Source organism: Sardina pilchardus, chromosome 16 (genome assembly GCF_963854185.1).
Source record: "Sardina pilchardus chromosome 16, fSarPil1.1, whole genome shotgun sequence".
NCBI classification, from domain to species: domain Eukaryota; kingdom Metazoa; phylum Chordata; class Actinopteri; order Clupeiformes; family Clupeidae; genus Sardina; species Sardina pilchardus.
Window position 1 is genome coordinate 15,242,952 of NC_085009.1, and position 144,179 is coordinate 15,387,130.

At 40.6% G+C, this 144,179-nt stretch overlaps 7 protein-coding genes and 2 long non-coding RNA genes across 10 annotated transcripts in view; 1 reads left to right on the forward strand and 8 right to left on the reverse strand.

The window, feature by feature from the left end:
- Positions 1-1,695: 1,695 nt before the first annotated feature.
- Positions 1,696-8,923, reverse strand: card9 (caspase recruitment domain family, member 9). Of its 2 annotated transcripts, none has more exons than XM_062516154.1 (12): positions 8,657-8,923; positions 8,444-8,581; positions 5,583-5,908; positions 5,009-5,164; positions 4,757-4,900; positions 4,337-4,462; positions 3,223-3,408; positions 3,087-3,128; positions 2,952-2,991; positions 2,739-2,833; positions 2,351-2,415; positions 1,696-1,901 (listed from the first exon to the last, which is right to left on the reverse strand). In XM_062516154.1, the coding sequence occupies exons 1-12, from the start codon at positions 8,916-8,918 to the stop codon at positions 1,799-1,801; spliced, it is 1,683 nt and encodes a 560-aa protein (XP_062372138.1). In that variant the 5' UTR covers positions 8,919-8,923; the 3' UTR covers positions 1,696-1,798. The 2 variants fall into 2 exon arrangements, with proteins under 2 accessions (XP_062372138.1, XP_062372140.1); XM_062516156.1 differs by lacking the exon at positions 1,696-1,901 and adding an exon at positions 2,136-2,236.
- Positions 8,924-10,674: 1,751 nt separating this feature from the next.
- snapc4 (small nuclear RNA activating complex, polypeptide 4) lies at positions 10,675-26,484 on the reverse strand. The gene is made up of 25 exons (XM_062516157.1): positions 26,305-26,484; positions 25,945-26,056; positions 25,275-25,403; positions 25,081-25,118; positions 24,534-24,630; positions 23,649-23,677; positions 22,672-22,815; positions 22,188-22,304; positions 21,725-21,803; positions 21,552-21,633; positions 21,341-21,442; positions 20,198-20,270; positions 19,832-19,996; positions 18,512-18,662; positions 17,584-17,690; positions 17,026-17,120; positions 15,972-16,066; positions 15,727-15,812; positions 14,816-15,292; positions 14,586-14,669; positions 13,902-14,286; positions 13,468-13,538; positions 13,303-13,359; positions 13,187-13,214; positions 10,675-13,035 (listed from the first exon to the last, which is right to left on the reverse strand). Exons 2-25 carry the CDS (start codon positions 26,039-26,041, stop codon positions 11,486-11,488), a joined length of 4,338 nt encoding a protein of 1,445 aa, XP_062372141.1. The 5' UTR covers positions 26,042-26,056; positions 26,305-26,484; the 3' UTR covers positions 10,675-11,485.
- A 2,945-nt stretch (positions 26,485-29,429) lies between these two features.
- On the forward strand, positions 29,430-79,718 carry adgrv1 (adhesion G protein-coupled receptor V1). The gene is made up of 88 exons (XM_062515974.1): positions 29,430-29,615; positions 30,046-30,195; positions 31,061-31,156; positions 31,656-31,760; positions 31,896-32,009; positions 32,322-32,890; positions 33,023-33,293; positions 33,887-34,210; positions 34,476-34,652; positions 35,385-35,608; positions 35,956-36,082; positions 36,254-36,439; positions 38,612-38,792; positions 38,990-39,153; positions 39,256-39,379; positions 39,642-39,902; positions 40,772-40,898; positions 41,053-41,270; positions 41,376-42,119; positions 42,297-42,670; positions 43,079-43,246; positions 43,673-43,853; positions 44,130-44,323; positions 44,512-44,641; positions 45,184-45,323; positions 45,557-46,166; positions 46,383-46,592; positions 46,747-46,962; positions 47,145-47,389; positions 47,727-47,911; positions 48,300-49,114; positions 49,401-49,610; positions 49,820-49,950; positions 50,283-50,382; positions 50,514-50,702; positions 51,152-51,309; positions 51,637-51,715; positions 51,839-51,917; positions 52,033-52,171; positions 52,311-52,452; positions 52,592-52,857; positions 53,101-53,290; positions 53,732-53,842; positions 54,167-54,324; positions 54,525-54,665; positions 54,769-54,849; positions 55,359-55,614; positions 55,763-55,885; positions 56,417-56,639; positions 57,013-57,217; positions 57,449-57,595; positions 57,719-57,974; positions 58,212-58,411; positions 58,770-58,946; positions 59,448-59,630; positions 59,855-60,034; positions 60,529-60,693; positions 61,113-61,233; positions 61,318-61,441; positions 61,812-61,950; positions 62,348-62,533; positions 62,893-63,128; positions 63,275-63,423; positions 63,809-64,007; positions 64,247-64,466; positions 64,949-65,188; positions 65,381-65,530; positions 65,860-66,333; positions 66,757-66,900; positions 67,408-67,579; positions 67,785-67,923; positions 68,049-68,899; positions 69,080-69,197; positions 69,395-69,566; positions 69,762-70,001; positions 70,456-70,863; positions 71,022-71,206; positions 71,577-71,829; positions 72,640-72,776; positions 73,066-73,226; positions 73,708-73,808; positions 74,113-74,229; positions 74,955-75,133; positions 75,583-75,740; positions 76,026-76,147; positions 76,472-76,657; positions 77,969-78,140; positions 79,534-79,718. Exons 1-88 carry the CDS (start codon positions 29,430-29,432, stop codon positions 79,647-79,649), a joined length of 18,474 nt encoding a protein of 6,157 aa, XP_062371958.1. The 3' UTR covers positions 79,650-79,718.
- Positions 79,719-87,859: 8,141 nt separating this feature from the next.
- LOC134060379 (fibronectin-like) lies at positions 87,860-103,004 on the reverse strand. The gene is made up of 16 exons (XM_062517066.1): positions 102,942-103,004; positions 100,459-100,691; positions 99,644-99,754; positions 99,465-99,542; positions 99,008-99,320; positions 98,804-98,843; positions 98,308-98,571; positions 97,875-98,135; positions 97,119-97,397; positions 95,995-96,279; positions 94,533-94,817; positions 93,156-93,410; positions 92,792-93,064; positions 89,724-89,858; positions 89,363-89,497; positions 87,860-89,162 (listed from the first exon to the last, which is right to left on the reverse strand). Exons 2-16 carry the CDS (start codon positions 100,671-100,673, stop codon positions 88,888-88,890), a joined length of 3,204 nt encoding a protein of 1,067 aa, XP_062373050.1. The 5' UTR covers positions 100,674-100,691; positions 102,942-103,004; the 3' UTR covers positions 87,860-88,887.
- Positions 103,005-105,802: 2,798 nt separating this feature from the next.
- Positions 105,803-110,084, reverse strand: LOC134059988 (fibronectin-like). The gene is made up of 8 exons (XM_062516560.1): positions 109,953-110,084; positions 109,215-109,484; positions 108,766-109,026; positions 107,488-107,757; positions 107,071-107,346; positions 106,468-106,737; positions 106,205-106,247; positions 105,803-106,045 (listed from the first exon to the last, which is right to left on the reverse strand). Exons 1-7 carry the CDS (start codon positions 110,020-110,022, stop codon positions 106,216-106,218), a joined length of 1,449 nt encoding a protein of 482 aa, XP_062372544.1. The 5' UTR covers positions 110,023-110,084; the 3' UTR covers positions 105,803-106,045; positions 106,205-106,215.
- A 4,650-nt stretch (positions 110,085-114,734) lies between these two features.
- Positions 114,735-116,274, reverse strand: LOC134060042 (uncharacterized). Its single transcript, XR_009935124.1, has 3 exons — positions 116,241-116,274; positions 115,010-115,061; positions 114,735-114,794 (listed from the first exon to the last, which is right to left on the reverse strand). It is a non-coding gene; the product is annotated as an uncharacterized LOC134060042 (long non-coding RNA).
- A 14,263-nt stretch (positions 116,275-130,537) lies between these two features.
- LOC134060328 (uncharacterized) lies at positions 130,538-131,460 on the reverse strand. The gene is made up of 3 exons (XR_009935163.1): positions 131,413-131,460; positions 130,962-131,225; positions 130,538-130,773 (listed from the first exon to the last, which is right to left on the reverse strand). It is a non-coding gene; the product is annotated as an uncharacterized LOC134060328 (long non-coding RNA).
- A 38-nt stretch (positions 131,461-131,498) lies between these two features.
- LOC134059531 (uncharacterized) lies at positions 131,499-134,348 on the reverse strand. The gene is made up of 5 exons (XM_062515975.1): positions 134,101-134,348; positions 133,889-133,996; positions 133,681-133,767; positions 132,072-132,176; positions 131,499-131,823 (listed from the first exon to the last, which is right to left on the reverse strand). The coding sequence occupies exons 1-5, from the start codon at positions 134,262-134,264 to the stop codon at positions 131,499-131,501; spliced, it is 789 nt and encodes a 262-aa protein (XP_062371959.1). The 5' UTR covers positions 134,265-134,348.
- A 1,247-nt stretch (positions 134,349-135,595) lies between these two features.
- Positions 135,596-144,179, reverse strand: part of LOC134059532 (fibronectin-like) — a 15,135-nt gene continuing 6,551 nt past the window's right edge. Inside the window, exons 7-19 of the mRNA XM_062515976.1 lie at positions 143,856-144,125; positions 143,030-143,305; positions 142,581-142,850; positions 140,656-140,925; positions 139,713-139,982; positions 139,072-139,341; positions 138,758-138,952; positions 138,239-138,450; positions 137,687-138,089; positions 137,205-137,398; positions 137,040-137,082; positions 136,897-136,936; positions 135,596-136,740 (exon numbers count right to left, since the gene is read on the reverse strand). Coding sequence (XP_062371960.1) covers positions 136,908-136,936; positions 137,040-137,082; positions 137,205-137,398; positions 137,687-138,089; positions 138,239-138,450; positions 138,758-138,952; positions 139,072-139,341; positions 139,713-139,982; positions 140,656-140,925; positions 142,581-142,850; positions 143,030-143,305; positions 143,856-144,125 — 2,702 coding nt within the window. The 3' untranslated portion in view covers positions 135,596-136,740; positions 136,897-136,907. The remainder of the gene's footprint in view (positions 136,741-136,896; positions 136,937-137,039; positions 137,083-137,204; positions 137,399-137,686; positions 138,090-138,238; positions 138,451-138,757; positions 138,953-139,071; positions 139,342-139,712; positions 139,983-140,655; positions 140,926-142,580; positions 142,851-143,029; positions 143,306-143,855; positions 144,126-144,179) is intronic.

Below are 144,179 nucleotides of genomic sequence, written 5' to 3' on the forward strand. Positions count from 1 at the left end.
ACCCTTGTCTTACAGTAAATCATATTCTGTTTAGTATAATGACAATGGTAATCTATTTGGAAATATTGTTTGTCATTGAATTACTGTAAATTGTAGGCCTACTTCAGGTGGTAGGTCTACGGCCAGGGGTCGATGCATTTGAGGTTTGGTGTTAGAAAAGACACAACTGACAGTCAGGCATTTCACTCCATTGATTTTGTTAAGAGTAGGCACTGACAGCAAACTTGAAATTACATTTACAAGTAGGCTACTGAATCATGTTTTGTTATGTGGCCTATGTCCTGAATCATCAACCCAGGCAAAAGCAAAAACCAAAACGTATACGGTCACAAAAAGAAAACATGCCACCCACCATGCACACAGGCCCTACCATGGCCAAAAACTAAACTAACTGTCAGCTCATAAGGAAGGTGTTTCATTTTTCTTCTTTAACTTAGGCTAGCTGCTACACCGAATTCCATTGTTAGCCGTAAATTAGGTAGGCCTAATTGAAATGTTACAATAATATTACGTGGCATTTAAAGTTTTTTTAAAAAAAAGAAAAAAAGTAGGCCTTGGCTTAACGTGGCAAAATAACAGTCGACATCCTCGCACACAAAGCGATGGTGTCGAACGTCGATATATTAGCACAAAATAACAACATGCAACATTTCTTTTGCAGCCGAATAACCAAAAACTCAGCGTTACAACGTAGCCTAGCTGAATGCTCGAAGTTCATTTATAACTTAACGTAAACTAAAGTCCATAATGCTAAGTTAAAACGTAACGCTAACGTTAACCTGAACTTGCCTGCGCATCAAACATCTGCCGGTACACTTCTCCACTCGGAATGATCCGGGTTTCGGCCATCATCTAATGTTATCCGATCCGGGTCAATTCCCACAAGAGATGACTTGTCATATTAGAGTAATTTGTTCATGAGGTTAATCAGCTACAGTTTGGGGTGTCCTCTAGTTTCTATGTAGCAATATACTTGCTCAGTTTGCAAATGTCTATTCGCAGTGTATACTCGTTGCCATGTCGACGCTGACTTTGTAGCCAAGACGAAGCACGTGGTTTCCCTCCAAAGTGTGTAATGCAACTGTGTAGCAGAGCAGCCTAGTCCTTCCTTCTGGATGAATGAAGTATTATATTCCTATACCTGTCTAGCTCAGCTGCAGTGCCCAGAGTGAATGCTTGGAGAACAAGACCATTAGGAGTTTGTGAATGTCTCAAAATGCAAGGATAGGCTGTGCTCAGACCTATGGCTCAGACTGACTGGAGTGGAATATTGTTGAGTTCAAGCAAAGAGTATTGAAGGTAGCCTAATTCTATACTCTTTGGTTCAAGATTGGCCAAATGTACTATAGCACTAGGGTGACATCATATTGTTGAGGTCAGATATGTTAGGCCTACTTGAAGATAAAAAGTAAAAAGTATCCGCACACCAGTAGATACTGTAGCTCCCAGTGAAATGTATTAAATTTCACTGGGAGCTATACTGGTGTGTGGATACTTTTTACTTTTTATCTTTTTGTATGGCTTACGGCTCTTGAAGATCCTGCACCCGGGCAAAATTAACCAAGGATGTGCGTGGATATTCTACTTTTTTCCCAGATATGATACTTGCCAATACACCTGCTAAGAGTGTGGAAACAGGCGAAGCACAGATTGACATCATCCACAAGTCAAGTAATGACACATCACATTGCATGTTAACCACAATTTAATATTAGCGCAGTAATATAACTCAAACATGCTGACCATCAGCTGACATTAAATGTGCACTCTAAGCAGGAAGCTTATGTCCCAATCTTAGTCATCCGAATCCGTCTGTGTCACTGTTCTCACTTCCACTGGTGTGCTCCGGCTGACGGGGAGAATGTACGTCAGCTGCGGGTTTTGCCCTGACAGCACGTTTTCTGTTTAGAAAGAGATTTATGGAACGGAAACATTTATGGAAAATGCATGTTTTATGTGCAGTATTTTAGAAATATGTCATTTTTTCATTCTTCAATATTCCATATCCATTAAGGAGCCCAATCTTGCTTAAAAATTTTTTTCTTTTCCGATTTTGTTTTTTTTCTCCCTTGTCCAGGCATGTATTGTTTTTTTTGTTTTTGTTTGTGGATGTGTGGCCCAGTTCCAAAGCAGTAACAAGTTTACAGGTTCTGCAATACAATCCTCTCCAGAATGTTTCCAGAGTGTACAATCCTATCACAGAGTGTTTCAGATAGAGGGTATGTAGATATGTAGGCTATAAGAGAATAATGTGATTTTACAAGACTGAAGCATGTTAATCTCAAACTCAGACTCGGCCTTGATTAACAAGACACCTTTATTAAAGTAGAGATGATATTGTAGTGATTACCTTCTGTAGTAGAAATTTGCCCTTGGTCTACAACTATAAGGCAGTTCTTCTTTTAACATCTTGTCCTGCAAAGTAAATCAATTTAAAACTATAAGGTTAACTGTAAGCCTGATGTTCAGAAAAAGTCTGAACAAGGATTCTCACATGTACAGTATTACAAGGATTCTCACATGTAGGTTAAAAGTGCTATCGGATTTCTAGTTTAAAACTAAGTCAAGATTGAATTCCATGATCAAATTCAGAAACCTTTTTCAATCCCAAAAAAATATTTGATCCAATACACAGAATCCGCTCAAATTACTTTTAAACAATTGGCCGGAGTATTGTTTTATAGTTATAAACACACAGGACCATTTAACAGATACAGTATGATTAAATCACATCTTACTGTGTCTTCAACTTTCTTGTGTTGAGGAAGACCACCATCATCTGTTTTGCAAGCATTATGTTCCTCTGATGCTTTAGACTGTGATTCACTCTTGGCTGCAAAAACACAAATCAGTACATACTGAAATCTACATAACCAGTAACAATCTCTGTATATTTCTATAATTTTTTTAATTGTTTCATGAAGCAGGGTTAAACAGGGGAGAACAACGACCTTTAGTTAAGCCTTCTTCCTCACTTGTCTGGCTTCTCAACTGTAGAGCAAATGTAAAACAATTCCACTGTTATAACTTGGCTATTAGCTACATGAACCTTCCAGAATCATTTGCGGGAAAAGAGAGTGTCTTACCTCAAAAGAGCTGGCCAAGGAACTGTCTTCAAAGTCTGATGCCTATGGAAATCTGTTTGTATTACTGATGTACATGAATTAAATACGTTCAATATGCTTCATCAAAAACAGACACCAGTAGGCGCTGAATGGAAACCTGGTAGGTGCAGTTCTGTCGTCGTAGCTGGTTCTGTAATGACAGAACCTCTCCCTGGGTGCGCAGAAGCTGGACCTGCAGCTCATCACACTTCTCCCCCAGTTCCCGGATCTGCTTGCGATACTGGTCCTTTTCCTGGAGGTTCTGCGCAATCTCCTTGTGGTATTCCTCTCTAGTTGACATTGCCTATGTGTCAATATAAAAAATGCTTTTAAAATCACTGGCTTTGCTAAGCCAGACAGTGACTCGACAGAGCGGGACTGACCCTGTCTGGATAAACTGTGAATGAAGGCTATATAGCACTCTCAGTTCCTTTTTTAAAACTTCTTTTTAATCGCTCCTCAGATGTATGCTAGACGCCTTTCTTCAGCGTGATAATTTCCGGTGTATTATTAGCCCTCATCTGTCCAGAAGGCATTTTTTTGCAGTAGACAGTAGTCAGTGTCTGTAGCTTTCTCATGCAGTTTTTATCTTTAATTTAAAATCTAATTCAGAAATGGTCCTTTTGCTGCCTTGGCATGCACATTAGTCATGGTTCCTATGCAGAGGGAAAAGACCCACCCCCTAAGTAGGAGCTCAAATAGTTAAAGGAACTGCGTTCAGAGGGACGTTTTAATCCACAGGTCCATGCTGCATGCCCAAATGTTCAAAATAAGGGGCTGCGCTGCAAAAGTGATGCAATCAGTGATCAGTAAAACCAGGAACTAAAGTTCAACAGGACAGAACTAAAAGCAGATGCTTCCTCATGGCATCCCTGTCTGGCAAGACATGGGTTAGTTTAGAGATGTAGAGAATGCTTGTCTCACTTTATCTTAGGTATAGAATATTTAGCATTTGAAGCAAAGTGATACTGCACTGTAGCCTGTGGGGTAATGCATGTAGGCTACATCATAGAACTGGCTGAAATAGTATGCTAATGTTACCGACAGAATTTATACATAGGATACCACAGGTGACAACGAAACAGACAATGAAACCTCTGACACCATTAGCAAAGGGGATATGTGATACTAAATGTTACAACCAAGACAAAATGTGCGTGATACAAACATATCCAGCTCCCGGTCTTGTAGTAGCACTTCATGAACCAAGTAAATACACCTTTTTTTTTTACCTTATTTCTCTCCTCAATGACTTGTTCCATCTGCTTCAAAATGTCTTCCATACGATCCTGGTACATTCTGGAGTCTTTCCTCAACATGGTACACTTGAGCTCAAGAACTTCCTTCTCCTCAGAGTACTAGAATTAGAACAGATAATTACACCTTCCCATCATCATTCCAAATTCTAAAGGGTAGATGAAGTCCAATGTTGGTGTACTCTCAAACTCACAATATTGTACACAACACCATATTTTGATTTCAGTCCAGAGTTTGCACAATATGACCTAATAAATATGTATCACACTGACATAACATATACTGTATATATACTAACATACAATAAACATATAAAAACAATACTAATAAATAATACTACAATAAAAACATACTAACAGAGATACAATAAAAAATGACAGAGCTGGCTGGCTAACCTTGCTGCACATCTGTTCGGCCTCCTTAAGCTCTCTCCGTAATGTGCAGAGGCTGTTCTCCAGCTCCAGGTTTTGAATGTGAGCGTGCTGATAGTCCTCCATCACCTGACGACTCATTTCTTGTTCATCAGGTGATGGTGGTTCCTATAGTAACAAAGTAGTAATTATGTCCATTATGTGACAGCATCATTCGAGTATTAATTGCTAAAAAAACTCCCAATATGTGTGTATACAATTAAAGGCATGTTCTACCTGTCTGGTGTGTTCCAGCTCTTGAAGGCGTGCTGTGAGATGGTCATTCTCTTTCTGAAGTTTCGGGATGGTGCCTTTTTTGAGGGTCATTGTACGCTTGCGCTGGATCTCAGAGACACTTTCAGCATTCATCAAGTTGTGCTTAAGCTTCTCAATCTGGAAAAAAAATGTGAGTAGTATTTCAACATCAAATCAAATGTAGTACAGTAGAATAAGATAAAGACTTCTTATTCCCATTTTCGTTACGAGAGCTCACATAACATTTCTTAAAGTATAGGATTGGTGGTGTCCATTTGTAGTTACAATGACATTCTGTTGACAGTTTCCTAGGGGCGCAAACAGGGGCGTTGTGCAAGCCAATTGTTGGGGTGGGCACAGTGAGAACGGGGGGAACTGAGTTCTTTCCTAAGGAACAACAGTGATGCAATCGCCTTAAATTGGGCATATTCAAAGGCTTTCTGGAGGATTATTTTGAAACATAAAAGATCCAGATATTACACATCTATGTGGGCACGTGCCTGACTATCTGCAATGGACACAACGGTGCTGGGACCAAATACATTGAGGTTCTCACATTGAGCTGCAAGTCTCGGTTACTCATGAGTGCACCGTTCTTCTCCTCGCTCAGCCTTGTGAGATCATGCATGAGACTGTAGTTCTCATCCTTCAGCTGGCGCATCTCATCCCACAGACGATCCCGTTCCTCCCGCAAGCGCTGAACGCGTTCCTTTTGTTTCCGGAGTTCCCTCTCTCGCACCTGCTGCTCCCTCACAGTGTCGTCTAATATCGCGATCCGCTTGGACGCTTCCTGATGTCGTCTCCGCTCCTCCTCCACCTGCTTCTGCAGACGCGTCACCTCGCTCATTAAGTACTGCGTAAGGCCCGACTCACCTGCTTCATCTTGGAGAAGAAAACAAAATGTAATGTTCTTGGTTATAAGGCTATAACAGATTTCCCCATTTACCAATGTCCCTTATATTGATCATCTGTCTTCATTAACTCTGGATTTGTGTTTAGTTTTAGTTAGTTCCACCACTGGGTTCATTATTAGTTTTCAAATTAGTTTTAATTTCATGAATTCCATTTCCATTCCATTTCATGAACTCCATTTCTATTTAAGTTTTTGGTTGTTGTAATTGAACTCCCTGGCCTGATTAATGTCAGGCCCTGCAGATTTTGGAGGCCAATATGAATGCTTTCCATAACCACTTGGCTCATTTTATTTGTAAAGACAACTTTCTGTCATGCATTCGTAAGCCGCGCGCAAACAGGCTGAAAATGAGCAGAATGTGTGTGTGTGTGTGTGTGTGTGTGTGTGTGTGTGTGTGTGAAAGTAAGTAAATAAATGAGTAAGTAGTACTAGATTACAGAGAATTGCTGAGGAATTATTGCTGGGGAATTGCTGGGGAATTACTGGCTTGCAGCTTTGCTCTCTTGGGTCATCGCTTACTGAATGTGAAAGTCGTAGAATACCACAGAACCACGACTGAAAAAAGAAGTTAGACGTCACGCTGGACATTTTTATGCGTTATTGCCTCATAATTATGCAATAATGGCTGTCAATTTAGTCATATTAGTTGTCATTTATTTACTATGGGCACACCATCAAAAGCTGCTTTCTGACTCTGGGTCCTACGGATAAAGTCTTAATTGCTTTAATTATGCAAATATTAAACATTAATATTTGTAGACCTCCTAATGTGTCACACTCTTATTTAAATATAAGGTGATTTATTTTGGAACATGTGAGTAAGACTTACTGTAGGGGGTAAGCTTCCGGACATGTAACTAAAATATTTCATATGCAAAGAATATGATGCAAAAATGAGCTTCCACTATTATCAATTGAGATAAGAAGAACTGCTGCACATATTCAATGTGAAACCAGAGAGGGTTAAAGCGGATAGTAATGAAGGATCTTTGGTGAAACTGCCGGACATATTCGGGGAAAAAAAGTCTTCTAAAATACTTTTACACTTTGCGAATGGAGTGCTTCAGTCCCACTGCCAGTGTAGCCTGTCTTGCATATTGGGGCCAAGACAGAAATGTGCATCTTATTCTCCATACCAAGCTCTAACAATGCATTTGTATATTTGTCACGCTAATTGTTCTCCTCGTTTATATGGCTTTACATAGTATACGTATGCTTTGAGGACCCATGTCTCAGACCTCCCTATGTTTAGTGTCAAGAGTAGTCAAGTGACTGTGACCCTTCACCCTTGGGTCCCAGCTTGATCAGTATGCAGATCCTGGTAATCATGTAGGAGGACCAAGATATAATGAGGAAGAAATTGCGGGAGGGTGAAGGTGAAAGTTACAAAAATAGTTGTGATTTCTAAAATGAATTTATGTTTTAAATTGAGGGCAACTAAGGTTAGTAAGCTAAGACCAAAATCGCACTGGTCATCTTAATATATTATGCTTATTAAAAGGGAGGAAGGATTACAAACAATCAAAGTTCTTTATTTGTAGAAGAAGAAGAAATGCTTTGGCTGGGGTAATTCACAAAGCAGGCTACAGTATAACATTATGTAGAACTGTCTAAAAAAAGTCAGCCATGGCATCATGTCATGTTCAGTATATTCATATATTTTGTATTATATCAAGTTCATATCTTTTTAATATGTTTTAATATTGTCAATATTTTTTTTTATTTTTCTTTTAATCTAAATACAAGGCTACGCTTCACTGTGATGTCATTGCAGTGTATTGGCCCTATGTAAGTCTAATTGAGTGCTTGTCACTTTAAGGACGTGAGAGTATCCAAATTACATTTCTGAGTGCATCTCTGTTTTGGCAGCGAGTGAAATAAACTTTTTGCATTGTTGCATCGTCCATATTAGGATATGTGGAAGCCGGTGTATGTAGGCCTAATGAACTAACAAGGACATCTCCAGACATAAAGGTTTGTCAATGGGTTACATTGTCAACTCAAATGTCAGTAGCCTAAACCAAGTAGGCCTTATGAACTTATACAGCCTAGTAGGCAGGGTATAACAACACGGTTGAGAGACGCAAATAAGCAGAGCATCCACGTTTTTGTAATCAAAATTGAAGAGTTGTCTGCAAAAGTGAATGTGGCATCAGAATATTATACACATGCAGCGGTTGTGGTGAAACGTTATGAGGAAACTGCGATGATTGGTCAACCTTGCGGAACAGTGCGGTATATGGACAGAATTGCCTAGAATTCGCAGGGATTTGTTGAATTTGCATTAGTACATTGCTACTTGAACATCGCGAATTCGGGACAGTAATGTAATCACGAACAATTAAAAGACTCCATAACCATCATGAAGTGAGGTATTCGTTATCTGCACTGCTGACCAGAGACAACTTTGCCTGCACAGTTTAAATCTGTATGATGTATTAGTCTACTAAGAGCGTTTACGACTAGGCCTACAACCACTTAAATTTAAATGAGCAATCACTCACCAACAAGTATCGAGAAGACACGCGCAGGCTCCTTCCCTGTGATCTTTTGGTACAGTTGAGGATAGTCTATCTCCAAGCTCTCCAGGAATGCAACATACCCCTTAGTGCCAGTTCTTTGGAGTATATCAAGTAATACACCTAAAAGCAAACACAGCTAAGCATTTTGACACAACTTGAAGAAATGAGTGAACAAAATACCAGTCCCCATCGTACCAACTTTTCGTCTTCGGATGACAAGATTGGGGTCATTATAGATCTGTTCCTCATCCTCACTGCTCAGTACCCGACACTGCCGCAGATACGGCGTGATTCGTGTTGGCTCGATGGTCTTGATAAGCAGAAGCCTATAATCTTCAAGTTGAGACCAGCAATCATCTTCCAGATCCAGATCATTCATACAGTCTGTCATGTTCGATGTACCACAAGAGCAATACTGCCTGGTCAAAGGGTTTCCTGCTATATGCACACTCAACATCCATTCAAAAGAAACTCAGTTGAAGCCCCACAAAGAGGAAGTGTAGATTTATTGGGTAAGAGTGGACTTCCCTTTAAAAGGTTATTTCTGTTTTCACATTTCCCTTTATGATAGTTGGACGGTCAACGTTTTAACAATAAAAGCCTGAAAGACACCTGCTGACTCACTACACGTGAGTAAACTTTATCAATGAAGAAATACTCATATTTACAAATGTTATCTGGTGCTCTCCACAGTTTTTGACACACCTTGTAAACATGAGTGAACACAAAACACCTTATGAATTAGCTTAGATCATAAAAACACTTAGTAGATTCCTATGCCTTTTCATGAACATTTACCTATACCCATTTGTGTCATCAAAGCAGTCCTGCAGGGCTGAGGAGGCTTCTGCAGTTCAGATCTACTTCACCCAACAACAGCAGTTTGGTCCTGCTGACGATGGGCTTGTAGGCTGGTGACAGGAGCAGGGATGGATGGTCAGACTGTCTAAGATGAGGTGGAGACTGGGTTTTGTAGGCTCCGGGAACATTGGTATACTCCTGGTCCAGTGTTTTTAATATTGCTTGTTTTAATGTTCACTATTTGTCTGTTTGGTCATTGCCTTCAAGTCCAAGTATAGGCGAGCACAGAGGCATAAATACTCTACTTCACACACACATTTTAGTAAGCCAAACTTTGGCTTGGCAGCACATCCAGGACGTGGCTAAGCTGGTATCCAAAATAGGGGACAGTATCCAGGATGTGGCTTGGATGGTATCAGAATCTAAAATTGGTGACACACTTATTGTGGGTAGCACATCTGTGACATGACAGGCCTATAGAATAACATATGCAGGTCTAAAAATGAGAAAATTGTAGTGCGACCACAATTGCAATATGAACCACTGCAACTATATCTAATTGCAAAGGCTACAATATTTCATGCACAGTCAATGTATTCACATATTTCAATGTCATCCTCCTTGACTGTCACTTCTAATTGGTGAGAACGCATGCATAGTACTTGATTTCTGATTGGTGAGCTTCACAGTCAATCGCAATCTTTTAGAAGTTAGAACTGTCATTCTTGGATTTGGTGTTTCTAGAAATAAAAGGGTTCCAAGTTCCAATGCTCAAGAGCAAACCTGGGTGGAACGTTTAGTAACAGGGGTGTAAAGGTACATGTATTGGTATCGAACTGTTTAGGATATTAGGTATAGTTGTACCAAATGCAATCTTCAACAGTAATCAACAATTAGCCTTTTTGGCTTGCAGGCACATAGCCTGTACATTAACATTTGATGTTTCAAACAGTGTCACCCTTACAGTTTAATCATTGGATTGGTGAGGTTTCAAACTGTTTCACTTTAATTAGCATCACAGATGTATTTGTACGTTGCATTCATTCATTCAGCCTATTTCACACATGAAAAACTTAGCTATTTAAGTGTTGTTTTATGATGTTTCAAGTTGAAACATATCTAATTGTAAACATTTGTGCTCACCTCTCTGATATACATTTTTGATTCAAGATGTATTACAATTTTAAAACCGTTTATTGTATGTTTTATGGCAGACCAAAGAGGCCTTATTTTAAATGTAGGACCATGTTGGAAATAGATTTAACATGTTATCCTTTGGATTCTGCTATGTTGTCTCTTAATTCAGAAAAAAAAATCAATTGATCAATCATTCAACGAATCGTTGGATGGTCAGATGTGTTTTACCCAATGGAGAAAAACATTAATTGAGTGCTCATAGGAGAAAATTTAACAGAACCATTTACTGATTTATTGACATTTTTACAAAGTATGCTTAAGCACAACAGCTGTACATGAGCAAACTGTCTCTTGAAAGATAGACAGCATGCCAACATAAATAAATACAACACATGAACATGTTTGACACTGAATGTAAAAACATTGTGAACTAAAATATGCAAACAGCAAAATACCAAAAGTAAAGTATTGCTATCGTACAAGAATCTACATTTGTTTTGAAGCACACGTTGGTAGATCGATCAACCATAAATAAACCAAACATCCAAACGGAAAACAAAATGCCCAACGAATGCTAATTTGGTCATTGTACAATCCAAGAAGAATGGCTCATCTAAGAATTCCTTAACTGTGCTCTAGTTTCGGACGGACCGATTTCCTATAACTTTTCCCATAACTGCACACCACTGAGCAACAGTCAAGGCAAAAATCTGTTGATATTCCTATGAACTGAGGCTGAGCAAACCCACTGCCATTTTACATCTTGGACTAAACAAAAGGGCATGGCTCATGAATTAGTAATCATGGTCTTAAAGCCTTAAATACTATTTTCATCTCCAAGTAACACTATTACGTCACTACTTTCAAATACCCCATTCCCACTCACAGTTAAAACCCATTCTTGAACGTTCAAGAGTAAAGGTGATGTGAGAACAGGTGCTAAACAGGGGGTGTCCAATTTAATAGCAAAACAGTAAATGTAAAAAAACAAACAAACAGACAAACAAAAATGTTTAAAACAAAATCTATTATTTTAAACAATCATAAAGTGCTTTCCCCTCCTTGCGTTCAAATGAATCATCATCATTATTTTCCATCTTCCAGGTAATCAAATGTGGGTGGGGGCGCCTTGGCAGGATCAATGGTGGCCAAGAGGGCTGGCACAGCAAAGCAGGACAGGAAACGAGCCTTCAGAGACACATAAGCTGGATTGGAGTCAAACTTCTCCTTTACTAATCTCCTCACAGCCACCAGCTGCTCCTCAGACTGTCCATCAGTAGTTGTCTCTCTGAGATGGTCAGGTAGGACCTTTAGAGAATGTTGCTGCAACGATGTCCTTGCCTTCAGGAGACTCTGCAGAGTTTTGATGCTGCTTATAAAGGGCGGGATGTATGGCTGAGGGTGGTCCAACTGAGAGACTGCACCACTCCTCCCCTTCAACCAGCTCTGCACGTTGTTAAAGTCCTCCATGAACATCAGATTTTGATCGTAATAATTCCCAGAGTCTGGCAGGAGTGGAGTTTGTTTTTGAACGGGTGCTGCTAGCAACTTAACGAAATGCTGAGGCACTGCGACCACAGGGGCGACCACAGGGGCGACCACAGGGGCGACCACAGGGGCGACCGGTCGGAGGCCTGCCGGACTCTGACCAGGTGCAGTCGACGAGGAGGCCAAGAGGGGGTTTGTTTTCAGCAGAGGGGGCCTCGGTGCTGGTGTTCCAGGAGCTGACGGTAATGCTTGCGATGTGGTAAGAGGGGGGGTGGTGAAGTACGTTAAGGCTGGGGATGCTGTTGAGCATTTACCTTTGGCGCTGGGTGAAGAAGTGGTCGCTGGGGTGCCGGGCGTACTGGCCCTGACCAAGTTGGGCATGGTACCAGCTGGCATCATGACAGGAGCAGGGACATTGGACAAACTGAAGACAATGGCCCCTGCGGGGATACAAGGCATGTTTACGGGAATGTTTGCTTGGGTGATGTTACCCGTACCCGTAGAAGGGCTGGGTGTCGGCTTGCTGTTGCCGACCAGCTTACTTGGGTCTTGGGTGCTCACAGGCACCTGTGCAGAGGGAGCAATAATCCAGGCGACCGGAGACGCTTGTTGGACGGGACCGTCGTCCATGCGCGGTCTCTTACGTCGGGGACTGTTTTTGGCTTTGGAAGCGGCCTCTTCCATTAGCTCCTTGGCTTTAGCAGTAGGTTTCCTTGAGCGCTTCGATGGCCCGGCGGTGCCTTCAGGTTTGGAAACAGCCGTGCTCGGTGTGCCCGGTGTGGACTCGGGGGGCTTGACAGGAATGGCAACCACAGGCTGCGCAAGGAAGAACTGAGGCATCTGCGGGACGCTCAGGTGAGACTGTGTTTGCTGTGTCTTACAGGGCTGTGACTGCTGAGCAGTCGGAGGCTGTGCCACTTGGACCGCTTGAGCGGCCTTTGACGGAGAATGCGGGACCTGCAGAGGCTGCTGTAGCTGGAACACCACCTGCGGTAGCTGGATGTGACTGACCTGCGAGGACTCTGAAGCTGCCTTTCCACCCTGCTTCTTCTGTTCCTTGAGCATCCTAATTGTCGGCCGAGCTGCAGATGAAGCTGCCTTTTCACCCTGCTTCTTCTGTTCCTTGAGCATCCTAACTGTCGGCCGAGCTGCAGATGAAGAGGGGGGGGGAACAATCTGGGGGATGAGCTTTGCTTACTTCAACAAATGTACAGATGGACTATTTCATTGGAAAGTTCATGTATTCATTTTCCTTTGGAATCATTTCTTAACAGGCTATTGTGCAAATGTGGACCATACCTGGGCTAGGATGGGATTCAGTAAGACTCTATAGGAAAAAGACAAAACAAGCAGTTACCTCAACAATCACAAATTCATCACTGTACTGTATGTATGTGAACTATATTTTTACTTACTGGACTCTTGCGAGCTGAAATCACCTTCTTGCAACCCACTGTATCAATATGAAAAATCTGACGCATAACGATAAGAACTCATTAGATTATAAAAAACCATGATCACCAAATCATATTATAAAACCAAGATCACCAAAAACAACTGTAGAGGGGCCATTAACTCACCTTCAAGAGCAACCAGAAGACTGTGGTACTCGACAGCTCAACTTCAGCTGCCCGCTTTCTTAGAACATCCGCTTGAAATGTCAAAATATGGGAATACATCAAATTAAGCATATGAAAACTAAGCATTATGCACTTACCTAAAAGAAACATAGCGCAGTTTGGTTTCAAACTCATTCTGATGCTACACTGATTTTTTCTATATGGAGAATAACATATTGAAGAATACCACTTGTTGATTAGGTAGGATAGGGCCCCTTTTAGTCATTCTATGACTAACTGTGTACAGTCTTACTAAGTCGCACTAAATGAAGTTGAACATTGACGCCAAAGGGGCATAGATATAAATGATTCCATTGTGCTCCATTGTGACCTTTAAAAATCAATTATGTGGAAAGCTCTATTACAAAACATCTCTGAGAAATTGAGACACACACCTTCCAGTTCTCGTCTCTCAGGCCTTGGCAGCGGTATGAGTAAACTGCCCATCCATGACGCCATGGCTCCCCTGAGTTGCTGCTGACTGCAGAGTGGTTTCACTTCACCTCGTCCCAGCAACGCCGGGACACCAGCAGCCTTTCCAGGACCCTTACCGGGACCCTTACCAGCAGCCTTTCCAGGACCCTTACCGGGACCCTTACTAGCAGCCTTTCCAGGACCCTCACCGGGACCCTTACCAGCAGCCTTTCCAGGACCCTTACCGGGACCCTTACCAGGACCCTTTCCAGGACCCTCACTGGGGCCACTATCTGAGGCCCCACAGTGGCCTAGTTTGGACATCTCTCTGCTTTCATTGCCGGTGTTTTCCCTCAATTTGTCCCTCTAGAAAGACAGAGCAGTTGGATTCTCACACAAGTGACCTAAAGCAAGTAAAACTTGATACAAAAAGACATCATTTGTACATAAAGATGTAGGAGGACGAATGTACAGTAGTATGGCCAATGCAAGAGAGCATTAAACTGATCAGATCCACAAATTTGATTTCTCTTATGTTAATAATGTGTTATTCCAAACTTCTAGAAAGCCCTACATCCATAGGTTTGAAATCTTGAAATCTCTATGAAAATAAACTACCAAAACACATACAGTAGTACACTACAAGTTTCCACAGGAGCACTTACCATTTTGAGAATGCTGGCTTCCGCCAAGCGATAAAGGTCTTTTATATCTAGTTGTGGAACTAGGATCAGTTCTTCATCAAAAGTCTTGAAATGGAAACATGAAATAAGAAATGTGAATGAGAAAATGCTAAACTGACTTAAAAAAAAAAAGCATGGAGTATTCATGCTTTTTACCGAAATGATTTTGAGAAGATACAGTACACAGCAATGGTCAATGATGTTTACTATACCCGTGTCTTTGGTGCCTCGTACTGCTCTGCTTTTACGCGGTTGACCGGTTGACCACTTCGGTCCAACATGGTGTAAAATGCAGGTAATGGGCCGCCAAGTTTAACACTTTGGCCACCACTTTGGACCGGATGCACAACATTAGGGGATTTCACCAAAAAAATCCGTAATGTTCCTGTCGTCTGATTGGTTTTGTCTGTCTGTCTAGGCATCCACTCAGACAAGGGAAGGTGGACATATTTGGGCTTTGGAGGAGGTGGCTCTTCCTCAGAGTCAGAAGATTCAGCTTCCTGATCAGCGTCTTTTTCCTCATCGCTTTCAACGTACTGGATCTCTTCCTCATCTGGGCTGATGTCATCGTCTTTCATTCTAACACTTTTCCGGAATTTCTTCCTCCTTTTCCTTACCTGCTTAGTCAGAACGACCTTTGGGTCCATGTACGGGGAAACGGAGGAGTTTGAAATGCTCCTCCTTGGTATCTGCAATGTGTAAAATGGAGCACATAAAGTGACGTCCAATACACTACTCACACCCTGCCTGCAGTCTGGGCCGGTGACACTGAGCGCATCATTGAACGGAAAACACAACCATCAAATTTAAAACATGTACATAATTTATTTTTAATTTTACAGTGTGACAACTTCTTTGAAAATGGGGTTGTACTGGTCTGTCATGGTAACCATTCCAGTTGTTATGAAAATATCAACAATAAGAGTTGTACTGAAATATTATTACTATGTTAGATATTATTACTATATTAGATATTTTGGGAGGGAAAGGTGGATGGTGTCACTAAAATAACCCCAAAAATATATTTCTTCGCAAGGCCATCCACACTAAAAATGAACACAAAAGAAAACTGTGCGTGTGTGAGAGAGAGAGAGAATGAGGGAGATAGATAGACCAAACTTACTTGGCGATTGCCTATTAATCTCCATTTTTGTAGGCACTGACTGTCAACGCGATATGGAATCTCAGATGCAATCTTAGCCCATTTCCCTAGTGAGCAAAATAGACAAAAAAAACCCAACTTTATTAGCATTCTTCAGTACGTCTTTTCAGCTGCCGATAATTTGCGACATGAAAATGTATCCGGTGAGATTAAATGCATCTACTATGAGTAGCATAGTAGCATTCTTTTACTAACATCAAACTCACCAACTCCATGTTTGTGCACTGCTCGTATCAGCATGTTCACTTCCTCTTTAGTCCAAGGGCCTTTCTTCACATTATCAGAGAGGCAGTCCAAATATCTGTCAAACCATAACCACGAAGCCTTTATTATTAAAAAACTAGTGCAGTGCCCGTTCAGACATGCTATTCCTGTAGAAAACCCATAGCCCAATTACATGCCCGCAGGTAAGCCTGCTTTAAAAATAGCATGAAAGCCTATGTGTGCTTATTTTACTGATATAAACAGTATCTTGTGCACTATTTATCCAAACAATGTCATTGGCGCTGCACTTACTCGTGCCTGTAGCAAGACACCTGATCATTTTCAAATCAATCGGACTAATGGTTGAACAGATAATGACAATAACAGACAAATAGACAGACACACATTCCTGTAGCATGTTGGATGCAACGTAGTGTTGTGTTCTATTCAAAGTTGCAACGTGTCAACCCAGTTCGCATGTAGTGAAGTTTTGTTCGTAGAGATAACGTTTAATTCCCTCATATATATATGTATGTTAACGTTTATTTTCCTCATGTATGTATATATGTAGTCTAAACTCAACTCAGGAGTAGGCTAGGGGTCAGTCTGTAGTCAAGCAGATGTTCAGAGATCAGGCAACAGAACCGCTAGGGCGGTATGCAACCGCGGTTGTTGATGTGAATGTCCAACTGTCACTATGATAGAGTATGCACCAGTTGGTATGCCTTACATTTGCATTAGAAATGATTCATTACATTATAAGATGAACAGTGCAAAGTGCTTGACAAGTTGTATTTCCATTTGTATCACATATTGTAATTCCTATTCTTGGACTGTTAAATTCACAGAAAACTGCAGATATTAACCATTATAATTGTTTATAATTCTATAAACTCATGCTAAAAATGATGAATAAAAGCAACAACAAAAAAAGCCCAAACAAAGCTTAAAACTAATATCAATATTGAGAAGCATTACGGGCGGCTAGGGTTTGTAGATCATCATATCATTATATGTGAAAACCTTCATACTGTAAATACAGTAACTGATGATTACCTGTCTCGAACTTGTCCGTCCGTCCGGCCTGGTACATCATATCTGATTCTCCACCAATTCGGGACGCCATGCTTCTCTACTGCTTTCAACAACAACTGCAGCAGAAGCAGAACATCAGTAAGAGCATATTTTTTGTGGTTATTTTTTTATTGATTTTAAACAACCAACATTTTTTCAATACATGTATTCAAATATAACAAAAAGATACACTTCTTGCCCATCTCCCAACAACCCACCCATCCACTTTGAGCCATCTGTTGATAATAATAGTTTACAATGCGTACTGTAAAGTTATATATGTCGTACTGTAATGTTAAACATGTCACCATCAGTAAGAGCACAAATAATATGTTGTACTGTGATGTTGAACATGTCAGTGAGAAATAAATCTGATTTGTTGGAAAATGATACAATGAATCTACTAAAGCAATTTCAATAATGGTGGCAAAAACATCCCCCACTGCCACCCCTCCCAATGTAATGTAAGTGGAATGTAAGTTTGTCAATAATGACACTTTTTTATTGCAACTAGCATCCAAAATAAATATAAAATAATACCTCATCCTCGTGTTTAGACCAGGGACCTTTTTTGATGCTAGGATCAAGAACTTGTCCCCAACGATAGATCACCTGGCTAGCATCCCTCCCATTCAGGAAATAGGATACTGCAACAATGGGAAAGATAGACATGGAGTCAGTCAACAAACTACTGTACGAACTTCTACAATGATTTAAATCAGCGTAACATTTAACAGGTTTGTCCGGTGTAAATATAACGTTTATAAACGAAAATATAACGTTTTACCACTCTGTCCTGTCTTTACAATGACATGCTAGGACACTGACACTATGCCAACAGAAAACAAGCAGCATTAACAGCATTTCCACAGATAAACTATGCTGTAGGATATTAGTCTGGCTATCACCACACTAAGTTCAATCTTTTAATATTAAACATTAGTCTGGGGAGTCTGCGCTTTATTTCTACAGCACAAGAGGCAAAGTTCAAATGACTCTGTAGAGGATAGTTTTGGATAGTCCTTCAACCAATCTGGGTGCATCTTTTGGATAAGCTAGTTTGTGACTGGACCCGGAAGATGTTGAGGATAGGAAGCAGGAGAGATAGATGTGCAGGTTTCCAGCCTGAGTTGCAGAGACCACAATAGTAGGATATGGGAGGGGGTTATATAAATGAGAAGATTTTTTTTTAATTTAATTTTTTTATCATAACAGAATAGAAAGGATATTTAACAAGCTAATATGAGAAAACTGAAACAAACACAAATAAAAACATTGTTTCACATTATGTCACTTTCAATATCTGTCAATGTCACATGTTTCAATGTCACATGTGTTTTAATAAAAACGCAACAACCTCAGTACCTCAACCTCAGTTGGGTGCTTTCCTGAAACCCACAAGATGGAAGTACTGTACAATAATGCCTTATTTAGCCAGTATTGCTAAAGGTTACTCATATAGACTTACTCTGTGTGTATGGAATGAAATTTCCAATGCGATACTTCTGCACCAATTCTCTGAGTTGAGCGTCCTCCTCTTTGCTCCATGCTCTTTTCTTAAAGTCTTTGTAGATATAGCGTTGATGTGTCTGAAGGCACATGAAGGCTGTTCTGTTGGTCTAAAAAATAAAAGGGGGAAAACCAAGTCAAGTGATCAAACGTCTACACTACAGCTTAATGTGATAAATATCAAGTCAGAGTGATTCCACACAAAGGCCGAATAAACACATCACGCAAACTTCAAACCACCAGCTCCACTAGCTTCAACTGACTGTTGAGTCTCCTTGCTGTATTGGGCCAAAAATGTTCCACTGGAACACTTCACAAAGACTACTGTCCATGGGCAACCAACACATTCTGTGCCTGTGGGAATATCTGATGATAACACTCTGTTTTTTTTACGGACAGCTCTGACACGTTGAATCCCCCCCCGATGGACGTCTGTTAGTGATGGCGGTAGAGCACACACTGTACCAGTTCTGCTCACAGAAGCTCATTGGCCCAGTAACATCAGATATTCAACTGCCAGCTTGGTGTGTGCAGACCTCAGCAGTTGATGCTTCGGACATTGTAAGTGTTTTTGTTGAAGTGAAATAAAGATATTTGCCTGGTCTGCCCAGACATTAGGCTGGGCGAACCCTGCCTGAACTTCCGGGGAATTTGAATTTCGCCCCGGCAGCTCAGGCTGGAAACCAGCAGATCTATTTTCGCTGTTTACCGCCAGAATCTTTGGCTCAGAAAGTCAGAAAATCAGAAAATGGCCATACTCTAGTCCTGGCACGCTATTGGCCGGTGACGCGCCGAAAACGAAACTTAAAAGGTATACTATGCAACGTTTTTCAGTTAATCAATTCGTTCCATACTGTTATATATGATTAAATGGGTCATTACCGGTCGAACTGTGGTTTTTTTTGGCCGCTCTAGTGGTCTGTAGCGGTAAAACCACACTTGCAACTTCAGGAGACACCGGGCACGCACCCATGCTCTACTCCAGGAAGTGTCATGTAAAGTCTCATGAAAAGGCACGGCAGACTGACCGATTGAGGAGTTTTGTCAAATATACACGCTAAAGCTGTAGGGGAAGCTCTGCAGAGAAATATGCAAGCATAAAACGAGCGAAAATGAAAAGTGAAAGCGAAACCGGCGATGAAATCGCCAATCCTGCATAGTATACCTTTAAGCGGCGCGAAGTGCAGTAGAAACAAAGCGCAGCCTCGCCAGACTAATGTTCAATCCTAAAAGATTGAGTTTAGTAAGGTGAAAACCAGACTACCCAGACATGACATACCTCCATCTTCTCGGCAATCTCCTCCCAGTTGTGACCTTGGTTCTCCTCCACAATGGACTTGAGTTTCTCAATCTCGTCTGACTTCCACGAGGACTTGTTTACAGAGGGGTGCCAATAGTTCTGCCAGAACTGTTTCAAGTCGCCAGCGTCTCGCTTGCCTTCAAACTACATGGGGACGGATGGATGGACAACAGGGTTCATGAACAGTTATTCAAACAAACAAACAAATAGATACGATTATGGTTATGATACATAATTTACTATTATTATCAGTTAGCAACTCAAATCCACCATTCTATTAAAAACATCTTCCATTTGCTCAACCTCAGTGGTTGATGGTTGAGACCTTAGGACCAGTTCACTTACATCAATATTTGATATTTTCTCCCAGTCATGGTCATCATTACGTTCTCCCATCAGGTCCTCTTCACTTAATGCTCTTTTTTAAAGGAAAAATACAATAACAAAATTCAACAACTACACAGATCCCCTTTAGGTCACCCCATAGTATAACTATGCTTTAGATAAAATTATGTTTATAATGCTAATGCTTCTCTGCTAACTCAAGTCACCCTTGGGTACTCTAGAATGTTCATAGTCTGGGTGAATATTTGTGATGGTAGCATTGGCTTCTACGGTTTATACGGCTTCTAAAATTTTGTTCAAGACATTATTCCGAGATCAAATGAAGTGGGACGGTCTAGTCCAAAGGAACGGCTCTGTTAAGTCATGAGCCCAAGATAGACCTACTGATCTTTCACACTCATGTTCGTCCGTTCATCCTTTCAACATGTCCAAATCATCTAAACATGTTACATTTAATACGGACCCGTATATGGCACGAGCGCTGTAGCCTGCTGTGCCATAGCGCCCCCTGCATATAGACTGTCTATAATTAAAAAGTCACTATAAAAATTTGCTACAATGATAACGAACTAGTTCTTGAACTACCTACTCAACATAATTTCAAGCAATATTTTGTAATACTGCCTGAATTGACGTGTTTGCTTTCTGTACAATTCTCCCAAAAGACATTGCAACCACAGCCTACAGGAAATTGAGAAAACATGGTAGCTGAGGCTGAACAAATGACACCAGACAACATACAAAAACATGTACAACATGGAAAGTCAAACACATACAGTACCAAAATGTTTCTTGAGAATGAAAAACTAAGGTAAATAGAATAGAATAGAATATATACTTTTTTGATCCCGTGAGGGAAATTCGTTTCTCTGCATTTAACCCAATTTAACCGAATTAGTGAACACACACAGCACACAGTGAACACACAGTGAGTTGAATCACACACTAACCCAGAGCAGTGAGCTCCCTGCCCAACCAGCGGCGCTCGGGGAGCAGTGAGGGGTTAGGTGCCTTGCTCAAGGGCACTTTAGTCGTGGACTGGTCGGCCCAAACCCTAACCAGTAGGCCACGGCTACATTTAAAAACATTTAAAAATGTTTTTTTATGTACAGAATAGTATATAGTAATCAAACAGACAGATACCTTATTTTTGCAATTCCCACATCTAGGTCTTGAATTTGCTGTTGTAGCACTGCCTTCTCCGGTCCTTCAGCTTTCGAGGCTTTGTCTCGTAAGTACTCCATTCTTTGCAACAATGTTATGGAAATAAACACAAATAAAATAATAAGTACTACATACTTTACTAGAATAGAATATGAACGATAAAGACATTTCACAGTGATCTTTAGCTCACTTGGACAGTTTGGGCTGAATCAGTCGCTTCATCGTGTCTTGGACGACTGCACTGATTAATAAAGACTTCTGCCATCCCTCCCCTGAGCAAGGATACGAATACATCAGATCAGAGCACAATACTGAATCTAGTATAGACATTAGCTCTAGGATGACCGTATATTGACAACTTACATCGTTTGATCATTTTCTCATCACAAGGCTTTGTTCCTGAAAGCATTTTCTCTTTAGTTTCAGGATTTGCAGGTGGTCCCTGTGGACATAAGGATTTACGTTATGTGTGTGATCGATGTATGTGATCATTTTCAAAATGGGCAAGAAGACAAAATCAAATGTTTATCATATACAGATGATTGATGAAAGGAAAGAAGGTAACTTTTGTGTCATCTCAGATGTTTTACATTTACATAGTCATTTAGCTGACACTTTACCCAAAGTGATTTCCAAAAAAGGTAAACAATCAAGTTGTGACAAGGACATTTTAGTGGCAATAACTACTCGCCACTGCGGAACACTGATGCTCCGACTCGGCTGATACCCAAAGTCCAGGTATCGTTATTGGGACTGATAATGTTAAATCGGCGGTCACATCCCTATGAAAGAGGCTGTAGTATTGGCTCATCGGGCCACCCCTTACCAGACCAGTGACCTTGTCCTTGAAGTAGGATTTCATGAAGTTTCCAATGAATAAATTATTTGATGGCATCCGTGAATTTGAAGGCGCAGAGCCATGCATTTGACTCTCAAGCTCCCTCTATAGAAACACATTACACATATATATTATCCACATGCACACATATTATGCAGATAATATGTACAGTTAAAAGAGTTTCAAAATGGCATTTACATTATTTTCTGATTATCAATATTTGGCAAGACTTTGGAGGGATTCTTGCTACCATAACATCAACACTGACAACACATGAAAGTAAGTGACAGAAACGAAGAGGCTGATTTCAGTCACGTTGAGCGGACAATTGTCTCAAATGTACTAAGAGCATATTAATATCAATGATTGAGTGCCTTACATTAGGATTAATCTGCAGCCCTCATTCCTATAATCTGTAAACATTATACAAAATGGGAAGGATATGGTCACTTCCCCTCAAAATAATCTTCACCTGCTGTTGATTGTTATCCTGCAAAAGTCGTTCAAGTTCTAACAACTTCTCTTTCAACACTTCCTGATATACCAGGTTCATTTCCAAGCAGGTTTCTGCATTCAAGGGTAGTTCAAAATCCTCCTCATCGCTGTCTTCATCACTCTTTCATAACAAAAAGGAAAAATGTGTCAATTATTTGTGGACAAAAATCTCAGTAGCAATATTTGTCTTGTGTGTCTTCAGAATTTCATCGTAATTTATGGTTTGCTAATTAACCTCATATAAATATTCACATTTGTTGAACTCCAACAAAGAGAATGCAAAAAAAATAGAAAATACATACAGTATGATCCCCACAACACTGCTAAAACAAAACATGCAAATACAAGGCAGCCAAAGACTTCTGCAAAATACTGTACATATAAATACACACTACTCACAAGAAAGGGAGAGTTGGCTTTCTGGTGAAATTTCAGGATGAACCTAAAATCCACTATAACCTTTACAGGTGAACTTAATGTGACCACCTCTACATTTTTTAATGCACATGTCCAACAGTTCAATGTTTCAGCATTTTCTGTACTTAAACATTCAATTTCTTCCAAAAGCCAGATACTATATCCCTAACTTTTTTGGTGAGTGGTGCATATTTAGCTACCCATAACAACATTTAGCTAACCGTAACCATGACATCCTTTTAAAATGCTCGGAGGTTGATGCTTACTTCCCACGGACCCACCCACTCAAAGACAGCCCCACATAAAGAATTCTGTCGGAAATACAGACTGGATGTTATATGTCCACGTGCCCCTACTTGAGTCACTAATTTCTCATTTTTATGAAGAGAATAATGAAGTGTGGGAATGTGTGTAGTGTACACATGGAGTCACAAGCTGCATACAGAGTAAGGATTCACACATTTTCTCTGTGAAAGCTAAAAATGAAGAGAAAATACGAGCAAAGCTGACATACTGTAATGTACAGCAGATACTTACCATTGCCATTTCAGAGCTGCCCGCATTATCTGTTGACACATAAAGATCAACGGGGCCAAATTAAACAATCATATGTACAGTTGGGTGCAAAACTTTATCCAAGCATCAATCTACTTTAAAATGACAAAGTGTAAAAGGAAAAAAAAAAAAAAAAAAGATATTTAATGGCAGTTTTTTTTTCCTTCATCATAAAAATCACAAAAATGACAAGAGTGTTCATCAGTGATCAAAGTGATTGTGAATTGTTTTTACATTTTAAAACAACGCAAGAGTTTGAATCCCTATGTTCTGTACTGTAATGCTTTGCCTAAGCAACCTTCTCCAATCTCTTAGGTTGCCTTCACCCTGGTCCGTTTAAGTAGACCGTAACAGAGTACAATTACCGCCCCTAGTCCTGACCCAGCTGGTTCACGTTTACGTAACATTTTGTTTGCGGACCCGGGTCGGTTTGTGTCATAAAAAAACACAAGCTTCCTTTTCCCAATGTCGGTTGGCAACGCCGCAAAAAAGGCAGTTTATTTCCTGGTTTTGAAACAGATAGCATTCAAACTCCCCTGGAGTTCTAACAAACAGTACCCTAGACCCCCGTTTTCAAGTGGACTCTGGTCTGCACCTGGGTTTGGAGGATTGCGTTCACATTAGCAAAAATAACGGAACCATCGATCCCAAACAAACTCGGGGACCGTCCAAACGGTTCAGTGTGAATACGCCCTTAACATACTGTACCCTCTGAGCACCTTTTGCTTTCTGCTCAGATGCACTGAAGACTATACAACTATAGCATACTGTAAAACATCTGTCGACCTTAACACTTAATCTGTAGAGTGTAATTATTAAACGATCAGCATACAGTATGTATGAAAAGAGATACAATTAAGAACATACCACTTAGAAGATCCTCAACACCCAGGCCCAGCTTTTCCTCCAGTGCTCTTATCTCTAACTGAATCTTCAAATGTTTTGCATCAAGGCCACTTTCATTCTGAGGAGGAGAGAGTGTCAAATAAATGCACTGCATAGAGAAAATAAAAATGTTAGAGCATAAAACCCCTACAGCTAAAACATCTGGAAAACTGCAGGTCTTTCATCCTCTCTCCTAGGTGATACAGTGGTTGTTTCACAATGCAACACAGCAGTAGACATGGATTTAATTGATTCCAAGCAGTTCATGATTAGCAGACGCTTTTATCCAAAGCAGCTTAGAACAATAAACATTATATTACCATTAAAAACAGTAGAATCAAACAAATCCAAAATAATAGACAAAAATATAGATATAAATAATAACAAGCCAATAGCCAGAAACATTTACAAACTATGACAAACGGGGGTTGGACAAAACACCACTGCTATGGTCTTTGAGCTAGTCTTTAGCTATTCTAACAGTTTTTAATGGAGTCCAACTGCTGAAAGGAATTCATAAAATACTTACATCCAACGCATCATCATCACCATGTTCTGATTCGCCATCTGCCAATTAAAAAAAAGACAACAGAATGTTTAGTACTTTATGCAAGAGCAGCACTTTAGTACTTTTAACAGAATGTTTAATACTGTATGCAAGAAACCAAAGGGGCACCTAGATTTCATTTCACAGACATCATATGGGAACCTTTTGAAACTCACCTTCGGAACTGCATGATGACATGTCTGACTGGCCGTCTGCGTCAAAATATTTTTCAAGTGCTAAAATTTGTTGTTGAATCTTCTCCCTCTGTGTAATCAAATCTTCTGATTCAGTTACATCTTCCATAGCTGAAAAAAGATGAAAAAATAAATTATATCTGAGGAGAGAGGACCATGACAATTTTCTGTATTATGAAAAAAAACAACAAGCAAGCAAATTTTCCAAGTCAATTGTGACCAAAATAGGACATATTTGTGTTCAACAGTGCCACTGGTGGTCTCACGATGCCATGGTTTCTTTACAACATTCAAGATCTCAAATATTGGCACATTATCAATTCAATAATGTTTTTAATGTGTGGTGATGATATTGGTAATATCACCCTGCACTGTTTTCTCGACAGAATATTTTACAGGCCTTGGTTTTGGGACGATATAATAGACAATTTGACATTTGAGAAAACTTTATAAACTTTATTTCTAGGGGGGTGAGTGTAACGGTAGCTAAAATATCATAAATCCTAATTGTAAATAGGTAGACTATGCATTGTCCTAAGCACGCACAGAAACGTGGATGGAAAACAGCAAAAGAGGGCGGGTATATTTAAAATCATTGAAGCTGCTACCATACAACATCTCATGCAACCCGCCGTGGTGTGTCTCGACTCACCATTCTGATGGAAGTTACTAGCAAGGGCAAGGCTGTTGGGCGCCTCATCCTGATTCCTCGAGTCATCCCTTTGCGCCATCATATCGTTTGGCTCCATATTAACGCCGCACTACTGCTTTGAGGGATGAGAAGACACGCGTTGTAAGCAGCGACAACGCATTCAACCATAAATACACCATTAAGGTTAACGTTAACTCAACATTTTCACAAGCTTGTGGTCTTGCAAAACCAGTTCCACAAACCCAGTTGTCTGGAGTTAAACCGACTGTTGAAATAATCCATAAAGAACTTCTCAGCCCAGCTGGGCTACTTTGTTGCAGATGAATGTTAAGTGTGTTCGAAACGTCACGTTAACGTTACCTGAGGATGCAAGTTAGCTGACTTTAAAGTAGCTTCCTATGATGACACTCCAGGGGTCAGACTTGCTTGCAGAAACTAGAAATACAGTTAGGCTACTGGTCGGTGAAATTTACACCTGTCCATGACAGTCACTCGTAATACCAGAAAAATATTAAGTTCTGTACGAAAATGATGGGGCGAAACAGCTAGCCGAAGTCAGTGTAGCCAAAACGTCTTCTTCTTTACCTCTTTAGTGGCGGGTCACTACGCCTGTAAAGCTCATACCGCCACCTAGTGGCACAGAGAAAAATAGCCCTCCGTTACTTCTCCAAACTGTGGTCACATGTTCAAACCTCTCCAAACACGGCCTACCTTTACCTCACCTTTTCACACTTTCTTTACAGTTTAACTGCACCAAAAATCTTTCTTGTCTTAAAAAAAAATTCTTATTGTCTTATTAATATGTCTTATTGTCAAACGCGTAGGCACACACACACATACACACACACACACACACACACACACACACACACACACACACACACACACACACACACACACACACACACACACACACACAATAGTTGAACCTGGCAACATTTATGTTGTACCAGGAAAAGGGTTAGGAGGGGTAAGAACACGTGGTACTGTGCAAAGAGCTGTTAAAAGGACTCTGATGAAGAAGACGTGGCAAAAACGTCAAAACGTTAGTCCTACAATGTTGCCACCTTAAATAAATATCTAAAAACTTCACATCTGAGTTGCTCCGGTGAACCTTGTTTCTTCAGCTGTTATAAGGACTATGCATCATCGTCCCCTCTTCTGTGCCATATATTTTTTTTATCCCCATTGAATTTGGCAACCTGTGTATTCTATTTTTGACTTGTGGAACCAAATGCCATTTTGTGTCACCTTTTGCTGAAAATATTGATTGTGTACTATAGCAATATAACTTTTCTGGCAGTGCATGAGACACAACTGGCATTCAACATGACCGTTTGAGGAAGAGACCAGTAACAGATCATTCAAATTTGTGCAATTTATAGTTCATTCTTGATTAAATGTGTTTCCTTCACTGACAATTCAAATGCAGTGCGCAGATATATAAAAGAGAATTAGGCGATGCCCATATATCATACAGCTGTTGTTGATAATGTCTCAGGCTCTCTCTCTCTCACTCACACACACACACACACACACACACACACACACACACACACACGCACACACACGCACGAATTCCAATAGACTCATTAATTCTCCTGCGCGCTGAATTACGCACAGGTGTACAGGTGCCACCGTGTCAATATACGACGTCATCAGGCTACAGTAGGCATACTTGACTGAATCAAACGTGGCACTTGTAAGTGAAATTGAAAAGCGAAAAATGTTCTTTCATTAGTTCCAGTCTTAGATAAAGTCCCGGCCCGCCATTCAGATCAATGCTACATGACGGTGTCCATTTTAAGTTGCTAGGGCAACACCTGGTGACATGTGGAGAACAGGGGACTGAATTTGTTGTAATATGAGTTTGTCTGTAATATGAGTATATACCCAGATAGCAGGTAACTGTGAAAAAGATCTGGCTGTGATCTAGTTGAGATCAGATTTCGTCAGCTGGTAAGTGTGGTCTAGGCTACTCCTAGATGCGTTTCAATTTCGGCGTACCCGTGAAAACAGGGTCCCTGCGCAGTCATCTAACAATATCTTCTTAATTTTAGGCTATATGGTAGTAGTGCCTACATAGACTAATTAGTGGCTACCATACAACCACTCATGGATTGGAGATCATTGTGAAGAACAAAACATAAAGGAATGTTTGTGTCCAGACTTTTTAAAAACAACCCGAATAGCCTACCAATTACTGCTTGGATAATTCTACTCTCTGGAGTTCTCTGTTTACCTCTGTGGATTGACAAACGGTAAGATGAGAAAGCCTATTTTATTCCATCTGTTGGCTAAATTAAAGCCAAAAGTTAGAATACCGCTAGCTGTGTTACGCAATGTGTTTATGGCATGGCACGTTGAGCGCATTGTTCGGGTGGTTTATTTTATTGATGTGGATGTCTGGGTTATTTGTTTGCTATTTAGGATCCTTGTTTTTCCATGTGACAACCTGACTGCTGCCTATACTGTACATACTCTCTCGGCATAAACGGCCTACTTCAGTGACAGCATGTCTTGCTATTCCACAGGACTCTGTCTGTGCACATGATGCTAATAGGCCTGAGCCAGAGGTTCCTAACTTTTTTGGCGCCAAGGCACACCAAAGGTCAACCCAAAACGCCACGATGATTTCTGCTGATTACTGATTATGAAGGATTGTCACACACTACAGGGCAGGTTATAACTGTTCACTCTAGTGCCCATTGCATTCTATGCTCATGAGCTGAGACCCCAGCAATATGCATTATGTCCTCATGGTGTCGACAGAGCTGCCTCAACTTTGCCAACACATTCCAACAAACAACTGTTGGGTCAGTGTGCTGCATCAATTTGTTGGATGGAGTTTGACAAGTCTAAACATCATTTCTTTCAATTACTGCAGTGCAAATGTGGTAAATTGTCTGGGCAGTGTACAAGTTCATTTAAGCTACTTTACAAATGACACTTTATGACTATTTTAATGAATGCTGCATCACTGAAGAAGCATTTAAAAATAGCCCTCTCTCTTATTTCCTGAACCTGTATGAAAACATGTTCAAAATGCTACCTGTTTCTTAGAAGCCTCTTGAGTAGTGTTAGGCACCTGTGGCAGCATGCCATTTCAAAGCCTTTATCTGCAATCTGCAACTAGGGTCCATGTTTCAGTTGGTGTCAGGTGATGGAGTGTGTTGGCGCTCTACACCTTTAAGTCAATTATGTTTGTGGATCCATGATGAAGATATGCGAGTGTGTTCTCTAAATTTAGCGCTGTAGCCCTATGTTGTTCGAGTACCCCTTTAACGTTGTGTGCTCTTTTCGGACAGTATTATGTCATGTCTTTGTTTGTAAATACAGCATGTTTGTCTGTATGTTTGGTATGTTTCTGGTTTATTAATTTATGTATTCATTTATTTATTTATTTGCTTTGACTGTGTGAAGCACTTTGGTCTTAAATGTGCTATATAAATGATACTTACTTACTTAGTTACTTACTTACAGGAATGGCAGCATCCTTCACTGTAACTGGACTTGCACTGGTACTTTTCCTCCCGACTGCCCAGCTACTGTCAGCTGAGCTGAAGTTTGCAGATCAGACCAATTTCAGAGTGTATGAAACCAGTCAAACTGTTGTGCGTCTTGTTGTGGAGAGAGTGGGAGACCCCGTGAATGTCACTGCGCTTGTGCTGGTAAGATCTTGTTGTCTGTCCTAATTGAGTGATTTCTCTCACCTGCTTATTTTCCTTTTATTTCCAAGTGGGCTTAGATTTTATGATTGCAGAGGTTACTTGCAATGGCACCTCTCTGCCTCTGCCACTGATTGACTGTGTCATTTTCTCACCCAAATTTATAGGCCTACATTTTTCAATTAGCCTAATGGTGTGGAGACTGAAAAACATCCAAACAGTTGAAAATAGCTTTTTGACTATTCTCACAAAAAGGGTGGCACAGTGATGCTGTTGTTTTACGTCCTCTTTTCTTATACTGTATGTAGCGTATTTGGAGGTCTTTCTAAATACGACATTTTGGATATTCACTCTAACTCCCTAACTTTGTAGAAACCGTAGCATGTATTATTACATACAGCGTGATTCAGTGGTGGCTTGTTTGCGGTTACAGCTGGAGGGTGAGGACACAGGGGACTTTGAGGCCACTACTGCTGCAGTGTTTCTTCTTACAACTGAGAAAAGAAAGACCATCTTCATTGCTGTCCGGGATGATGACTTACCCGAAGCTGATGAAACGTTTGTCTTCAGCCTTAAAATGCAGGTAATTGTGGGTTTTATGTGAATAGTGTACAGTCCTGTCTGCTGAACTCAATGCATTACTGACTCATAAATATGCCTAAATACATGTATAAAGTTGTCGTCGCATGGATACATATGAAGACTGCAGATGCAAAACACTCTAAACACAACCTCGGTCAAAAATGAGATAACACACATAGTATACGTTAATAAGATAATTTTGCTTCAAAACCTGCTAAATACCGTTGTCATCCCTTTCTGAAATATTGTTGTGTGGGAAAAAACCGAGAGGAGCCTGATGCTAAATTAGAAAAAAAAGCTAATTTAAAAGAGGAGTGGTCAGATGAATTTAGAAGGTTTTGCATCGGAACTCTTCATAATATACACAGCAAAACATTATGACCACTCCAGAGGTGGCGCAAATGTGACAGATTAGCTGGTAACACAAGGGCACAACCGAGGAAGCCAGGGCACCTCGAAAAAGCAAAGGCTACGGTTTATAAACGAGTGGACAAAGGGTCAATGTTGTACCGTGTTTCATTCACAGACACTGTCTTACATACAGTAATTACATTGTTATACCTCAGGGATTTTTCAAGTTTGTCCCTGAGGTAAAACAATGATTTGAACTTTTTCTTTAAAATCACCTTATCTATGGCACAACACTGTAGGAAAATGACAAAGTAATTGAGTAATAGAATGTGCTTCTTGAGACTTAGAGTTAAAGGTTGAGATGGTTGAGATGTGGATTGTAAATATGTATGGTCTACTATGAATGTAAGTGCTGGTAAGATTTGTCAGCACAAAAATACAGTAGTACATTTGTTGCCATGCACTCTGAATGTAGCCTGTTGATCTCTGAGAGTTGTGCGCATTTCTGACTCTAGGCCTCATCAAATGGTGTTACTGTGGGGACTCCCAACCAGGCAACTATCACCATTCTGTCTAATGACAATGCCTTTGGAATCATCTCCTTCAACTCAGTAAGTGTTCTCACAGTGTTTTCACTGATGGCATCTATTCCAAGAATGAGTCATGACGATGCAGTCTGCAATTCGGTTTATTTAAGGTTGTTGATACTGTAATTAAGATCTACAGCCAAATTACGCTCCTCCCAGACGGTTTTCTCTGTTAAAAATGAGGCGGAAGTGGTAACATCCACACACAGCAGTGATGAGTGGGGGACAGAAAAGGGAATGTGCCCTTTATTTGCCAGATTGATAAGTCTGATAAGCAATTTATGTCTCTCAAAGAAACATGTTGTCATGCCAAAATTCCAAACCCACGCCATTTAAGTGGGCATCACTGGACATGGGGCTTGCTTCGCACATATGCAAATCTCCATTGAAATTCTTTTTTAGTCTTTGCTTAATCGATTTAGAGGAATGGAATATAAAACACTCTTAAATAATTGGTAATTTAGCAAAAATAAAACAACGTCTTAGTTGTAGCGCTTCCTGATAGTTGTGCTTTCTTTCCCAGACCTCGCTGATGACCGTGAGTGAACTGCAGGGCAGCAACCAGAATGTGCTTTTATCTCTGATCCGTGAGAGGGGCACCTATGGGACAGTTACTGTGATCTTTGAGGTGAGAGATGGTTGACATACAGTATGCAGTTCTTTATTTCTTTTAAACATGCAGTAGACCATTTGGATTAAACGATGGAGTCCATGTACGTAGCAGCAACACCAGAATGTAGAGCTCACCCTGTATTGTTATCAGATATCTGGTGGTCCAAATCCTGCAATTGAAGACCTAAGTCCAGACAGAGGCAACATCACATTCCTCCCTGGACAGGCTGAAGTGGTATTCAGTATTGTGATACAAGATGACAAGGTAATGTAGAATGTTAATCTTTTTAGTGATGGTTAGCTTACTGCTGACTTACAGTAGGCTATGCTGACTCTCTGGCCACCATTTATGTCAAATTAGATTGTTGCAACTTTCTCTAAAATACTGTTCTATCTCTTAAAGAGTTTCTTGTAGTTGTAGTCAATAAACAGGATGTTCACATAAAAGTCGCACACATAAGAACAGTGTTTGGTAAGCTGGCATAATTGGTGGCAGGAACACAATGAACAGGACTTGTTGATTGATTGGATTGATTGGTTGATTGATTGACTGATTAGTTATAAATCTCTCTGGCAGATCCCAGAAGATGATGAAATGTTCACGGTGCAGCTGACAGAAGTGCAAGGTGGAGCACTCTTAAATCCTAACCGCAGCAGCATAGACATCCTTATATCCCGTAATGATGCGCCAATCCGTATGTCTCAGCCTTACCTGGCTGTACCAGAAATTGATGCTATCATCAACCTCACCGTCACCCGCGGACTTACTGACGATGACCAACCCATTGGCTCTGATGAACGTGAGGTTTCCATTGCTTACATGGTTGTCAGTGGAAACAATTCTACCAATATGGCCACTGCTGGTGTGGATTTTGAGGATCTCCAGTTGGAGCAAGTAGTATTTTTCCCTGTTGGAGTCCACAAAGTACAGCTGCATTTCAGGATCATTGATGACGACGTGCCGGAAATTGCAGAGTCCTTTCGTGTGATCCTCTTGGAGACCACACTACTGGGGGATGCTGTGCTGGTGGCGCCAAACTCTGCTCATGTAGTCATTGAGCCCAATGATAAACCCCATGGGGTGCTGTCAGTCAGCACCATGACAACAAGTGGTCCACTTATTGTCAATGAGGACCTCACCATGAAGTAAGTGAGCCAACCAAGAATGATAATGTAAATACACGTGCTGTTTGTTGATAAAAAAATCTTTTCAATTTGAATCTCTGAAGGTTTTGATTTTTGTATGTTTTTTCTGTTTTTTTTTTTTTTTTTTTACAGATTTGAAGAGATTGTTGTCGTGAGAAATGGTGGTACACATGGAGATATCACAGTGAACTTTACCGTGACCAGGAATGCGACAGATGACTCATCAGTGACATATGACCTGAGTCCTGCCTTTGGAGTTTTGAGTTTTGCTGCTGGTCAGATGACGTCGGCCATTTCCTTCAACATTACTCAGGATGACCTCCCAGAAGAAGCTGAGGTCTTTCTCCTCAGGCTGCTGCCTGACTCAGTGCAAGGTGGAGCTGAGGTGGATGAACCAATGGAGGTTGGTCTTTTGTCATCTCAATGTAGTGTTTCATTGGCCGTGTCTGTTTCTAGTACAGTGAATAGGAATACTTTGATTGGACTTGGTTTTGCATGAGGTTAGATATGTGATTGCACTTGCATTTACCAGTTGGTTAAACCAATGCTACCTGCTGAGTAAGCAAGTTTGTATTTTCTCTGTGGTCTAGTTATAATTATTATCCATCAGATACTAGTCCAGATAGCCAGCAGGACATAACTGGCGATGGTAGTTTAGTGGATAAGGTGCTGGGCTAGCGCGTAGTAGCCTGAAAGTTGTAGTTGTAGTTGGAGTAGCCACCGTTGTGCTCTTGAGCAAGGCACTTAACCCCACTTAAAGTTGCTCCGGGGACAATGTAATATGATATAGTAGTAATAAAGTTGACACATGTAAGTCACTTTGGACTAAAAAAGTGTAATGTAATGTAACTAAACATTTTAGACAAAATGTGATGTTACTGAACATGTCATTTTTGATTGTTTGCATGCTCTTGACCTACATGTACTATCCTCATTCTCTGAATTCTCTTCCTTTACCTCCCTTGCACTATAACCACGCATATTCTTCCCCTTCAGATCATCTTCTATCTGCAGGACAGTGACGACGTATACGGCCGCTTCATGTTCCATCCCAATAAGAGCCAGCAGATTCAGAGCGAGCCCAGTGGGCGCTTCCTGTCCCTCAGCTTCTTGCGTGAGGGAGGCTCAGTGGGGAGAGTGCAGCTGACCCTCAGCGTTCTCTACCAGCCCAATCGGCCTGTCGACTCCCCTCTGAATGGGGTGCTGAACAGCAGCAGTGTCACCAGTGTGCTGTTTGGGCCAGGGCAGCATTTGGCGGACATAATATTGCCCATACGGAATGATGCCTTCTTGCAAAATGGTGCCCACTTTCTCATTCAGGTAGGTTTTAAAAAGGTTGGACTAACTAACCATAGCCTAATAGTGATTATGAGTAGAACCTAATGGTAATTAAAAATGATGCAACAAGGAAATGAGGTTAAAATCCAGAATAGTTAGTCAGAAATTTAGTCAGATAATGTTTGACCTAGTTCTATTATTCCATATAGCAATTGTTTGACAGGCAGTTGATCTTGTTGTGATAAAGGGATTTAATTTGAAGTTCAATCTTACAAATTTTACATTTAACTTTTCCATTTATCCACAGATGATATCTGTGCAACTGGACAACATACGACCTCCTGTGCCATCGATTAGTCCTCGTTTTGCTGGTGCTGTCAATATGAGCCTCATCGTCACTCCAGAAATTGCCAATGGAGAGATTGGGTTTACCAGTAACCTGACGGTGGTGTTACTGGAGCCAGAAGACAGCAACAGCAGTTTGGTAAAACATAACCTTTGGAGTCTTTATCTGCAGGATCAATCAAACTATCAAAAATGCTTGTCTTTTCTCTCCGTGGAGTTCTAACAAAGAGAGTGAGGTTTGCGTAGGAGCATACGATGGTGAACAGCATGCTCACCATCATATGCTCAACATAGCAAACGTTTGTTGATGTAGATGATAAAATCAAGATACATTTTTTGCTCGCGACAAAGCATTCTGCTTGCGACCAACTCAGGCTGTTCCATGTCATATGTGACTTCTTCTAGCTTGGAATCACATGCTAACTCTGCTTCTAGAAAAAGTTATTCAAAAACAAGACAACCATTTAAAAAATCTGGTTAAGTGAGACTAAATGTGAGAATTGAGACCGTAACAACCAGATTTATTTAAAATATGTTTTTGTTTACCATAAAATGTAAAACAGGAAGGGTATCGCGCCAGTAAATCCAGTCCTGATGGGTGCGTCAGTTCCAAAGTTAGTATATTCAGCAGTCAGGAGGAACGGAACTCGCACACCGCTGTAGCCGATGCAAAAAGTCGGTTTTTATTGCATTTAAAAAACTGCTACCCAAAAAGTGTGTGCAAAACTTTTTCGGTCCTATTCAGACCATCCTCAGTGCAGTTATGTTTACCATAAAATAAATTGCAGAAATCTTCTATAATCATGATAAAGACGTATTTTTCTTGTCATACGTGTGAGCGTAAGTGTGTGAATTCTGTTTTGCCCTTTAGGTGACCCTTTCACTCCGTCGGGACGGAACGGATGGAAAGGCTGAGGTGTTCTGGAGTCTGCACCCAACTGGAGAAAATGATGTGGATTTGACCCCAGATGACCTTTCACCTTTCAGTGGCTCAGTCATATTCCAGACAGGGCAGAGTGATGCGGAAATTAATATCACCGTTCTGGCTGACGACATCCCTGAGATCAATGAAACTGCTCTACTCACTTTAGACAGGTGCAGTATGCGTAATACCTAATGTTTCTCATAAAGGTGAACTTTAATGTTAATGCACAGAGTAATAATATTTTAGTATTATTGCAGAGTTGTTTTGCGTGTGAAAAAGAAAAAGACATTTCATTTTGATAATGATACTTAAAGCCATTCCCCCTCTTGTTTTCAGGGTAGTGACTGCACGATTTGTTGTGTACTTTGGGTAAGTTGAGTGGCAAAACTCCAGTCTTTATTGTTTCTGAACCATGAAAGACTATGAGACTATGAGACTATTCCCAATTCAAAATCACAAACCTAGAAAATGTTGTGAAATTTAAAAATCTATGTTTGTGCGTATGTTTATTCCACAGGGCAAATACAAAGAACCAGATTCTAAAGCCTGGCTATACCACTCGTGAGATTGTCATATTGGAGAATGACGATCCTGGAGGAGTCTTTGAGTTTTCAGCAAGCTCCAGAGGACCATGGACTATCAATGTAAGATTAAACTTTCTGGTGCTTTACTTTAAATGAAAATGTTCACAGATACATAAATAAAACATGATATCTAGTTTTATTTACAACTTAACACAGCACCGAGTGATTGGACTGTTGTGGGGCCTTTGAAACGGCACAATAACATTCTGCTTACCATTTTCTCAACACTAGGAGGGCGAAACAGTAGAGCTAACTGTGGTACGTTCATATGGAGAACTGCTGAGGCAGCTTATTCGCTTTACGTTGGCACCCTTGGGTACTGAAGAATTCTATGGTGCCACGGGGATCCTAGAGTTCCAGCCAGGCGAGAGAGAAGTAATGGTAGCATTGGTGGCCAAGGAAGATGGTGTGCCTGAGGTATGTCCTTACAACACGTCAGAGGACAAACTATGAATGTATTTATTTCTGCTTTTTTTTTTTTCAATTCATTATTTCACATATTTTCCACTTCAGAAATAGCATGCTGTTTCCTCTAGATTAGTATGTGTTGAAGTAAGAGATGAGCATCAAAGCTGATTGCTTACTGTTAAGTAGGATTCAGACCAAAGATGACCGACGAGACCAGACGAGCCGCGACGTTCTAAAACCTTGCAACTGCGACTCAACATGTTTAATGCTCTGCGATGGGTTGCGACGGCTTGCAACTACAGTACGTGCAACTTCTAATTCACACCGCTGCAACTCGGTCTCGTCGCGTCGGGAATCTTTGGTGTGAATTGGGCTTTACATCTTACTGTTTATCTCAACTTCTGCCTTTATAACTATGATCGATACCTACGTTTATGCATATTTTCAGCCTGTCATTCATAGCGTACCACTCTCTGTCCCAGCAAACATGCCGGTGTGGGCCCACAATGGGCAATTGTGGGTTTACTGTGGGCAAGTGTGGACAGGACTAACCCACACTAATCCCAAACGGGCCCCTAATGGGGTAGCCCATGCGGGGCCCATAGGTGTTTTCCCCTTTGGGGCCCCACTTAGGGATTTCTGCGGGCAGGCCCACTGTGGGTTTGCCCGCATTGGCCCCATAAGGGCAGCCCATGCGTGCCCCACAGCTGTTCTGCCCTTTGGGGCCCCACTTAGGGATTTTTGCGGGCAGGCCCACTGTGTGTTTGCCCACACTTTGCCCGCATTGGCCCCATAAGGGCAGCCCATGCGGGCCCCACAGCTGTTTTGTCCTTTGGGGCCCCACTTAGGGGTTACTGTGAGCAAGTCCACTGTGGTCTTGCCCACACTTAGCCCGCATTGGCCCCATAAGGGGAGCCCATGTGGGACCCACAGCTTCTTCCCTTAGGGTCCCCAGTAAACCCCAGTAAACCCCAGTAAACCCACACCAGTTTTGGTGGCTTTTCGGTTTACCCGCATTAGCCCCCTGAAGGCCTAAAGCGCAGCCCATAGAAATCCCAATGTTGAATATCTGTGGGCAACTTATTGAAGACAGTGGTCGTAAAGAAGCTTCTTTTCATACTGTGTGTGTACACTATATATATTTAGAAAAAGAACATCAACCTACAACCAATCATTTCAGAATTTAAACAGTTCAAGCTATGTTGAATGCTGACGGCTGCAGTGCCAAATCAATATGAAAATTTCAATGCAATTTGTATGTTTAGGTAGCCTGGGCTCGCCCATACTTCCTGTGACGCTGCACAAAATTTTGCGAACAGTCAGTCTGGCCAAGCAGCCTATCCACCTCTACCATTTCAAATTTTCCCAGGATCGGGAAATCCAATGAAAATCAAGCATTACTAACGGCCCGGTAAAGGCAATGACGCACTAGTAGGCATGTCAATGGGGTTTTGCGAGAAGCCTATCGTTGTGGTTGTTTTACATATGTCAGAGGAAAGAGTGATGTGATTAGTTGAAGCTTTGTCCAGTAGCAAACAGAGGAATTTGAAAGAGGCGGATTAAACCTGCCGTCTGAGAACTGACCGAGATGGAGGCAGGAGCCGAAGAGCTCACACACAGAGCAAATTAATTGTTGTGTTTTTAATTAATACATTTCAATGTTATGTACATTCGATTTGTCTTTTATTCTATTATTGACCAGCTTGTTCAACAACTGCAACTATTACATATGAGGTACACATGGGTCATGTGTGGGTTTACTGTGGGGTAGTGTGGGCACACACATGGCCACACTACCCCACAGTAAGCCCACACTACCCCACAGTAAACCCACACTACCCCACAGTAAGCCCACACTACCCCACAGTAAGCCCACACTACCCCACACTAAGCCCACAGTAAGCACACACTACCCCATACTAAGCCCACAGTAAACCCACACTACCCCACAGTAAACCCACACAAGTGCGGGGGTAGTGGGGGATTTTTGGAGGGTATGGGAATATAAGGGCCCATAATGGGTCCCACTGGGGGCCCAATGAGCCAAATGTGGGCAAGCATGTGCCCCGCATTTCACGACGGTAATGGGGCCCACAGTGGGCAGCCCGCAGTGGGCCCATTGTTTGCTGAGGTTGTGGTTGGGTTACCACATGCCATATAATCTTGCATGTGTGTCTGCAGCTGGATGAGTTGTTCTCTGTGGTACTAAGCAGCCACAGCACTCCTGCCAGTCATCTTGGAAGCCACAGAGAGGTCAATATTACTGTTCGTCAAAATGAAGATCCTTTTGGGGTCATAGAGTTTGGCCAACCTGGGTTGTCATTCTTCATCAATGAAAGCAGTGACATGAATCCTTATTCAGGTGAGTGACAGGACTAAATGACATTTTCAGTTTCATAATTCATCTGTTTGCTGGGCAGCTCTTTTTTTGGATGTAATGACAGTTTTGTACAATAACCTTTGTTTGATATTAATGATATTGGTTTTAAGCTTCAAGTTAACTGATTATCCAACATCATCAAACAGCGAGCCATCTAACCATATAGGCCTTGTTTGTAGCCTCTTACCCTATTGTTAGGAACAGAGGCACATTTGGGAACGTGTCTGTTGCGTGGGTCATTGATCCTAGTACATCAGAGGATGTCAGACCAATGCACGGATATATTGAGTTTTCAGAGGGGGAATATGTTAAAAACCTCACACTCTTTTCTGCACCTGATGAGGTAAAAGGACACACACACACACACACACACATACAGTACACATACAGCATGTTATAAAACATGTGTTTTGTTCCCCTAAATGGACGTCACTGCTTCCTTTAGGTTCCAGAGGACATGGAAAACTTTACCATTTCTCTCCTGCATGCAACTGGTGGTGCGCGACTTGGAGATAATCGGAATGCAACCTTACAAATCTATGAAAACGATTACCCAATTTACTTTGCAGGTATTTTCATATACTGTTGTGTCCTTCATGACTTTGACTGTATAGCTATTCAAGTCAGTTTGCAAAACAAAAATAACGATAACAATTCCAGTATATACTCCTTAAAGGAGAACTGTGGCGCTTGAATAATTCAGTGTCGGTAGAACCTACAGTAGTACTAGACATGAAGTCTTTCTGCTTAAGTTGCTCTGTAATTCTGTATATTTTACCCACGACTGTGTGTGACTGATCTCTTTCCCTCTCTTTGATTTCATCCAAACAGAGCCTCTTGTTGTTATAGTTGCAGAAGGAGAAACGGCTAATTTCTCTCTTCTGAGGACAGGACCAGCTGATAGCACTGCTACTGTAATGTATCAGTTTGCCTACGGTGGTGCTTCACCTGATGATGTCATTCCTTTAAGCAACGACTCACTTGTTACATTTGATGTTGGAGAGCGGATGAAAACCATCTCCTTCATGGCGGAGGATGATGATATTCCTGAAACTGATGAACTCTTGTATATAATTTTGTTTAATGCAACAGGTATGGTTTAGATATTGTTCTCTTGTTAGAATGTGGCTCCCTTTTTCAGCGTCTTAGAAATAGATTAGGCATTTAAAAGAGTTTTCACATAGATTTCCGTTTCTCAAGGTCATTGAGTACCGTAATTTGCCAACTTTTAGCCGCGGTTTATATATTGATTTTGCAAAATTTCTTCAGTGATGAGGTTAAAACACGGGGGCCGTTAATATGGTATTTATATATTTTCGTTTTTTTAACTTGCATAAAACACGAAGACCCCCAAAAACAATAGACCTCTGAAGTTCGCCTACAAATAGGATCCAAAGCTGCCATCTTTGCCCATATAAGGAGTTCCGGGTGTTAATTGAAGCTAACTGCATATGGCAAGTTGCATTGTAAGTTAGCTCTGGGGTAGCAAAGATCAAAGTGTGCCAGCTTCACCTACCGAAGATCACAGTATCCACTTGAAGGTAGAGGACAAAACTTTGTAGCGCAAAACGTCTGCATTTCCAATTTCTTCGTCCCCATGAGAGTTGAGCAGGTGCGAAAATTCAAAATCCCCATGTTATTTTCCCATAGAAAAAATCTCAAGATACCGGATCTCCTTATATGGGCAAAGATGGTGGCTTTTTTGTAGGCGAACTTCAGAGGTCTATTGGCTTTACCTAGCTCGAGTGGCAGCTACTGTAACACAGCCAGGCAGCTACAGCGCTACACTCAGGGGGCATGTATGTGAGCTCCCATGTACATGCACCCAGAATGTAGCGCTGTACAGTAGCTGCATTTCAATTAAAGATCATCAACAGGATATAAGCTCAGGTAGCTGGCTTGCAGTTTAAACCTGTTCACCAAAGGATACTTACAATTGTTGGTACTGTTTTCTTGAACAGGGGATGCAGTGGTCTATGAAAAGCACACCGGTACCATTGTCATCGAGGCGAATGATGACGCCAATGGGATCTTCTCCCTTGATTCCTCTGAGAAGCCTGTAGAGGAGGGCAAAACAAACAACTTCTTGTGAGGAGATCCACGGTTTCCCTTGTCCATTTGCATTGACATGTTAGACCATTTTTGTGAATTATATGTGAATTTTTTAACTAAACAACATTTGACCGCACCATTTAAATTTTATTGTGTTTAAATATTGTGCTCATGTATCTTCTGTTTCAAGTGTTTTGAGAGACAGGGGACACTTTGGCAATGTTACCATATTCTGGCAACTCTTTGCAAATGATACCCCTCTCCAGCCTGGGGTGGAGTTCAGCAACACATCAGGCTCTGTAGTGTTCACTACTGGGGAGGCCATCAAGCCCATCATCTTAGAGGCGATATCTGATAAACTCCCAGAGTTCATTGAGTTTTATGTTCTGGTGCTTGTAAACATTTCAGGTAAAGTCACTTGCTAAGCCTTTATTCTACCCATTTTCTTCAGTCAATTTTTCTCAAAATTAACATTTGTTTAACTTTAACATATATATATTTTTTGCATTATAGGTGGATACCCAGGGGAAGGTGGTCAGTTAGCCTCAGCAAACCTCAGTACGTCAGTCATCATACCATTCAACGATGACCCTTTCGGGGTGTTCTTTTTCTCCGAAGAGCACATGGACCAAGCAGTTGCAGAAGACGTCGTGTCTGACGATGACAAGTCAAACACCGTCTCCTTGACTGTCCTCAGGCAGCAGGGAACATTCGGAGTGGTGTTCGTTGTATGGGAAATCCTGTCGGGAGAGTTCCCTAATGGCTTGCCTCCTATGAAGGACCTTCTTTTGTTGGCCTCTTTTCCACAGTCAGTGGAGGTCCAGCCTGGCAGAGCAGATTATGCCGGCACTGATGCCTTGCTCTTCTCTGGTCTCCAAGGAGCCCATGGTGCCATTGACGCTAACGTTCCGTTATTAAATGGGCTCCACAGCCTTGTCAATTTCAGCGTATCCGTCTGGCTAATGCCCCAAGACAATACCAATGGATTTATTTTCTCCAAAGGCGACAGCAATGGGACCCTTTTTTATGGAATTAAAATCCATGTGGACGAGTCCTTTCTTAATGTGATGCTCTTCTACATGGCAGTTGGGTCAAACACGACTCAAGTGGAGAGGGCCGCTATGAACAGAGCTGTGGACGACGGCACATGGATCCAAATTGTTATCACAGTAGACGATGGAATTATTCAGTTTTTTTTGGACGGAAGCCCAATGCCAGATGGAATGAAAAGCCTTAATGGGGAAGCAATAATTGATGGTATGTTAAAGTATTTGCTTCATTCTGTATATGAATTATCTGACTGACTGCCACGGCTTGAAACTCTTAGGTATACGCTCGTTATACAATGGTTTCTTATTAATCTGTATACGTATAAATATTTGTGTGAAAATTCAATTATGCCAATAATGAAATCTTTTTTCTTTTCAATTTTAGTGCCTTCACCCATTCATATAGGCTCAAACCCAGTTGGGGAGGAGCGTTACCAGGGCCTGGTGCAAGACCTACGGCTATACTCTTCCTCTCTGAATTATACTACTATCCAAGAGCTCTATGATCAGCCAGCCAGACATGACCTGCAAATTGTGTCTGGTTACCTTGAATACCAACAGGACGAGAGCGAGAAAACAATATTGGTGGAGGTGCTTGATGACGAGGACACCGAGGGGGAAGAGTTGTTCTACTTGCAGCTGGTTAGTGTACGTGGAGGTGCTCGTCTTCCTACACCACTCCCCACCGCCATCCTTCGGGTGCAGAAAAGTGACAACGCCAATGGGCGGTTCGGATTCTCTGGGACCTGTACGCCTGAGGTAAACAAACCATTCGTCAAATTACATTATTTCTCTTAAAATCTATTATAAATCTTACACAATTATACAGTAGATCGTAATATAATAAAGGTAGATATGTATAAATATGTGTATTTATTACTGTTCAAAAGTTATGGAAATGTTCATGCAAATTTCCATTCCTTATTATAGACTTACTGTAGCCAACTGTATCTCTCCTATAGCTGTGTTGAGCTGTTGAGCTGTTTGAATGTCCCATTCAGTTCAATTTATCTGTGTGCGGCATTCTGAGGAACTTTATAATAATGCAATATAAAGTTGACAATTAAAGCAATGCTCTCACATAATGTGTCATCGAATGTGTGTGTTATTAAATGCGTCATGTTCCTTCCCATTTTTGACTGAATGTCTTTTTATCTTTATCAACAGATATCAGAGGAGGGATCTGTCATCTCTTGTGTCATTGAGCGGATTTTCGGAACTCTGGATTATGTTTATATAAACTACACTGTGATTCAGATCGATTCAACTGATGATGCCTCAGACTTTGCCAACTCAACTGGTGTAGTTGTTTTTCAACCTGGACAGCGTTCTGAGGTAACTGTGTGAAATCTGTCAGAAATGTCACTCTGAACTGTGAACTAATGACTAGGCAAAATGTCTTGTTAATTTAATGCCACGCAACGCTGTGCGCGAGGACGTTTTCAGTACACAAATTCCTTAAAGTCACACCATTTCCATTACATTTTTAATGTGAAAAGACTCATTTTGTTCTTCTGATGTTAAAAGAACACTAGAAATTAAAGATTGCTGATTCATTGTGTTCTGAGACTTTCTAATAGAATAGCAAATATTGGTATTACTGTCTGATTGGCTGACAACCTGTTCCTTACCATGCTGCTCCTTTGTGCATCACAGATGATTTGTACATTGAAACTGACTACCAATGCACATTGGATTGCAAGTGCATAGTTATTTTCAAAACAAACGTCCATGCAAACATTTTGTATCCCCTTTCTTAAGGTCCTGAACTTGCTGGTGTTGGATGATGACCTTCCAGAGTTTGAGGAGCGTTTCCAGGTTATCCTGGTCTCTGCTGTCTCTGGAGACGGGCTGCCTGGCACGACCCCTACAAGTGGAGCAAGCATTGACCCTGAAAATGCCATCAACGTGATTACAATCAAGTCCAGTGATTATCCATATGGTAAGACTGGAATCCAACATGCTTAATTGTAGCAATATTTTGTGAAAACTGACTACTGGTATGTGTGTGTCACCATGGCATACATCTTTAAACATGCAACATCCTGATTTACATACTGCTGTCTCTGTCATGTTTCTGACTGTTGTCATTTACACAAGTATTCTTAGTTGATATTATCTCTTTACTGTGTTTTATTAATTGCTGTATCAATCTTCATGTACTCCAACGTTATGATCAATGTTCTTTGACACCCTGCTCTGTCCTTTTGGCCGTCAGGGCTGATGCAGTTCCAAACGGGCTTATTACCGACTGGAATGATCTTACCAGCTCCCAAGGATGCGCATATCACTGTGACAGAGGAGGATGGTATAGCCCATGTAATGGTGGCCAGAGCACAGGGCTTAACAGGAGAAGTTATGGTCGGATACCGCACTGTTCCTTTCACGGCCATCAGTCCAGGGGATTACAAGGTTTTTTTCTCCATTCATTATTCATATCATATGATTTCATGACTAAACCTATAAACAGTAATAATTAAAGATGGAACAGTAGAGAGAAATATGCAAAATAACCAGCAAGTACTGTAGTTATTAGTTACAACAGAAGGAACTGAACATTGTAAAAGCATAAAAGACTTTTGTTTTTATTTTGTAAACAGGATGTTAACGGAACACTAGTATTCAAACAAGGAGAGAGGTATAAGCACATAAATGTCACCATCATTGACAATGAAGTGCCTGAGCTCGAGAAGGTGTTCAGAGTGGAGCTCCACAGTCCAGTTGGTGGAGGTAAGAGAGTGAGGTGCTTTGGCCAGCGGTAATCATACTACCCTTGACATTTGTTTTTCTTGTCCAAAGGAGTTTCAGTGTGCAATGTAAACATAGGTTCTCTTTCAGTCAACACAGTTCGATGTCACATTTGGGATGCAGCCGGCAAGTCACAAGGAGCTGCTTTCTCACATTTGCGCACGCTCCCATTTAGGCATATTCTCCTCAGGTGCTCCGATCACATCCACAGTGATTAACTTTAGAATATAAACGGCCATATTTATCGAGTCAAAACTTTTGCATGTTGCAAAAAGGTGGATTGTGCTGCCCTGCCATTATGAATTTGAAAACTTTTTGAAAATGAAAACTTCTGTAGGTTAACTGTATGGCAAATAACTTCCAATGAAAACATCTGTTTCCATCACATTAGATCAAAGCTCCTTGCAGTTGCTTTAATATGCTAAATTAGTCACGTTTGTTCATCAGCAGCACTTTAAATCAAACATGCACAAATTCAACTTTGCATTCAATGGGAGTTTCTACATTTCTTTTCTGTGTTTTAGCCAGCCTTGGTGCTGCCTCAACCCTCACTGTGACGATTGCTGCTTCGGATGATGCTCATGGAGTATTTCAATTCAGTGCCAATTCACTGTCAGTTGATGCCACAGAACCAGAGCAGAGCCACAGCACGGTGACCATGCAGGTGAGGAGATTTAAGAATAAGAATGAGAAATACTGAGTACTGAATACGTTGTTCATCCCGAATTAAATTTGACACAACAACACCGTCCTGTGCAGGTAAACAAACACATACATAAAAGTACAATAAGTTTAAGAGAAAAAATAAATTTGTAACATCTGTTTGTATCAGTATTTTATTTTATAAAATGTCCCTGATCTGTTCATGGGTGACCTGTCTTGCTCTGTGGTCCACAGGTGGTGCGTTCCTTTGGTGCGCTGTCTGATGTGACAGTGTTCTGGGAGGTAGAGCCGTCTGCAAAGCCAGAGCTGTTGCACATCGCTGGGAACTTGACCTTCGGTGTTGGTCAAATGGTGTCAGACATTGTTTTACAGGTCTCGCAAGATGATATCCCTGAACTAGATAAGACCTTCAAAGTGATCCTGTCGAACGTCTCCCACGGACGCTTGGGGGAGAGTTCGGTCGCGTCCCTGACCATATTGGCAAGTGATGACCCCTATGGGCTCTTTGTGTTCTCTGAGGACAACCGTCCAGTGCGGATATCTGAGGCCAACGCTACGGTCACCCTCACCATACAGCGCCAAAAAGGCCTCATTGGGACGGTGAGGGTGAACTACCAAACTCTAAAAGAGACAGATGACGCTCCGTTCCACACACCAGGAGTGGGCCGAGCCACTGAAGGCAGTGACTTCATTCCCATTAGGTCATCAGTGACATTTGCATCCAATCACAGTGAGGCGAATGTTACCTTGCAGGTTCTAGATGATGAGACGCCAGAAAGGGGGGAATCGATCTTCGTGGAGCTGGTCAGCGTCCTTCTCATAGAGGGAGCACAAGATCGAACAAGTGAGAATATTGAGATATTGCATCTACTCAATAACAGTCTATATTTTTATCGATGTTTATATATAGATATAAGACTATATCTATAGTCTATCTATCTATCTATCTATCTATCTACAGTATACAGTCTAGCACTGAAGTTGTTTTCTCAGTATTAGTATTTCTCAGTATTTCTCAGTCTTAAGTATGTGACACTCATTCCTTTTGATCTTTTCTCAGTTTCTCCTAGTCTGGGATCAAGAATTGACACTGTTGCTCAAGTTATAATAGAGCCCAGTGATGATGCATTTGGGATGCTGCAGCTGTCTGTTTCTTCAGTGATGGTGAAGGAATATTATACCGGACCCATTATCAACGTGACTCGTGTTGGGGGAATTTTCGCGGATGTGTCTGTGAAGTTCATAGCAGTGCCAATAACTGCCACATTTGGTGAGTAAGGTGGTGTTCACACTGACAAATTCCTATTCATAGTTTTTATTTTAAATGTGCTATCCATAAGTAGGTGTAAGCAAAAATGTACAATAAAAGGTGTACATTTCAACTGTAGACATTCAACAAAGCATTATACATTTTTCTTATCCAGGTGAAGACTTCAGCATTGCCTCGTCTGATGTGGTCCTCCTGGAGGGGGAGACCAGTAAGCCCGTGCCGATCCTGATCATAAACGACGTGGTGCCTGAGTTGGAAGAGACTTTCCGCATTCAGTTGCTCAACCAGACAACAGGGGGCGCTCAACTGGGTGACCTGACCCAAGCAATTATCACAATTCTGCCATCTGATGACCCCTTTGGGTCTTTTGGTAAGGTCTGACTGGACACTCAGTTACATTACTATGAACTATAATATGAGGTACACCGTATAGTGTCATAAATTGATTGACTGACTGATTTATTGATTGATTGATTGATTGATTAATTGTAAATTACTCTTAGATTCATTTTTTACTCATTAATTTGTATCCTGTATGCTGTATAACTTAAGTGTTTCAGGCAGATGACATTACCATTGAAGAGCCTGAATTTAGTCCAGTTGAGATCTCGTTGCCTATTGTGCGAAAAGCTGGGACAATGGGTGAAGTGACCGTGCAGTGGCAGGCTACGGTCAACTCACAAGAAGCTGTAGGTGACCTCTTACCTTCCTCTGGAGGAATAAGCTTTGCTGCAGGCGAAACAAAGAAAATATTAAAAGTTCAAGTCCTTCCAGATGATGTTCCAGAGATCACAGAGGTGAGAGACACATGCTATATGTACAGTATGGCAGCAACTTTATTATGAGAGCATTTTATGTTCAGAATCAGTACAATCATTCAGAATGATGCAAAATGACCTCACTATACTGTAACTGACCCTAGGCAGATGGGTTGGGCCCTTGAGTCAGGGATCTGAGGTTTCTACCTATATGTATCCCCAGTTCTAGGGAGTTTTTCCTATCCCCTGTCACTCATGGGCTCTCTCTGAATGTTTAACACTCTAGCGCCATGAGACATGCTCTGACATGTTTTGGCGCTCTATACTGTAAGTGAAGTTAAATTGAAATTTAACATTTCAATTGTTTTGTTTGCAGATAATCAGGTTGAAACTCATCGGTGCCACTAACGGAGGGAGCATTGGAGTACAGAGTGTTGCCAATATTATCATCCCGGCCAATGACCACCCCTATGGAACTGATATCCACTTTGATCAGTCCGTCTACCGTGTGTGGGAACCCTTACAAGGAGCCTATATTGCTAACATCACTGTGCGGAGAAAGTGAGACTTGCTGTGTAGTTTCTGTTGTTTATTTAACTCTACATATACACTCACAAAAAGTAAGGGATATTTGACTTTTGGGTGAAATTTAATGTTTCATTACAGAAAGCACTGAGTGGAGTCCTAGAAAGTACTGAAACAGCAAACAGGACTTTTGTACAGTACATGCACATTCAAAAGTTTAGGGAAGGTAACATAAAGTTCACCTGTAAACGTAATAGTGGATTTTAAGTTCATCCTGAAATTTCACCTGAAAGCTGAATATCCCTGACTTTTTGTGAGTAGTGTACATAAATGGGAAATATTTTGACATAACATGTCATTGAAATAATCATGCCTTTCTTGGGGCTGAGTTGTTTTTCAAGTCACTTTATTTCTATTTTTCTAGTGGTGGTCATTTTGGTCGTCTGGAGATCCTGTACAGCACATCAGAACTTGACGTGGTGAGCATCGCTCGGATGGAGGGACATGACATTTTGATGTATTATGATCCTCCTGTCAGAGGGGCTTATTTCAGTGCCACCCCCGTATCAGTCAGTCTCAACTCCTCTCCAAACCCCCTCAGCACCTGTGCTGAAGTGTGCCTGCTGGAGCAGACGTGTATAGCTTTCTCCCTCACCAACACCACCACCGGTTCCATCTCCTGTGTGTGGGTGAATGGCAACACAGGGACACTAACTCCTGACCGCCAAACCATCACCTACGTCAAAAACACAACGTCTGTCACGTCGCTCTTGAGTTCCCAGGCCCTCGCTGGAGCTGACTACACTCCTGTAATTGACCAGGCAGCCGTTATGGCCGATGGCTCCGGAGAAGCGAACCTTACGGTGGCAATCCTCACCGACTCATTAGCGGAGATGGACGAAAGCTTTAGCATACATATCCTCAGCGTCAGCCTTGTCAATATGACAGTGGAAGAGAAGAACCTACCGACTGTGGGTCAGCCAGATTCAGCCCTGGTGACCATCAACATGAATGGGGACGCGTTTGGAGTATTCGTGCTGTACATCCTCCACCCGGAGGCGACGGACGACCGCCTGTACCTGGAGGTCAATGAGGGGCCGCAGACGTCGGTCCTCCTGGTCATCGAGAGGACGGGTGGGGCTTTGGGCAGAGTGACGGTGGAGTGGAAACATGTCGGCGGAAGTGCAAGCCCCGATCTGGACTTCACCGGAACTGGTGAAACGCTCGCATTTGCAGATGGTAGGTTTCATCGAAGATTTGTGAACTACTGCGTACCGTGTACTGATATGAGTCATTTAGTATCTGTTTACTCTGATGAGTTTCTTGGTGTGTTAAGCCCCCAGCGTTGTCTTCAAGGCAGTGCTGCCTGGAAGGCGTTAGAGTTAGGCATGGGTTAGGGTTAGGGTTAGGGTTAGGTTAGGATTAGAGGCCTTGAAGTTGACGGTGGCAGCGCTGCCTGGAAGACGACGTTGGGGGCTTAAAACACCATCGAGCTGATTGTGATATCTGTTCACTCTGTTCAAAGGTGATGTGGAGAAGACCCTGAGAATCCTCATCGCCGATGACGACGAGCCGGAAGGAAATGAAACCCTGGTCATTGGCCTGGTCAGAACAGAGGGAGGCAGTCGCATCATGCCTGGCTCCGATTCCATCACCATACTCATCCTGGCCAATGATCATGCTGCTGGAATTGTGGGATTCAGTGACGCCTCCAGATCAGTCACCACGCGGAAAGGTTGTTACAGGCACACATTTATTTGATCTGTTACAACCACTCTCGTTTTATGATAATAGTGGTATAAGTGATATGTATGCACACACGTACAGACACACACACATGGTCTTATGGTTTACATGTGACCACATTTGCACATTTAGGCTACAGAGCCTGGGTTACATTTTGAATATAATTATGTTAATATCACTTTTTATTTTGTGTCCAAGGTCAAAGGCTGACTCTACTTGTGGACAGGACAGCTCCTGGAATTGGCAATGTTACTGTTGACTGGACAATCCTTGGTGCCGATGTCTCTCTAACCTTCACTGAAGCTTCAGGACAACTCTTCTTCCCTGAAGTAAACTCATTTGACTGTGCATTTCTAATCTAAAAGGTCTATTGCAATTATGCCAGAAGGGTACATTGGCAATGTTGGTGACTTGAAATGATGACTGAGATCATTGAACTGTATGATCTAAGCTAAATACTGAATGTCTACCTACAAGATTACCAAATCCTATTCCTATTCAAATCTGCAGCTGTGACACAGTCAACTGATTCTGATTTATGATGAAACAATTGTAAAAGACTTGATATCCTACATCAGACATATTTCAAACTCAGTTTTCATCTGAAAACATTGACAGTCAGTGGTATGTTTGTATTTATTCATGATGTTTATTTTTTCAGGGCATACTGAGCAACACAATTGTTCTACAACTGTTTGATGATATTATTCAAGAAGAGAGGGAAGTTTATAGAATGATTCTCTCCAACATTTTAACTGAAGGTACCTTAGTCACTACTTTGGATCAGATTCCACTGAGTGCCACTTCACTATCATATAAAGACTTTTGACCTTTGAAACTACTATTCATATTCTGCTGTTTTCATATCCCATAATATTTCCATTTGCCCCAGGGGTGGTGTCCAGTGGAAGAGCTATTCTGTCCCCAGGAGGCAGTGAAGCAGTAGTGAGCGTGGAGGCGGATGATGCGCCTGAGCCTGTCATCACGGTGTTGACCATCCCGCCCTCTTCTCTACGGGTGACCACGCCTGAGGAGGACGTTAGTCTTCACGTTTTCATCCAACGGGAGTCGGGGGACTCAGGTGAACATTAGAGGAGATTAGTATTTTTCAAAAAGAACAAGCACGTTGAATCTGAAAAAAACAATCAAACAAGCAATGTAGTATTGTGAGGCCAATTTTGTTATATATGTACAGTAACTTGACAACAGCGTCTTGACTGAGTTCATCAGAACTGGTGATATGGCAATGGTAAATTGTGTGGAAACCCATTTATGTTTGCCATTTGTTAGGAGTAGCTCCGGGTGGACATAAAAACATTCCTTATTGATGATATTACATACCGTAACACATTCAAGTTCAAGTTCCAGTTCAAGATATGATATATAATATGGTGGCAGACCCACAGCAGCGTTAATTGATGCAATTGACGTTTGTCTGTGCATCCTTAGTCCCAAAGCCTAACGTACGTGTTTAACTCAAGGTGGTTGAATTCTCTCTGAAGACCGTGTGTTTGATGTGTTTATCCACAGGAGCTGTGCAGATCAGCTATGCCACTATGCCTGGCTCCTTGACAGACCTACCTGATACGGCTTTGGCCCAGCCTGGAGAGGACTTCCAGCCCCTCAATGGTTCCATCGTACTTCCAGACGGCCAGACATCAATATCCATTCCCATAACAATTATAGATGTAAGGTGTATACTGTAGATCATTTATTTCAAATTAAAACAGAAAGGTTCAGGGTTCACTCCTCCAACTTACAGCAATGGCTCGCATTTTTTTTTACCAAGTTTGTACATACAGTGTAGGCAGTACAGTGAGATCTGTACACTAATCTTTGTATATTAAAAAAACAGATTCCAGTCCTGTTCATCATCACTAAAAGCACTGTGGTGTGTAGATGAAAGCCTAGCAGCTGAAGCCCACTGTTTGAGATACTGCAATAGATTAATTTGGTAATACGGATGTTGGAATATTAAAATGCCTTTTCGGGTTTATGTTCATTTTTCTGTCTAGGATGACATACCTGAAATACAGGAAGTATTCCTACTTAAGATAACGTCCGCTGTGCTCCTAACCTCACTTATCAATCTAGGTATGTGTGTTCATCATCACTGCGTGACTGGGGACAGTTTGAGATGCATTATCTTCTAAATGTTCTCACAATATTGCCTCAATATCTTTGAGAATTTAAAATGAATCTTACATTTCTCTGCAGACGTTGACGGTCTTGTGGCAGAAATCATCATTGAAGCTAATGATGGGATCCAAGGTGTTATGAACTGGCAGACTATCAGGTGAGACTGTAAGGGGGGAAAGAGGGAAAGACCAACACAGTACAGACTGAAAATTGAAACCTATTTTTCTGTTCCACTAGCTGATTTGAGGGTAACTTTTCTATGATTTATTTAGTTTTGAAGTGAATGAGACAGTGGGACTGCTAACACTCGTGGCCCATAGAGATGTGGGAGTCTATGGGAATGTGTCTGTATCCTACTATACCCAGAACCTAGAAGCCCAGTTGGGACAGGATTTCAACACCACTCCTTCAGTAAGATGGGATACTGTACATGATGAGATTTGTGCATAGTAATGCTGTCGTGTATAGTATAAATTGAGAATATTCTAATTTAAACATAAGTCAAAAGTCTCTCACGATTTTCTTCTTCAACTTCCGTTTCTTCTTATAGGTCTTACACTTTGCCCATGGAGAGAGATTTAAGTTCATAGAGATTGAAATTTTAGATGATTCTCTCCCAGAGGGGGATGAACAGTTCCTGGTGATACTAGCCAACCCCTCTCCTGGTTTGGAGCTGGGTGCCAATATTACAGGTACCTTACAACAGACAGAACATGTTTAGATTTGATCAGCTTTTCTGTTTGACATGGTGCAGTGATTTCCATGCAGATAGAATAACACAGGATACACCACCTGCTTCAATTGTTTTTTTTTTCCAATCTGCTTCCATAGCGACAGTGACTATCTTGACCAGTGACGATGGCCATGGGGTAATATCTTTCAACAACAGTGAGCACTTTTTACTAAAGGAGCCCACGTTTAAGGCTGGGATCAGCGAGAGTGTGGCTGTGCTTTATATATTCCGAAACCCACCAGAAGGGACTTTTGGCACAGTCAGTGTTCAGTTTTCGGTCACTGACAACAATGGTTCACTTAACACCAATGACGTAATGCCCTCAGAGGGAGTTGTGGTGCTGGAGGATGGAGTCAGATTTCAGGTGAGTTTTACGATGACCATTTCGTATTTTTTCCCCTGAATTGACAGAGACATCGTAGGACTTTTTCCCCCTCTGTTTGCACTCAGAAAATGATTCAGTACATAGCAATATGTTTTCACCTATTCTGTTGTATTAGTATGTCTATGTCTGTGTGTGCCTTACTTGGACTGGGACCGTTTGATATTGGCTACTGTGTGGTGAAGGTGTGCTGTTTGTAATTATGGAAATTGAATTCCGTTCAAGGTCCTAGAGATTTGGGCAGTTCTAGATGAAGAACCAGAGATGAATGAGACATTCACTGTAACGCTGTTTAATCCAACGGGTGGTGCAAGACTCGGGGAATATGTGCAGGTCTCCATCACAGTGTTGGAGAATAAAGCTCCCCTCAGCCTTTTTAGAATATCAACATCTGACAGTGGGCAAGTGATTCTCAGTCTCTCTCAAGCGTTGTGTGTGTGTGTGTGTGTGTCTGTCTGTCTGTCTGTCTGTCTGTCTGTCTGTCTGTCTGTCTGTCTGTCTGTCTGTCTGTCTGTCTGTCTGTGTGTGTGTGTGTGTGTGTGTGTGTGTGTGTCTGTGTGTGTGTGTGTTTTCAAGTTCCAGCCATGTTGTTGACCTAATCTAAAGAAAAAGCTATTCGTAGTACATAGAAATTTAAAACTTGGACACTCTAAGAACATTACACCCACAGGTTTCAGGGTCACCCCATGCAACACTATCACTTTCTTTGTTTTTAATTAAGTGTTTACTGCAAAGATTTTGTGTAACTTTTCTTTTTTAGTTTTTCCACTTTTGAGCTAGCAGGGCTAATTCTGATTCTGTCAACAATATATTATGAATTTGGCAAACTTGCTTGGGTTTTGTAGGTTGAACTCAGTGGAGGTGGAAGAGGGAGATACGCTGTATCTCACAGTCTCCTGCAGTGGCAGTGTAGACACCATCATGAGCGTGGAATGGGAGACAACACCCGACTCTGCTGTCGCCATGTGTAAGCAAATTACTGTTCCAATAAATAGATATATAAAAAGAAATAAAATAAATTATTATTATCATTTCACTCACTCAATGTGTCAGCAATGTGCAAATATGTAATCTTCTGTTACATCCTAAAGGGAAAAAATGAAATACTATTTTCAGTTTTTCAGTGCACCAGATTTCCTCATAGACTGAAACCTATTTTCTTAGCTTTTTTGCTTACCAACATGGGAGATATATGATTCTAAATGCCAAACTTTAACTACTGTATATGTTTGGCTAATAATGGTTGCTTGATTTAACTATTACTTAATACTATTGTCATACATATTTTCAGTGGGTCCACATGCTCACTTGGCTGAATATCAACTGATCAGCCATGAGACCTCCTCAGACTGGTGTTTCTTCTCCAATGGAGATGATGTTCTGGCTCTACATACAAGCCAGACCCAGGCAACTCTGTATCGCTGGGTGGGCGTCCTCGTGCCAATAGAGGTAATGTGCAGAAGTAATGTGCTTTTTATGTCAGTAATGTTGCTTGGGGAATATACAGGTTTTGCATCAGCTGGATCCAAGTGTGAACATGCCAGAATATGTCAAAACACAGGTTCAGTTGATCTTTTGATCTCTGAAAAGGACAGGATGTTGGTACTCATGTATAGCCTAATCTACTAACCATTTCTTTTTCTCCATAGTCTGTCATAATACAGGGTCCAAGTAGATGTGTGGGATTCACTGTAGATGGTGCATCATATGTGGCCATTTCCCATGGAAATGACACTCACTCTCCCAGTATTAACATCTTCAGACTGCAATCTGATTTCAATTTAACTCTGGTAACTATTGAAGTAACATATATTCCTTGTGTCTGTAGATAAAACTTTGTTCTCATAAATTTATTTTAGATCTTCATGCTGGATAATTTACCCCTCTTTCCAGGAGCAAACATTTGCTGCTGGGTCTCTTGAAATGGAGTATTTTTCATGGGACCTGCAGGCATATTTGATCGTATCAAATCAGGTTTGTCTAAAATTACTGTTGAAATAAATAGAAACTGTATTGCTGCACACAAACAAACCATCTGCATGTTGCTTCCCTGTCACTTTGCAGTGTTGTGGCTGATGTACTGAAATGGTTGCCAGAATAATTATTATTTGTCAGAAAATCAAACCACGGCTTAGTCCAATCTCCTGTTCTGACATGTCAATTTTAGAAATTCACACATATGAATTAGTTCCAGTTTTGTCTGACCGTATTGTTTGACTGTTAAGTTTGTTTAACAGCACCAAGTATTGTTAGTTTAAAATGTAGGCTAAAGGCCACAGTGATAAACCCAAGGCTCAACAGAATGCTGGGATATGCTAACTTGGCAAAATATTAAACTCTCACTTCTTAGTGAGAATACAACTGTACCCCTGTAGCTCCAAGACAGCTTACATGTAATCAGTATTCCTCCAGAGTGTTTGTTTGGGGTCTTTTATATATTTGTATGTTTCATGATATTCACTATTATAAACGTCCCTCCTCAGGTATTCATGGAGACTGCAGGTTCTTTCTCCCTACACCACCTACTGGAACTCCCCGATGTGTCTGGCCTGTCTGTCTTCCTCCGCAATACTGCATTGTATCTCGTTGCGTGCTCGAGCTCAGCTTCTAGCTGCTTCCTTTTCATATGGGTTGAAGGACGCTTCCAGGACCCTACGCCGCTAAATGTTGCCGTTACTGCAAAGCAAGTGGAAGTCTTGACTGTAGGGGGAGATACTATTCTCCTGCTAAGCACTGAAGGTAAAGCATACGTTTCTACCAGGTTGCATTCCCATGGCCTCACTGAAATGTGTGTGTGTGTGTGTGTGTGTGTGTGTTTGTGGGGGGGGGGGGGGAGTGGAAAGCAAGTTGTAGTTGGGCTTAATGTTATTCTCTTGATGTTTTTTAGACCCAGCTCCTACGTGTGAGGTACATGTATGGGGATCCAATCATGACGTCTTCCAGCACGCTCAGACAATATCTCTGTCTGACCTGGTCTCCATGCAAGCATTCACAACCCCTTCTGGGAGTGGTAGGTGCTGTGACTCCTTCAATTCTTAAATTGAAATGGTCAACAATCATTGCTAATGGTTCCAGCTAATGTTCACATTGACACATATAAGCACCTTGATCGGAATAAAACTGCCAATCCGATTTAAATTTTTAATCTGAATGAAATGGGTGGTGCATTCTGTTTTTATTGGTGATGGTGAATCAGGTTGCATGCTGTAGCTTCTCCACCAACAGCAATGCAGCCACGGCTATTTAGTTGAAGATTCTAGAGCGCTTTTAAACACCTCATCAGAATAGAATGCACCCCATGTAAACAGATGCCCAGTGGCGGCGTCTGACACGCGTCAACGCCAAAGTTTAGAGAAGTTTAGTTCTGTCTCTTCAGCGTCAAATCCATAGATGTGAATGTCGCTGCCAGTGGGTGTTGGCCTTTAGACGCAAGAGTAACCAGACTTCTGCCTTCAACAGATGCATCTCTGAACAGTGCTGTATCCTCTGTGCCATGCTGTAATGTCTGTGATCTTTCAGGCTCTTGGTTTGTTGTGTACAGCTTACTTGGCTCTGGCTGCCGCCTCTGGCTCTCAGCTGTACTCCTGGAGACCTGATCTTGCACAGTTTGTCAAAACTCTCAGCAGCTCCCCAGCAGAGCAGTTCTTCTTCTTGTCTGCCCCCTCTCTGAATGCCACCAAGAGCCTTGTCATCGCCACCAGCCAATCATACTCCACCATCTATGACCTGATATATGTGTCCAACCAATCAGACTTCATACCCAGGTAATTTTGTTGTTCATGCAGATTTTATTTTGATATTCATCTGTTAACTAAAGTAGTTTATTTGTTGAAGGAATATTTCGGGCACATCACCACAAAGTGTGTTTAGAAGGCCAATAGATAAAAACAATGTTTTATTGGATATTGTAATTTTATGATTCAGCATCAAACGTTGATGGTGTCCTAAAAAATGTGTTTGGAGAAAATCAGTTGTACACGTTGTGATGCATACATCTATATTTGTATTCTATTTCATGAATTATTATAGTCATAATATTATGGTAGTGTCAGTAATAGTCGTTGTTGATACAGTAGAAACTCATAAATTCTATGGTCTGATTTGTCTCCTCTTTTACACACTCTGTGTGTATGTAAGGTTTGGAGAGCTACAGTTCCACCCTGGTGTCCAGCAGCTGGAAATTGCTGTAAATATAATTGATGATGACCTCCCAGAAGACATGGAACACTTCAACATCAAACTGAAGAACCCAAAAGGAGGAGCAGAGATTGGATTTGGTGGTCAAGTGGCTGTTAGCATCTCTTCCAATGATGACGCCCATGGTATCATTGGTTTCGCACAGGTAGTAGAACATGTCAAAGGCATATCTTGTTCTTTCACTCTATTTCACTCCACGCCTACATGTATACTACTCTCATCATGTTCATTCCATGTAGTTAATGCCTTGATTTTTGAATGATAACAGCTTCATGTTCACAATGTAGGAATCCCCAAAGACTGTATAGTAAAGAATTCATGTTGACTCTAAAAGACCTTGCATAGATTTGTTCAATAACTCGGTTATTTCTGATAGGACTCTCTCTTCAGAGAGGTAGAGGAACTGGAGGAGGATACTCCCCTAATTCTGAATGTGGAGAGAAATAGAGGGACATTTGGAAGCCTGGTTGTGCACTGGAAAGTTAATGGAAGTCTGGACGACATCTCCCCTACCTCTGGCATGGTAAGTCCTCACCAACTGGTGACTCACCAACGTAAAATGTGTATGATATGGATCAAGTGAGAGACGATTTGTCTCTTTCTTTCACATTACCGCTCTATCGTTGATCTGCCTTTCTTTTCCCAGTTGACATTTTCAGAGAACCAAGCTCTGGCTGACATTGTTCTTAGCGTGCTTGCTGACAACCTCCCTGAACCTGCAGAGAAAGTTGTCATCATTCTCACAGACGTTACCACTGTGGGCTTAGCTGATGTGTCCAGAGGCGCATACATAGATCTTCAACGCTCTATAGCAGAGATCAACATTCTACCCGTTGTCTACTCCTATGGGGTGATTGGCTGGCATTTGGATTTTATGCACATACTTATACAAGAACCTCAAGGTAAACAGACTTGGAAAGTACCTTAGATTGTTGCTCGAAAACAAATATGTACTATGTTTTGTAATACTTAAATAGTTGATGACTTTCTTGGAAGAATGCATGGTTAGAATCCACAGGGCTTTTTCAGACAGCTTTTTCTTGACAAAAACTGTATCAGTGCATCTCTATTGATAATAGCAGTGTGTTTTAGCACTTTGTATTCTGTCTAATTCTGTATTCTGTCTAATATCGTTTCAGAACCCATAAATGTGACCCTGGGCATTGTACGGGACCAAGGCTCAAAGGGGGATGTGATTGTCCACTACAACACCGTTCCTGCCTTCACTCAGCTGCCAACCAATCAAGCCAGTGGAAATGAGGATTATGTGCCTAAGAAAGACACCATCATTATGAGAGATGGTGAAACCAATGTTTGGGTGACCATCACCATTCTACCAGTAAGTTATTGTCTGATCGATGTAAGGTTAGGTCCAGTGATTGTTATACCTATGGCTCATTGGTAAAAGCATACAGGTCTGTCTGTCCTTGCTTTATGGCACATACAATATGGCTCTGGCATTAAAGCCTCTTTAGCTCCAATGGAGTAGTGTTTATAACTCCATACTAGCAGCAACTGACAGTTTTGGAATGTGCATATGCTTGCCTGCCATGCAATGCAATGTCTTATTAAGAGTACCTCAAACCTGAGTACCTGATTATTAAGAGTACCTCAAATGCCAGCTAGTAGACTATTGTTTTTGTTTATCGTTTTTATCCTTTGTTTTTTCATTTTCATCTACACATCAAATTTTACAGGATGAAATTCCAGAGCTAAACGAAACTGTGCTTGTGAACATCACAAGCGTTGAACTTGTGGCCGGGACTGTGACTGCTGGGCAACCCAGCATTAGTAGGCCGGGCCTAGAAGTGGCAGAGATTATCATCCAAGAGAACGACGACCCACAAGGTGTCTTGGAGTTCAATGTCACAAAGGTAATTTTGTATGGCCTCTAGTTTAAGAGCTAGAATTGCAGGTGAAAAAATATACATGTATACAAAAAAATATACAAATATACAAAAAAGATACATGAGCAATATTGTACAAGACATACTTGAGGAAAATGGTGGAAAGTGTGGTTTTTGAACAGAGCCAGTTCACTAAATCAGTTGCATGATATTGTATACAACAACAGGAATACAGGAAAAGGTGTTATCTATTGATCACCACTAGATTGTTACAAAGATAAATCAAGTAAAAGAAAATTGTTTGTGTTATTTAAAGGGAAGTTATGTTCTGGTGATAGTGATACTTGAAAAAGAATACTTGAAAATCTGTGTACAACCACCAGTTTTTTTTTTCTTTTCAGAAGACATGATATTAAGTTATTCTACCTGTATAATATGTATTACATGTGATCAACACATTTATATTGCAACATCTGATATTAAAAACACTAGTAGTCTGTAATTTAATGTAATTATCATCTCATTTAGGATGACACTGGGCATGTGATGGCCTATGAAATCCCTCCTCCTGGAAATGTCCTTTACCTACCAGTTGTGCGGCGGGCAGGGAGGTTTGGCACAGTAGTCACCTACTGGGAAGTTGTACCTGCCTCTGCTGACTTTGAGGATTTCAGTCCTGCTTCGGGGAACATAACGTTTTATGATAATCAGGTAGGAATGAAGCTTTTAGCTTTATTTTTTTGTATTTCTTTTTAAAGAAATTATCTTACCTTGTTTGTTTTTGTTTGTTTTCATTATTACCGTTGTTTTCTTGTTTGTCTCTCGATGTTTACTTCTAATAAAAAAAGAAAAGAAAAGATCTAGCCTTTATCTTATCTTTCATTTTTAAGTTGATAATTCTTGTCATTTGATTGTCTCTCTGTTTGGGTACCCAGGGTGAAGGCATTATCATAATAACCATCACGGATGATGATGCAGTTGAGTCTATGGAGACGTTTGAGGTTGTTTTGAGCCTTGTGATTGGTGGAGCCAGACTCGGGAAGGAGTCATCAGTGGCAGTCAGCATTGCTCCCAATGATTCACCTCTGGGAAGCTTTGGTTTTGAGGCACTCATGGTAAATGGTCCTTTCTTCAGAAATTCATCATATCATAATTAAGTGGGTTTCCATCCAACTTGTTAATACACGTGTTACATGTGACTACTTAAATAAGATGTCCTGACCGGAAACACTTTAAATGCACATTCAATCTTCTAATGCACATTGAAATTCGATCCGATAGAGGTGGATTAACTCTCGATTTGCATAAGAGTACAACACGATTAAAATTGATGGAACAATTTATTTGCATATATTTGCATGTGTTGCGTTTCTAGTTGCGTGTTTTAGGAAATGTTGCCCAGGCGACCTTAGACTTTGATCCCACTGCTGATTAGAACTGTACTCTAGATTAGAAGAATGCCCATTTTTAACTCGCATAACACAGTGGATGGATGAACATGCAGCATATTCTTGTACCGAATGTTCATGAACTCGTATATAATATGATCGTATGCAAATGAGCTGAATGGAAACCTTCTTATTGACACCATTTGATACTTTCTTCTCAGGTTATGGTCTCTGAGCCACAGTTCAGCGATGACCCGGCAGCTGTGGCTACTCTGACAGTCGTGCGCAGTCCCTCGGGGGAAGGGACAGTTCATCTCGCATGGTTTCTGGAAGAGGAAGGATGGGAAGACTTGACTCCTCATAATGGCACGATCACATTCAATGAGGTCTATGAGAATGTTGGATACTAGTCTGAAAGAGCTGTACAGTATACAGTGTTGATATTAAAGTTGGTATTGCTGAAATCCCATTTTGTTGAAGGAGGCAATGCAGTTCACCAAGTTTTTTTTTACCATTGCACATGCTCATTCCTCTCCAATGCAGTTGATGTAGCTACAGAAAAAAAGCACAATGTTAGGATGTCAGGCTAGCAATATGAACTTAGGAACCAATCACAACTGCTTATCCGGCATGGAGTGTGGTCTAACGCCACAATTCAGTACCGTACAGTTTACAGTATTCTAATAATTCGTTCTGTAACCTATACAAGATGTTTTCAAACAAATCTCTGCAACTTAATGTTGAATGTTTGATATGAATATTGTCAATAGTTCATTATAATTGAAAAAAAATATGTCTTCTATAGATTGAGTCAAGAAAGACTCTGACACTTCATGCTGTGGCTGATACTATTCTTGAGGGGGAGGAGAGATTCTCTGTTCAACTTCTGGCCATTACTGATGAAGTCATGGTTGATCCAACAATGGGTCAGTCTCTTAAGTACTGTCTTTTCATTTGCAGAAAGCATCTCTGCATTCATACATTAACACTTGCTGTTCATGTTGTCCCAGGTGTGGCCACAGTGGTAATTCAAGCAGACCTTGGGGCCTTAGGAATTGTTGGCATATCAGAATCCTCAAAGAACGTACTTATTGGAGAACCAAAAGGAAAGTACAATGGCACAGCTGTGATAAGGTAACATGGGCTTTACATCAAGCGGCTTGCCAATTTCTACAAAAATATTAAAACATGTGGCCCATAATGTCATGTGACCTGGTTTAATGATTATCTTGATAGATTTGTATTCGGTTTTGTCTATTTTGCAAAAAGTGCGTTATACTCTTCCTTACCCATGGGCTGAGCCAGTAGATGCTAGAGTGTATTTAATTTTGTAGCTAGTTTGTTCAAGTTCAAGTTCAAGTTCAAGTTTAGTATAGTCATGTACTAATCAAACTCATTTATAAGTAATGAAATTCCTTCTGCTCAAGTGTCCATTCAACTACTTGTATTTGCTATTTGTAGTGTAAGTATTTACTATTACTGACAAGTTGTTTCCCCATGCCAGTCTGGTGAGAGGCCCAGGAGCGTTTGGGGATATCGAGCTCTTCTGGAACATCACTCCAGCTGCGGCGTCTGAGTTTGAGCACACGTCTGGGACAGTCTCAATGAGGGACCAGCAGTCCGCTGCAACCATCCTGCTGAGGGTGGGACTGAGAACAACATGTTGCAGTGTCTCAATCTCAAACATAAGGAGCCCCTAAAGGGACTTTCTGAAACTTTCGCATGTGCACCAGAAAGTGTCTCGTACTCACCAGAATTATTTGCGGTGCACCAGAAACGTTCATGTGTACAAGAAATGTAGACATTTTGTGTCCCTTTAGGGGCTCCATATAAAGGTGATAGTCTGATGGAAAGCATGTTTTGTTCCATACTTCACAAGGATGGCAAAATGTTTTGTGTGTGTGTGTGTGTGTGTGTGTGTGTGTGTGTGTGTGTGACATCTAAAAAGAACACTTACTCAGTGTGACGATGGGTGTCTGTGGGAGACAGGATAAGTAATGAAGTGTTCATGAATATACTGTATTGCCTCCAACCCTGCAGGTACTTGATGATGCCATTCCTGAGGTGCGCCGCTCCTACCAGCTCATAGTCAGCGCTCTCAGCCCCGGGTCAGTGGTCAGCCCTGATGAGCGGGTGGCCAACATCACCATGGCAGCCAGTGACCTGCCCCATGGAGTCTTCTCCTTCTCCCACAGCTCCCTACGCGTTACTGAAAACACCAATAAGGTGGGATTTTGAAGATCAATTCAGCTCCATTGTAGGCATTCATATTTTCTGCTATTGAAATAGGTGATTTGAGAACATACTAAAGGCACTTGAGCCACATGCTTCTGACCATGCAGCCATTTAGATCGTTCAAATAGGGCACTTAGGTTGGTACCTTTTATTTTTTCAGCTTCATTGATTGTCTGGTTCTAACAACACTACACATATTGGCTAAATATGTCAAGTGCTGTTTCCCACATTTTATTAGGCGCTAAACTGTATAGTTTTGATATTCTTTGTCCAGTTAGGCTAGATGTTACGCCAATTACATCTTGCATATTACCCCCAAGCCATATTTACTTTTCCTTGATTTTTTTCAGGTGAATGTGACTGTGGTGCGTTCGGCAGGCTCTTTGGGGAGTGTGATGTTGAATTTCGTCACCTTCAATGGCGCTGCTGACGGTGGTCAGGACTTCGCTCCACTGTCAGGGCAGCTGCTGTTTGGGCCGGGTGAGACATCACGAGAGCTAATCATGGAGATCTTAGATGATGACGTTCCAGAAGGGCCTGAGGATTTCTACATCAACATCACTGAGGTGGCAGTGGTGAATGGCAGGTAATTTGAGGCATTCATCTTAAGATGTGCATTTAACTTTTTCTTTTAGCCCTAATGCACTTTGCTGAATTATCTCAGGTGAATTGTAAATAGTGTTAAATGTTGCCTCATCTGTATGTTGGCTTGTGTGTCTCATTTGACTGCAGTAACCTGGACTTCACTGTGAGAGAAAATGGCCTCCAGCTTGATCAACCTCCCGCCATAGGAAATATCTCCTCTATAATGGTTATCATTCTGAAAAACGACAATGCAGAGGGCATCATTGAATTTGACTCTGCATATGTGAACCTCACGGGTTAGTGCTTTGATAATCATACATACTTATCATCATCATAACATGATAATGAGATTATTTGATTTTTCCGCTTAGCCAATAGAGTGAGGACCGATGTAGTTGGATTATTTTGGATGTTTTAAACAAATGAAAAAAGATGCCAGATAGCACCTTTCATTGCACTATTAGAACAGTTTATAATATCAGTGTGGTACAGTGGAGGCTAATAACCTCCTATCCTGTTGCAAAGTATTTGGGGTAACAGCAACATGGGTGTGATCATCCCCACCATGTCCCTTCCTCTACCCACCAGACAGTGTACTGTAGTAGCCTAAGTAATACTCTTTGACCTCAAATGTTTATTTTACTCCCATTCAACACAATATGCTTCTTGTCCCTTTAACAGTTGAAGAGGAAGTGGGTGTTATGTCCATTCCTGTCCTAAGGAGAGTGGGCTTATATGGTCTGGTTAAAGTGAACGTAACATCCAACAGTCTGACCGCAACGCCTGAGCTAGACTTCATTATCTTGCATGACTCACTCACCTTCATCCATGGCCAGACCCTAAGTCATGTCAACGTTTCCATCGTGGATGACTTGGATCGGTACGTTCTGTGCCCTGTGTTCTGTGTCAGTACATTCCTTCAGATCAGGAAAAACTTTGAGAAATAGAAATAATTTCAATTTGTACATTCATTAGGTGGTGTCAATACCACTGTATGTATGAATTCCCTCTTGTGATTGCAGATTCATACAAATACTTTAATATACTTCATAAATAATTTAATATGTTTTAACAATTATTGGCATTGCCTGTAATGTTTGCCATGTTCTGCATCTGCAGGGAGGACAGTGAAGTCTTTGAAATCCACCTCTCTGGTGCTATAGGAGGCGCTATCTTGGGCAGCTACTTTATTGCACAGATTACCATTAGCAAAAGTGATTCCCCCAGTGGTAAAGTGCACTTCCTGAATGACAGTGAGATTGTCATGGACAACCCTGATGCTACCAAAAGGATTACCTTGGCTCTGGAGAGAGTTGGGGGTTTGGTTGGAAACGCCACAGTAAGTACCCCTGCCTCCACTGTAACTCATACACTCATCAACAAATCTTAGGACTACATCCTAGAAACATCATTAGACATTAATCAATACCGTAATTTCCCAACTTTTAGCCGCGGTTTATACATTGATTTTGCAAAATTTCTTCAACTATGAGGTTAATATTATGGTTTTGCGACTTTTAACTTGCATAAAACACTGTCCTGCGGCTTATATACAATGTGGCTAATACACAGGAAATGACTGTACTCCTGAGTCCTTTGATTGCGGATGTTTACATTTTCTTATAGTGGATTTAGATATTCTTAGGATTTGAGTTGTCTTGAATGTAAAAAACATTGCAGCTGCCGGTTGTAGCATTCTAACTCAATACTAGACCAAATACAAGTACTTTTGTCCCAAGTCCCTAAAAAAGTAGGGTCCCAATTCCTGAAGTCTCCCTAAACACACTTAAATGCCTATGAATGTATGCACTCACTTTTCAGATTGCCTGGGAAATTCTTGGCCCCAATTCTCAGGAGGCGTTACCATCCAACAATTCAGACTTTGGTGAACCAGTAAATGGAGAGTTTTATTTTGGAGACGGGGATGGAGAGCTGCGGTTCATCTCATTGGAAGTCTTGCCTCACGGGGAAGTTGAGGTGGAGGAAATGTTTGTGGTTGTACTCCGCCTACTTGAAGGGGACATGGACATTGATTCGAAAGCTAACAGCGTCAGAATTGTGGTATGTCAAAACAGATTTAGTGCAATTTCATTTGTTTTTGCTGTAGCATTTACCATTCCCTACTACAGTTTATCAAGGTTCTGACAGACTCTTCTTACTCTAATAACAATTGCGTATGTGTGTGCGTGTGTATGTCTTTTTGTGTGTGTGTGTGTGTGTCTGTGTGTGTCTGTGTGTGTCTTAATGATACAGATTAAGAAATTTGGTGATCCCAACGGCATAGTGCAGTTTTCAGAGCCTGATCTCCCAGAGCGGGTGTATAATGAGCCCACAGACAGTGAGGGACCACTCACCATCTCCCTGGGCCTCACCCGTAGGGAGGGCGTTATGGGCGATGTCACGGTAAGGGAACAAGCAGTCTTATACGCCCAAGACTTCTCCCTACAGGAACGTTTTTTATTTGTCTGAATGGAATAAAAAGACATGCTCTATTTCTGGATGCTAATCAAACTTTGTTGGGGATCACACAGTCTTAGACGTTTTTCTTGCATTAGTAACAAAATGGTGCAAGCCGCATGGTGGCACATCAAAACAAATCACTATTTTTAAACCCCTGACAAGCTCAAAGTAGCATTACACTTCCGAAATCCTTCCGAAAAGGGTCCTTAGTGTTCATCTCCAAAATTGATGTTGGATGGTTTTGCTAAGTTAGTTCCTTTTATCTATTGAAGGTATTCTGGAAAATTGTCAGCAACTTTGATGCAAGCACCGACTTCTCCGCTTTGAGTGGTAGCGTCTCGATGCTGGCAGGCCAGCGCGTGGCAGAGGTGCTGCTGACCCTGCTGCCCGACGACGTCCCCGAGCTGGAGGAACTGTACACCGTCCAGCTCACCGCTGTGGAGGGTGGAGCCGAACTGGACGCCAACCGTAGTGTCGTCCACCTCAGAGTAAATGCCAACGATGAACCCTATGGAGTGTTTGCCGTCTATTCTGAGCATCAGCAGATTGTAGTGAAGAACCAGACAGATGGACATGAAAGGCACATTGTCCTGAATGTGACGAGGCACAGAGGTACTTTTGGAAATGTTAGTGTGGAATACGAGGTAAGATATACCGCTGCAGAGGATGGGGCAAAGGTGCAGGGAAGCATTGTGGTGATGGATGGACACGACTCTTCGAGTACGACTGTGCCCATTAACGTTCAGGTTTGTGTCTCTTTTGCCTCAACTCCAATTGCAAAATGTTAGTTAAAAGAGAGTGTGATAATTTACAAATCATGGGTGAAAATGGTACATAGACTACGAAATATATTATTTTTTTTTAAGAATATAAGCTCATTTTGGTGTCATCAACACTTCAGAAAAGTTGGATGGACCACTTCTAATTCTCAAAAATCCAGTAACTAATCTCCTCAATTTGTAAACATTTATTAATGACCGCTAACAAAAAGAATAGATGATGCAACACAGTGGTAAGCAGTATCTCAGGAATAGTGTTTGCACTATTTTCAATGAGCTAAAGGGTTTGCGTGATTTGTAAATCATGGCGCTCTGTTTTTATGGCGTTTTAGACTCACTTGTTTTTTATAGGCATAATTTCTACTCATAACCAATTCTACTGTACCACAGGTGTTCCTTGGTGTTGGCTCAAACCTTACCATTGAGCTAACAGACGTTCATCTGATTGGCCTTTTGCTTACCTCTCCGCCCCGTATCTTACTGGAGTCAAAAATGGCCACTGTAACAGTTCCAGAGCAAGCAGCTAATGCTGAGGTTTGTGCTGCCAACAGAACCTCAACCTGTGAAAAATGTTTTAACAGAAAATCAAAAAATAAGAAGAGCTACCTGTCAGGTACTAGTGATGTTCACTAGAACTGAAGAGGTGTCAGCTGTATGAATGGCCTATGTCTTTGAAGAGCAGCAAGAGTTTAATTCATCAATAGACCCTTGTTTTAATACTGGAAACATTCCTCCACAAAGGTAACAAAATGGTTCATAGTAAACAATGTAAAGATTTTCTAGTGGCCATCAACAAGAACTAACAGAACATTGCAAAGAAGTTGCAAAAGAGAGGAAATGTCAAATACTACAAAAGTGTATGAAATGTTGTGAACCTCTTAGAATGTAATGTTATTGAATACAAAACAAAAGCTATACTTATACTGGAATTTTGCATCACCAAAGTAAAGTAGTTGAACTAACCAGACAGAGAAAATATATTTTGAATTGTGCAAAACCAGCATATTTTGCCAAGCCATACATTTCCAACTTCTTTTACAGGTTGGGTTCCAATCACTGGCTCTCAAGGTCCCCAACACTGAGACTGGTCTTTGTGAAGTTGTTGTTGCTAGGCAAGGGCTCTATGGGGATGTAACGCTGGAGTGGAGCGCTGGGTATCCCACCGGGCAAAGCCCATCTGGATTCCAACAAGGTCTCATTCAACCAAGTTCAGGTTTGTAACCAAGTCATGTTTTGAGCTCTATCTTAATATTGTTTTTTTTTTACTTTAGGAACAAAGATATGGTACTGTACTTAATAGCAAAGAAAAGTGACCCCAGCACTGAGCCATTTCACCATCTGCCCCCAAGACTCAAGGTGCTGGGGGCCTTTCTCTTCACCATTTACTTAACTTCTTTAGCTTTTTATCCAATGTTTAGGAAGTCTCCTGCTGGCTCATGGAGAGAAGAATAAGGTATTCTCTGTCACTGTGCTAGACAGCACTTCAACAGACTCGCTTGCATATGCAGTGCATTTAACTGGTGCCTCCTCTGATGCACCAGGGGGAGCCACACTCAGGTACGGTCTAACTGACATCAAGTGTCCTCATGATTTAGTGTTTTGTGAAAGCAAAATGATTATACATACATGTATTGTTAGCATTTTTCATATGACATTGATGTATTTTGTGACTATCCTCACAGGAATGGATTCACTTTGGCTGAAATTGAACCCATGGGTATATTCCAGTTTGCCTCAGGCTCACGGGAGATTGTAACCACAGAGGACGTCCAAACTATCACTCTGTACGTACGGCGTCTTTTCGGCGTTCGCAGCAAGCTATCTCAGGTCTCCTTTGAAACAGTGGCGGGCACTGCTCAAGCAGAGCAAGACTTTGTCCCCATCTCTATGGGCAGACTACTGTTCCAAGCGCAGCAGTCATCCGCCATGATAAACATCTCCGTTATCGATGATGTGCTGACAGAGCCCAGTGAGACGTTTTACGTCCACCTGACGGAAGCAATAGAACTGGACGAAACAACCCCAGTGTTTTTGGTGGATACAGGCCCAAGGGTGGACCGACGGAATGCTAGAGTAAACATTACCATTTTGGACAACGACGCGGTGGGCGAAACTGCTGGACTGCTCAGTATTGACCCGCCGCTGCTGCGCGTTACAGAGGACTGGACGGGCAGTCAGGGCGAAGAGCAGCAAGTCGTCCTGTCGGTGCAGAGAAGAGAAGGACTTAAAGGAACGATAAGTGTAAAAGTGAGGGCGTATGCTGTAGGCAGTGCTGTGGCTCAATCCTTTTTCACCTCTGAGCAGAATCACACTTTGGCTCAGGAGGGACAGGATTTTGAGCTGGAGACGGTCTTGGTGTCCCTAGTGGAGGGGCAGAGTGAGGCCGAAGTGAGTATTCGGATTCTCGATGACGCAGAGCCAGAGGGTCAGGAAGTGTTTTTCATCTACCTCAGTGAGCCAGAGGGAGGGGCTGAGCTGGTGAGTGGGGTCCACCAGGATGGCCTTACCTCGTTCTCCAAAATCATCATTCTGGGTAAGCTCTTTAAATTAGCATTGATAAGGCATATGATTACTACATTACCCTCCCATCATGTTTCATCTCCACAGTGAAATACATATAGCCAAAGGGTTATAAATCTTTTCTGATGTATCAAAGTGTTTTTTTTTATACAGCATATGACATCTTCTCTTTATTTTTGGTTCTTTTCTACAGGAAGTGATCTTCATAATGGCATTCTGGGATTTATGCTAAGTTCTCAGTTTGGCCGTGTTCTAGATGAGGACTCAGAGAATAGAACTACTGTGCTTTTGCTCCATCGGCAGGAAAATCGGTACTGCCAAAGTCACACACATCGAAATGCAAAAAACTCACATATACACTCACAAATAATAGTGTGAACATCTGTCAAATATAACTGGGCCTGTTTAAATATTTTATCCAGTACCATCCCAAATTAAAACTCTAATTTGAAATCAAATTGATTAATAGAAAATATTTCAGTAATCTTGGATTTGTTTGTGATTGCAGGGCCTTTGAGGACGTGTTGGTATTCTGGCGGGTGACATTAAGCATAAGCGGCTTGTCCCTTGTCAGCAATGGGGTCAATCTGACCAACGAGTTGTTGCAGACCTCAGGCAGAGCTCTCTGCAAACAAGGAGAGGTCCTTTGTTCAATAACCCTGGAAGTTAGAGCAGATGAGGTTTGTATGTGTGTGTGCTATATGTGCTGTTGACTGTCGAGGCTTTAAACACCATGATAAATCTCTAATGGGATATACTGTATGCAAACTGAACTCACAGTCTCATGCATTATAGCTTCATAACCTTTGTTTTTGCTTGACGCTTTAGACAAAGCTAAGTGACCCCATGTAATGAAGTGCAACTCCCCATCACAGGACCCAGAAGACCAAACCTGGTTCCTTGTGGAGATATATGAGGTGGGGGAGGGAGCGGCCATCAACCAGAGTGCCCGGTTTGCCAACGTCACCATGCTGAGGAGCGATGACCCGCAGGGCCTTGTGTATTTTCCTCTGGGCTCTCGGCTGCCAGTTGCTCACCTCAAGTCTGTACAACTGAGTCTTCAGGTCCATAGAGACACTGCTGCGGAGTCTGTCACTGTTCACTACCACACAGAGGTGAGAGATACACAGATGACCACACCCAATACTCATGTGTAAATAGATATGCAGTCATTTCCTGTGTATTCGCCACATTGTGTAAAAGCCGCAGGACAGTGTTTTATGCTAAGTTAAAAGAAACAAAACCATATTAATACCATTAATTGCCCCTGTGTATTAATCTCATAGCTGAAGAAATTTTGCAAAAATCAATGTGTAAGCCGTGGTTAATAGTTGGGAAAATACGGGTAGGCCTATGTACTTTTAGGCTGGTGGAACACATTGCACACTCATGGTCCACATGATCTCATATTCTCACAGTATTGTACTGTATTATTAAGACACAGAATTGTGCAGTACTGTACTGTACTGTATTATCAACATACTAAAAGTGTTTCCTCTGTGAATTGCGACAGCATGGTTCTAACTATCTCTGTGCTTTTTCTTACCAAATCATACCTACACCATAAAGATGCTGCAGAACGCAGAAGTGGTGGGACCCACGCTCATCTGGGCTGCAGTGGCAGGACAGGACTTTATTTCAACAGAGGGGACACTAACCTTTACAGTGGGCCAGAAAACTGCCAGCCTTCAGCTGACACTGACCCCTAACCAGGCCTCCTCCCAACCCACCCCAAAGCGCTTCAGGGTGATACTGTCTGAAGGGTCAGGTGCCAGAGTTCACCCACGGTACGGGGTGTCCAACGTGACAATAGTGTCAGACGAGGAGACTCAGTCAATATGGGCACTGCTGGACCCTCTAACTCAACCACTCAGTCAGAATCTCATTGATGCTACCCTGCAGAGCCTCAACAACTGGGTGACCACTGGTGAAGTCAGCCTTGAACAGCTAACTGCAGTAATGGCTGCACTAGACAAGGTAAAACGAGTTATGATTTGTTGAAAAAAAAAAAACGGATTAAAAGGGGGGGAAATGTAATATTCATAATTTCTATTATTATGATTTTCAAAAATCATGTTTGTGAGCAGTACCTTTTCTGAATGATCTCCACTTCTCTACCTCATCCCCACCTACAGATTTTGTCTGAGGCGGAACAGAGTCCTCTTGAAGACAGCAGTCGGGGCTTGACCTATGAACTCCTGTGCTCTCTAGCCCACCCAAGCCGCAGGGACACTCGGGGCATGAGCCAACTGGCCGAGGTGGCTGAGCGCTTTGCCTTCTCCCTGGTGACAGACGTGGCCTGTGGCTCAGAGGGCCAGAGGTCAGTTCTCCATCTTATTTACAATCAACAAACTCCTTTCACAAAATATCCCCACATTTATTCAAAAGAATTCCTTTCCCAGCACACCTCCTGTCGTGTATGGCCCACAAAGTTGATCTTCTAAGGGAAATAGACCCCTCCTTTAAAAAGATTAGCCTTGAAATGGTAAAACATTTCTCAGTTGTCATATCTGGACCAAATCCCATAATGGGACTGTATTGGCACACAACATATGTTAAACCAAAATATTTGCCTTATATCATTATACCATACTTTACTGTATGTCATCCACTGCTGTGATACAAATAAGCTGCTGTGACTGTTGTTGTTTATTTTATGAAATGTAAACATGATGCATTCATTTCCTCAGAGGAAGGACGCTTCTGGACAGCTGTCCATACTTCACGCTGGCAGCTCACCACTGGTACCCCACGCAGATTAATGGGCACACTTTCACGGGCCGAGACATGGACACCTTCACTATCCCAGAGACACTCCTCCAGGTGCCAGCCCTTCCTCTGAGTAACTTGGCTCTGTCAGCCTGCCGTAAAGTGCAGTTCACGGAATACAGCACTGAGCACTGGTTCATCACAAACTCCAAAGTCAGTGCGTTGAATGACAAGGTAAATAATCTTCTCATAGAACTGCGGTGTCATTTTGCAGCTATTTTACCCTTATGGATGTATGGATTGACGTGTAATGGTTGATAGTCACTAATGATTTTGGAGACAAACTGACAAGAAAAAGTGGCGCAGTCTGTCGGCTGGAATTCAAATATCTAGCTAGTAAAAAAGACCAGTATTGTCTAGACGGTAGGAGGCAAGCACTGTGCCCCAGAATGTAAATGAAATGTTTGAAAGAGAATGGCGACCATTTTCCTACAGCTCCTCAAAAAAGAACTTGTCAGCATATACTTGCTTATAAGGTGTTTGTTTAAAGGGACACTTCACCGATTAGCATTAAGCTATGTATCTTTAGAAAACCAGTCATGTTTTTGAATGGTCATGGTCATTCCCTCAGTTTGCCTTGAGATGGGAGAAATACAGATTTCAATGAAACCCATGAATTTGACTTCCTGCTTTCAATGATGTAAAATGATGATTTTTACATCATTGAAAGCATGAAGTCCAACATTGAAATCCGTGTTTCTCCCATCTCAAGGCAAACTGAGGGAATGATGCACGACCATTCAAAAACATGACTGGTTTTCTAAAGATATAAAGCTTAATGCTAATCGGTGAAGTGTCCCTTTAAAAGGGCTCAGCAGTAACTAAAGACAATTATCCTGTAAGGTGTCACATTTCCTGTTTTCTTTCAGAGAACATATTTAACAAAATGTTTCCATTTCTTTGTCTCGACCTTTGTTTTCACCCCATCCCCAACCTTCAAACCTCCAATCCTCCAATCTACCCCACCCACCCTTGCTCTCTCAGGTATTTTCAGTTAGTCTGGCTGGACGTACTTCTCAGCCTCTTGCTGATGGAATTGAAGTATTATACCGCATCCACACTCCAGATCAGGTCAAACCACGCAACTCAATTTGCCTCCTGTGGAATGAGCAAGCCGAGAGGTAATTTTTTATATTTTTTTAATCTTGCAGATAATTACACGTAAACAAGAACATAGACTCTCACTAAGACACATTGCATACACTTTCCATTCATGTGCAGATGATGTACTTAGTTCGCAACATGTGTGAAATATACAGTGATTAATTGTGATTTGTACAGTAAACAACTGTAGTGCTGTAAGGCACTGTAAATCGCACTATAAAGCAAACAAACATTATGGTATATGATTGAAGTGAGCCCTTATGGAAGAGTGTCCCTTGCATGTAAGAAATGTTCTCTCTCCACCAGCTGGCTATCAGATGAGAAGGTCTGCCGTGTTGTGGATGACCGTGAGAATTTTGTGGAGTGTGCTTGCTCCCACCTGTCAGTCTACACAGCATATGCTGATAAAGCCGCCATCATTTCCTACAACGCAGCATTTTACGCTAGTGGGTTCATATGCATCTCTGGTTAGTCACTCTCCTGTTTTACTCCCTATTAACAGTTTAAAAAACATTTTGTCTTATTTGGTCATATTCAAATTTGTATTTATTTTACTTTATATGATATATGACATATGACATGGAAATCCAACTTATTTGTCCAAAAAGAAAGTGTTTTTTAAATACATGTACAGTAGCTTATTGAAAAGGACTACTACCAATAAATCTATAATAGAACATACAGCCCATTTTCATGTTGCGTTACTTGCATTGAAAGAGGTAGTCATAGTGATTTAATCCAATACAACATGATAGTGCTATTAGCACTATTCAGATCAATTGTGCACTTCAGTTCAATTTAGTTTGACTTTTTTTAGTTGTACTGTACCATTGGAGATAAGGAGGAGATGAGTGCTGCAGAAACAGGATCAATTCATACGTGAATAGTATTTTATGGAACACATGCTGAATGGATTGCAATGATATATTGTTTTTGTCTTCTTGACAGGCTTTTCTTTGGCCATTCTGTCACATGTATTGTGCTCCAGGTTCCCCATGTTTGCTGTTAAACTCCTCACACACATGATGGTTGCCTGCCTTGGCACTCAGGTAGGAGACCTGGAGCCATAGTCCTAGGAGTTATTTTAGTTCTTGGTCTTGTTACATTTCCCTCTTTAGCCTATACGAAGAGTGTTCTGAAAAGCATGCAATACTCTTGAAGTCTTTGTACAGTACATGGCTAATTAGCTTAGCACATACTGTGCACATCAGAATGTGAATATGAAACAAGAATAGTAATATATATTGATAGATTTGATTTGTTCATTTGTTCATAGACGTGTGGCTCCTCGCATGTCAATCAATAATATCAGTTTTGTTCACTGCCTTTTTCTCCATTCTCCAAACTGTACAGATTTGTTTCCTCGTGTCAGTATTCCGAGGGCAGATGTTCGCTGAGGACAGCTGTGCTACCCTGGGCCTGTTCTCTCACTACTTCCATCTCAGCCAGTTCAGCTGGATGCTTATACAGGTGATAGTACTTTTCAGTACTTAACTACACACGTTATATAACCCGTTTCATACTGACACAATGGAAAAGCAACTTAGTGATCTGTTAACAAATCAGTGAAAACTAAGGTAATTTGTCAGAAAATAAAGTATACTTTTAAGGTCCATTTTCTTCGAAAACTATTTGTTTCTTAGTGGACGCCACCAAACGGTAATAAAATAATTTAAAGCTGCCGTCGGCAAGCCTTCAAAATTCCGAGTCTAACGTCGGAAAATTCAAACTGATACAACTTTCAGATCCCTCCCCCAACCTCTCCAAGCTCCAAACTGCCCCCCAAACCCCTCCCCCTCTGTAGACGAGGTTGTTTACGTGAGCAGCAGAGTAGCAGCGGTTGGATAGCAGCGTGCACAAGCTGTGACTGACAGGTAGCGATTCCTCCCCCCTAACGTGATTGCTTAAACAAAACCGGGAGCGCTCGATTTTTCCAAGCACGATTACAGGCTTGAGAGGGAGCTAGAGAATTCGCGATTTTTCCTAAACAGCCTATTTAATAGTCTACTTCCGGAATCCCATGACAGTTCAAGCTAATATGACTAAAAAAATGCTGCCGACGGCAGCTTTAAAGACAATGTTGTGTTAAGTTTCTTTCCTTGTTTTGACTAGTAGCCGTATAATTAGTGGGACAATTAATGTATGAAATGGACCACCACAGACATAAACTCACCTGTGCAATCCTCTGTCTGCAGGCAATTAATTTCTGGCAGACCCTTGTGATGAACGATGAACACACAGACAGACGTTATCTTCTGTTCATCCTCCTGAGCTGGGGACTTCCGGCACTGGTCATCATCATACTGGTCATTGTGCTTCTGGGAGGATACGGTTGGAGTATCCATGAGGTGTACGGCCTTGTTAATGGACATCTGTGAGTTGTTTGCTGCACCTCACTGACAGATGTAGACATACACTGCTGGAGGTGTAAAAGTCTGGCCTCACAAAGTAAAAGTTCTACCATGTATTGTTTCTACCTGTGCATTTAACACAGACGATTTCACTAGTTACTGTTGCTCATCTACCTGGCTGAGGAGTTGTGCTTATTAGATTCAGCTGATTTAGTGAATGATTGGAGAAAATATGTGGCAGGACATTTACTTTCTGAAGGCACAAGCAATAAGCCTTGGGGAACTCAAGCTACAAACTGACAATGATCAGAAAGGAAGGGTCTAAACCAGGATAGGACACAGCCGTAAAGATGCTAAAATAAAGATAAAGGTGTCTCTACAATGTTTATGGTAGCACTGAGGACTAAGAATCATTAGCGAAATGTAGTCATGTGGACTGAATTCTTAACGTCGTAACATCTGTCATCCTCAGGTGTTTCATCCCTAACGTATATGCTGCACTCTGCTCTGCTGCCTTGGTTCCTCTCATCTGTCTGGTGGGCGTGCTGGTGGTCTTTGCCCACGCCTATCAGGTCACTCAGCAGTGGAAGGCCTATGATGACATTTACAGAGGCCGCACCAACAGCTCAGGTTGGGGTCTGTGTGGATGACTGTGTGAGAGAGTCAGGAGGAGTTAATAAACTTTAAATATGCAATCATTACTGCCATGCCATTTCAGAGTTATTACATTAAGGTAGCAGAAGAAAAGCAGCACTTGAGCACATTTTACACAATATATCTTTTTTGGTCATTATAAAATGTATAGAGACATTGCATTCAGATTCAACCAGCTGTTAGATTATCAACAAACATAGCTATTTTCTGTGTGCTGTGTCTATATTAATCCCGCTTTGTTGGGTTGTGTGTGCGCTCCAGAGATTCCTATGGTCCTCTACCTGTTTGCACTGGTCTCTGTGGTGTGGCTGTGGGCAGGACTGCACATGGCTTACAGACATCTCTGGATGCAGATTCTTTATATCATCTTTAACATCTTGCTGGTAAGATGTACAGCTACAGCGCTACACTCTGGGGGCACATGAACTCTGAATGTAATGATGTACTAACAGTACTCGGTGACCTCAAGAAAAAAAAAAATTAAACACAGAATCCTTGTGTGCTTCCATCTAATTGAGTCAGTTTGGGGATAGGAAGGAGGAATGGGTTCAAATAAGGAGAGATCCATTCACTTTTTGATGGTTTAAGATGAATCTGGAAGTTAATGTTGATGAATGATTTGCACTAAGAGATCCATTCAATTTCTGATTTGATCAAGTTTGAAGTGAATTCCTGTGTTTCATCTAATGTTTTTTTTCTCTTGCCAGGGTCTGTATGTGTTTGCAGTTTATTTCATGCTCCACAACCAGCTGTGTTGGCCCACTAAAGCCAGCTACACAGTAGAAATGAACGGCCACCACAGGACCACCTCCATTTACTCCGGCACCGGTGCAGTTACAGTGGCCAGTGAGATCAGCAAATCCACCCAGAACCTCATCAGTGCCATGGAGGAGGTAGGGTCATGAGAGGCCACCTGCACGCACATGGCAATCCAGACTAATTCTCTTCTGTCGTCCCCCAATGGTAGCCTGGATGTGGTAGCCATGCTGCCTTGCGCGCGATTTCATTCACGCTGCTAAGGCAGTCTGGAAACTACCGCCCTAATTTCAGAGATAGGGGACCAACCACAGAACAGGGGGAAAGCATGACGATGATTAGCTATGCATAGACACATTTGATAGACATCCGTGGCGCCCAATGAACGGATCTGGGCATTTTTTCAAATACGAGAAAAAGGTGCTAGCCAGGCTACCCCAATGGTGGAGCGCGTTACCAGTTGCTACCAGAGCAGGGGTGACCCTCTTTATCTTCAAGAACCTATTGAAGATGTAGCCACTTGAAGATGTAGCCTCGAGAGTCCCTCTTCTCCTAACACTTCTGACAAACCTAACTTTCACTTACAAGGCACCTCATCTCAACTCACTCTATCTGTCTTCACTGTGTCTCTTGATTTAACTTTCCTGTCATTCTTTGGTTTTGTAAGGAAGTATTTGTTGTGACACTAAGGTCTCTTACTGCACTGTAGCATCTTTGTCTTACCTTGAATGTTATCCCTTTTTATAAGTCGCTTTGGACAAAAGCATCAGCTAAATGACTACGTGTGATGTAAATGGGAGATCCCCTTCCTAATTTGTATTTCTCTGAGGCAGTCTGGGGTCATGTGGTGTGTGGGACTGGAGAACAGAGGTTGTGCTAGACTTTCAAGTTGTGCGTCAACAGGGTCATAAACTTTCAGTGATAATTGTTTTTTACCTGTCCTTCTCATGTTATGAAAACATGAGGGATAAGGGACAGCCAACAGAATGCAACCCAGAACGACCTATGATGGGGGAATTACACAAACAAATAACACCTACAGTATCTGCCAGGCTAGCTGACATTGATTGGCAAGGAGCTAGAGACAAAGGCAGTCACAAAAGACTCCTCTGGATATTCAGCATACTGTCCTATGAAAAAAAAAACAGCATTTCTTTTTCTCATGTTCATCTTGCCTTTTCAAATGTATGTAAAGTAGGTTGTGTGTGCATGCATTATGTGCCTATAAATGGTACACTGTGATATGTAATCAATTAACTATTTATGCATAGTGCAGCCTTTCCTGTTTTTCAATTGTAGCTTATTATTTGGTCAGCAAAAAAAATAAATAAAAACTCAAAAAATAATACAACTTTTGAGTGAAGCCTGTTCCTACCGTTATGAATCAATTAATGTCCCCAAGATTACATATTGTGTGTGTACAATCATCTCTGTCTCTCTATTCCTAGCTATCTGCTGACTGGGAGCAGGCATCCCTGAGGCGTGGCAGTCATCCTGGCACTACGTACCCATCGGGGTTGCCAAGCCAGCCATACCAGGGAGATCAAGAACTACTTAATGCCCTCACGGCTGATGAGGAGTCACAGGACTTTGATGACCTTATATTTGCCTTGAAGACGGGTGAGACCGCACAACCACACTCTTCACTGAGTATAAAATGCTGTTATGAAGTGACATAAAATAGCAATTTGCTTGATGTTTTATATTCATAATAATTATTATTTGTGTAGTTTTACAATAAGGGAAATTATCCACATGTTGGCTAACTCAAAATATGATTATGTTGATTATTAATTATTAGACTTAACAGTGCCTAGATTATTTGAAAAAAAGTAAAAAGTAAAAAGTGGCAAGAAATGGTATTTTTGCAATCATTTTCATTCTCTAGTCTAGTTGATATTTTTAAAACGTTATTATGCACAGAAACCTGGACCACACTTCTAAACATAGATTTTCACTCTTCAATTTACAATTCTGATGTTGTAAATAGAGCAGAATTATCATAATTCCAAAGGAAATAGTATTTGAATTATAGGCCAAATATCCGTCAATATACGTAGATATAGCTGAGCTGGTTGAACTTCTTTAGCAGAAGACATGCTTCAGATATGCATCAAAAATGGATACAATTTATGTGTCATAATTAAGCAATAGTGGGAGTGGGGTTCGTAAAGGATATCGCCACGGCTGTAATTTGACCTTACTGTAGGTCCGAGGCCAAAGGCCGAGTGCAGAAGCCAATTAGAGTTAACGATCCATGAAGTCTGCCATGTAGTGTTTAGTTTGTGCTGCTTTTCTCAATACCCTCAACATTATCTGGACTTAAAGAGACACACCTGGAGATGGAGGCCTAGATGGACTCTCCTGCTTCTTCTATGTCTCCCTTCCTTCATCATCGGACTCATATCAACTCAACTCAAATCAAATGCTTTGTTGAAATTGTGGCTGTCTGCCATATTGCTTAATTCGCAAGTTTGTTCATTTCTCTCGCTGACGCTTTTTGTGAATGAATGGAATGTTACTGTTAGTATAACAGTTACAATGTATCATTCGCAGAGTGATTAGCAGTTAAAAGTCTTTAGTGGCGTTGTGCTGGGATATCGCCATGGATATCGCCATTTGTGATGACTCATAGAATGCCTCTCATCCAATCAAAAAATAATAAATTGCTTGACCGGACCTAATAATAATTGATACTGAAATGAAGTTGTAACACTTAATCCCTAAAGTCTTTTGTCTACTCCCACACACATTAAATAGATGTGATAAACAAACAAACAACACAAAAATAAACTGGGGTAAAAAGTTTTATGAATACCTAGAGGCAGAAATGGCGGATAACTTCAATTGTTTTCAACTTAAAAAAAGAGGTCCTGAGGCACAGGAACAAAAATCTAACTCTCATACAGGAAATAAAACACGATTGAAAGATGTTCAAAAAAGCTATTTTTCAGCTTTTTGTTCACACTATCCATCTAATCATCTCTCCCCTTCTGACGGTGTTTCTCAACAGGCTCTGGTCTTAACATCAATGATGATGAATCCCTCCAAGGGAGCCATGACGATACCGCCACTGAGTCCCAAATCGTTGAGCTGCGACGTATTCCAATAGCAGACACACACCTTTAACCTTCTTGCTTATACATTTTTTAAATCTATATTTACAAAGTACTGAAAAGAAGTGACATTTTGATCATTTTTTAAGTTATTTTTTTCATGTTTGTAATGTTTTTAATTATTTAATTCCTGTGCTGCCGTATACACAATGATTGACAATGCAATTTAGTGCAGTTATTTACCTACATTGTCATGTAGCTGCCCACAAACAATTCATCTGTATTACAATTTAATTTCAGATAAATTGTTACATTACTACTTCAGCCTGAGCTGTATATTTCATTACATTTTCAGCAGAATAGCCAATTCCTCCATGCAACTAGATTTACATTTATTGAATGGAATACTAAGTGTTTGCAAAGCAAATTGCTGTATTAGTATGCTCAGTTATACTTACAGTATATTATATTATACACTACTACTACTACTTATATTATACTACTATATTATTATGATTATTCCCATTCTAAAGTCTTGAACCCTGATCTCTAAATCGGTTATTAAATGACAACACCCTGACCTCCCAATAAGTGAATAATTGAAACTCACAGAGAACTCCATGAAGATTCAACAAAGACAGTGCCAAAGAACAGGGTCTAAAATAATATTGTGAGACTATGGGTTAGTTAGACTCATGGCAGAGATAGATAGAAGGTAGAAGGGAACAGGTGAGCTGGTTAACAACGAGGCAAGATCTAAGAATGATGACAGTGAGAGAAAAGCATCTTTGGCGGCCTCTAGTGGCCAAAAAGAATGTCTTTGTTACAACTTAAGAGGCATACTCTGCATGAACCTGTAATATACTACTTTGTGTATTACATATTTTCTCACAGCACAATATTAAGAAATCAGTCAGCCAGTTCAATAAATATACCAGTTCACCAATATACCTACATTTGACTTACTTCATATTTTCTAAGTGTTGAAAGGACTATTTTTCAAGGTCATTAAATGATTGACTAATACCAGAACCAATGAAGACACATTTAATGTATGAGTTCAGGTTTTTTATTATTATTATTATTATTTAACTTGAAATAATAAGCACTAAACAAGTCCACCGTGTTAGTTAAAACAATATCAATGTTTCCAACAAAGAAGAATAACAAAACATTTTCTTATTTCCTGGTCTGCACAGCATCACCCACCCAAGGGTGCTGTATGCAAGAGCCAGAGAGATGGGGGAATCTACTGTATACTGCACTAATTAATGAAACATATAGCATGTATACACCCAAAAGGGAACAATATGGTATTCCCTCCTTTCAAAAATGTCTAATCCCTTCGATTATTCTCTCCTTTGGAAAATGTACTTAATTTTAAGACTGACTTATTAGCCATGAACACATGACAATGCCAGCAATTCAGCATTCTAAACATCCATGAATAAACTATGGCTTTTAAGTAATAAATGCATGTACTGTATACCTTTATCACAGCATACCATTTTAATCTCACTGTCTCCTGAAAATGATGACGATGACGGGGATCAAGGCCAAATTTGTTTGCTGAGTTAATCATTTCCGGGACATCTGAAACTGAATACAGAAATATTTGTTTGATCAGATTAGGGATATCCAAAATCTTTCTGAAATGTCAAATCCTAAATCTACCTATAGGCTAGGGATGTCAACATTTCCTATTGTCCATCAACTTCTACAAGGAAAATTTTTAAAATCACACCAAGCAACAATTACTTGTATAACAGGTATTTCACAGGACATCTACAACCTAACTTGTGGATACAGTATGCATGTGTTGTAATAGTGGCACACATTTAAAGAAAACATTATTTAGATATGTATGACATTAGATTGGTATCAACAAATAAGGTTAAATTGTACTACTGTATGTAAACATGAATATTTGAACATTAACCTCAACCTTTTTTTGACCAAATGTCCCCCTCACCTCACCCTGATCCTGGTTCTTTTTATACCTGTGGGTAGGGTATATTCTTTTACCAACCCCACTCCTACTGATAAATTAGTCCATGTTAATAGTATTAGAGAAAGCAGTCTTTTTGTACTCAAAATTGCTGATTTCAATTGAGAAAGCAACAAGAAATGCCTCAAAATGCAGGGATCCAATATGTTCATGGCACTTTTAGGGAGGCTTCAAAATATATACTGTATGCAAGATATCTTTGGAATTTGACTCTTCAACCCCCTAATACGTCTAAAGCCCGAACGTTCGAAAGTCGTTTTTTGTATGTCCCCAAGTTACCATTAGCTCAATTCTGAGCCACCAGTAATGCCTTAGGAACACACAAGATATTGGCATTTCTTGTGCACGTACAACGGAGTTGCTAAGTATGAAAACTGTGGTGGGATATATAAAAATGTACAAGATCTGATGCAGTTTATTATGACATTTCTATACCAAGTTGTTCTACATACATCAAAGTTGAAGAAAAAAGCGTAGAAAAGTCCCAGATAACTTCAAGGATCTAACATGAATTGTCAAAAAGTATCGAACATCGTCATCTTTAGCAACACTCATTTATAGAACCACGAAGTCCCACGACGACTCCATTTTAACCCCCCATTGAGCCTCCATATCTCCGAAACTAAAGAAGATACAAGCCTGCAGTGCTGCACGGTCATTATTTGGTGCACATTCGGAGAGTATGAAGCAAAACAAAGATCATCAGTCCGGAATATTTCCTGAATTCTGTTGATTTGGCATGGATAATTGTGGAAAGTAAAATGTGGAACTTTATTTCTGGACACTTTATATAAATGAATGATTTTGGTCAGGCCTCAAGTCACATGTGTCCTCTTCCTGTTTTGTGTAAGAGGTGGAGAATGTATAGTGTGAGGTGGGCATTAGTTGTTTTATTCTTTTCAGTTTGGAGCAGGTTTTTTATCCTGCAATTTCCAAGATTTTCGAATTGTTGAGAACAAGGGGTACGGATCAACCGAAAGAATGCTCTGATTGCCTACATTACCTAAAGTCATCACCTTGGAACGTCTCTTTGCCACAAATAACAATACAGTGATGGGACTGTTTTTTGGAAAGCCATGTAAGTTTCAATTTCATGCTTTGAGTTCTGATTATGAATATAACCCCGAAAGTGGTTACTGAAGACTGTTGTTTCAAAAGTGATTTGTGATATCAGAATGTTATTGATTGTCTCAAGATAAAGACAATCGATCTGTTTCCTCGTGTGTCTTTCAGTAAAAGAAAATACAGGATGCTATGTCTATGCAGCTAGCCAAAATAATAAGATGTTTTCCGGCCAATCCAATCTCAAAGTTTTCATGCTAATTCAGAGAACATCATTCCATTTAAGTAGAGTTTGCATGTTTAGTTTGACTGAAAGTCCACTTCAAAAGTCATAGTCATTTGGTCAAAAATTAAATATGGCTTTGATGTTTCCTCAACCAGCCATGGACAAAGAACCCCTACTGAGACATGTGCACGAAGGTAAGACATGCCAAAACCAGTTTTTCTCTTGCAATATAAACATATTAAGACTAAAAGACAACTTATACTGCACACAATAACAAGGCATTTTTGTGTATTAAGTTTATGTGCTGAAATGTTCTGCAATATACGTTCTGTGAGGCTATGTGGTAATGTGACGTTATACTCACAATACCTTTTATCAAAGTGTTTTGATATTAGTTGTCCAGCCAGGCTGGATGTATGCACCCTATACCAAACTGGAAAATCAAAAGCATCACTGTCTGACTACTTAAAGAAAGTGAAAAGCTTTATTCATGCATTGATGATTTGTCTTATATTTTTGCAGACTACACTTGGAGCTTCCTTCCTGTGCTCATCGACATCCTGGAAAGCCTCAGCAAGGAAGAATTCAAAAAGTTCCTGTCACTCATTTCAGACATGACGGGACGTTACCGGGTCCCGGAGGGCAAACTAGATGGCAAAGACAGAGCAGAGGTGGCGACACTGATGACCAAAACATGGCATGAGCGTCTGTGCCTCACTAACACACGGGACCTCCTGAAGATGATCCCACGCAATGACCTGGAGAGACAACTAAGGCCTTATCTGGAGAACATTGAGGAGAAATGGTGACCATAGTTAAGCAATACGATCCGAGAGGCCATAGATTAGTGATTTTCAGAACAGCGAAGGGTTGTTGTTAGGCAAGGACCGGAACTATGCTTTTTTTTGTCATCTACAACGTATGATCTACTGCAGAACCTGACCTTCTCAAGCTCAAACTGATCTCTTAGGAAGAAATGGTCATTTTGTGTTGGATCAAATCTAGAAATTATTTTTGGACATGCCCTGTGACTTGACCTCCACTGAAAGTCTCAATCTTAACCTGACCAACTGAAGATGATGATTCCCTCTGGCTATGGCTTTAGCAACTAACAAATAAGTGCTTTAGAGGCATTATCTGGATTTGAACATTTGGGAAAATATTAATGAATGGGAGGATCACCATGATGAATCCAAACAGTCAAGATGTTTAGAAAAACATGATGTTGAAAATGTGACATCCGATGCCAAGTAAATGTAACTTCTCTTCCTGAATGCAGGAAACTCAGAAAATCAGACACATTAAGTGGTTTGATTTTCGCAATATTTTTACAAAATCCACACACATTCAACTAGCCTAGAAAGGACTGAAACTGTACGATTGTTTCCTGAACCCCCATGAAGTCGCAACCACGGACTGAATATTTTAGGGGTTTGTGTCTCCGTACACAACATCACCCTTTTCTTTTTTACACTTTTAACGCACAGCATTACTCATGACAACCGCAGAGACCCAGACTACACACCAGCTTCACACTGCAAACAGACATGCAGCAGGTGCATCTGATGTACTACAGTACCACTAGATGACACCAATATACTACTTGAACAAGTTATGACTGAAGTGTACAGTATGTGTATGACTGGCACATACAATGTGATCACACTCCCTGAAAGATAGCTATACTGAAATAATAATAGGCTATGACACCGTCACTATGTGTATCCATTCAGGAAGATATCTGGGAGAGCACCCCTCCAGTTACCTGTGATCTCTATTGAATGAATACATTAATGGATGAATGAATTATGTGTATATTTCTTTTGTATGTTTCTTTTAGCTCGATAATAAAAATCAATCAATCATTACATCAATCAATCAATCAATCATCAATCAATCAATAAACCAATCAAATCAGTGTTGGCCTCACCTTCAGAATACTGGAAGCTTGGAATATTACTAAAGTAGGGTTCAGACCAAATATTCGCGACGAGATGAGCCACAATGTTGTAAAACCTTGCCACTGCAACTAAACATGTTGAATGCTTTGCGATGGCTTGCGACGGCTTGCAACTACAGTACGTGCAACATTTAATTCACACCGCTGCAACTCGGTCTCGTCACATTGGGAATCTTTAATGTGAATTGGGCCTACTGTAACAATCATAGGATTAGATTAGTCAAACTACAGTAGGCCTAGGCTTATAAATCATCATACACTTTTCAATACCGCTGAAATGCAAAACATTTTCATGAATTAGGCTACCATCAATAACTGAGGCTATCTATCTGTTTGGGCGCCATTTGAAGGCAACCTGTGAAATGATGTTAGCATGTGACAGGAACAGACACATTTGGAAATAGCAGAGCCCTATTAGAATTCTGTGGAGATAGCAGGTCAAGAAACTAACCAAAGAGATGAGCAAACTGACCAATAGATAATCTCTGTTACCATGATCACTTAGTACCAATGAGAGCTCAAAAGCGCTGTCTTATTATTAATTAACATGCATTATGACACGTATTTGGTGTGTTTGTGTGTTTGTGAACAAGGGGGGCATATCGCCATCTAGCGTAATGGAGTAAGACATTCGGACTTTGATAAAAAAAAAAAAAAAAAAAAGATTTTCCTTCAGTCATATTAATGGGATAAGCACAGTGGTGCAGTGAAATCTCCAAGCCGAGATACAACTGTCGCTCAACTTAACTGTGCATGTAAATGAATGACAGCTCAGAAGCTCTGTACCATTAAGACATTCATATGGACACATTTGACACATTTGTTGTAAATGAAAGAAACAATTTCTTTGATTTAGAATAAGAGATCTGCAACTGAAGACACCGGTTATAAACTTCCTGTTTCATGATCAAGAGTACTCAAGAGTTGAACAGCAGAAGTGGCAAAGGAGACAGAACTTAATAAGATAAGAGTTGATCAGAGTTAGTTACTATGTGTAAAACACAACTGTAATCTAAAACAGCGTACACTATTGTTGCCTATTTGACAAATCCTACATACATGGGCCATTTTTTGCTTTATAATTAAAAACTTGCTTGACAGATTTTTTTATTTAGCTCATTCAATGAACATTGTCTAGTCTAAAAATAGTGTGAAAAGCTGCTGTCAGATCTCCAATTTTGAGAAATGTGTTGCCTTATGGTCTAGTCACCAATATCTTGTGGAAGACATTCCACATATTTTCACAAAATAAACAATTGACTATATTCTAATAAAATGTTCTGTTTTACAGTATGTTCCCATTTGATTATTTAGTCTCACACACAATCATCTGTGATGTTTACAAGCACCTCAGCTGTGATAATTGGTGCATGTGTCTTTTCATCATTTTAAATGTTAATGACAATAGATCCAGATACCCTCCGGACAAAAACTGACCGCCTTATTTAAGTTTAGAAAAAAAAAGTAGTGTGATGACCTTTTGACTTTAAGAACTCTTAACTGTGAGCAGGGCTACACATTTCTTGTCTACCACCATTAAGCAAAAATACTTGAAAAAGCTTTTAAATTACTTACAATGATGCTCAAAGTCTGTTTGCACCTGTTAAATATTTTAAAAACTTATTTGTGTAGTCCAGTTCAGTAATCTCAAGTTACCAATTGTGCGTTGATGCAGCTCATAGTCCTGTTACCATGCTTTTGGGTCGTCTCTGACTGATGTGACATTGCTTCCTGTATGAAGTCAGTTCAGACCGTGGGAAAGTCACAGCATTTGACAGGTCAAACAGTCATACGAAACCAATGCGGTTTCCGTATAAGAATAATTTACGTGCCAGACTGTGCATCTCCATTGTTACATCTCTGTTCTCATAACAGACTTTGGGAGTGACTTCAGATATCTTTTTTGAAGTCCTAAGAACATATTTGTCACATTGATTTTGGTCTAACAGTGCATGATCAAGGTCAAGGTTTAATATCTATGACAAAGACAACTTAATTTGGCCATTTAATCAAACAAAGCAAAAAATAATACACACTGCCAATATAAAGACCTGGATCGATTGAACTAAACTAAAACTGAAAGTAGGTGTGTCACAGTGTGGTTTTCCTGTTTTGCAAAGAATGGAGGTGGTGTTCGTTGGTAACCTCAGTGTGGATCTTGGTTGACCTCTTGGTGGATACAGTACAGAAACCATTCAAATAACGTTTTTAACCGTCCTGATGTTTTTAATCTAAACATTCTGTGTTCTGGATTTATTTTATTGGATGACACAAACCAACAATTTCAGATCTACACTTGGAAGTGGTTCCATTTTTTGGATTATGTTACACTCGTGTATCAATTTCGTTGTTAAGTTGAAGTAAACTGTCACTTAGTCTTGCAACTGTGAATAACCAAGAACCAAAAAAACAACCAAATAATCAAGAGAGGCTATACCTCTCTAAAGAAAGTTATATGTGCAGTTTAGGACTCGTATTGAGGACCAAGCTCTTACAGTTGTGTTTTGCCAATGTTTTATAAATATGTACAACTTTATTGAATGGAGAAAAAGAGATGATAATGCCTAGATGTCCCCGCACCTCTAGTTTTACACTGCTTTATATTGCTGACATGCACCACACTCATGATTCGACTTAGGCACGAACTGACAATTTAGCAGTTAACATTTATTTAATAAATTATTGTTTGAAATTTACAATCAGTGTGGTCTCCCCAATGTCATTCCTCCTCCTCTGAGCCAGGTAGTTGACATGAGGCACTGACACAGGCACGTGATGGCCAACAGCACATTGCCAATCCCTCCAAGTAAGTCCCTCCCTGTCCAGGAACATAACTAGCAGTGAAATTAAACTTAAATAGGTGCATTAACTCTAACAAAATAGTTTTAGAAGTTTATCAAATTATCAAAATACATCTTAATGGCAAAGGATTTTTTTTAATGCAAAGTTGTTTATCAGCTACAGTAGTAGCAGAGAAGTGGCAGCACAGGAGGAGGGATAAATGAATGAATATGTGGTGGATAAGTGAACAATTTATTAAAAGGTTAACCATACACTTAAATGTATATCAATGCAACAGAATGCAAGATATCCTAAATAGGCAAATACACTACAATAAGAATGCATCAAAAGTAAAGAAATCGAAATAAACCCAAATGAATGAGAAAGAGGGAGAGAGAGAGAGGCAGCCTGAGAAAAGAGTAAGACAAAGACTAATCTCTCAAGGCGTCTTTATCCTTAATGCATATCCCCCAACCCAATAACAATGTCCCCCAGCTCATTGGTCAGCTGGTATGAACAGACAGGTGTGAGATTCAAGTGTGTTCATATTCCTTTACATTTATTCATTTAGAAGACACTTTTGTCCAAAGAGACTTACTGTACTTGCTGCTGTCGGATGGAAACCTCGTAACTCCATATCCGTCTACGTTTTTTAATTAATTAATTAATTCATTCATTTTTTATTTCCTGGCATTTTTTGAACTCACAAGGTTTTTCCATCCAATATCAGTGATATATCAAATAAAGTACAGACTACAGTGTACAGTAGCTCTTTGTTTACGACTATGCATTGATTTTAATGAAACCATGGTTGGACTGCTACCCACTTCATGAATTCAAGTCCAAACATGAATGTGTTACATTCATAACATACATTTCCAGATATTTTAGAAAACAAGGAAGGAAGATGACAAGAGATGCTAATTGGTTAAACCTGGGCCAGACCACCTGTGTGGAGGTCACACAATGATATTTTGCTATGACCAGATGGGCCATTTAGCTAGATGGTCTGTTGATTTCACATTTACAATCTTAGTGTGCCAAATGTTAGCTAACCATACATATTATGTTATACAGTATATGGTTAACACAACAATACAAAAAAACAAATGGTTCATGTATTTGTAACATAATATGGTTTCATGAATTGCAGACATCTAAACCTGCAACTCCAAAAGCAATATAGAATGGTGGGTTTAAGAATCTAACCCAAGCCGATTGATAGTTGATTGTCAGGCAACACTACCACCAGGCCATCAGATATTACTGAAGCACTAATGCTTGGAAGTCACACACCTCGTGGACACCTTCTTCTGCACAAGCTTACTCTGTCTACCATTGGGCAGAACAGAGGAAAGGCTGATGGTATAATCTGTGTTAAGTTGCAGATCATGAAACAAGCACCAAGTCAATGTTGTGGAGATGTTCTTTTCACATTTCCCATCACTACAGAGGGTCAGCAGGTATGACCCTACATATGTAGGATTCCAAGACACCTTAGCAGATTCCCCATTGAGGACCACAACTACGTTCTCTGGAACTGGTATCTCTAGATCCAGAAAAAAAAAACAGAAAATGCAGTGATTCATTGCAAGAAGGGTGATTATGTCGCTGAAAAATTCTAACCCACTAAACCTACTCACATACTCCACTTGTTGGAAATTTTGAAGTACTTATGTCTCATTTACATTAAAAAAAGCAGTCACGATTGCAACAAGATGAAATTAGTTCAAATGGCTGTAGCTGCACCTGTGTATGTAGTGGCTAACACGCTGACACTTTGTCTCCCGCTGTCACTAATGGTGGCCACACTGAATTCATACTCCGTTCTTGACGCGAGGTTTTCAACACAAATGCTCTGACCTGGCACCACACAATGATATCCTGAAAAAAAAATCACAAATGGCATTTAAAAGAAATGTCAATTTTTGCAGGAAAAACATATCACATCAGATACTATGTAAAAAAAAGATCCATAATGTAAAACCGACATTAGAAATGGGAAACATAAAGACTTTCCAATTAATTTATCGAAGCTGCTCTTCTCTTGTTACTCTTCAAAGTGTTTACATTTTTTTTTAAAAGAAGTTCATTATAGACTGATATCCACCTTTTGCACTTGTTTTTTCTGTGTAGGAGACTCTGAATCTCTGTGACTCTGCCATCCCTTTGGGAGCTTCCCAACACAGAGACACGGAATGTAATGACACGGAGGAAAACTGAATTGGTCCAGGAGCAGGAAGACCTGGCAAAGGAACATAATGGATACAGCAGATAGCTTGGCAAACCACACAACCAAAATGCAGTAACATGTGTACAGTATATACAGACTATAGACAAATTGCATCCCTTATAATAGTGCAGTCAAACATCAGATTGTGGTATATCACAGTTAGCCCCACACCTACCCTCCTGTCTCCTTCGATCATGCTAATCCCATAAAAAAGAAAAATGATCTGGGACAGGCAGTTGTTTGCTTTCACAATGTCTTCTCTATATGTTGCCTTCCAATATCTTCCAATAGGTTTATTTCATAACCGACTAGTTTAGTTAAAGCGACACCTTGAAATAATATTTCAAAAATCATTTCAGTCGTTCATCAACTCGTAACAGGGTGAACGGCACTTCTCGCAGTCGCTTCATGGCCCTCTATCGGCTATAACCGCACTATGTAAGTTTACCAGATCGGGTAGCGGATCTGTAGTTACATGTAAATGAAAAGAGACATAAGAAACTATGGTAAAAAACGGTAGCACAACTGGCTAACGCTGATTTTGTTAGCCTACCTAACTCTAGATAACTACCTGGTAATGCTTATCCCTATTAGGCCTACTTTAAGATAGACCAGGGGCCTCATTTATAAAAGTATCGCGTAGAAACCATCATTCATTTGATCTTAGATCATTTCTGATATGATCGTACGTGTGATTCAGAGAAACGAACGTACGCACAAAAAAACGTGCGTACGCCACTCTTGCAGATGTGGCCATTATAAATCGCAAATGAACGTGAATTTGTGCGCAGCCGGGTGATTTTAGGTCTCCGCCTTGTACACGCCCCCTCATCAATATCATTAGCATAGGCTTTAATGCAATCAATGGCTGAGTTGTACCTAAAATACATATATTGAAAACGGTCAAGGCCTAGCCTATGCCATCTGATGTTAACCTATGTTTATGCGCTGTTAGTTCGAATAATTAATTATAATTTTCCCAGCAGCGCTTTCTGGAAAGAAATATGCATCCATGTCCATTGTCCTCTGCTTGCTTTTATTCCTTCTGCTTGCAGTAATGTAGTAGGCAATGTGTGGCAAATGTAGTAGGTTTACTTTGGTAATAGAACATAGTAGGCTACCTTATGACGGAAATACCTACAGTACATCATACTAATTTAGGCCTATACGTTATGGTACAGTATGGCGTTTCCAATATGACCCAGGGTTAGATACTGCCCATGTAGCCTACGGCGGACTACATTATAAGCGAGATACTGTATGTCATGTAGACCGAACGTTTATGGATAGGCTATGTTTTTACTGTATAGCGAATAGTATAAGTAGTTCACCGGTCATTCTTCATTCATTCTGCGCGTCGGGATTCAAGCAATATCGATGTCAGCGACTGTTTACTTTCAAGAACGTCCAGTGACCTTAGGCCTACCTTTATATATTTTTATATTTTAGCCTGCATTATCCTAATTGTTATTATCCACGTATTGCCATCTGGTCTTGGGCACTGCCATCAGACACAGGCTATGCAATCAGACGCGTGCTATAACTCATTGCAACTCGGCCGCAATTATGAAGATGCAAAACTCTGCTTTTCAGAGGATAGATTATGTCTATTTACCTTTATATATTTTTATATAAAGTGGGTAACCCATGAATTCTGTGATCACGGTAATGCGCCTGTGCGTGCGTTTGATAAAGGCAACAATGCAATTACCGTGAGAATGGAATGTTAACACCAAATTCTTGAATTTCCCCTTGGGGATCAATAAAATATCTATCTATCTATCTATCTATAGATTATGTCTATTTGCGATGTAAAGATGCTGAAAAATACCTGTCCATATATAGCCTACATTATAATATTATCTTTCTGTTGTGGAGCTTGGAATATCATGAACGCAAGTCATATTTCCCTCTTCTAAACAAGCGTAAATGGACACTTTATGGTCAATATCGATGGGAACATTAAATATATAGATGACTCTATGGCCTGCCTGCTTTTTTGAATGCTATGTAATAGATAAAATATAGCCTAGGCATGGCACGGGTGTAGTAGTAAAATAAGAAGTGGGTAACCCATGAATTCTGTGATCACGGTAATGCGCCGTTTCATAACGCATTCAGAATATGTTTGATTATGGTAGAGGATATTATCAAGTGTTTATAAAATAGATAGATAGATAGATAGATAGATAGATACTTTATTGATCCCCAAGGGGAAATTCAAGATTGGTGGATTAAATGGTTCGTGTTGATGAGTGTTCATATTGTGAATGCAGATAATACAGTGTGCTTTTTCAATGTTAAAAGTTGAAATAGGTGAATACGTCTTTGGAGAGGTTGATAAACTCTATTTTTGAAATGCCTGGGGTGAATAAACTGCGTTTACTTACTTTTAGCCTCCACTTTTAGCCTCCACTACAATATTATAGGATTTTTTCACTTTCCTTTTCCAACCTTTAAGAATTAGTTAAAACGTTAACTTCTATACTTACTACTTACAACTTCTGCTGATATTGATCATGCATATGGTAGAGAACTACATGAGATCGTTAGTCTTCTTGGAATTTTGAGAATTCATCGCATTTGGACCTCAGATTACTTGCAGTACCCTGGCACTACCACAAGGAAATGGTCGTACGTCAGGTTGGAACCTGACGTGGAGATAAGCACTTTTCCACGTCAAAGACGGTCTTTATAAATCTGAGCGTTGGCATGGATTTGAGCGTACGCACGGTCTTAGATCAAATCTGTGCGTAAGAAAGTTTTATAAATGAGGCCCCAGCTGTGAAATTACATCAAGCAGGCCACGGTCTGGGGTGAGGCTGGAAAGGGGACCACTGGGAAACAGGAGCCAGTACAGAGGAAGGTGTATGCTATATAAATCAAGGTGAACAGTTGTACAAATAAGTCAGTTGAGAAGATATGTGATGGCATATTTGTTTTACCTGTCTGCATAATGGTTGTAGCCGGCTTACTCTTTCCGCCACCATGTTGGATTATGGTGGACACACAGACAATGTACTCTGTGTCTGGTTCAAGGCCTGCGATGACTGCGCTGCATGAATCTGTAAAGATGGTCTGTGGCTCAGCCCCTTCACTGTGATAAGAGATCAGGAAACTGTGTGGAATTTGTTCCATGATAGGATGCAGGCCCCAGTGAAGTTCAGCAGATGTTGCAGACACTGAGATCACATCAAAGTCTTGTGGGATTGGAGTCTCTGTAAACGTGAACATTTCATATCACTTGCAGATTCAGAAATTGAAATCTTTCTTTAAATATTGAAGCCTCTTAAAACTTGGTCACCTTACCTATGTACACAGTTTCAGACAACGGTTTGCTCTGGCTGTCAAAGCCCAAAGACGTTGAAATTAGGATGGTGTACTCGGTGTCAAAATTCAGGTCAGAGAGAGGGCATGTGAAAAATGTTGTGGAAATGCTCTTAAAGTACTTTGCATCTCTGAAGATGCTCAACTGATATGTCTCTCCAGACACTCCTGGTGGCTGTTTCCATGTGCATGAACGGTCCTCTACATTTATTTTGAAGTCAACTGGAGCTGGAATGCCTTAGCAAGTAGATACAACATATTGCATAATCATCATAGTCGCATTAGTCAAAAAATGCATCATGAAGAGGAAAAAAAACATATAGAAGTCCCACTGGACTGTATTGAGTATACAGTAAGTCACATTTAGGAGCAGCATATAGTTGTCATAAGCGTAGAGTGCCCTCTTGCGGCTGTAGATGGTACAGTAATGTTTACTCCTTGGTTCATGTCAGTCAATCTTCAACAATGTAACTATAATCTGATTACACATTTTTTAAGTAATCTGGTCTGATTATAGGTACTTGTTTATTTAATCTGACTGATTACTGAGTACTACCTAACCCTGCAGGTAACTGACGTTTTGGCCAATCAGGGCTTTCAGGAGGAAAATAATTGATCTCACTGGTGGAAATATCCACCCGACAATATAATATATGACATCAGTTAGCCTTACACCATGGGCTCTATTATGCATGGTCACTATGAAAAATGTATTTAAATTAAGTAGGCTGTTCAGTCCACATTGGGAGTGTTTTCGTTATCAAGCGAATGGCGCAACAAGGTGTTCCATGTTTCTTACAGTAATCAGTCAAAGGTGTGTTTTGGGGGTAACATCCTTTAAACCAGTGTTTCTTAACTGGTGGGTCGGGACCCAGAAAAGGGTCGCAGAACCATTCTGGGGTCGCTGAGTTTCAAAATACTATCTTATCAGATCTAATATCACACCTTTATTTTAACAGGGTTTATTCGTAGCCATTGTCAGTCATTGCCATGGACATAAACAATGTTTATGTAACCGGTCATGTTAGACATGATTTTAGTGGTAAACGCAAATGTAATGCCAAACATCTGCGTGTTCCAGACAAGTTGGTCTACAGGCACTTTGTATGTTACCATGTAGCTCACCATATCCATTGGCTTGATGCTAAATATATATGGGTCGCGACTTTATGAACATAGGAAATTGTGGGTCCCAAAGCCAGACCAGTTAAGAACCACTGCTTTAAACCAATGATAGTGACATCTGTCATTCCCTAAACAAGAATCAGTGCGACTTCAATCGGCGCATACTGTGTTTTTAAGCATTTTTAACATTTTTATAGTGTTTGGGAAAAGAAATAGGACTTTTGGGTCCTTTACCTGTTTTTATATCAGCAGAGACTTTTGCTATTTTAATTCCTGTTTCATTGAGGAAGGTTACGGAAAAGCTATACTCTGTGTTAGGAAGAAGCCCATCAATTGAAGCTTCTAAAGATTGAACTGTCATGTAAAATGTGGGAAAGGGTCTCTCTGAATATAGGTGAGTGCGGAACCAAGACACTCTGAATTGTAGAGGGCCAGTTAATTCTTCAGGAAATCCCCAGACAAGAGACACAGAGTATGGCTTCACTGAGGTGAACTCTATGGGTCCAGGTGAAGGGAAACCTGTGAGTTGGGAAAATAAAGTTAATTAAGGGCAACAATAAGACAGAAATGACAGAAAACTACAGACCTAGGCTACAGAAACACCTCAATAAATGCAACAAGTGCATAGTTAGCACTAATGAAAGGCTTTCGAGGGCCATTACCTCCGCCAAGGAGGTTATGTTTTTATCAGGGTTTGTTTGTCTGTTTGTTTGTTTGTCTGTTTGACTATTAGCAAGATAACACAAAAAGCTATGGATGGATTTCGATTCAATTTTCAGGAATGGTCTAGAAATGACTAAGAACAAAACAATTACATTTGGGAGCGTCTGGATCCAGGAGGCGCTTGGTGGACATCTGCTCTCTTGGGGTGTTTTTCTAGTATTAATATCTAGTATTAATATGGAAGGGATACTACCCAATTTCAGCAAAATGAGAGCTATTTTTTTGTTGCTGCATGTTGCTTGTTCATGACAGTAGGAATTGTAAAATGTCCAACTTAGCCTAGGAGTAGCCTAGGATAATTATTAACCTTTTTGATCCTATTGATATTTAGTTACCACACAGATTTACAAGAACTATAGTGCTTTTGCTCAGTTGTGAGGGCTCAATAGCCTCTGGATGTAATGAGATAATACGATATTGATGCCAATGCATTTACATGTAAGTGGAGTAGATCATCGCAGCAAGATGGCGTCTCTATTGACGCATTCCTTCCTATGAACAGCAGTAGCCTATAGACTATAGTCAAGGCGACATCTAGTCATATGGGCCATCTCCTGCCAAGATGGTCCTGCCATGTTGGATAGCACGCATTTCAGGTTTGAGTGCATAAGAAAATGCCTCCATTCCACTATTTACTCCCGGGTGCAAATAATCACTCCGTTTTTTTGTGCACGCGAGCAAAATGTTTTTGTTGTTACGTCACAGGGTGTAAATAGCTCAGCTGTGTGGCCAGGGGCGCAAATAGACACTCCGATCAATAAAATGTACATTTGTGGAACCCATGTCTCTAGCTTACCACATGTTGAACCTATGTTGCCTAAATTGAGCTTAAAGGGTTGACATTGGCTTAAACTATTTCCTAAATCACGCTGTCATCCCTAAATTATACTACGTTTCTCGCCACTGCTACATATGGAAATATTATAGTAAGCCCTATTATAGTAAGCTTGATTAACAGGTGAAAATATCTCACCTGTTTCAAAAGTAGCAGAGGCAGGGTCGCTTTCTCTTCCATCTTTGATGACAACTGTGACAGTTACGGTGTACTGTTGATTACATTTCAGGTCAAGAGTAAGGTTTATCTCCCCACCTCTGTAGGAATCTGGCGTGAGAATGTATGACTTCACTTCAGCCCCATCACTGTGGCAACAGATCAGGTAGTGACACTGATGACTCTTTGATAGTGTCAGATTTGTAAAGTGAAGGTCAGCATGGTTTTGTCTTGTTTCTACAGTCAAATCTGTAACTGGTGGCACACCTACATCAGAAATATTGAGGGACAGAAAATACTTGAGCATTATTACTCTAAAAGTATATAATGTTCTACCCTATTCTGTAGTAGTGACCATGGGGGCCTCTCATTTGGGCTTTTATACGTCCTCCCGCATTCCTCGGGCCTCGATCCTCACTGATCTACATAAAGAATGATGGGGCGAAAACAATGGGATAGTCTATCCAGTGTTAGTTAAAGATCAGTGGGAACACCCCTCGAGGATCGAGGATTGAGGAGGCATGTTGAGAAGCACCTTTAGTGTCATATACTAGAGGTAACACAGAAGTGTAAATGCATTGGGACCTGAAACCAGAGGTTTCCTGTTTGTTAAACTTCCTGTTTGTCTTGAGTTTTCAGTGAATGTTTGCACAGACTTGCAAACAGTTTGAGGAGGTAGTTCTCTTCAAACATGCTATTGTTCAAATGTATCTGTTCGGACAAAAAATTGTGCTTCTGTTCGGAATTTGAATGCACCACAGTTGATTAGGCTACCTGCTCAGATGGGCTGATTACCGAAACACAACAACATTACATAATTGCAAAATAAAGAGCGAAAATGATCATCTCCTCTTGAGCCCCGGGTAGTTTTCCTTCACAATATGCAGTAACTTTTAAAACATATTGTTAACTAACTGCAAGGTGAATTTGACATTCACAAATAACTCATATATTATATATTGCATTTATTATATATTGCTTTAATAATACATCACATCTTTTATATATTGATTTATTGCTTATTTTATATACAGTGTATATACTGTATGTCCCTGTATGTTCTAATATAGCTAATATTATACTGTTTTAATATATTGGTCTCTTACCTGTAAGAATACAAATGAAGGCCTCTTGACTCCTCTCAATATTTTGGATGTTTGTGTATAACCATATGTTGTACTCTGTACATGGCTTTAAGCCTGTGAGGATTACACTGCAAGAATCGGTATAAATCGTCTCCAGCTCCGAGTCATTCCCTCTGACATTGCGATAGGAGATCTGATAATTGTGAAGAATCTGACCCATTCCCTCTGGCAGGCTCCAACTTAGATTTGCTGTAGTTACTGTGATTGAGTCTACCTTCAGGTTCTCTGGGACAGGAATCACTGGAAGAAAGTCATACACACAACTCAGATGTTTGCAGAGTTGTAAAAGTCCACCTTCAGAAAGTAAAAATCCTGCCACATAACTAGTGAAATCACTTGTGTTAAATGCACAGGCAGAAACAATGGTAGGACTTTTACTTTCTGAAGCCGGACTTTTACACCTCTGGATGTTTGTCAGGTATATGTTTGCTAAAGGTCATTCTGAATTAAATTAATACAATCACTAAATGTGCGTCCAAATCCATTCAAGTTACACAAACATTTTGTGTTTGCTTTGAGTTTGTCACAAATAAAGAGGAGCAGGTAGTTGTCTGCAAACATACAGTACAGGCTGGACGAAGGGTTTTCATTGAAATGGAATGTTTACATAATCATTTGAAAACCTCTTTTCAAACAATCTGAATCCACCTCAGATCACACGCCTGATGTGCTATTGTGAATTTTACAACATATTTATAATATACTGTGCATTCATACCTGTGTGGCAGCTTTTAAGTGCAGGCTTACTCTGATATCCATTCATAAGCACAGTTACAGCTTCAATGGTGTACTCAGTCCCTTGCTGAAGCTCAGAGAATAAGCACTTAAGATCTTCTGTGGAAATTGTCTGTAGGCACTCGTCTCTCTTTTTGAGGGTCACTAGATATGAAACTTGAAAGAGTCCATCTGGTTGACTCCATGTCACCTCAATGGATGTTTTATCTGTGGTCACATTTAGCATCTTTGGAACAGGGACTTCTACATAAAACAGTTAGATACTGAACATTAATTTCTTCAAAAATCTGATTTGACACTGATATAGATGCACATGACACCACTTTAGATGCATTAATGCTTTCCGGGTGTAATGTCTACCTCTATAGTCAGTGGACTATTTTGAGAGTTAGGTAAAATTGTGTTATCAATGTACCTGGGCGTATCGATTCTGACACCCATATGCTCTGGTTGCGTCCTCCACAGATTGTTGCAAACATAAAGTTATATTCCTCTTGGGGAATGAGACCATGAAAAATCATTTTTACATCTTGAACTTCAAGGTAGCGCTGATATCGGCTACACTTAACAGAGACTCGGAATCCCTGAGAACCAGTCAGTCCTTCAGGAGGTTCCCAGCTCAGAGAGATGGAATCAGGATTCACTGAAGTAAAGTTGATTGGCCCAGGTGGAAGGATATCTAGGGTATTTCAATAGAAATATGAAACATTGACAGATTTCTGTTGTCAACAATCAACCAACATAATAACCAAAAATCAAATCACAATCACAACAAATTGCCACACTGACCATTCTGACAACTTCTAAAATAAATCCATTTTCAATTAGTTATTGTTAATTGTCTGCAAAAATGTACACATTTTTAATCATTGTTTTTGCTTCATATGTACTCTGGAGAAGTCTTAATTTACCCTCTCTGATACACCATTCCTGTTCTTTCAATTGGAGGACCTGCAATCACATACTGTATGTTTTAAAATAGATATACACATACATTATTTTGTTAAAACAATGTCAGCAATCATTAATCAGATGTTCATAAATGTCTTGGGACCTCACAGAGCACAGTAACAGTCATGAGCAACACATTAATAAGAAGTGTGATTTGTATGAACCTGAGTAATGTCTTCGTCTATTGGATTGGGAATCATGTCATGTCCTTTGTGTTCCTCCACTGAACACAGGGCACAGACGGGTACGCTGTCGGTCTGACAAAAAAGATCGAGATCTTTGTCGTGCCGTTGACAGAGCCTCTGCTCCAGGGCCTCAGTGGCCTCCGTCAGTTTGTGTCTCTTGAGTGCAGGGGCCGTGTAGTGCTGCCTCACATGGCTCTCACAAAAGGAGGCAATGCAGGTCAGACACGACTTCACAGCTTTCTTTTGACAGACATCACATTGGACACATTCAGTAGCTTTGGGGTAGTATTCTCTAGAGAGATAAGTAACAAATGCATAACATTTGTATCAATGACCATGAGCAAAATCAGTTTTGATAAAGTATAGCGACACAGGTTCATCTTAAGGAAGAAGCAACTATAAAATGAAAGTCATAAAGGCATCATAATGCAAATACCCAGATGATATCCACTGTTCACTGTGCGATGCAATTTCAGATACAATGCTTGATGAATCTGGCTGAGCAAGCTGTATTCTGTAAACACACAGGTGTTGAGTTAACAGAATGTGTTCTTTTCAAGCTGCCTTAAAATAGTGTGAGTAGTTAATTTGTGATTGTGAATAGGCTATAACTACTGAATATCTTCATCGATATCTCCTTTGAAGTTTTCTGGATGGTGCTTTGACTGGTCACTCTTCATGGACAACACACTGGGCACAGGCTTATGGGATTTATTATCTGGAATGCTGGAAGGCAGTAAAAATATGTTATTTTGATAGAAATAGATATAACATCTCCTCAACACTTTCAGTAAATATCAGGTAACGCTCATATATTCATACCTAACAGTTTAGGAATGGTGAAGGTGTGTACTGTAAATACGAGTCCTCTCTCTACATCACTGAGAGCCTGCCTGTGGCGGGCTGTCATAGTGAGGTCTGCCTTTTTTCACAAGACCACCAACAAAAACTGCTATAATGGAACTGTGTTAGGTGGGTAAAGTGAAGTACCTCTACATTAGGTACTCCGATATGTTTGGTGTTCTATAGACGTTACAGTAGCAACCATTATCATAGGTAACGGAATTTAACAAATAGACACAGATTCTGTGCAGGCCAATCAAGTTCATCCACACCAAACTCTGTCTTTATGGACCTTGCTTTGTGCACTGGTGCACAGTCATATGTTTTAACCATGTTTCATTTACATTTCTATTCAAATAAATGAATGAATGAATTAAAATTCTATAAAAATAAACTATTGGTGTTTACAAAAGTTCCTAATGAAAAAAAGTTATTATCTTAATGTACTGAAACATGAAGCGAATCCTGACAACAAAACCAAGGTACAGTATGTGACAAACTATGATTTGTTACACCCTTAATATGTCTACTGGTTTAACACAAAAGACACATCAGAGTGTATGTGGTATTACATTGACAGTTCTCACCTCTTTATTACAGGAGGAAATGGTATGGCTTCCTTGGGTTGAATTTGACATGGGCCTACATCTTGCCTTTCACCCTCCTCACGGGTGTGCACATGTGCAGGCCTTCTTAACTCAATGTCTTTCTCATGACTCTCATCATGGGCTGATTTTTTCTCATCGATCTCGTCAGTGACACTCTCTTTGGCAGTATCCCTGCGCTCTCTTGTATCGTCCATGTTGTTGAATGTTTAAGTCTAAGAACCGATGAGCATGGAGACAGTTCTTTCACCTGAGTGTGACTCCTAAAATCTATTAAATACATAAACTAGAAAAGCGGTACAAAATATGACCGCTGCTCAGTCCTGCAGATTCCCGCTTTGCTGTGCGGCAGTCATATAACATTTAATAACATGTTTTCAAAAGATAAAGAACTATAGCTTGGGAAATAGTGACAAAACTGATTCATCATAAGTAACAAGTCTTCTTTTAAAAAATAAACATGTATGCCTAGCATTGTCTGCATTTAGAGCAGGCTTGTGCAAAATTCCAAATTTTAGAATTGGCGTCCATTCAATTCACAAGGTGGAATTTGAATTGAATTGGCTCCGCCCCAGTGGAAGTTGAATTGGAAATGGAATTGGAATGATAGGAAGTGGAATTAAATTCAAGTCAATTCAAAGCAATTCCACAGTCACACAACCATGTGACACATGAACACATGCAATGCATTGGAATCCCCATTTCATGAGCCATTTCATGAGCCTTTCCAAAATCACTGAGAAAAGTTTTCACATGTTTTTTCTTGAAGAGGATAATGCTTAGAGAGTCAAATTTGGAGTTGAGTTGTATCTTACTGTATGTTATGTCATGCTTTGAGATGAACAATGCTTTGTTCCTACCATGATTGCTTTAGGTATTGAGCATGCACAAAGCAGAAGTGGTTGCATTGAACATGCATAAAGCATCAGTGGTTGCATAATTTCAAATTCAAAGAATGTGTCTCAATTCTGTGGCACAGCATATTTCATTTTAAGACCTAATTTTCAAGTCTTAAATCATATCAAAGTTATGTTCCTTTAACATTGATATTACGTAGCCTACATAATGCTTACTAAGCAGTACTAAGGGCATCTGAATGCCTATATTATGTGCCACCTGTAACATAATGGCATTGAATTGCATTGATACCATTCAATTTCATGAATTGCAGTACTTGATTGGGTTATCACAGCTTAAATCAATTTAGACATAAACCTACACATTTTATTAATGTGCAACCGATACATGACAAAATTAAGTAAATCACTCTATTATTTTTTTCAGTGTACTGTGTTGGAAGGTTACTGTGCCAATGTATTTGGTACTGCTATAAGTAGCCTGTTATAAATGCGTCTGACATTTATTACGAAGCTTCTTTGCTAAACACTCTTAAATTATGAACATGAGTTTCTTAACATTTAATTAAATTTAAATTCTACTTTATTCAAATTTGAATTGTTATTATAGATCCTGTTGTTGATCTCTATTCAAATTCAAGAATTTAATTAGAATTTAAGAGTCATTCCAAATTCAGTTCTGAATTTTGCACAAGCGTGATTCAGAGGCAATTAAACACCTTTATCACTGCTTCAAAAAAGCACACTCTCAATAATGTTGCCTATCCTACTGGTTGCTTTCACAGTTGCTTTGAAAAAAGGTAGATAGAACTGCATTGTGTTGTTTCAATTGGGTCAGTGGCCTGGACAACACATTGCCATTGATAGGTGGAAATGATAATTATGGAGGTGTACGATTCGGGAAACAGTTGAAACCTGTTCTACTTGATTCCCACCCCTAGCTTCCTGTCTCTAGCTCCAAAACCTTGTTTGTGTGGACATCTACTTTCACATTACAATGCATAAACCACAAATATTGAAAACACCCATAAAGCAAAGATATAAAACAATAACTATAAATAGATATTTTACAATTGCCCTAAATCTCATGTTTGCTATCAATTTAGTTGCCCTACATCTGGTTCTTCATGTGCAGTATCGTCTCCATTTTCTTCATCCGTAAAAATTGTATTATGTGATCTCTACTTCACAAAATGCTGGTCTACTACATGGACATTTGGGCAAATGTAATGAATAAAAGGGCACACTATACTCAAGCATAAGGTAATACACATTGATTTTCGTGAGGTTACGTAATTGCATAGTCAGTTATTTTAAATGACTAACATCATCAGGTACAACATCTGCACCCAATTAAAATGAATGTATTTGATTTCATACCAGAAAAGTAATCATAGCACAGATGTATCACATGTTGATGTTTCAGACCTATACTTTGGAATGAGGGCTTGGATAAGAGTTAGACAGGCAGACCTAATGAGCAACACATCCAACACTTCCATTCACTGGTTGTTATGGTCATATTATGCTGCTTACACCGTACACAGTCTTAAGTCATTTTGATGAATTTGTCAGTTAAATAATAAATACTCATGGTGGCAATCTTACCTACACTTTCCTTGGAGTAGACTACAACATGCATATGTCTTTTCCAGCGAACATGTAGAATGGGGAAACAAAATGAAATGTGGAAACAAAATAATAGCCAGGTTGAATCCAGACAAACAGGTTAATCTGGATTCAGCAAAGCTCAAGAAATACCAACCCAACCAATTGATTTAAATTGGTCTTATTTTCTCAATGACAGAATAATTAAAACAGTTCTAAAATAATAATACTTTTGAGCAAAAAACAAATTTGCCACTTTATAAAGTCGCAAATTTGCGAGAAAAGAGTCACAAATTGACTTCCATGTTAAATTATTAGATTAGAGCGGTCACGTGGTTAGTGGGTAGCCTCAATAGTTCCCTTGGTCCCTGGTTTACTACGGGATTGACAGCAGCGATCGCATTAATATTTACGGTAAATACTCGATGAAAATTACTATAAACTGCATTTCCACATTAGCCTGGGTGTTCCCATACTGCCTTGCACAATGATTTCAATCCCGCTGCTAAGCCAGTCTGGAAACTAACGGCCAAATGTTCGCCTGATGTTGGCGAACCAATCACAGAACATCCGAGAAGTTTCCGTTGCCTTCTTGCGTCTACATTCGAAGACCAAGGATTTACACTGATGTCAATGGCAGCCCTTAGCGTTGCATACGAACGAGTTGGGTGAGCTATGCGCATTTGATAGACATCCGTGGCGCCCAATGAACGGATCTGGGCATTTTTTCAAATACGAGAAAATGAACGTCTGGTTGCCAGACCACGTCTCATTTGAGAAGTGGTAGGCGTTAGCCAGGCTATTTCCACATACAGTGCCTATAGAAAGTCATCATACCCTTTTGAAATAGTTACTTTTTTTGTCTTACAGCCTGAAATCAAAACCCATTTAAAAAAAAATCTTTTCCAGTTTTATTAACAAATTTAGCTGTACGACATCAAAATAACGAAAAAAAAGTCAACAGTTCTGAAAATTAATAAAAAATGAAAAACTAGAATAACAGGGTTGGAAAAGTCATCATACCCCTGACTTAATACTTTGTAAAGCTTCCTTTTGCTTTCATTACAACAATCAATCTGTTTGGATATGTCTCTATTATAGCTTTGCACACCTAGATAGGGGAATATTTGCCCAATTTTCCGTACAGAAATGTTAAAATTTAGTCAAATTCTGTAGGGAATGGCGATGGACTGCTCTCTTCAAGTCAATCCACATATTTTCTATAGGATTTAAGTCAGGGCTCTGACTTTGCCACTCAAGGATATTCACCATCCTATCCTTAAGCCACTGCTTTGTACTTTTGGCAGTATGTTTAGGATTATTGTCGTGTTGGAAGGCGAATGACCTCCCCATCCTCAGCTGTCTAGGAGGGGGACGCAGGTTTTCCTTAAGAATGTGGGTGTACTTGGCAGCATCCATTTTCCCTTCTATCCTGACCAATTGCCCAGTTCCCGCTGAAAAGAAACATCCCCACAACATAATGTTGCCCCCACCATGCTTCACACTAGGTATGGTGTGTTTTGGGTGGTGTACTGTGTTGGTTTTCGCCAAACATTGCGCTTGGAGTTCAGTGCAAAAACACATCTGGAATATTCTGTTACCATGTGGAAAAAGCTTATATGGTCAGATGAGACTAAGATCGAACTTTTTGGAGACTAAGATTGAAGTTTTTGGACTGAGCTCCAGGCGCTAACCAAACACAGTATACACACCCAAACACACCCAAAACACACCATGCCTACTGTGAAGCATGGTGGGGGCAACATTATGTTTTGGGGATGTTTCTCTTCAGCGGGGACTGGGCAATTGGTCAGGATAGAAGGGAAAATGGATGCTGCCAAGTACACCAAAATTCTTGAGGAAAACCTGCGTCCCTCTCCTAGACAGCTGAGGATGGGGAGGTCATTCGCCTTCCAACACGACAATGATCCTAAACATACTGCCAAAAGAACAAAGCAGTGGCTTAAGGATAGGATGGTGAATATCCTTGAGTGGCAAAGTCAGAGCCCTGACTTAAATCCTATAGAAAATATGTGGATTGACTTGAAGAGAGCAGTCCATCACCATTCCCTACAGAATTTGACTAAATTTTAACATTTCTGCACGGAAAATTGGGCAAATATTCCCCTATCTAGGTGTGCGAAGCTATAATAGAGACATATCCAAACAGATTGATGGCTGTAATGAAAGCAAAAGGAAGCTTTACAAAGTATTAAGTCAGGGGTATGATAACTTTTCCAACCCTGTTATTCTAGTTTTTAATTTTTTATTAATTTTCAGAACTGTTGACTTTTTTTTCATTATTTTGATGTTGTACAGCTAAATTTGTAAATAAAACTGGAAAAGATTCTTTTTAAAATGGGTTTTGATTTCAGGCTGTAAGACAAAAAAAGCAACTATTTCAAAAGGGTATGATGACTTTCTATAGGCACTGTACATATAATACTCAATGAAAAAGAGAGTGTGTTTTTAAAATGGAAACCTGCAATACCACAGTGTTCTACTATCCCAGTGTCTACGCTTGCTTTTTTTCTATAAAGGCTACAGTATTTCTCAGAAAAAAAGAAATCAACTTAAAGCTGGAAAGCAGGACAGCATGAAGAAAACTGGTACAGAATTAACATGCACAAATTATACAGCTTTTGCGAACAATAGTGCTGGTTGTTGGTTGGAAAATTTGATACATATTATTAGTACTATTTAGCTTAATGTAGGCTTAACAACTTGTTTCCCTCACAGACAAAAAGAGAAATAATAAAGTTTGATCATTGTCATACTCATATTCTGCAAGAAACAGGCTTTCCCCATGCAAGGAACACTTTATTTCGATGTTCAAATTTTCAGCAAAAAAACCCCATCAACATCAACAGCTGATCCACACAATACACTGATAAACTGTTAGTAACTGTGAGATACATTACTCTTTCTCTACTAGCCATTCCATAGATGTTTTATGTCATGTTTATTAGCATTTGATATAAATAAATATGATCTGTGTGACTCATGCAATAATACATATCAAGGACTTCAATATTTCTCCATACAACCGGATTTCTGTTGCTGTGACATCATTCTTCAGCACTCGTTATTTCTTGCTACTACACCTACAAAAAAATAATAAAATAAAAATAAAAAATAACGTTAAGACACCACAATCCCATATGCATGATTCTACTAATTGTGATTATTGAGGACAATTTAGTCACTATACAAACATAATATGTATTCTTGACAGAGTAGTAAAAATCTAAATAAGAGGTTACCATGAGATGCCTTAGCGACGTGAAAAGAATCCCCCTAAAGAAGCTGTGGGAGGAAAATATATTTTTTAACTGATTGGAACAGAATAGTATTATATATTATATGTATATTTGGGGGATGAAAAACGTGCCTGTCACATGAAAATACATTCAAACACAAATACTGTACAGACGGAAGCCAAGTTTTTTTCCACTAGTCTGTCTGAGGAGATCACCCTTTGTTTTTTTAGCCTTTTGTTTTTCTTTTTTATCATGATTGCTCTCACCTGTATGAATCTTTTTTTTTACAAGTTCACTCATTCTCTCGTCCTTATGCTTTGCACAGACACTGATTATATAGTCAGTATCTGGTAGCAGGCTTGTGATGACTGCGCTGCATAAATCTATAGAGATTGTCAGAGGATCAGCTCCTTTTCTACGGCAAGAGATCTGGTAGGAGTGTGGAGTCTGATCCATCCCATGAGGTGGGAGCCATGTGAGTTCAGCAGATATTGCAGTCACTGAATCCACTATGAGCTGCTCTGGGGCTGGAATAGCTGCAACAAAAAAAGATACAATAATAAAGACATTTGAAAACTTTTTGGACTTAAATCCACATCCTTGTAGACCGAGATTATCCACTCTTTACTGTCCAATCAAAAAAGAAGGCCTCTGGTAAAAGATGACAGATTACCAAATCAAATTCAAGTCTCTAACGCTTGCCTACAACGTAATGTACGGTTCTGTTCCCATCTACTTGAATGCCCTCATACAGACATATGCTACCACCCGACCATTGCGCTCCTCAGACCAACAACGTCTAGCTCTGCCACCGGTACACTCAAGCCAATCCAAACTCTTCTTAATCTGTTGTTTCTGAGAACACCCACTTGTAGGAACTTTGATTTCAACCGCTTCACTCATTTTCCAGTCCTTATCATTAGGCTTCGTACAGACTCTGACAACATAGTCGGTGCATGGTTTCAGGCCTGTGATGTCTGCAATGCATGAATATTCAGAGGTTGTCTTTGACTCAGTCCTTTCACTGTGGTAAGAGATCTGGTAGGAGTGTGGAGTCTGATCCATTCCATGTGGTGGGTTCCATGTGAGTCTAGCAGATGTTTGAGTCACTGAAGCCACTTTGAGCTTCTGAGGGACTGGAGTCCCTGTGAAACATTAACAAAATAATTTGATTATTTTGATTTTGAGCAAGTCAAGAAAGGCAAATGCAGACAGAAGCCACTGCTATTCAACTAGACTGATGCCCATGGAGATCTACCCTTGTTTAAAATCATGGCAGTTCTCACCTGTATTAACTACTGTTCCTACAGCTTCACTCATTCCCCCATCCTTAAGCTTTACTCTGATGCTGACAGTATAGATGGTGCATGGTTTCAGGCCTGTGATGTTTGAGCAGCATGAATTAGCGGAGATGGTCTTTAACTCTGACCCTCCCTTGTGGTAAGAGATCTGGTAGGATTCTGGAGTCTGATCAATCCCATGTGGTGGGTTCCACTTGAGTTCAGCAAATGTTGGAGTCACTGAAACCACTGTGACCTGCTCTGGGCCTGGCACCGCTGTAAGAAAAATACGATAATAAGTAAGGGATAACGGCCGACGAGGTGACCTGTTTGATGGAATAATGGCGAGGTGGAGGTTTAAAAGTCTGGCGAAGACAGAGACAGAGTTGCCTCCGCCTAGACATTATTTCCATCGAACAGGTCACCTCGAAGGCCGTTATCCCGCTTATCTCACGTTTGTATTCATCACCTGCATATTTAGAATATAATTTTATTCCACCGTTGCCACTTTTGTGGTGTTAATTTCCTATTACAATGCAAATTATTACATCGCTAGAACTGTCTTGATTGTAGAACTATGTACTTTCCGCCACATATCAACTTTCTACTTGCGGACAAACTGCCGTTACTAGTTCTAAATGGATGGTTTCTAGATGGCCAAAGGCCAGTCGTTAGTTCTAAATGGATGCTTGCTACAGCCAAAAGCCAGTCGTTAGTTCTATCTCTCCTGTTGTCAAGCGGGCATATCCCAGGATTCTGATTAACTTTAACTTTGTGAGATTGCTATTCTTATAGCCTACATGCCATCCAACTAGCTACAATCCACCTCCGTCATATACTATAATGTTACTATGTTCTGAACGTCTGTATTTCAACTTGGATGCAACATGACAGTTCATTTAAACTTCGCAACGAGTTTGGCGAATTAATATTCAAGTGTGATACGGGCAATACATTGGAACTACTTCAAAGGTAGCCATTGAGCCATAGAATTACCATAGATCGGACTCAAACCTGGGTCCCTATGGGAACCGAGCATAGACTGTAAAAAGTAGTCTATGTTCGGTGCCCATGGGGTCTTTTCTCTCACTCATTTCTTGTCCCATCAAGACTAGAAGGGAAAAACATACAACTTCAAAAAAGCCTAGGTTAGGTTCATCAAGGTAAAAAAGGGTAGGTTCATCAAGGAAGAAAACATCAGGCAGTTTGACACTACGATGCAAAATGACACCAGTCAGATGATTAAGAAGACATGTCCTTTCTTTTTATCACAAGAACTCTCACCTGTACGAACTTCTGTTCTAACAGCTTCACTCATTTCATCATCCGTAACCTTCGTGCAGATGCTGACACTGTAGTTGGTGTATGGATTAAGGCCTCTGATGTCTGCACTGCATGAATATTTAGAGATGGTCAGTGGTTCCGTTCCTCTACTGATCTGATAGGAGTATGGAGTCTGATCCATCCCATGTGGTGGAGCCCATGTGAGATGAACAGATGTTGGAGTCACTGACACCACTGTGAGATGCTTTGGAGCTGCAACAGCTGAAAGAAAAAAACAACTTTATAAAGATAATAAAATAAAAATAAAAATCTGATTGGAAGACAAAACCCAATAAGAAAGTAATTAAACTTTCAAATGAACACATATTCTATATTTAGAAAGTGTGCACACCGAATCACTGTTTTTCAGCCTCTTCTGCAACCTGAGGATATATATTTTATCATCTCACCTGTACGAACTTCTGTTCTGACAGCTTCACTCATTTCATCACCCATAACTTTCGTGCAGACGCTCACACTGTAGTTGGTGCATGGATTCAGGCCTGTGATGACTGCACAGCATGAATCTGTAGATAAGGTCTGTGTTTCAGTTCCTCCACTGTGGTAAGAGATCAGGTAGGAGTGTGGAGTCTGATGCATCCCATGTGGTGGGAGCCATGTGAGATGAACGGATGTTGGACTCATTGAAACCCCTGTGAGCTTCTCTGGGGCTGGCACAGCTGTGATAAAAAAAACAAAAACAATAATAAAGACTTGAAAAGTTCTGACATAAAATTCACATATCACAAGATCATCCAGTGTGACTGGAGTTTGAATACACACAAATAACCCTGTCCTGGGGGGAGCTACAGCAGTAGCAGCAGCGGCATCCAGCACTGTTTGAGTCCGACCAGCAGTCATTTCCTAAACCCACTCCCCATCTCTCTCCCACTCACTTCCTGTCCTATCAAATTAAGACTAACTTCAAAAAAAGCCTGCCCCAGGTAAAAAATGACAGAGTAGCAAATTCTGTATGTAAACTGTGAACAAAGCCAGGCAAGCCTCAGATGTGTGGGGAGTCCCCGTCTTGACTGCACTCAATTTTGTCCATACTATTTATTCATACTACATATGATGGGATTCCAGTGCTTGTCAGGTAGTGGGCAGGCTGAGAACTTGCCCTTGCTTTCTATCAGAAGAACTCTCACCTGTATGAACTAATTGTCTTGCAGGTTCACTCATTTCCCCATCCTCAAGCTTAATGTAGACAATGGCCATATAGTCGGTGCATGGCTCCAGGTATTCAATGATGGCGCTGCAGGAATGTGTAGAGAAGTGTACTGAAGGAGACCGTCCCATGCGGTAAGCGACCTGGTAGGAGTGTGGAGTCTGATCCATCCCATGTGGTGGGTTCCACTTGAGATTAACAGATGTTGGAGTCACTGAAGCCACTGTGAGATGCTCTGGGGCTGACACCACTGTAAGAAAAAGGCTGCATTCACACTGGCAGGCCTTGATGCACAGATTTCTTGGACTGCCTGTTTACATCTACTGTATGTGTTCACATACAGCAGGGGGAATTCTCCTGTAAATCGTGCATAAGCTTTTTTTTTTAACTCGCTGAAATTGCGCACCTCTGTGTTACGAGGATTCTCCCATCTCCACTTGTCACACCCACACCGCGGTGACCGCGCAAGTTCGAAATCAAGGTGGCCTTATGAAAGAGGCGTGATTTATTTTTTTTAAAAGAACCACTGATCCACCACCACCTTAATTTAGCTTGATATGAAAATGTGGAACGTGGACTTTCTCATTGACCTTCTGAATGCCATTTAAATCCAGAAAGAACACAAACCAGTCTTTGATCTTGAAAATGTAAGCATGGTGAATTGAATGGAGAACAGTCTACAATAAAATGGTGTGTCACATAGACTGTATAGAACAGTTCTATATATACAGTCTATGTGACACACCATTTTATTGTAGCATTCCCATTGAAATGAATGGGGGCGGGACTTGTTCACTCTCTCCAGTTCTTATTATACTTCCATGACTGGCACAACAACTCCAATCTCCATTACAAAGGAATCAAAACACAAGATAATAAACTATGCTGCTCCTCAATAGTGCAGACAAATGTATGGATGACTTCGGTGAAGTTTGAAATAAACTGACAGATTCGAACAAAGTATGATATGGGCTTATGACTTCACATCAAGTTAAGATGAAGACACAATTGGTAAGCTCCAATACTCAAGAGTTGGTGAGTATAACGGGGTTTTCACTATTTAACAATCTAGCCTCATGGATAAGGTAATTGTAACATGCCCATATTTTGAGTTTTAAAAAGGTCATGCATTTTTCTAACATTTTGTAATGTTATTTTTTATTATTACTATTAGGCATTCATTATGCATTTTGTGGTGAATATGTTGCCTTATTCATTGTATTGAGGGACTTTTATTTTGAATGCAGTAGTGATGAAGCAGTGTTCCATTGATTGCCGCGAGGCCCGCGAAGTAAACTGAGGAAGTTAGAACTAAATGTTAGATGATTAGCACCCTCCGTAAGGGAACAAGTTCTTACGGTGGTGGTTTTGTTGCTGTAAATGAGAAGAGACTTCAATAAACACCATCAGTTCAAGACCTTTGACTATCATTACGGTGGGGATGCTACAGTAAGAACTTTACCCACACCTGCATCTCGCTGGCTGGATAGCTAATCTACAGACGGCACGGTAGCCTTCAGTACAGTGAGTAGCACGTTGTGTGATTGTCAACGGAGACGGTAAGGATTTACTACTTGTAAGCAAAATGGATGGAATTAAGGAAGAGATAAATAAGCTACACACGGAGATTCAAGAATATAGACGTTTACTAAATATAGGGGATTATGAAAACATGTCAAGGCAGGAAATGAAAGAACGGATTGAAAGCAATGAAAACCGAATAGTTGAACTTCAACATGATTTGGATGAGGATGATGCTAATGAGCTAACTTTACCACGGCGTTCAGAACGTACGCCCGTGCCGACAGAAAAAATGCTCGAATATCAAAATGAAGAATTAATTAAAAAGGAAAAACGACTGCTCTGCCTATATGAACAATGGAAAATTCAAATCAGAGCATCCAAGGAAAATTTAAAGAAAGACAGAACAGAAACCGAATTGGCTACTATGGCAGACACCATTGAAAAGGGAATGCTTGAAATCATGAAACTTTATAAAGAAGTAACCCAGTGGGCATTTGATATCAATTTGACATCAATATGACATCGAACATTGACGTCAAAATTACGTCACGAAATAGGTCTAGAATGAAAGTCATATTGACGTCAATGTACTGATGTCAATTTGATGTCAAGATTTTGACCTCTGCTGATGTCATTTTGATGTTATTTTGATGTCATGTTTTGTCGGGATTTGATGTCAATTCAACATGTATTTGATGTCATGATGGTTGATTACGTTTTGATGCTATTTTGATATCATTCAATATCAGGCTTTGATGTCAATTCAACATTTATTTGACATCAAGATGTCATGATGTTGATGTCATTTCCATGTCAAGTTTTGTTGGCATTTGATGTCAATTCAACATTTATTTGATGTCAAGATGTCATGATGTTGATGCATAGGAAGACAATGTTTTAATGCTATTTTGCTATCATTCAATATCAAGCTTCGCTGTCAATTCAACATAAATCCGAAATCAAACATTAATGACAAAAGTATGAACATTTATTGACAAATTTTGATATAATTTCAATGTCAAGAATCACTCAGGACAGGATAAGAAAGCGTAGACCCCCAAACCAGACTGGAGCCACTTGTGAATAACCTGTAACACAGATACATAAATGTACATTTCATTAGAGAGCTTTTCGGTAGAGGGTAGGTTTTATTACAGCAGACAAAGGCATTTAAGCATGTTGACATTTACCTTCACTTCGTCCTGAACTAGTAACACCAGTTACAGAGGCATATGGTTATTTTTATTATTAATGTTTAGACCAAAAGTCAAATAAATCAAATGTAAAACTGTTTAGCTTACTTCACTTGGGTGGCAGGACAGGATGAGAAAGTGTAGACCCCCAAACCAAACTGGAGCCACTTGTGAATAACCTGTAACGCAGATACATAAATGTACATTTCATTAGAGAGCTTTGAGGTAGAGGGTAGGTTTTATTACAGCAGACAAAGGAATTTAAGCATGTTGACATTTACCTTCACTTCGTCCTGACTAGTAACACCAGTTACAGAGGCATATGGTTATTTTTTATTATTAATTTTTAGACCAAAAGTCAAATAAATCAAATGTAAAACTGTATAGCTTACTTCACTTGGGTGGCAGGACAGGATGAGAAAGCGTAGACCCCCAAACCAGACTGGAGCCACTTGTGAATAACCTGTAACGCAGATACATAAATGTACATTTCATTAGAGAGCTTTTGAGGTAGAGGGTAGGTTTTATTACAGCAGACAAAGGCATTTAAGCATGTTGACATTTACCTTCACTTCGTCCTGAACTAGTAACACCAGTTACAGAGGCATATGGTTATTTTTATTATTAATGTTTAGACCAAAAGTCAAATAAATCAAATGTAAAACTGTATAGCTTACTTCACTTGGGTGGCAGGACAGGATGAGAAAGCGTAGACCCCCAAACCAGACTGGAGCCACTTGTGAATAACCTGTAACGCAGATACATAAATGTACATTTCATTAGAGAGCTTTTGAGGTAGAGGGTAGGTTTTATTACAGCAGACAAAGGCATTTAAAGGGATATTCCGCCATTTTTGGAAATACGCTCATTTTCCACCTCCCCTCGAGCAAAACAATCGATATTTACCTTGTTCCCGTTCATCCAGCCATTCTGTGAGTCTGGCGATACAACTTTTAGCTTCAGCCTAGCATAGATCATTGAATTGGATTAGACCATTAGCTTCTCGCCTGCTAGCTTCATGTTTAAAAGTGACTAAGATTTCTGGTAATTTTCTCATTTAAAACGTGTCTCCTCTCAAGTTAGAAAGTGCAATAAGACCAACTGAAAATGAAACCTGGCGTTTTTCTAGGCTGATTTGGCATGGAACTACACTCTCATCTGGCGTAATAATCAAGGCAACTTGCACACTACTGGCACTACTATTGCTTGTTGTCTATGGGGACTATTTTCAGATGCTGCGTACGATATCACTGCGCCTATGGTACGTTTGCAAGTTGCCTCGATTATTACGCCAGATGAGAGTGTAGTTCCATGTCAAATCAGCCTAGAAAAACGCCAGGTTTCATTTTCAGTTGGTCTTATTGCACTTTCTAACTTGAGAGGAGACACATTTTAAATGGGAAAATTACCAGAAATCTTAGTCACTTTTAAACATGAAGCTAGCAGGCGAGAAGCTAATGGTCTAATCCGATTCAATGATCTATGCTAGGCTGAAGCTAAAAGTTGTATCGCCAGACTCACAGAATGGCTGGATGAACGAGAACAAGGTAAATATCGATTGTTTTGCTCGAGGGGAGGTGGAAAATGAGCGTATTTCCAAAAATGGCGGAATATCCCTTTAAGCATGTTGACATTTACCTTCACTTCGTCCTGAACTAGTAACACCAGTTACAGAGGCATATGGTTATTTTTATTATTGATGTTTAGACCAAAAGTCAAATAAATCAAATGTAAAACTGTATAGCTTACTTCACTTGGGTGGCAGGACAGGATGAGAAAGCGTAGACCCCCAAACCAGACTGGAGCCACTTGTGAATAACCTGTAACGCAGATACATAAATGTACATTTCATTAGAGAGCTTTTGAGGTAGAGGGTAGGTTTTATTACAGCAGACAAAGGCATTTAAGCATGTTGACATTTACCTTCACTTCGTCCTGAACTAGTAACACCAGTTACAGAGGCATATGGTTATTTTTATTATTGATGTTTAGACCAAAAGTCAAATAAATCAAATGTAAAACTGTATAGCTTACTTCACTTGGGTGGCAGGACAGGATGAGAAAGCGTAGACCCCCAAACCAGACTGGAGCCACTTGTGAATAACCTGTAACGCAGATACATAAATGTACATTTCATTAGAGAGCTTTTGAGGTAGAGGGTAGGTTTTATTACAGCAGACAAAGGCATTTAAGCATGTTGACATTTACCTTCACTTCGTCCTGAACTAGTAACACCAGTTACAGAGGCATATGGTTATTTTTTATTATTAATGTTTAGACCAAAAGTCAAATAAATCAAATGTAAAACTGTAAAGCTTACTTTACTTGGATGGCAGAACCCCCAAACCAGACTGGAGCCACTTGTGAATGACCTGCAACACAGATACATAAATATGCATTACGTTTATCATCAGAAAGAAATGGCCAAATATTTATCATAACCAATAATACACCCCATTAAAAAATGCATTATATTGGGATCCACAGAATATGGTGCTGATCATTTTAGCTCCTCTTCCCATATATTCTAAACATTCACCACAAAGTGTCTGGTCTGTGCCAAGGCAAAGCAAGGACATACATGAAGTCAACAACTGCCTCTTCTATTTTGCCTCTTCTCAGTTAAATCTTACTCCAAGGAACGTTCAATGTCATTAAATGAACTCGTAGACGACAGTATTTCTACATGAAAATTTAAAACAAATAGCCTCGTGCCCTTTGTGCATTTATATTTCGTAAAAGTTAGAGAGTAATCTCTAGCAGCTACAGTTCAATCTAAAAAGTCACCAGGAAACACGTCTGGAAACCGGACTTTTTAGATTGAATAGTAGGCCTGTTTGCTGGTTTCTAACGTGTACAAAATATAAGCACGAGTCCCAAAGCTATTTGTTGCTGCCAGCAGAGAATGTCGAGCTATGACGTATGTGTTTGAGCATGCGGCAGCTAGTTAGCGCTACCTTATTAGAACTAGCAGGCTACTGCTAACGTCATTCATAATTTAAAACCATTAGCTAGCAGCTAACGTTATCCCGGACTGGTGAACAATGTGAAATCAGCCTCCCTCCCAGAAAGAAATGATGTTTAGACACATCCGAATTGGCCTTCGTTTTCTTAAAGACTCCCGAGTCCAACATCTAAGCTTTCATAACGTTAACAAAAACTAGTTTTCCTGTAACTTTAATGCTATCGTTAGCTAACAAGCTAACGCTAGCTAACGCAAGCCAACTTTTGTTGTTCACAAACACAAAGTTAGCGTTAAACCAAATTAAACGTTGCTCATTTTAAACTCAGTTCTGAGTTTAGCTTTCATTAAAAGGGTAACAAAGCCCTAGTTGGACAGGATTTAGCCCTGTCTAAAGTGGGCTAGCTTGCGAAAGCTAGCAGCTAGACCGTAGCTGGTGTGTAAATATGAGCAATATCTGCAGACCAGCAAATCTTCGGATAATATCAGCAAATAAAGCTAGATAAGTAGGTTACTTGTGTTATGGAAGTACTTTTTCAGTGGATAGACTCGGTAGCTGCATAAATAAAGCATATAGGAGCATACTTACAGTGAGCCTTCAGACGCCGCTGTTTCGTCTTCCACTTCATCAACAAGAAATTTGAAAACTGAAGGAGCCGTTAGGACTGGAAAGGGCGCTTCGATGTGCGTATCCGCACGGAGTCCGCCGCAGAGGGTCCGTTTTGGAACCCTCTGCTGTGTGGGTCAGGATGTTGAAAAACTCGCGTCGATTTACAATGAGTAGGCTAATAATATACCTTTTCAGACATTTTAACAGACGTTGTTTTGACATAAATTTCACATCAATTTGACGTCTTATTTCCTGACATCAAATCAACGTTGATTTAATGTCAATAATATAGACCTGAGATGTAGGGACCAGAAAAAACATGTTAGATTGATACCTTTGTTGGGCCTCTTTACAACCACAAGGAAATCATTACAAAATATAATGAAATTATGCATATTTATGCACGTCATACATGTTGGTCAAAATCTTGACTACTTGTTGATGTCAAATTGACGTCAGGATGCCAGCTGGGAAGAGAGAGAGGTACGCCATCTACTGAACTTAGACGGAGAGTTGATGCATGTGAGGCTGTAACTAAAGACATTGTTAAAGTAGTCTTGGAACGAATATCAGCTGTAAATGGTGAGTTTGACGAAGAGCAAGAGAGGCGCCGTCTTCATCGGCTACTAGAGCATGATTACGCTCACTCCATATATGGTACTGCAACTACGTCTCTGTCAGGAGCTAGTCAGCATTCGCAAACCAGCATAGCTGCCAAAAGAGCTGAAGCAGTGGCAGAGCTCGCTGCAAAAGAAGCTGAATTCAAAGCAATGGAAGAAGAAAGAAAGCTAAAGGAAAGAATAAGAATGATGGAGGAACAACATAGAATGGAGCTAGATATAAAGCGGTCTGAATTAGAACGTTTACAAGCAGAAAAGGACATGAAGGCTGTTCGTGCTAAACTGGAAACCTATGACAGACAAATCAAGCAAGAAAATGTTAGTCAGCCTATGCAACAACACAAGAGACATCCCATTTTCAATTCACCTCCGGATAATCAGAATTCTCACATTAATAGGCCATTGCCTACTACTGATGTTTCTTATCTGGCTCAAGCAATCCAAGAGAGCATTGCCACAAATAGACTTCCAATTCCAACGCCCACAGTGTTTAGCGGAGATCCAATCCATTACATTGAATGGAGAGCCTCATTCATGTCTCTCATTGATCAAAAAGGTATCTCCGCTGCCGATAAACTGTTTTACTTGAAGAAATACGTCAGTGGCCCTGCGCATAAATGCATTGAAGGCACGTTTTACAGAAGTGATGATGAGGCATATAGAGACGCATGGAATAAGCTCAACCAACGCTACGGTCAGCCATTTGTCATCCAACGAGCCTTCCGAGACAAGCTGTCAAATTGGCCGAAAATACAACCTAAAGATGCAGAAGGATTAAGAACATTTTCTGACTTCTTGAATGCCTGCTTACAAGCCATGCCCCATGTGAGAGGCCTAGAAATATTAAATGATTGTGATGAGAATCAAAAGTTGATGCACAAAGTTCCAGATTGGCTGGCGTCCCGTTGGAATCGTCAGGTCACAGCAGCTCTCATGCACGGATATGCGTTTCCCACTTTCAAGGAATTTTCTGACTTTGTCTCTGTAGAGGCTGAGATAGCATGCAACCCAGTCACGTCCTTACATGCTCTTCACTCCTCTAAGTCATCCTATGATAAAAAAGGCACAAAGGAATCAAAAGGAAACAAAGCTGATGTGTTCAGCATCCACACTACTGTAAACGGTGACAACCTACCATCAAGAAATGGAAAATCAAGACCCCCATGCATGTGGTGTAACAACGACAAACATCAAATACCCAAGTGCTCAGAGTTCATGGAAAAGCCCCTAAATGATCGACGGAAACACGTGAGAGAAAACAAGTTGTGCTATGGGTGTCTGAAACCAGGCCACAACGCCAAAGAATGTCGTCACCGCCACACCTGTGATGTATGCAAGGGAAGGCACCCAACCTGTCTCCATGATGAGAATTACAAAGGGCGTGAAGGTAGAGTGGGTCCTGCATCCCCTGTGAACATCACTGCTAGCACTCCTGATGAAACCACGGCAGCCACAGCACTCAACGTCACCAGAAAAGGACCGTCACGCAGTACATCCATGATCGTCCCTGTGTGGGTGTCCTTGGTCACAGATCCATCAAAGGAGCAGCTTGTTTATGCATTATTAGACACTCAAAGTGACAGCACATTCATTGATAATGAAGTAAGCAAGGAATTACAAGCAAATACTCAACCTGTGAAGCTGAAGCTTACCACTATGCTTGGAGAGAGCTTGATCATGAAATGCGAAAGGATATCTGATCTCAGAGTGAGAGGCTACAATTCATGCATCCACATCAACCTTCCTCCTGCATATACAAAGGACGGTATTCCTGGGAATCGTGAGCATATACCCACTCATGAAACCGCAAAAAGATGGCCTCACTTAGCAGCAATTGCCGATAAGGTGCCACACCTCCTTACCTGTGATGTCGGACTGTTAATCGGGTTCAACTGTCCACGAGCGCTAACACCTAGACAGGTATTAGCAGGAGAAGACAATGAGCCCTACGCCATTCTGACAGATTTAGGATGGAGTGTTGTAGGCTGCGCAACGCCTAGCTTAGATGGTACAGCCACCAGCCTGTGTCACAAAGTCTCTGTGAAAGAGCTCCCTCCGGTAACGCCAATAGATGTGATCAGTGTTCTGGAATCAGACTTTAAAGACATCAAAGGAGAGGACAAAACAGTCTCACAAGAGGATCTCATTTTCCTGAACAAACTAAAGGAAGGCATAAGACAAGATGATCAGGGACATTATGAGATGCCTTTACCCTTCAAGCAACGGCCACACTTACCTGATAACAAAAAACTGGCAGAAATCAGACTCAACCACTTACAACGTAAGTTTCACAGAGATGATAAATATAAGAAGGACTACACAACATACATGAAGGAAATCATAGATAGAAGTGATGTGGAAGAGGTGCAAGAACATGGAATAGCAGGTGAGCGATGGTACATTCCTCATCATGGCATATACCACCCTAAAAAGCCAGACAAACTACGTGTTGTATTCGACTGTTCTGCAAAGAGTGGTGGCACAAGCCTTAATGAACATCTTCTCCCAGGGCCGGATATGATAAATAACCTTACCGGTGTTCTCCTGAGGTTCAGACGGCATCCTATAGCTCTTATGTGTGACATAGAGAAGATGTTTCACCAGTTCCACGTGCCAGAGCAAGATCGCGATTACTTACGCTTCCTGTGGTGGAAAGATGGAGACACAAGCACACAACCACAGGATTACAGGATGAAGGTCCATCTTTTCGGTGCAGTGTCATCGCCTGGCTGCGCGAATTATGGACTGAAGTATCTTGCCAATGAGAACAGAGTCTCACATCCAATAGGATCACAGTTCGTGGCTAGAGACTTCTATGTGGACGACGGAGTCACAAGTACAGACACAGTAGAAAAGGCCATTCAGTTGGCACAAGAGGCAAGAGAAATATGTGCCAAGGGAGGTCTCCGTCTCCACAAATTTGTCTCAAATAATCACACAGTCTTACAGAGTATACCCGCCTCTGAGCAAGCAACAGGCGCCAAGACAAAGGATTTGACATTCTCTGAAGCACCCCTGGAGCGAGCTCTAGGCATACATTGGAGCATAGAAGAAGACAGCTTCAGATTCAACAACACTTTGGCAGAGCAACCAGGAACACGCAGAGGTATATTGGCAACTGTTGCCTCCATATTCGACCCTCTTGGCTTCCTTGCGCCATATGTCCTGACCGGAAAAAAGATCCTACAAGAAATGTGTCGTCAAGGTGTCGGCTGGGATGACCCCCTGCCAGATATGTTGAAGCCACGGTGGGAGAACTGGCGACATGACTTTGTCAACCTAGAGAAAATAAATATAAATCGATGTTACTTACCTGTTCATTTCGGAGAAGTTGTGGAAACAGAATTACACCACTTTTCTGATGCCAGCACCAGTGGATATGGTCAGTGCTCTTATCTGAGAGTGAAGAATCAGAGAGGAGAAATTCAATGCGCTCTGGTGATAGGAAAAGCTCGTGTCTCTCCCACCAAGTTAACAACAATACCACGGCTGGAGTTAACAGCAGCCGTAGTTTCAGTTACTGTTAGCAACATGCTCAGAGAGGAGCTAAGTTACACTAATGTGAAAGAGTACTTCTGGACAGACTCCAAGGTAGTGTTGAGCTACATAAATAATGACTCACGACGGTTTCACACGTTTGTTGCCAACAGGGTTCAGAAGATCCGTAATATCACAACCCCTCAGCAATGGCATTATGTGCCTACGGATAAAAACCCAGCAGACGGTGCATCTAGGGGAAGAACGGTAAATGAGTTGCTCCAATCCGACTGGTTCACTGGTCCCATGTTCCTCTGGGAAAGTGAGATAGCCACAACAGAAGATGAGGTACCCGACTTGACTGTAGGAGATCCAGAGATCAGAAAAGCTCAAGCACTGCAGACGACTGTACTACAGACATCAGAACCAATCAGCATCACAGACCGTTTATCCAAGTTCTCAGAATGGTCCCGAGTCATCAAAGCTGTAGCCCGTCTTGTGCGAAGAGCTAGGAAGATCAAGTCAAATGCCCTCTCCACAGTGAGTGAGCGGAAAAGTGCTGAATGTCTCATAATCAGAGATCTGCAAAATCAAGCATATGAAAGGGAGATCGAACAGTTAAAGAAGGGAAAACAATTAACAAAAGGCAACAAACTGTATCATCTTGATATGTTTATAGACACGGACGGCATCCTGAAGGTGGGAGGAAGACTGCACCATTCATCCCTCACAGATTCTCTTAAGCACCCCATTGTCATTCCCAAAGAGCATCATGTGACCAAGTTGATCATAGCGCACAACCATGAAAAGACCAAGCACCAAGGCAAAGGCTTTACTGCAAATGAAATCAGATCTAACGGATACTGGATCCCAGGTATGAGCCGTGCAGTTTCTTCATTCATACGCCAGTGTGTGATCTGTCGCAAACTCAGGAGACCGCCAGAGGGCCAAAGAATGAGTGACTTACCTGTAGAACGCATAGAGCCTTCTCCTCCATTCACTTACTGTGGTATGGACTGCTTCGGACCCTTCTTCACTATAGAGGGAAGGAAACAGCACAAACGATATGGACTGCTACTTACCTGTTTTTGCTCACGGGCCATCCATCTGGAGTTGCTGGAGGATATGTCCACTGATGCCTTCATCAACAGCTTACGATGCTTCATTGCCATCAGAGGTGCTGTCCGTCAAATCCAGTCTGATCAAGGCACAAATTTCGTTGGTGCCAAGAATAAATTCAAGGCAGCTCTGCAAGAGCTTGACACTAACAGACTAAGTTCATTTCTGTCACACAAGCAATGTGACTTTGTCATGAACGCGCCCCACTCCAGCCACGCAGGTGGTGTTTGGGAGCGGCAAATTAAAACAGTCAGGAGCGTCCTGAACTCCACACTGTCACTTTCTCACAACAGACTCAATGACTCTGCACTACGAACTCTGCTGTATGAAGCTATGGCCATAGTTAACAGCAGACCCCTCACTGTGGACACTTTACTCAGTCCTGACAGCCTGGAGCCCCTCACTCCTAATCATCTCATCCAAATGAAGTCCAGCCCAGCCCTGCCTCCGCCTGGTATGTTCCCCAGAGAAGACCTCTACGGAGCAAAGACATGGCGACGGGTGCAATATCTGGCGGAGCAGTTCTGGAGTCGCTGGAAAACAGAGTATCTTCACAGCATAATCGCAAGGCAGAGATGGCACTCACCAAAGAGAAATCTACAAGTGGGTGATGTTGTTATGGACATTGATGATATGTCACCTAGAGGTGAATGGAGACTTGCAAGAGTCATAGAGACTGTCAAGGGTAAGGATGGACTTATAAGAAGAGCAAAAATCTCAGTAGGAGATAAGAGACTGAATAAAAAGGGTGAGCGGACGTGCAAACCCTCCTTATTGGAACGTCCAGTGCAGAAGCTAGTTCTGTTGGTAGAGGCTTCTTAAGCCCATGTGTTGTGAATGTAATACTGTTATTCCTTCTTTGAAATTATTCGTTGTTCATATTGTTAAATGAAATACATACTCATAATTTGGTGGGAGTGTAACATGCCCATATTTTGAGTTTTAAAAAGGTCATGCATTTTTCTAACATTTTGTAATGTTATTTTTTATTATTACTATTAGGCATTCATTATGCATTTTGTGGTGAATATGTTGCCTTATTCATTGTATTGAGGGACTTTTATTTTGAATGCAGTAGTGATGAAGCAGTGTTCCATTGATTGCCGCGAAGTAAACTGAGGAAGTTAGAACTAAATGTTAGATGATTAGCACCCTCCGTAAGGGAACAAGTTCTTACGGTGGTGGTTTTGTTGCTGTAAATGAGAAGAGACTTCAATAAACACCATCAGTTCAAGACCTTTGACTATCATTACGGTGGGGATGCTACAGTAATGTTGGGAAATATGACAACGTGCACTGTAATGGGGAAAACATGAAGCCGTATCAGCTTATTAATGTACGCAACAGGCAAGGACCTAATCAAGGAAGAAAACATTAGGCAGTTTGAAACTGAAGTGCCCAGGGCAACCAGTGCTTGTCAGGCAATGGGCTGATTGAGAGAACCTGCCCGTTCTTTTTTATCACAATTACTCACCTGTACGAACTTCTGTTTTCACAGCTTGACTTTCTTGATCATCTGTAACCTTTGTGCAGACACTAACACTATAGTTAGTGTATGGCTTCAGGCCTGTGATGTCTGCACTGCACACATCTGCAGAGATGGGCTCTGACTCAGTCCCTTCACTGTGGTAAGAAATCTGGTAGGAGAGTGGAGTCTGATCCATCCCATGTGGTGGGCTCCATGTGAGATGAACAGATGTTGGGGTCATTGAAGCCGCTGTGAGCTGTTCTGGGGCTGGCACAGCTGAAAGAATACAAATATACATAGAAAAATTGGCCCCGTTTCCCAGACTTGTTAAGAAGCTCTTAAGTGCTAAGAACTACTTGGCACTTAGAGCTTCTTAACAAATCTGGGAAACGCGGCCATTATCTCTTATTTTTTACCAGAATCTGCTTGGAAGCCACAATCTAACAAAACAGTTATTTAAATTTTCAATTAATTTATCAAAATAAAAAGTCACAAAGTTTGCACATAGTCCCTTGGAGATCAATAAAGTATCTATCTATCTATCTATCTATCTATCTATCTATCTATCATTTGATTGATTCCCAGGAATATATAATATAACAATATATTCAATTCAAAGGGCAAGGACCTCATCAAGGAGGAACACATGCAGGCAGTTTGACACTGAGGCCAATGGGCTGATTGAAAAGACCCGTCCTTTCTTTTTATCACAAGAGCTTTCACCTGTAAAAACTTGTTTGTTTGCAGATTCACTCATTCCTCCATCCTTAAGCTTAGTGGAGACACTGAACATATAGTTAGTGCATGGATTCAGGCCTGTGATGTCTGTACTGCATGAATCTGTAGAGATGGCCAGTGGTTCAGTCCCTCCACTGTGGTATGAGATGTGGTAGGAGTGTGGAGTCTCTTCCATCCCATGTGGTGGGCTCCATGTGAGATGAACAGATGTTAGACTCACTGAAACCACTGTGATCTTCTCTGGGACTGACACAGCTGTAAGAAATACAATAATAAAGACTTGAGAAGTTCTGACATGAAATTCACATGAAGGTCATCCAGTCTGACCAGAGTTTAGCAGATGTTGGAGTCACAGAATGCACAGGGCCAGATGTGTTAACGTTTTTTAACATTCGCGTAAAAACATGGCGAGGTATGTACAAACAGGCCGCACTGAGAAAAAAGCGCAGACTGCCTGTCACAGTAGCTGATAATGGCTATTTGTGTTTCTCCGTGTCATGCATATGCATTCATAGGAGGGTCAGGTGAAAATGGGAGTAATGCGCAAACACAGCGGAGAAGTGCTAATTGCGATTGATTAAGTATTCTGCCTTATGAAAACATTGCACAACTGTTTTGTGGTGAAAAACTTGCGTCTGTTAAAAGCAGGTGTAATCAAAATTGCAGTTAATTCGTCAATTAGAGACTCTTTTAGAGACAGCTGAATCAGCATTCATAGCATCAATTTTCTTCATTGTACTACATCAAAAGCCACCCTCACTTATGTTTGCCTTTCTAATATCGTATTTTTAATTTTCACAACATAGGCTACACTTCCCAATCTATTAGACTAGGTATTAAGGCAAAGCCCTACCTACTAGGCCTACTCTATATGTCACTACTCGTTGACATCTTACTATCATGTATGATCACTAAACTTTGATTCTTTTTAATGGCACAGTATTAAACTGTGCTTGTGGTTCAGCTGTGGGCACACAATTGCCATTGTAGAGGGACCGGGGATGGGTGGTGATGAAAGCTGTTGACACAGTGAAGTGATAGCTTCCACAGTAAATTCCACACAATATGGCAAAGCACAGCCTTCGTTTTCTGCACATAGAAAAACTTAATAATAGCGTTTTCTTTGTACATCTGGCCCACAGTCCACTGCTTTGGGGCTAACAACACAGCTGTAAGACAAAATACAACATTAAAGACATTTGAAAATTGTGGACATTCCAGGTTCAGAAAGTTAAAAAAGAGACATTCTACTGAGGAAAACACAACACTCAAAAATCCTTCATGCATGGGGTTAGTTCTTTGCCTACACTTATACCGCCCCATCTATGGCCAAAAGTTGACATGTGAATATATCGTGCCAATCATGCGATGCGTTGTGAAATCATTATGTCAATCATGTGTTGTGATCTTGGCACTGGAGCAAGGTTAATGTCGTGAAGTCTTGCAAACAAATAGTTTTGCCAGAAATGGACGTCTGAAATGGCCAAAGTGTGTTGCAATATGGCCACTGAGTGGAGGGACTTGCCTAAAAGGATTTTGGTAAAAGACCCGCCAAATATTTGTTCCAACCATTTAGTGAACCATTTGATCCTAATTAGCAGTGTTGCAAGGCCAGACGGGCAGGAATAAATTCTGTCTGGTTTCTGATAGGGTGGAGTGTAAATGTGAAGAATTTCAGAATTCTGGGGCCTCATTTATAAAACTTTCTTACGCACAGATTTGATCTAAGACCGTGCGTACGCTCAAATCCATGCCAACGCTCAGATTTATAAAGACCGTCTTTGACGTGGAAAAGTGCTTATCTCCACGTCAGGTTCCAACCTGACGTACGACCATTTCCTTGTGGTAGTGCCAGGGTACTGCAAGTAATCTGAGGTCCAAATGCGATGAATTCTCAAAATTCCAAGAAGACCAACGATCTCATGTAGTTCTCTACCATATGCATGATCAATATCAGCAGAAGTTGTAAATAGTAAGTATAGAAGTTAAAGTTTTAACTAATTCTTAAAGGTTGGAAAAGGAAAGTGAAAAAAATCCTATAATATTGTAGTGGAGGCTAAAAGTGGAGGCTAAAAGTAAGTAAACGCAGTTTATTCACCCCAGGCATTTCAAAAATAGAGTTTATCAACCTCTCCAAAGACGTATTCACCTATTTCAACTTTTAACATTGAAAAAGCACACTGTATTATCTGCATTCACAATATGAACACTCATCAACACGAACCATTTAATACACCAATCTTGAATTTCCCCTTGGGGATCAATACCGTATCTATCTATCTATCTATCTATCTACCTATCTAGCCTATTTATCTATCTATCTATCTATCTATCTATCTATTTTATAAACACTTGATAATATCCTCTACCATAATCAAACATATTCTGAATGCGTTATGAAACGGCGCATTAACGTGATTACAGAATTCATGGGTTACCCACTTCTTATTTTACTACTACACCCGTGCCATGCCTAGGCTATATCTTATCTATTTCATAGCATTCAAAAAAGCAGGCAGGCCATAGAGTCATCTATATATTTAATGTTCCCATCGATATTGACCATAAAGTGTCCATTTACGCTTGTTTAGAAGAGGGAAATATGACTTGCGTTCATGATATTCCAAGCTCCACAACAGAAAGATAATATTATAATGTAGGCTATATAGGGACAGGTATTTTTCAGCATCTATACATCGCAAATAGACATAATCTAGATAGATAGATAGATAGATAGATAGATATTTTATTGATCCCCAAGGGGAAATTCAAGAATTTGGTGTTAACATTCCATTCTCACGGTAATTGCATTGTTGCCTTTATCAAACGCACGCACAGGCGCATTACCGTGATCACAGAATTCATGGGTTACCCACTTTATATATATATAAAAAATATAAAGGTAAATAGACATAATCTATCCTCTGAAAAGCAGAGTTTTGCATCTTCATAATTGCGGCCGAGTTGCAATGAGTTATAGCACGCGTCTGATTGCATAGCCTGTGTCTGATGGCAGTGCCCAAGACCAGATGGCAATACGTGGATAATAACAATTAGGATAATGCAGGCTAAAATATAAAAATATATAAAGGTAGGCCTAAAGGTCACTGGACATTCTTGAAAGTAAACAGTCGCTGACATCGATATTGCTTGAATCCCGACGCGCAGAATGAATGAAGAATGACCGGTGAACTACTTATACTATTCGCTATACAGTAAAAACATAGCCTATCCATAAACGTTCGGTCTACATGACATACAGTATCTCGCTTATAATGTAGTCCGCCGTAGGCTACATGGGCAGTATATCTAACCCTGGGTCATATTGGAAACGCCATACTGTACCATAACGTATAGGCCTAAATTAGTATGATGTACTGTATTTCCGTCATAAGGTAGCCTACTATGTTCTATTACCAAAGTAAACCTACTACATTTGCCACACATTGCCTACTACATTACTGCAAGCAGAAGGAATAAAAGCAAGCAGAGGACAATGGACATGGATGCATATTTCTTTCCAGAAAGCGCTGCTTGGAAAATTATAATTATTTATTCAAACTAACAGCTCATAAACATAGGTTAACATCAGATGGCATAGGCTAGGCCTTTACAGTTTTCAATATATGTATTTTAGGTACAACTCAGCCATTGATTGCATTAAAGCCTATGCTAATGATATTGATGAGGGGGCGTGTACAAGGCGGAGACCTAAAATCACCCGGCTGCGCACAAATTCACGTTCATTTGCGATTTATAATGGCCACATCTGCAAGAGTGGCGTACGTACGTTTTTTTGTGCGTACGTTCGTTTTCTCTGAATCACACGTACGATCATATCAGAAATGATCTAAGATCAAATGAACGATGGTTTCTACACAACACTTTTATAAATGAGGCCCAGGTCTTCAACTTCTGTGTGCCTTTAGAAACCTCCCTAGAAGTCTGACATGTACAAATAGATGCTTAAGCTTTTTGAAACACATCAACATATCAACACGGAGGCCGACACAGAACACAGGTAGCAGGTCTCCCTTCAAAATAGTTATTTGTTGCCCTCTCTGCAATGACCCATCAGCTCCTCTGTAAGGACAACAGGCAACTGCAGAGTGGCAGGACCTCAGATCTACCTGTGGTCATATTTGGAAAACAGGGGCCTCATTTATAAAAGTGTCGCGTAGAAACCATCGTTCATTTGATCTTAGATCATTTCTGATATGATCGTACGTGTGATTCAGAGAAACGAACGTACGCACAAAAAAACGTGCGTACGCCACTCTTGCAGATGTGGCCATTATAAATCGCAAATGAACGTGAATTTGTGCGCAGCCGGGTGATTTTAGGTCTCCGCCTTGTACACGCCCCCTCATCAATATCATTAGCATAGGCTTTAATGCAATCAATGGCTGAGTTGTACCTAAAATACATATATTGAAAACTGTAAAGGCCTAGCCTATGCCATCTGATGTTAACCTATGTTTATGCGCTGTTAGTTCGAATAACTAATCATCATTTTCCAAGCAGCGCTTTCTGGAAAGAAATATGCATCCATGTCCATTGTCCTCTGCTTGCTTTTATTCCTTCTGCTTGCAGTAATGTAGTAGGCAATGTGTGGCAAATGCAGTAGGTTTACTTTGGTAATATAACATTGTAGGCTACCTTATGACGGAAATACCTACAGTACATCATACTAATTTAGGCCTATAGGTTATGGTACAGTATGGCGTTTCCAATATGACCCAGGGTTAGATACTGCCCATGTAGCCTACGGCGGACTACATTATAAGCGAGATACTGTATGTCATGTAGACCGAACGTTTATGGATAGGCTATGTTTTTACTGTATAGCGAATAGTATAAGTAGTTCACCGGTCATTCTTCATTCATTCTGCGCGTCGGGATTCAAGCAATATCGGTGTCAGCGACTGTTTACTTTCAAGAATGTCCAGTGACCTTTAGGCCTACCTTTATATATTTTTATATTTTAGCCTGCATTATCCTAATTGTTATTATCCACGTATTGCCATCTGGTCTTGGGCACTGCCATCAGACACAGGCTATGCAATCAGACGCGTGCTATAACTCCTTGCAACTCGGCCGCAATTATGAAGATGCAAAACTCTGCTTTTCAGAGGATAGATTATGTCTATTTACCTTTATATATTCTTATATAAAGTGGGTAACCCATGAATTCTGTGATCACGGTAATGCGCCTGTGCGTGCGTTTGATAAAGGCAACAATGCAAATACCGTGAGAATGGAATGTTAACACCAAATTCTTGAATTTCCCCTTGGGGATCAATAAAATATCTATCTATCTATCTATCTATCTATCTATCTATAGATTATGTCCATTTGCGATGTATAGATGCTGAAAAATACCTGTCCATATATAGCCTACATTATAATATTATCTTTCTGTTGTGGAGCTTGGAATATCATGAACGCAACAAGTCATATTTCCCTCTTCTAAACAAGCGTAAATGGACACTTTATGGTCAATATCGATGGGAACATTAAATATATAGATGACTCTATGGCCTGCCTGCTTTTTTTGAATGCAATGAAATAGATACAGTAAGATATAGCCTAGGCATGGCACGGGTGTAGTAGTAAAATAAGAAGTGGGTAACCCATTAATTCTGTGATCACGGTAATGCGCCGTTTCATAACGCATTCAGAATATGTTTGATTATGGTAGAGGATATTATCAAGTGTTTATAAAATAGATAGATAGATAGATATGGGATAGATAGGTAGGTAGATAGATAGATAGATAGATACTTTATTGATCCCCAAGGGGAAATTCAAGATTGGTGGATTAAATGGTTCTTAGAGTGTTGATGAGTGTTCATATTGTGAATGCAGATAATACAGTGTGCTTTTTCAATGTTAAAAGTTGAAATAGGTGAATACGTCTTTGGAGAGGTTGATAAACTATATTTTTGAAATGCCTGGGGTGAATAAACTGCGTTTACTTACTTTTAGCCTCCACTACAATATTATAGGATTTTTTCACTTTCCTTTTCCAACCTTTAAGAATTAGTTAAAACTTTAACTTCTATACTTACTACTTACAACTTCTGCTGATATTGATCATGCATATGGTAGAGAACTACATGAGATCGTTGGTCTTCTTGGAATTTTGAGAATTCATCGCATTTGGACCTCAGATTACTTGCAGTACCCTGGCACTACCACAAGGAAATGGTCGTACGTCAGGTCGGAACCTGACGTGGAGATAAGCACTTTTCCACGTCAAAGACGGTCTTTATAAATCTGAGCGTTGGCATGGATTTGAGCGTACGCACGGTCTTAGATCAAATCTGTGCGTAAGAAAGTTTTATAAATGAGGCCCCAGGTGTTTTTCAAGTGTAATTGTAAACTCTAAGATGGACCAAACTTCACTACAACACTAGCTAAGAGCAATCTCTTACCTGTTCGAAAGGTCATTTCAGACGGTTGACTCTGTCCTCCATGTTGGGTCTTTGTGCAGACATTGACTATGTAGTCAGTATATGGCTTCAGGCCTGAGATAACTGTTCTGCATGAATCTGCAAAGATGGTCTGAGGGCCAGCCCCTTTAATGTGGTAAGAGATCAGGAAACTGTGTGGAGTCTGACCCATGATAGAAGACAGACTCCATTTGAGATGAGCTGTTGTAGCTGTCACTGAATCTACAGACAGCTGCTCTGGAACAGGAACCCCTGAATGACAGAAAAGTTGGTGTCTGAACATATTTACAGAAATTACTTACAAATAATTAGAAAAGTAGTAGGAAAATAGTTTATAAGCGTATGATACTTCAGGAACTATCAAAGATGTTTACTTGTCCAGATGTTTTTGGTGATGAATTGACTTTGACCCCCTTTCTTCAGTACAGTGGAGACCCGGATGGAGTATTCTTTCCCGATTAGCAACTCATCAAAGCGACGCTGGAGAGATTTCAAGGAAAGCGTCTTCAGAGATTTCCCATCACTGTGTAAAGACAGCAGGTATTTGACCTCATCCACTCCTGCAGGTTTGCTCCATGTCACTGACACTGATGTTAGATCGCTGGTAATCATCACATTATCAGGCTTAGGAATCTCTGAGATAAAATCAATTCCAATCAAGGTACATTGTTAAACAACTAAACACATGTGAATTTGTCAACATAAATAGTCACTGAGCAAAACATTGAATTGATGCCTTTATATTGCTTTACAAATCCATTATATCTATTTTTCTAAAAAAGACTATAAAGAATATAAAGAATATAAAGACTTAAAGGCCAACCTGTGTACGCAGATGCAAAGACACACGGACTCTGGCTACCATCATCCATGAGCGTGGCCACAGTAAATTCATATTTTTTCCCAGGAATGAGTTCCTCAGCAGTAAACCCGATATCGGAAACCTCAACACTGTCTTGGTCTCCTTCACATTTCCAAGTAACTCTATATTTCTGAGGTCCAATTAGTCCCTCAGGAGCTCCCCAGGTTAGGGACACAGAGTCTGGTTTTACTGAGGTGAATTCAATTGGGCCAGGAGGGGGATGAGCTGGAAATCATATTGAAAAAGTAAATTTTTTAGGCATTCGGGGAAATTTAAAACATGCAGCTGTTTTAAGAATGGGATAAACATTCTATTACCAGTGCTTATGTGAAAAAATGAGTGACTAAAACTAAATAAAGTCACAAAATAAAGCTAAACCACGTTGTGTACTATTGAGTTATAAATTGCATACCTATCTGAGATGCCCCATGTGATTTGTTTAATTGAAGACTCTGTAGAAAGAAGCATGTGAGACAGTGGGAAGTAAATAACTTTCTTTCATATCATTGTTGGAAGTTCGAAAAGCCAAAGGCATACCTCATGTTCCCCCTGTTCTGTTATTTCATGTCCACTGTGTTCTCTAGCCACACACATTGCACAGACTGTAATCTTATCAGTCTTGCAAAAGAACTCCAGCTCTCTGTAGTGCTGTTGGCAGAGTCTCTGTTCCAGGTCTTCAGTGGCCTCCACTAGTTTGTGTCTGTGCAGTGCCGGAGCTGTGTAGTGCTGCCTCACATGGGCTTCACAGAAGGAGGCCATGCAGGTCAGGCATGATTTAAGAGCTCTTCCAGGACAAACTGAACAGGGCAGATTTCCTCTTTCCCTATGTGCGAATCAGATGGAGTGGAAGTAGAACAGCTTTAAGAGCACGTATTTGCGTAGAAAGTCTGTTAGCTTTTGGCTAGTTCTGTAGTTTTAACAAAACCTCAAACATCTCATGATGGGTTACACATTAATGGTTCATGATCTAAAACTTAGGACTACTAAGTGCCAACAAGTCCACAGCTGGGACTGAATATTCTAAAAACACATGAACTTAGCATTTTCTATATCATTTAGTTTGATAGATACCAAGAGGTTCCATCTCCTGCAAATGATGTGGGAAGAACCATTGACTGGTCACTCTTCATGGACATCACACTAGGCACTGGAGATCGTCGTCTATCATCATGAAAGCTGTTGCAACACACACATGCATTACAGTTTACTGGACTTACACATTCTTGGGAAAATACAATATGCAGACAGATCTTTACATTTTGTTAAAATTAAATTATGTTTATAGTACCAAAACAACTAAATTTTCTCGTGCATAAAAACATTTTCACAGGCCTTAGTTCAGAGATTAAAATATTAAAAATAAAGTTTGAGCAAAATCTGAGACGGTGCTGCAACCATTTTCCTGGAGTCTGTCTAATTTGGCGCCATAAATCATATCATGTCAGATATGACATACTGTACACTACCTGTCAAAAGTTTGGGGTCACTCAGAAATGTACATTCCACTCCATTATAGACAGAATATTATGTGCCCACACAATTTCAAAAGACTGTAACAGTCTTAAAAGAAAGAGATGGCTGATTTTTAACGCTACATACTACTGTAGGTCCGTTTACATGTGTGTATGAGAGAGTCACTGAGAAGTAATGTGAGTTGTTGTTGTCGTGTCTGAGAGAACATACCGGTAGTTGTACATGCAAAAGAGTAGTGTATGTGAGAGCATACAGTTAGGTATGTGAAAGAGTATACTAATGTGTGTAAGAGAGTTTGTCTGAAATGGAAGGAGTTTAATATCTCAGTTCCTGATTGGTTGATGAATAAGCAGGCTCGTCAATGTCAATGGAAATCAAGGAAGGGGCGGGACCTACACGGTCAACAATAGCCGTGTTCAAGTTCAACTCCAAATGACCTTTTGCAGCAACGAGAGCTGCCGGTGGCAGCAGGGGCGGGGATGCAAACGCTGCTATGAAGTTGTACACTCTCTACTTCCCGTAGTGTAGACTTGGCTAGACTTGACCATGTGACGAATCACGAGGCACGGACCCGCACGGACCCTTGTGGATATGAGGAGGCATCTAAACACCTGCACATACGTCAGGGATGTAAAAGCCAATTAGGGCAAAGACCTGACGTCATGAAGGCAGGGTCTAGGCTCCGCTGCTCTCCGCAGTACCTCCAGACCGGCTGCTCTTTTGCGGAGCAGCCGCCTGGCCACGCCTTGCTCCCGCGATAAGTTGAGGCCATGTGATACCGACTGCCGAGTCGAAAACACGCCCATCTAGACCATCGTGGACAGATTTTTAACCACGTGCATCTTGTGCTACGCAGTTTTTGTGCTGCGCAGCCAACTTGAACGCGCCTAATGTTGTGGCAGAGGAAAACTCAATCAGCCATGTGACTAAACAATTAAATATTGAACGACTACTGCAAACCGAGCGACATTTAAGAAGCAGAAATGGAAGCAATCATCAGGACTCCGCTAAATAAAATAGGCCTTCGACAGAAAAAAGGAGCTCATGTGGTGTTACAATAGATGTCAGGATAAGAAAATCAAACTCTCCAAAAAAGTATATTCAGTAAAGACATTTAGCTGTTTTATTTTCACTGAAGTTTGTAGAATGGCAAATCAATTCTCAATTCCCCATATATTAAATTAAAATGTGTTCCACAATAGCCTACCTTAAAGAATTTTCAGGGAGAACGGAATCATCTGGCTGTGAATCAGGTGAATCAGAATCTGATGAATCAGATTTCTCAAGGTGAACCCTAATAAGTGAAAGCAATACAGTATGTCAACAGTAGACTATGTTTTAATATATCAACATACAATGGCCATTTTTTTTTTTCAAATGTCATATGTAAGAATGAGTAATAGTGTAATGGCTACTGAGTTTCTGTATAGTCCTCTGCCAAGTGAACCAGGCGATTCCTTGACTTCTCACTCTTCATGGACATCACACTGGGCACTGGGCATGGTTCCCTTTCCTGAAAACTGCTGTAACACATATAATAATTATATTCTGAGCTTTGGAAGTTGTGCAAAAAAAATGATAATATACATGTTTCCTGTGATTTGATTGGTTGGCCTGTTATGCAGACCTCATGAAGAAAGATTCCGACTGTGCCTCCGAACTCCGAACCGTTTCTCCACTTCCAGATTCTCTGTGAATATTTTCTTGCATGGAAATGTTTTCTACTTCTCTCCTCTCTTTGACAACTGTAATATCATCCTGATATTCTGCAGCACCTGCCATCTCAGCCATAGTACTGTAATTTGCTCTCTGCTGATTAACTGTGTAGCATCAGTCAGACTAAGAGAAATGAACGTAGTTCAACTGGAACTGGTCAGTCTGTAGGTAAATGGATGCAAAACGGAGTAAAATGGATGCAACAAAATTTCACTCATATTTCTGTTACAGTCACAAAATGCATTTTGAAAGACAAATGCCATAATTTTGAACAAATTTACGAGCAGAATCAAAAGAACGATTTCCCCCCAGCAGGCTACACATCGACCTAAATTAATAGTAGACTAGGCCTATTTATGAGGTCCTCATTGGATTGCTAGTCTAACTGCTTTGAAATATCCACTAGCCTTCTTCAAATGCAACATTCCAACACAAATGTTCCATTTACTGGTGGACAAATTTGTCCGTGGCATGCACGTCAGACGACTATATACAAAAGTAGCAAAACGTTTCGATGTCTACTTACAATTGTACAATTCAGTGCAGCTTGGAGAACGTGGAGCGGCACTCATCATCATAATACTACTTGACCTAAACATATTTTTTTGTTTAGGCATATGATTTAACCATACTGTTGCGCGTATTGATTTAGAATATGTGAAATTGAAGAAGAGCCTACTTTGCGCCTCCAAAATGGCGTAATAAGCGAATAGCTGCTTTCGATTTCATAAGGGGTGAGTTCAATATCGAAACGGTTCGCACCGTTTCCTGGTTGAAGACCTGCATTCAGTGCAGCTGAGAGGTTGTTCTAACAGTGCAGAACTCATTTACTTAACTTGCCCCAGAATTTATGGACAGCACCCAGGTGCAATATATAGGCCGATAAAGGTATTGCAGTGCGCGCCTGTACAGTAGCCTAGGCCTATACGGTCACGTCACGCGCTGTGCGTATCATCTCGACAACAAGAGAGAATTCACTCTGTGTGTATCACTATTCACACCAAATTGGTCTACCCAACTTCCAAACTCGGCATATCCCATTAACTGCATTAGGCTATTTACACTTTTCTGTAGTTTGTTACACATATCAAAATCAATGTAATACTGTATGCACGCGCACACGTCTTGTTCGAGCAAAAGAGAGAATATAGCCTTATTCAATAAGGCGTCGTGCATCAATTACAGAAGTTAGACTTGTTTTTACTATCTTGCTGGTTGTCAGCCCACCATATTAATGGAAGCTCTATAATTAGGCTATTATAACTACACAATACTTTAACGTATACTACCATTTACAATCTTTCTTCAATACACCTGTTTGTTAATAATGTAATTCGTGGGATTCATGTTGAAATCCTATGTAGGCTACTGTGTGTTTGCTTATTAAATAATGGATAAACATAATATTTAAAATCAACCAGCAGACTTTTTATTATTAGCACAACTCATGATCGCATATTAAGTGCAGATAAATAGTCCGAATTGGCAAATGAAGTAGTTCAGAAGTGTACCATGACAAATTCTTCACTGTAGATGCAAAGCAGCATCTAGAAATCTGACATGCATGTCTATAAGCCTTTAACATGTGACTAGGCCACTCTGCATATTAGTACTAGGCTACAGTACGTTTCTGACAGCGCTTTGATCAAAACTATAATCACAACAGATTCAGCTTCTGAAACAACAGGCATGCCAGGTATATCAGTCATCATTTCATTCACTGTGAGTCCAACAGGAATTTCATCTGCTTCAAAATTAGGAAGAGACATAGTAGTTTAAGCATTCAATATTGTCACCACAGCTGTATCTGAGGATATATGAAGTTGACCTTTTACAAGAATGAATGAAATGTGACAGTATTCATCATGATAATAATTACATAATAATTCAGAAAGTAAGCTAATTTACAGATAAAATGAGGAATGAAACATTACTGAAATGAAAATGTAACATACAGTAATTGTGTCCAGGAGTGTGGTAAAATACAAAGTGGGTAAACCATTGAATTCTGTGGTCACGGTAAGGTGGACTGCAACAGTGTCAGATATTCAAGCATTCAGAACATGTTTCATGATGATGGTGGTTACTGTCTGTTTATAACAATACCAGTGGTTCCTGATGAGTATAGCCAGTACATATTGATATCTATTGATACATTCTCTTTTAAAAGATACATATTTGGGACAAAAATTAGCAGAGATTGATCCTGGGCAAGCAAACAAACAAATAAACAAACAAACAAACTTTATTTTGTTGTTAAATTTTTCAGCAAATCTACATTTTATGTATACAAACCACAACAACAGCTGATCCTCACAATACACTGATGAACTGTTAGTAGCTGTAAGATAAATTACTTTTTTTTTACTAGTGACGTTCTACTAGCCATTCCATAGATTTATTATATCATGTTTTGCATTTGATATAAATAAATATGATCTGTGTGACTCATGCAATAATACATATAAAGGACTTCAATATTTCTCCATACAACCGGATTTCTGTTGCTGTGACATCATTCTTCAGCACTCGCTATTTCTTGCCACTACCCCTACAAAAAAATAAAAGAAAAAGAAAAAATAATGTTAAGACACCACAATCCCATATGCATGATTCTACTAATTGTGATTATTGAGGACAATTTAGTCACTATACATATATAGTATGTATTCTTGACAGAATAGTAAAAATCTAAATAAGAGGTTACCATGACATGCCTTAGCGACGCGAAAAGAATCCCCCTAAAGCTGTGGGAGAAAAACATCTTTTTTTAATTGATTGAAACAGAATAGTATTGCCAAAGAGACATACAAACCCAAAATAGAATGTTAGAGCTGAGAAGTAACTTACATGGCCATGACACATTTTGACTCTTTTCCACAACATTTGGGAACTACAGGAAGAATAAATCATCAGAACCAATCATTAATGTCTAAATTAAATTGGGAAAGCCTAGTTACACCACTCTTTTGTGAAATTTCACATAGACCATAGATAATTGTATAGATTACTTGCCTTTCCGTGTAGCCATTTCCTAACATGCTCCAATGCCTCATCATTCCTCTGGCACTTCAGCAAGCCAGTATCTTCATAGAACAAGCAGTCTACAATAAGCATGTTGCTGTCCTTAGCATAGCGCCTGGTGTCTGGTGGCAGGTACTCTGTATTAAAGGTGTGGTGCATCACCACTAGGATGTACGGCTTTTCACCTGAGACACACGCACGCGCACGCGCACACGCACACACACGCACACGCACACGCACACGCACACGCACACGCACACGCACACGCACACGCACACGCACACGCACACGCACACACACACACACACACACACACACACACACACACACACACACACACACACACACACACACACACACACACACACACACACACACGTGAATAATACACAGTGTACTTACAAAATACGCAATTATAAGATACAAGACAAAGAAAAACAAACAAAGATTGTCTAGTAATGCATGTTTCTCACCAGGGATTTGTTTCAAAGCTTTTTCAATGTCACTTCCAACAGAGGAAACAATTGGGCAGAATACCAGGAGGAAATTGCACTGTGCCACTGAAGACGCTTCCTTTGGTAAAACTCCTTTGTCTGCGAGATGTTTCTTAACATCTTTATCCGCACCCAATGTGTTTCCACTGACAATGGCTGAGTATTTGACTTCTGTAGATGAAGCAGAACTGACAATAGCTTTTTTAGTGTTTTCTTTTGACTCCGATTTGTGTCCAAGGGATTTGCCTGAGCTGTTTCCATGTTGGGCAGGTTCTGAATTACGTGTGGATTTTTTTGGAATATCAATCTTGGTCTGGGGGGTGGCTGGAGGCTGCTGGGCCTGAGGTATAGGCAATAGATTTTTCCTCCATTGTGAGGAGGTCTGCAAAATATCAGACATTTTAGTTTTTACATTTAATTTCAATCACTTTGTATAAGATTTTAAACTATAGGTTGGTATCAGGTAAAGGTGGACATTTAACTGAACAATAAACTAATGTGAAAATAAAATAGAATCACTGTGAGACTCACAGGTCCACCAGGCTCAGAGCAAGTCCAAACCATCTCCAGCATTTTGCTCTGTGCCTCTGTGTTCTTTTGACACCTCAGTATCCCTTTGTCTTCATGGAACAAAATGTCGACCACCATAATATTTCTCCCTCTCACGAATCGGCTGGTGTCTGGAGTCACATGGTCAGGATCAAAGGTGTGGTGCATCACTGTCAGAACGACAGGCTTGGAATCTGTCAGAGCAGAAAAAGGGGCTTACTACTTAGTTGGGAAACATCTTATGTAATTTCAGTTACATTGGTTCCAATAATGGTCTCTAACTGTGGTTTTGTTTTCTTATAGAAGAGGGCTGAGAATGATCAAATTGATCTAATCTAAATCATCCGTGATCCAAAACTGTGTTCATTAACATACCACATACAAATGTCTGAAAAGAAACCTGACATAATGATCAAGTATGCACCTCTACTGTCAACCAATAAATGCATCTTCTAAAGCATCATAAGGCTTAACTTTAAAGTGATATCCAAAGTTCAGTACCTGGTATTTCTTTAAGAGCTGCCTCCATGTCTGTTCCAACACGGGACACGATCACACAGAAAGCCAAGATTACGTCACAACTTTCCACACTTTTAACTTCTTTCAAGCCTTCGTTGATAAGCATTCCCTTCAATGCCTGGTGATGATTCTGAGTATTCCCAATCACAATGGGGTAAAATTTCTTGGTGAAAGGTTCTGCTTGAAAAAATACACACAGATATTAACATGAGGATATCATCCCCTAAATATATTCTACATTTAAACGAATGTCGACTGACGGCAACATTTTTGTTTTTTATCATGATAGCCCTCACCTGTATGGACCAATTGTTTTACAGGTTCACTCATTCCACCCTCTTTAGCCTTTGTACAGACACTGATTTTATAGTCGGTGTCTGGTTGCAGGCCTGTGATGACTGTATTGCATGACTCTGTATAGATGGTCACATTTTGTAATAGTCTACTGGTGTATGAGATCTGGTAAGATACTGGAATCTGATCTATTCCTTGTGGTGGAGCCCATGTGAGATTTATAGATACTGGAGTCACTGAATCCACTGTGAGCTGCTCTGGGACTGGCACAGCTGCAACAACAAAAAAAGGAGATACAATAATAAATACATTTGACATTCCACATCCTTGTAGACAAAGAGGATACACTTTTTACTGTATCAAAAAGATGGCCTCGGGTGAAAGATGACAGGTTAGCAAATTATTATTTATTTTATAAACTGTCACTGCGAACGCAGCCACTAAAGAATAAAGATTCAGATGTGATCCCAGACTTGAATCAACTCAACTTTGCTGATATATTATTTGCTCACACATTACATATTAGGACTGAGCAGCGTCTTCTATTAAGCAGCCAGATAAGCACATGCATGCTGAAACCACTGCTTTTGAGCTAGTTTGATGGCTAAGAGGATCTGTCCTTTTTTAACATAAGAGCTCCCACCTGTAGAAACTTTGAGTTCAAAAGCGTCACTCATTTTCCAGCCCTTAGGCTTAGTGCAGACTCTGACGACATAGTTGGTGCATGGCTTCAGGCCTTTGATGACTTCACTGCATGAATTTGTAGTGATGATCTGTGGTTCAGACCCATCACTGTGGTAAGAGATCTGGTAGGATTCTGGAGTCTGATCCATTTCATGTGGTTTGGTCCATGTGAGATGAAAAGATGTTGGAGTCACTGAAGACACTTTAAGCTTCTCTGGGAATGGAGTCCCTGTAAAACAGTTTTTATATACTGTATTTTGACCAAGATAATCTCAATGGGAGGCAAATGTTAGCCTAGAAATCTAGACGCCCCTAGCGGCAGCAAATGTAATTTGGCTGGCGGGGCAGTCTAGGCACGATCCATTGAGCCAGGGAGCTGAGAACCCCCAGCACCAGCGGTCCAATCACAGTGCTTAACATAATGGTGACTGACATGCGACCAGAAGTTGCGACGGTAACGCATCCTGTTATTTGAACACAAGAAGATGATTCGTTTAGCGTTATCCTATTGCGTGGAGAGGGAAGGTTACGCATCCTGCTACTTGAAAACAAGAAGATGATTCGTTTAGCGTTATCCTATTGCGGGGAGGGAATTTGAAAGACAACTGTTTATCCCACCCCTCCGATTGAGCCCTGTCTACGGTGAGTGTCCAGACCCTACATCTTGATGTGGGTCTGGCTCGTCAGGCTAGGCAAATGTGGGATATGTGGAAATTAATTTTCGTATGGGTGAGAGGGATGCAAGGAGCTGTATTTCCTTACAATACTCTAGCATTCTCTCACAATAGTTTTGTGTTCCTTTTGCAAAGTCAAGAAACACAAATGCAGGCGGAAGCCACTGCTATTGAAATAGTCTGATGGCCGTGGAGATCTACCTTTGTTTTAAATCATGCAGTTCTCACCTGTATGAACTAGTGCTCCTACAGCTTCACTCATTTCCCCATTCCTAAGCTTAACTCTGACGCTGACATTATAGCTGGTGCATGGTTTCAGGCGTTTGATGTTTGCGCTGCATGAATTAGTGGGGATGGTCTGTGGTTTAGTCCTTTCACTGTGGTAAGAGATCTGGTAGGAGTGTGGAGTCTGATCCATAGCATGTGGTGGGCTCCATGTGAGTTTAGCAGATGTTGGAGTCACTGAATCCACTGTGAGCTGCTCTGGGGCTGGCACCGCTGTAAAAAAAAGAGAAGAAAATAAAATAAATGCAATAATTTTTACTTACTGAGTCAGGTCACCTCTGAGAACTGTGAGAGGTCAATGATCTGAAAATGGACAAATGTCATTTTACAAACCAAAGAGGGATGTCTGGCTTATCTCCAGACCTGAAAATACTGTACAGTACTGAATAGGTCAACATTTTTTAAATGGTAAATGGACTGCATTTACATAGCGCTTTTATTGGCTTCTGCGAGCACCCAAAGCGCTTTACATATCATGCCTCACATTCACCCATTCACACACCGATGGCGGAGGCTGCCTGCAAGGTGCCAACCTGCTCATCGGGAGCACTGGGGTTAGGTGTCTTGCTCAAGGACACTTCGACAAGGTCAGGAGGAGTTGGGCTCGAACCAGCAACCTTCCAGATACCGGACGACTCCTTTTTTTTTTACACGAAATTCACATAGATAGATAGATATATACTTTATTGATCCCCAAGGGGAAATTCAAGGAATATCACAAGACTAAGCCTCATGGGTAGTACAGCAACACAGCAGTAGAGGGAGTTTAACAGATTTGGTGCCAATGGGAACCCAGGTTTGGGTCTGAACTACCGTTATTTTCCAAACCACATCTGTCTTTTCTCTCACTCATTTCCTGTCCTATGAAGACTAGAAGGGCCAAAAATACAACTTCAAAAAGGCCCGCTCCTGGTGAAAGATGACAGATAGCATATCATGTCAATGAATAGATGTCTGTGAATACAACCAGTAAACTAAACATTGCAAAAATGTGTTGCAATTTCACTCTCAAGAACCGCTCATTGTACAGAGGCATACTGTACTTTACATCCTCATATTCGGTAAGGTTTTACGGTTTATGCGGTTTGCCATGCAATGAATGAATAATTTGTACAGCTGTGTGCAGAATGCAAATATGATTACATTTCATGCAAATTCAATATTCTCATGAACAATTTATCACAGCAACTTGGCGCTAATTCCATCAAAAGCTTAGATTTCACTAATTTCTGTGATGAGTAGGCTACTCTATAAGAAATGTAGACTAGTTGAACCTGAGCTAGGCGTAAAGATTTTACTGGGGCAAAGTTAACTGAATTGTTTGGCTATCTGATGGATGGGATGTTGCTAGGCTGTGGCCGTAATGTTAGCCAAGCCTACAGCCTAGGCTACTTCAGAACTTATGGGCTGCTGCAGGCTTGTGTTCAGTTTTCTAATCTATCTATTAATGCAAGGAACGGAACATCTGTCTGTGTGTCACTCTGTCTGTCTGTTCCATGCATAACTCTCGAACCACTCATCCGACTGCTCTCACATTTGGTGGGTGTCATCCTAATGGCACAAGTGTGTGCAGTGCCAAATTTCATGTTATACGAACAAAGAATGCCACATCTACGGGCTCTGCACTAGTAGCCTGAAATGTAACGTTTATGTGGCCTACACGTCATGAATAATTAGAGGCTAAGCCAGGATTTCATAGTCATGACTTTCAGAAAACAATTTCAATGATGATGACGTTGGCTGTTGTGCTATTACAATTTGCATGTAGGCCTAATTGTTGTGACATTAAGCTACTGATCATGTGCACAATGATGCCAGTTGGATGATTGAGAAGACCTGCCCTTTCTTTGTATCACAAGAGCTCTCACCTGTACGAACTTCTTTTATTTCAGGTTTACTCATTCCCCCATCCTTAAGCTTAGTGCAGATGCTGACACTATACTTAGTGCATTGTTTCAGGCCTGTGATGACTTTACTGCATGAATCTGAAGAGATGGTCTGTGGATCGGTCCCTTCACTGTGGTAAGAGATCTGGTAGGATTCAGGAGTCTGATCCATCCCATGTGGTTTGGTCCATGTGAGATGAATAGATGTTGGAGTCACTGAAGCCACTGTGAGCTGCTCTGGGGCTGCTACAGCTGAAAGATTTTAACAGATGATAACATCAAAATAAAAAATCTGATTGGAAGTACAATAAGAATGCAATTCAACTTCTAAATGAACACATATTCTATATCTAGAAAGAATGTACATTGAATCACTGTTTTTCAGCCTCTTCTGCAACCAGAGGATACCCTCACACTTTTTATCATCTCACCTGTACGAGTGTCTGTCCTAACAGGTTCACTCATTTCTCCATTCTTAACCTTTGTGAGGACACTGACACTGTAGTTGGTGTATGGCTTCAGGCCTTTGATGACTTCACTGCATAAATTAGCAGAGATGATCTGTGGTTCAGTCCATTCACTGTGGTAAGAGATCTGGTAGCAGTAGCAGTATGAAGTCTGATCCATCCCAAGTGGTGGGCTCCATTTGAGGTGAATAGCTGTTGAAGTCACTGAAGCCACTATGAGCTGCTCTGGGGCTGACACAGCTGTAATTCAAAAATACAATAGTCTTGAGAAGACCTGACATGAAGTTCACATATCACTAGGTCATCTTCTAGTGTGACTGGAGTTTGATTACACACAAATAACCCTGTCTCTGGGGAGAACTGCAGCACAGCGGCATCCAGTGCTGCATACACACTCAGTGCCCGTAGTGGCCCAGGTTTGAGTTCGATCTGCAATCCTTTCCTGAACTCATTCCCAATCTCTCTCCCACTCACTTCCTGTCCTATCAAATTAAGACTACAAGCCTGCCCCTGGTAAAAGATGACAGAGTAGCAAATGATGAAATTGTGGATACAGGCAGTAAAGCCACAAATGTCCATCTTGACTGCACTCAACTTTGCCCATACTGTATATTATTTAGTCATACATACTACATATGATGGAATTCCAGGACTGATTTATCTAATTTACTAAACAGGCAATGACCTCTCAAGGAAGACAACATTAGGCAGTTTGACACTGCAGTGCCCAGTGAAACCAGTGCTTGTCAGATAGTGGGCAGGCTTTGCATTCTATCAGAAGAACTCTCACCTGTTTGAACTGGTTTGTTCACAGATTCACTCATTCTCCCATCCTTAAGCTTAGCGCAGACGCTGACCATATAGTCGGTGCATGGCTCCAGGTATTGAATGATGGCGCTGCACGAAAGTGCAGTCATGGTCTTTGACTCAGGCCCCCCACTGTGGTAAGAGATCTGGTAGAAGTGTGGAGTCTGATCCATCCCATCTGGTGGGCTCCATGTGAGTTTAGCAGATGTTGGAGTCACTGAAGACACTGTTAGCTGCTCTGGGGCTGGCACCGCTGAAAGAGAAAAATATTATTTTAATTTTAATCAGAATCTATTTACAAGCCAAA

Excerpts from the sequence above, each read along its gene's own strand:
- snapc4 (XM_062516157.1), bottom strand. The coding sequence starts at position 26,041 with ATGGAGCCAAACGATATGATGGCGCAAAGGGATGACTCGAGGAATCAG. Across the intron at positions 25,119-25,274 it reads GTCATCATGCAGTTCCGAAG|ATGGCGAATCAGAACATGGT; the intron begins GTGAGTTTCAAA and ends TTTAATTGGCAG. Across the intron at positions 20,271-21,340 it reads GTGGGAATTGCAAAAATAAG|AGCATTAAGTGAAGAGGACC; the intron begins GTATCTGTCTGT and ends CCTTTAAAAAAG.
- adgrv1 (XM_062515974.1), top strand. The coding sequence starts at position 29,430 with ATGGCAGCATCCTTCACTGTAACTGGACTTGCACTGGTACTTTTCCTC. Across the intron at positions 51,716-51,838 it reads AACCTCACTTATCAATCTAG|ACGTTGACGGTCTTGTGGCA; the intron begins GTATGTGTGTTC and ends ATTTCTCTGCAG. Across the intron at positions 74,230-74,954 it reads TCAGCTGGATGCTTATACAG|GCAATTAATTTCTGGCAGAC; the intron begins GTGATAGTACTT and ends CTCTGTCTGCAG.
- LOC134059988 (XM_062516560.1), bottom strand. The coding sequence starts at position 110,022 with ATGGCCATTGTCTACATTAAGCTTGAGGATGGGGAAATGAGTGAACCT. Across the intron at positions 109,485-109,952 it reads AAGACAATTAGTTCATACAG|CTGTGCCAGCCCCAGAGAAG; the intron begins GTGAGAGTTCTT and ends TTTTTATCACAG. Across the intron at positions 106,738-107,070 it reads TGAAATCAAAGTTCCTACAA|CTATTCCAGCCCCAGAGCAG; the intron begins GTGGGTGTTCTC and ends TTTTTGTTGCAG.
- LOC134060379 (XM_062517066.1), bottom strand. The coding sequence starts at position 100,673 with ATGGACGATACAAGAGAGCGCAGGGATACTGCCAAAGAGAGTGTCACT. Across the intron at positions 98,844-99,007 it reads TAGACGAAGACATTACTCAG|GTCCTCCAATTGAAAGAACA; the intron begins GTTCATACAAAT and ends ATGTGATTGCAG. Across the intron at positions 89,859-92,791 it reads TACAACCATTATGCAGACAG|GTCTTCCTGCTCCTGGACCA; the intron begins GTAAAACAAATA and ends TTCCTTTGCCAG.
- card9 (XM_062516154.1), bottom strand. The coding sequence starts at position 8,918 with ATGTTGAGTGTGCATATAGCAGGAAACCCTTTGACCAGGCAGTATTGC. Across the intron at positions 5,165-5,582 it reads ACCGAGACTTGCAGCTCAAT|ATTGAGAAGCTTAAGCACAA; the intron begins GTGAGAACCTCA and ends TTTTTTTTCCAG. Across the intron at positions 2,416-2,738 it reads ACAAGAAAGTTGAAGACACA|GACAAGATGTTAAAAGAAGA; the intron begins GTAAGATGTGAT and ends TTTACTTTGCAG.
- LOC134059531 (XM_062515975.1), bottom strand. The coding sequence starts at position 134,264 with ATGGCTGAGATGGCAGGTGCTGCAGAATATCAGGATGATATTACAGTT. Across the intron at positions 133,997-134,100 it reads TCGGAATCTTTCTTCATGAG|CAGTTTTCAGGAAAGGGAAC; the intron begins GTCTGCATAACA and ends TATGTGTTACAG. Across the intron at positions 132,177-133,680 it reads CTCCCTGAAAATTCTTTAAG|CTTTCATGATGATAGACGAC; the intron begins GTAGGCTATTGT and ends GTGTTGCAACAG.